The sequence below is a fragment of the Polyergus mexicanus genome, unplaced genomic scaffold (genome assembly GCF_030449975.1).
Source record: "Polyergus mexicanus isolate NDT 795.1 unplaced genomic scaffold, iyPolMexi1.0 SCAF_1, whole genome shotgun sequence".
Lineage (NCBI taxonomy): Eukaryota > Metazoa > Arthropoda > Insecta > Hymenoptera > Formicidae > Polyergus > Polyergus mexicanus.
In genome coordinates this window covers 7101953-7242857 of record NW_027223321.1, presented here as the reverse complement: position 1 = coordinate 7242857, position 140905 = coordinate 7101953, and the positions used below count along the sequence as shown (strand labels likewise).

General features: G+C 40.1%; 12 protein-coding genes and 1 pseudogene across 12 annotated transcripts; 9 read left to right on the top strand and 4 right to left on the bottom strand.

The window, feature by feature from the left end:
* The first annotated feature begins 7873 nt into the window (after positions 1 to 7873).
* LOC138945165 (odorant receptor 4-like) lies at positions 7874 to 14644 on the top strand. The gene is made up of 4 exons (XM_070316508.1): positions 7874 to 7921; positions 8016 to 8152; positions 14341 to 14473; positions 14547 to 14644. The coding sequence occupies exons 1-4, from the start codon at positions 7874 to 7876 to the stop codon at positions 14592 to 14594; spliced, it is 366 nt and encodes a 121-aa protein (XP_070172609.1). The 3' UTR covers positions 14595 to 14644.
* Positions 14645 to 24645: 10001 nt separating this feature from the next.
* LOC138945101 (uncharacterized) lies at positions 24646 to 25716 on the bottom strand. Its single transcript, XM_070316375.1, has one exon. The coding sequence runs from the start codon at positions 25714 to 25716 to the stop codon at positions 24646 to 24648; it is 1071 nt and encodes a 356-aa protein (XP_070172476.1).
* A 188-nt stretch (positions 25717 to 25904) lies between these two features.
* Positions 25905 to 29843, bottom strand: LOC138945040 (uncharacterized). The gene is made up of 2 exons (XM_070316245.1): positions 29487 to 29843; positions 25905 to 29219 (listed from the first exon to the last, which is right to left on the bottom strand). Exons 1-2 carry the CDS (start codon positions 29841 to 29843, stop codon positions 25905 to 25907), a joined length of 3672 nt encoding a protein of 1223 aa, XP_070172346.1.
* Positions 29844 to 49544: 19701 nt separating this feature from the next.
* Positions 49545 to 58682, top strand: LOC138944980 (zinc finger BED domain-containing protein 4-like). Its single transcript, XM_070316143.1, has 2 exons — positions 49545 to 50448; positions 58615 to 58682. Exons 1-2 carry the CDS (start codon positions 49545 to 49547, stop codon positions 58680 to 58682), a joined length of 972 nt encoding a protein of 323 aa, XP_070172244.1.
* Positions 58683 to 71938: 13256 nt separating this feature from the next.
* LOC138944830 (uncharacterized) lies at positions 71939 to 73541 on the top strand. Its single transcript, XM_070315915.1, is given in 2 exon segments — positions 71939 to 72489; positions 72491 to 73541. Coding segments are annotated over 2 exon segments (1602 nt in total).
* A 5408-nt stretch (positions 73542 to 78949) lies between these two features.
* Positions 78950 to 80540, top strand: LOC138944657 (uncharacterized). Its single transcript, XM_070315527.1, is given in 2 exon segments — positions 78950 to 79932; positions 79934 to 80540. Coding segments are annotated over 2 exon segments (1590 nt in total).
* Positions 80541 to 89261: 8721 nt separating this feature from the next.
* LOC138943937 (uncharacterized) lies at positions 89262 to 90368 on the top strand. The gene has a single exon (XM_070315103.1). The coding sequence runs from the start codon at positions 89262 to 89264 to the stop codon at positions 90366 to 90368; it is 1107 nt and encodes a 368-aa protein (XP_070171204.1).
* Positions 90369 to 109316: 18948 nt separating this feature from the next.
* On the bottom strand, positions 109317 to 110423 carry LOC138943273 (uncharacterized). The gene has a single exon (XM_070314349.1). The coding sequence runs from the start codon at positions 110421 to 110423 to the stop codon at positions 109317 to 109319; it is 1107 nt and encodes a 368-aa protein (XP_070170450.1).
* A 1516-nt stretch (positions 110424 to 111939) lies between these two features.
* On the bottom strand, positions 111940 to 112913 carry LOC138938799 (uncharacterized; annotated as a pseudogene).
* A 10796-nt stretch (positions 112914 to 123709) lies between these two features.
* LOC138941916 (uncharacterized) lies at positions 123710 to 124965 on the top strand. Its single transcript, XM_070312207.1, has 3 exons — positions 123710 to 123780; positions 123874 to 124330; positions 124438 to 124965. Exons 1-3 carry the CDS (start codon positions 123710 to 123712, stop codon positions 124963 to 124965), a joined length of 1056 nt encoding a protein of 351 aa, XP_070168308.1.
* A 3263-nt stretch (positions 124966 to 128228) lies between these two features.
* On the top strand, positions 128229 to 129212 carry LOC138941267 (interstitial collagenase-like). The gene has a single exon (XM_070311171.1). It carries the CDS (start codon positions 128229 to 128231, stop codon positions 129210 to 129212), a length of 984 nt encoding a protein of 327 aa, XP_070167272.1.
* Positions 129213 to 134680: 5468 nt separating this feature from the next.
* On the top strand, positions 134681 to 135328 carry LOC138939968 (uncharacterized). Its single transcript, XM_070308789.1, has one exon. It carries the CDS (start codon positions 134681 to 134683, stop codon positions 135326 to 135328), a length of 648 nt encoding a protein of 215 aa, XP_070164890.1.
* A 1117-nt stretch (positions 135329 to 136445) lies between these two features.
* LOC138938716 (uncharacterized) lies at positions 136446 to 137669 on the top strand. Its single transcript, XM_070306334.1, has one exon. The coding sequence runs from the start codon at positions 136446 to 136448 to the stop codon at positions 137667 to 137669; it is 1224 nt and encodes a 407-aa protein (XP_070162435.1).
* Positions 137670 to 140905: the final 3236 nt, after the last annotated feature.

The window sequence follows — 140905 nt, the reverse complement described above, 5'->3', positions numbered from 1 at the left end:
AAGCAGTGGTATCAACGCAGAGTACTTGTGTGTGCGCGCGCGCGCGTCATGCAAAAGTGTGCGCAGTTTTATCTCCTAAGTATCAATCAGTCACTATCTTTAATTGTTCATAACTTTGTAATAAATAACGAGCGACGATTAAATTAGAAGAAAAAGTTATTCAGGATTATGTCCTTGACAACATATACCAAGATCATTGAAATCGGTGAGGTCGCCCTTAATCTTAAGTTTTACCATTAACCCTTTCGCTTCGAACGCCGCTTATAGGCGGCACCCGCAAGATGACCTGTGGGTACGAGCGCCGCTTATAGGCGGCATCCACAAAATGACTTGTGGGTACGAGCGCCGCTTATAAGCGGCGACCACGCGACGACTTCTGGGTCGTCGCCCCATATATCCGGCATCCAAATGATGCATATACAAATGCCATCTGTAGTCGATAATTTGTTTTTTCGTTATCGACAGAACATTTTCTGTTGATTTTATTGACAAATTGGATTATTAATCACTTCTTAAAGTTACTCATTGTTGAAACAACATCAAAACGTTTTACGCAACATATTTGAAACATCCAAACGACCGTATACTGTTTCATGTTAAAAAATCTATACGTATTGACAGTGATACGATATTTCAAATACGAACCTAATAAGAATTTGAATAGAACGGCTTAAGGTATAATTGTCAATCTATAAAAAATTAGGAATTGTAGGTTAGGATTTTGTTTGAAAATGTATTTTCAGGAACAGTTTAGTCCCTTCCAAAATGTATGCAAGAAATAAAAGAAATATTATGTTTGAAAATGGACTAACCGATACCGAAGAAAATGAAAATAATTTTGACCTGCCTAAAAGGCGGCAGAACACCGATTGCAATATACCATGGACATCTAAAAATTTCGAGCCAAAAATCCATCCATTTTCCACAAGGAATTCGGAATAAAAAAAAAATTACCCAGATTCTCACCAATTATAGATTACTTTGAATTATTTATTTCTGAAGAGCTCGTGCAATATATTGCAGATGAGACTAATTACTATCGGGCTCAGAAGTATGATAACAACTTGGACACCCAGAAAAACACGACAGTAGACGAACTGTACTGTTTTATTGCGTTATCATTATTGATGACACGCAACAAAAAACTATCAATACAAGAGCATTGGTCTAAAGATAAATATTTACGAAGCAGCATTTTTGGCGAAATTATGACGAGAGATCGCTATCTTTCATTACTAAGGATAATGCACTTTACACGCGAACAAGGGCGCACTGATGATCGTTTAGGTAAAATTAGAGATGTAATCAATATGCTTCGAAAATCCTTCAGTGACGCATTTCATCCGTATCAAGATCTTTGTATTGATGAAAGCTTAATGTTGTACAAAGGCCGCTTGTCTTTCAAGCAATACATTCCTTCGAAAAGGAGTCGGTTTGGCATCAAATCTTATATGCTCTGCGACTGTAAAACAGGTTACGTGCAAGACCTTATAGTTTATTGCGGACGCTCAACAATTGTAGAAAATGCAGTCACGGGGATTGGAAAATCGGGTGCGATAGTCTTGTCATTTTTACAACCATTCTTAGGAAAAGGGCACACAGTGTATCTAGATAACTTTTATTCGAGTCCAGCATTATTTAACTTGTTACATAATAATAGTACCAATGTGTGCGGGACCGTAAGTAAAAGACGGCAAGGAATGCCGAAGTTTGAAGAGCGTTTGAAAAAAGGAGAGGCACGTTTTCGTACGTCAAACACTTTGTTAGCGATGAAGTGGGTAGACAAAAAAGAAGTCTATATGATTACAAGTATGCATACTGCAGATTTTGCAGCCGTGTCTAGGTATGGAGGACAAAAGAGTGTTGCGAAGCCCGTGTGTGTTATAGATTATAATAAATCAATGGGCATAATAGACAAAGTTGATATGGTTCTAAGTACAGTAAATTCAACGCGAAAATCATTGAAGTGGTACCGTAAATTTTTCATCCACAGATAGACATTTGTGTGTGGAATTCATATTGTGTTTATAAGTGCAATCGAGGAGAAACCATTTCCATGGCAAAATTTCACTTACAGCTAATAAAACAAATAGTAGCAAAGTATCTGCCCAATGTAGTTCGTCATCAAAGCAGACCGGCTGACAATCCAATGAGGTTAACAGAGCGGCATTTTCCGTCATTTTATAAGCCAAAAAGTAAAAATCTAAAACGCAGATGTGTCGTCTGTAGTAAAAATGATAAAAGAGCCGACTCACGATATGAGTGTAAAGATTGCGATGTTGGCTTATGTATAGATCCGTGCTTCAAAATATACCATACGGACTTATACTACTAATCTTTGCACATTAATTTATTAACTAATTTGCGGTTCATGATTAATTATATTAAACATTTTATCATAAAGTCTTGTAAATATATAAATGCCTATAGTACCTGTAATTTTGTAAACCTTTTTATATTAAAGATGTAAATTATACTCATCGTATCGGAGCAAAGATTGTTTCATTTAGCACAATTGTTATTTAAGACTTAGGAAAACGTATATACAGCAACCACGCACACTGCACGTATTTCTGGCGCGCCTTTCCGTACAGTGACAGTATTTTGACGGACTGGACTGCCGAAGCGAAAGGGTTAAATCAATCAATTATTTTCTGCTTTAACAAAAAAACTGTTCAATATATCAACCACTCATTACTAATGATTTTCCTTCGTTCATACATATACTATTTTCACATACATGTTAATTGTTTAATACTTAAAATAACTGCTATATTTTTCATACCTTTTTGTTAATAACTTTTTAGTTAATAATGACCAACGGTTAAAACCTTTTGTATGTTGTTCAGGGTCATGATCTTGATAACATATGTCAAGGTCAAGGTCATACGAGGGGAGCCCCTTTTATGCAGGTTTACCACGCTATCGCCACACGTATATCCGTCGGTGATTTACAATATAAATGATTTCATCATTATACATATCATTATACTCCATATATATTCCACTAATCCATGCTGAAGATGGACCAAAAAACGGTCCGAAACATACAATTTTAATACACACATTTATTACTAAAGCAGTGCTGGGATTTACTTGCACATTTCGGCCCGATTCCGTGGCTCACGCCTATTGCCCCCCACTCACCGCTCGTGCGTTAGCAACGAGTCGCCAGTTAAGCGTAACTAAGGACCGCGACGCTTCGTCTCAGGAGCGTTTATATGTAAGAATGCCCAAATATAATAATAAGACAATACTTTTCTAAATATAGCACGAAGATTTTTAGAATTAAAAGTTTTTCTTCAATATTTTATAATTCATTGATATAAAATATTGAAGAAAAACTTTTAATTATAGAAAAGTATTGTCTTATTATTATATTTGGGCATTCTTATATACGGACGCTCCTGAGACAAAGCGTCGCGTTCCTAAGTTACGCGTATCTGGCGACTCGTTGCTAACGCACGAGCGGTGAGTGGGGGGCAATAGGCGTGAGCCACGGAATCGGGCCGAAATGTGCAAGTAAATCCCAGCACTGTACTAAAGTATAACAATAATAAGTTCGCGCAACAATATCCGCGCCTTGGTTCTTATTTGCCAGTTCTTCCATTTAATTATCAGTGCTTTGAGTCTATTGCTGTTATTATTGAACGATGTTCTTTTTACTTTCTCTTGTGCGCGTACATTGTTTTTATATAATTTCAGTTTTCATAAAAAAGGTATTATATGTGTTAGTGTCAATTTTAATAATATAAAGGTCGCGCTTCGATATTGATATGTTTTTAATCGCTTTTTTATATAAAAATTATTTTATTAATAAGTTTTGTATTTTATGATAATAGAGATATGAAGAAACTTCGTATATATATACACGTATACGAAACATCGTACTTATATTATTCTCCTCCATTAAAACAATTTTATAATGAAAATTATTTATTTATAATTAAGAAAATTAAGCACTTGCACACTTTTAATATGTATAAATAAATATATATATATATATATATATATATATATATATATATATATACACAGTGTCCCATTTTAAAAAACGCACCTGGATAATTCTTCAACAAAACATTTACCAGCAAAAATGTTTCAAACAAAAGTTGTATGGTTCAAAGGGGGACATATGATGAAAATATGGACTTGATCTTGAATGACCATTTCAAGGCCAAGTCAATGTGATGTTTTTTTAAATGGAAACCCCCATTTTTTATTGCACATTCTTGTAGTTTATCTTGAGAGCTTTTCAAAATACTATTGTATAATAAAATATTTTTTTATTAAGTACTTTTTGAGTTATTTTATATCTTAATCTGACATATTTTGATATAAAAAATAAAATATCTCGTAAAATATTTAGTTCTCGATAATCTTATCATAATACTTTTATGTACTGAATAATGAGACAAATTAATTAGTATAAGAAAGACAAATAATTGTTTAAAAAAATACAGTGTAAATAATTACATACTTTTTCTTTAAAAAATTTTTTTTTATACTGATTGATTTGTCTCATTATTCTGTACATAAAAATATTATAGTAAGATTATCGAAAACTAAATATTTTACGAGATATTATATTTTTTATATCAAAATATGTTAGATTAAGATATAAAATAACGCAAAAAATACTTAATAGAAAAATACTTTATTATAATATTTTAAAAAGCTCTCGAGATAAGCTGCAAGAATATGCAATAAAAAATGGGGGTTTCCATTTAAGAAAATATCGATCACATTGACTTGGCCTTGAAAAGATCACTCAAGGTCAAGTCCATATTTTCATCATATGTCCCCCTCTGAACCATACAACTCTTGTCTGAAACATTTCTGTTGAAAATGCTTCGTTGAAGATCGAGGTGCGTTTTTAAAAATGGGACACCCTGTATATATACAATATACAGAGTGTTTCAGAACAACCTTCCATCCTTAAAATGACGTATTCTTGATACGATTCTAAGACGATTTTTCCTTTACCAAAATTTGAATTGAAGCGTAATTTTTGGATTATAAGCAAAAATAGTTAGCAAATCACGCGTCGAGTACAGAAGGCAGGCAGGAGCGGCGCAACGCGCCGTAGCTGACCGTCCGATGCGTGATTACCACCGCATGAATCGCTAACTATTTTACCTTATAACATAAAATTATGCTTCAAATAAAATTTTGGTAAAGAAGAAAATGTCTTAGAATTACGTCAGGAATACGTATTTAAAATAACGTCACTTTAGCGAAAGTTGTTCCGGATCGCCGCTCGTCGAATGCTGCAATCAGCTGATTGCTATACGCGATGGCGGAGTGTGTGCGTAAAAGGAAGGAAGAGACAGATATAGAGAGAGAGAGAGAGAGAGAAAGAGAGAGAGAGAAAGGAAAGGAGGGAATAAGAGAGAGACGTTTATACACACACGCGTTATTAATTATGATAAATAAGTAATTTTTTTAAGTACGTCATTATACGTTTCATGTTTTCTACCGCATTCGTAATGCGAAGGTTTTAGAAGATCGTTCCTCTTATCTCGCGTCAATCACGTGCCACGCGCCACACGCACGTCGCAACGTGCACGGTACATATCGCGTTTCTCACATCGCTAGGCAACGTAACAATGTGATCGCGCAGTTTCCGCGGTCCGTCGCTAAATAATAATCGTGCAGAAGTTAACGATAATACGTAGTATGAAGATTAGCTACGTTGTGAGTGAGCAGGTGAGTGAGTGAGTGTGTGAATAAGTGACCGAATGAGAGAGTGTATAAGTGTTGTGTAAAAGAGAGAAAGAGAGTGAGAAAAAAAGTGTATATGTGTACGTGCGTGCGTGTGTATAAACGTGTCTCCCTCATTTCTTCCTTCCCTTCCTCTTCCTCTCTCTCTCTCTATCTATCTCTTCCTTCCTTTTACGCACACACTCCACCATACACACATCGCGTGTAGCAATCAGCTGATCGCAGCATCGGATGAGCGGTGATCCGGAACAACTTTCGCTAAAGTGACATTATTTTAAATACGTATTCCTGACGTAATTTTAAGATATTTTCTTCTTTACCAAAATTTTATTTAAAGCATAATTTTATGTTCGACTCATGCGGTAGTAATCACGCATCGGACGGTCAGCTGCGGCGCGTTGCGCCGCTCCTGCCTGCCTTCTGTACTTGACGCGTGAATTGCTAACTATTTTTGCTTATAACTCAAAAATTACGCTTCAATTCAAATTTTGGTAAAGGAAAAATCGTTTTAGAATCGTATCAGGAATACGTCATTTTGAGGATGGAAGGTTGTTCTGAAACACCCTGTATACAATGTACTCTGTATATATACAATATATACAGGGTGTTCCAAAGCACCCTTGACAACGCTTGTGAGCAGATAGAGCACAGTAAACTGAACAGGAAAGTCTTGTAACGTTTTTTTCTATAACAGTTAATAAAGAAGTCATTATGGAGTAAAGTCTGGCCAATCAGCGCCGACCTTTAGCCGCGCGCCTAATAGTTGCGTGAGCGCTCCGGCGGCGCATACTACCAGACAGGCAGCTCACCGACGTATGTCCAGCTAAAAATTGACGCTGATTGATTAGACTTTATTTAATAATAACTTCTTTATTAAGCGTAATAGAAAAAAATGATACAGAACTTTTCTGTTCAGTTTACTGTGCTTTTCCTGCTCACGAGCGTTGTCAAGGACACCCTGTATATACAATATATGTATTTCTATATATATATACAGGGTGACCCGCAATGACCGCCTACTAAGTACATAGCGTTATTCTTTATCAAAAACTGAGTCAAAAAGTCCTGAACTATATTTTTTATAACGTTTAATAAAGAAGTTATTATTGAGTAAAGTCTGGCCAATCAGCGCTGATTTTTAGCCGGACGCACGTCGGTAAACTGCGCGCCCGATAGTGAATGCTCCGCTGCTGCGGCGGCGCGGCAATATTTTTCATTCGCGCATGCCAAATTTTTTAGGATGCAATATTTTTATGCATTGTAATAATAGAAATAATTTTTTCTTGTATTAAAAATTATATTCATATAAAATATAAAATAACTCAAAAAATACTTAATGGAAAAATACTTTATTATAATGTTTTGAAAAGGTATCAAGAAGGATTATAAGAATATGCAATAAAAAATAAGTGTTTCCATTTAAAAAATAAAGTTGAAATAACCTTGAAAACCGTCACCTACAAACAATTCTATAACATTAACTTATGTCCCCCTTGAAATACTGCAACTTTTATTTGAAACATTTTTCTCTAGAAACAATATTTCTAGAGATAAGAATTCATCATGTTTTATTTTATCCACCCTGTAAAAAGAAATTATTTCTATTATTCCAATGTATAAGAATATTCTATGCTAGCGGTGAAGCACTCACATACACTACCAAGAGCGCGGGCATGCATCACTGCACTCGGCTAAAAATCGGTACTGATCGCTGCTCAAATTTACTTAATAATAACTCTTTTATTAAACGTTATAAAAAAAAAATGGTTCAGGACTTTTCGTCTTAGTTTTTGGTAAGAAATAAAGCTATGTATTTAATGGGCGGTCGTTGCGGGTCACCCTATGTATGTACATATGTGCGTGAGCAGGTGCGTGCCGGTGTGCATGTCAGTGTGGGTGTCGGTGTGCGTGTGCATGTGCGCGCGTGTGTGAATGTGTGTATGCGCGGGCATGTACATGCGTTCGTGCGTGCATATGTATATGTGTGTATATATATACATATATATATATATATATATATATATGTATATCTATTTATTTCTACATATAACGAAAACGCTATACATTTCCGTTTTAACACGTACATGACTTTTTTCACATTACAAGATTTGTTAATACGATCGAAACTTGTCATACAATACCATTTCTAATGGACCTCGTAGGAATAGTGATTGCACTAAGTCTTTCTTTAATACAGGTATGTTAATAGAGAGAGAGAGAGAGAGAGAGAAAGAGCAAAAATATATGTATAGCTTTACGTGTGATCAAATTGCTAAAACGTGTTTTTTCAGATACTAACTATTTTTGAAAATATAGAACGATCTTGCACCTCTATTAGTTTCATAATTGCAACATTATGCTATCTGATTATACCTAATTATATGGGACAGAAAGTCACAGATATGAGTTCGAGCATATGTGAGAAAGTGTAAGCAATGATATATTGAAAAATATATCTAAAATGTACATATACATTCATACATAATATAAAGAAATAGAGTAATAAAGAAAATATTGATATAATTAAACTACTAGAAAAAATAAATGGTAAATATGCATAAAAGGTTACACCCCTCCGATTTTATCGCCGCTTAAATAAGTTGCAGAAGAGGTTCTTCTAAGTAATTCCCCACAAAAAAGTGGGGGAAAGCATTCGTTTAAAAGATATAATAAATTAAAATTTCACAATTTTAATGCTTTCTTTGAAGTATTATAAAATAAAACTAGGAACAATGATATTTGTGTACATTTTATTTCTTGCAGAGGACGTAGGAACTGTTTTACGTAGGACGTAGAACATTTACGAGATATGTACAGGGTCATAGATGGGTTATACAGGATGATCCGAAACAAGTATAGTGTCCCTGAAGGCTCGTATTCTTAAATCGATTCTAAGACAATTTTTCCTTTACAAAAATTTCATCTGAAGCTTAGTTTTTAAATTATAAAAGGAAATAGTGAGCGAATTACGGAACGAGGACAGAAGGTAGGTAGGGGCGGCGCAACCGTCCGCTGCAGGCGCTTACGCGAGGCGCTCGCTACAGCTGATCGAGCACTACAGCGTACTCGTCCTATAATTCACTCACTATTTCCTTTTATAATTTAAAATCTAATTTTCAGATGAATATTTCATAAAAGAAAAATCTCTCTTAGAAATCATTTAAGAATATGATTTTCTAAGGACGAACGATTGTTCTAAATCAACCCGCTACTCAGCTGTTGGCTATACGCGATGAGTGTGTGTGTGTGTGTGTGTGTGTGTATGAGAACGTGTACGCGTATTACATACACACACACACACACACATACACTCATCGTGTGTAACAAACAGCTGATCGAGACACACACACTCTCTCTCTCTCTCTCTCTCTCTCTCTCTCTCTCTCTCGGTCGCCTTCTCACTTGCTTACTCACTCACTTCTTGCCTTATGAGATTATAATTGTTGCACGGCCGTGGATGCGTACGAGAAATGTTTTTTACTGACAATGAGTTCTTTTTACTTTGTCAGTAAAAAACATTTCTCGTGCGCATCCACGGCCGTGCAGCAATTATAATCTGTATAGACAAAAAAGGCAAAAAAGAGAGAGAGAAAGAGAGTATATCTCGATCAGCTGTTTGCTATACGCGATGAGTTTATATATATATATATATATATGTGTGTGTGTGTGTGTGTGTGTGTGTGTGTGTGTGTGTGTGTGTGTGTGTGTGTGTGTGTGTGTGTGTGTGTGTGTGTGTGTGTGTGTGTGTGTGTGTGTGTGTGTGTGTAATACGCATACACGTTCTCATACACACACACACACACACACACACACTCATTGCATATAGCCAACAGCTGATCAGTGTGGTCGCTGTAACGATGTGATTTAGAACAATCTTTCGTCCTTAAAAGATCGTATTCTTAAATAACTTCTAAGAGAGATTTTTCTTTTACAAAATATTCGTCTGAAACTTAGATTTTAAATTATAAAAAGAAATAGTGAGCGAATTATGGGACGAGTACGCTATAGCGCTCGATCAGCTGTAGCAAGCGCCTCGCGTAAGCGCCTGCAGCGGACGGTGTGTTGCACCGCCCCTGCCTACCTTCTGTACTCATCCCGTAATTCGCTCACTATTTCCTTTTATAATTTAAAAATTAAGCTCCAGACGAAATTTTCGTAAAGAAAAAATCATCTTAGAATTGATTCAGGAATACGATCCTTCAGGGACACTATACTTGTTTCGGATCACCCTGTATAATGTAAAACCAAATTTTAGTTTTAAATCAGAAATAGGTTTAGGTTAGGTTATATATTCCAGAAATGGAGCTCCCCGGGAGGAGGGCGGAATTAATTGCACCCACACATACACTTTCCCATCCACACAACAATTGTGGGGTGGACCTCGCTTCGCGTTGTAAAGTATATGTGGACACAGTGGGTTCCGGCCCCCCTACGGGAGGGCTCCACTCCCGGAAGATATAACCTAACCCAAATCTATTTCTGATTTAAAACTAAAATTTGATTTGGATTGTAACGCGGTCACCTCGCTCGACGCTCGGATCGGCTCGTCGGTGTCAGGGTTCGAGAGGAGGGGAGACTCAAGCTTACGAAACACAATAGAAGTAGAAAAGATAGTTTATTTAAATAAAGATATGTACAAAGTAGCGTGCAGGGCCAAGCGATGTTGGTCAGCGTGCGGTCGGCAGAAAGCTGGTGTCAGGTGCGGGTGTGCAAGGCGGTACGCGACGAGAAACGCAAGGCGGTACGCGGCAAGAAACGCGGCTTAATCGCGATGGTGCGGCTTTATTTACAGACGAACTTAAGATTACGGCGCGGTTATAACTAGCAGGCTCTTAGGTCTAGCAGGCTTATTTCTAGCGGACTTATTATTAACAGGCTTTTACTATGACGCGGTTAGAACTAACGGACTTATGGCTAACGGTCTTAGGGCTACGGCGCGATACTTACAGGTGGCTTATTACTACGGTTAGGCTAGGTAGGTGGGTATTGCCGACAGGCCCGAGTGTCACGTCGGGTCCGGCCTTGGCAACGGAGACCGGCGAAACCCGGTAGGGCTGAGCGAAACCTCAGCCCGGGTAGGTGCTAGGAGCCGGCGAAACCCGACAGGGCTAAGAGAAACCTTAGCCCGAGGAGCGGTGACAGGAGCCGGCGAAACCCGACAGGGCTAAGAGAAACCTTAGCCCGAGGAGCGGTGACAGGAGTCGGCGAAACCCGACAGGGCTAAGAGAAACCTTAGCCCGAGGAGCGGTGACAGGAGCCGGCGAAACCCGACAGGGCTAAGAGAAACCTTAGCCCGAGGAGCGGTGACAGGAGCCGGCGAAACCCGACAGGGCTAAGAGAAACCTTAGCCCGAGGAGGTAGTAGGCACTGGTCAGGTCGGTGTCGGGAGCTGGATGTCGGGATAGGATCTGGTCTCGATGCCTCGGCCGGCCGGGCTTATATACCCGGCCGGGGCCTCCCACTATACCGCCGGCCAGGAGTGGGGTCGATTCCGCGTGGGGAACCGCGAGCGAGATACGGCGTGTCGAGAGCGAGAGCGCATGCCCGGCGAGATAGCGCGCCTAGTGTGAGCGGGATGGTGCGTGTGGCGTGCGTGCGAGCGAGAGAGCGTGCGCGGTGGTTGTGCGAGCGGGATAGGTAGAGTAGGGTAGAGTAAGCGAGGCAGATATGTTATTGTATGTACATATGTATATTTCGCCGTAGTAACGGCCCTGCCGTTACAGGATTACAGGATGTCCTCAATTTAAATAGCAAAACTTCAGGAGCGTGTAGGGGACCGAAAAGCTAAGACAGAAAGTCCTTTAAAGATTTGCTCGTTTTTGCTATATTTTGGAGAATATCACAAAAAAAGAAACAAAACAAATTTTCGTTTCTTTACTTATTTATTTATGTTTTATTTATGTAGGATTTAAGTACGTATTAGATGTACCGACATACGTAGTATCGCATTCAATATTGCGGCTAGATCATAAAGTAGCGACGAATCCTTTAGCAAGCCGCCGCTAAGAGAGATTTTTGTTATCGCGTGCGCACTCTTTGATTTTGACGTATGCGGCTAGATCATAGGGTAGCCGCGAGTCCGAAAAGATAAGCGCTACTCTTCTGTCGGCGTCCTTTATTCTCCGGGCATAAAAAGACGAACAGCAGCGAGTGTCGGTCAGTCCTTCGCCGTCAGTTAAGAGTTGTACTACATTCGTATATTCCTTGTATTCTTAAATCTTTATATTCTTTTATAATAGATATCTGTTTTAAATAAAACCTACATTTATGTTATCATCTATTTAATGCAGTTATTATTCAAAATGTTGTTCTCTTGCATCAATGGAAGCATTACATTTAGCACTGACCTCATTAATTGCAGCTAGACATTGTTCTAATGATATTTGGTGCACTGCATCTATGATTCGGTCCCTTAACTGCTGTCTTGAATTAATTGGCACCGTACAGGATAACATCAAGTGTTTACATATGTAAGGAATTTTGAAGCAGAAAGTTTATTCGGTGTCAATCAACTCAAGAGAACAACTGACAATGAGAGATTGAATTTTTGCGATTTTCTCTAAAATGGAGCAAAAACGAGCAAACCTTTAAAGGACTTCCTATCCTAGTTTTTCGGTGCCCTACATGCTCTTGAAGTTTTGCCATTTAAATTGGGGACACCTTGTATAACTTGAATTGTAACTTCAGAGTGGAATTTTTTTGGCAAGGGGGTGCAGGAAGAGGGGCCCTGCCTCTCCCCCGCTCACGCGTTAAAGTTGTAAGCGTTTTTCAACAAAAAGATGTAACGATGCATCCCTCCACCGTTACCCGGCTGTCGATCCGCCGGAAGTCCGCCGCCCGACAAACACCGGTCGGGCATAATGCGGAGGCGCCGAGCGCCGATTTTTAAGAGATAATAAACGTTTCAATTTGTAACTGCCGTTAAGCCGCGTGTTTACCCGGAACCGTCGCCGCGCTCGGGTAACCGTACCGACCGTTCCCGAAACCGCCCGAGTCGCGCGCGGCGGTTCAACATTAATAATATGCCTTAAACATTAAGGCATATTACGCACGCGTACCCGCCGGAAAAGCGGTATAAATAGGGCACGTTTTACATCTCGAGACCAAATCTTCCGCAACCGCCAGAGTCTGTAAGACACCTGGAAATCCGCTACGATCCTATAACCACTCAAAGAGAGAGAAAACGGGGTTGGGAGTACCCAGCCTCCGCCGAGAGTTTGCGGCATCTCCAAGAGCGATCATTCCGATCGTTTACGAAAAGAGGAAAACGGGGTTGGGCGTACTCAACCTCCGCCAAGAGTTCTCGACGCCTCGAACAATCCGTCCACCTAAGTACAATAGCGATCAACCAGTAGTAGGGAGTTCCCTGCCATTGACGGGTGTTCCCGTCGGCCGTTGCACTCCTGAATTCCACGGAAAGACTATCCCGGACGAAACGACAAAACGCTATTCACGAACCGACAGTAATTCCGCGACCGCCATTTACGAAATCGGACTCGCCATTAATACGGCGCGCTAAGTCCCGCTCAGGAAGAGGATCTAATCCTGCCGCGACATCGATCGACGCAACCGAATCAATACAGGCGCGTCTAAGGACCGTCCACCGGCCCGACCGAAATTATCGTCCGATAGTTAGCGGCCTCTGCCGAAATCACGATCCGCTAGCATAATCGATATTATATTGAACCGCCGAAATCGCGCTCCGCGCCGCGCTACGTGCATGTAATTCGGATGCACTGCGACCGACACTACCGCACCGCTAACTGATTCCGCATTTCACACATACACGAGCATTTTGTCACACCCATAACGTCATTTGCATCACATACTTTCAATACATTGTAACATCATACTTCTATATTATACGTTCGCGCACACACTCGCTCGCCGATCGTCTCACTCGTACACAACTACATGCGCTCATCCGCATACAGCGTTTATACACATACACTCACTCGTACACAACTACATACGCTTATCCGCATACAGCGTTTATACACATACACTCATTCTGTATACACACATACTTACACGCAATAAATTATATTTTATCTCATGCTGCTCTCGTTCGTCTCTCGATACCCTTTCACGAGCCCGGATCCCGACCGAGTTATCCACGACCGCCTCGCGAAAGCGGTTTATTACAAAGATAATAGATTATTACAGCATACACAAACGATAATGCCAAACTTTAATTTGTCATATCTTCTAAACGAATGCTTTCACCCACTTTTTTCTTGCGGCGAATTACTCAGAAGAACCTCCTCTATAACATATTTAAACGGCGATAAAATCGGTGAAGTGTAACCTTTTATGCATATTTACCAAATAAATATTAATTTTCTAGGAAATTTTTTACTTGACTTTTTAGAATTATTTGGAAATATTTAAGATAATATTTTAAATATGTAATTAATATGTATTCTAACAATAAGTAATATAATCTAATCTATCTCTATAAAGTTATGATTTTGATAAGAAAAGCAATGATATATTCCATATAATTTTAACATTAACAATATTAATTTAATTAAATCAAATATTTCTTTTAATTTGTTACTTGAGAATTTTTCAATTCAACTGTTTTCACGATACAAAAGAATTATGATCCTGCAGATACAATTCTGCTTGGTACGATGCAGATGTTTCAGAGCAAAAATCATTATTGTTAGTAATGAGCCGACGATTCCACCCGCTCATCTTGACTGCCTGCAAATTTTATCCGATGTCTTTGCCGAGTTTTGAAATGGTAAGAAAATGATATAATGTATTCGATTCGCGTAAAACGCAACAATGACAAGTAATGAATATGTCTTCTAAAGATACTGCAAATGGGGATCTCCTATTGCATGTTTATGAGACAAATATGAGAATATTCGCTAACTATAATGTAAAGAACAAACGAGAATATTATGTAGATTGTGCACTTCTTTAATGTTATATAAAAAATATTTTATCAGAGAAAATAAAATATTAAAGCGATTTGCAGATAAAGCAATATGTATTTGTGTGTATATATGTATCAATTTGAATATAATATGTATAATTGAAATGAATTTGTAATATACTTTGATCAAACACACATTGTAAATTCTTTTTAGATAAATAGAACATTAGAATATGTAAAGCGACGTTAAAAACAAATGTAATTTGTAAAGAATGCAGAGATAAAAGTAAACTGAATTATTATATGCTCTCTTAGATTAGATAGTAGATTACATTCTTTATTAGCTAGAAAAGCTTGGCGTAAAAGAAGAGGAAATCATCGCTACGATCTTTTCCGACATCTGCTTTTCTTATCGTAAGGTCAGTCAAAGGAGCCTACTATTTTACCATTTTTAATCAAGCCAATAACTTTAGTGAAATCTGGAGAAGGTTAAAACATTTAGGGCTAATCAAGGAGATGTGGACGGAAGCCTCTCGTAGTTTGTGAAGGAGTTAAATATATTCTTTTGCGGTTTCGAGGGATTGGACAAGAGAGATCAACATTCGTCTTTTACTGATTTATACATTAACAGATATGACGAAAAAAAATTTTACTGGGCGTATGTTACATTCTTAACTATTCGGCGAGTGCTCTCTAGTGCTAAACCTAATAAAATTGAGGCTGATGAAATTTCTTTGAAATTAATAAAGCTCATTTTATCTTATATAATACCTATAATTGAGCATTTATTATTAATTAACTTCTCATATCGTCTTTTCGGAACAATAGAAACCAGCGCTTATCTGTCCGATTCCTAAAACCAAAAACCCGATATCTATTTAGTACCAGCCAATCTCTATTCTGTCGGCAATTTTGAAAATTTTGGAGATGATAGTTAGCAAGCAAATTTACTGTTACCCTGTGGAATCAAATTTATTTAATCCTTGTTAATCAGCTTATCGTTAGGATCACTCCACTCAAATGACTCCACTCATATCTGATTCATATGATTGATGAGGTGAGGCTTGCTGCTGATCGTAGAATGGGGACTGTGTCTATCTTTTTTTACTTTTCTAAAGCAACTCTTCTTTGACAGAGTAGACTATTCTTTACTCTTGATAAAATTAATCTTGTACTTAACTCATTCTACTTTTGGAAGGATACACTCTTTGCTAGTGGATAGAATACACGTGACTAGGGATAGCGTTGATGGCAATGTTTCTTCCTGATCATCCATTGGGGCTGGGATTCCGCAGATTTCTGTACAGGGGCCGCTGCTTTATACCTATCGGACTTTCAGCAGGTGCTTGAAGTATAATTGCAAGTATAATTTCTATGCGGACAGTCTTCAAATTTATCTTTACAGTGAGCCTGCTGCTTTGTCAAGAGCCATCTTCAAGATAGAACTCTTCAAGGTTAATAAGGATATCAGTGACTGGATTAATATGAATAAACTCATCTTGAATTCTCAGGCAATTATTATTGGCACATCAAGGTTTATTAATGCCATTTGTTTGCCACTACGGAGATTAAAGTAGAACGAATTACAATCAAGTATTCTACTTATGTTAAGTATGTGGGAATCACTATCATGAACTTATCTTGGGAAAAGAAGGTCACGAGCATGACAAATAAAATTCTGTCTTGTATCAGTTGAAGCTGAACAAGCATCTGCTTCCGGATTTTCTTAAAACTAAGTTTGTGACTTCCTTAATCTTTCCGCATATTGATTACTTTTGTGCGGTCTACACGGACATGACTGAACTCAATCTAAGACTATACAGAGCTATTAATTCTTGCATAAGATTCATTTTTAACTTCAGCGGACATTCACATTATATCTTATTAGGTTAAACTTCGATGGTTGAAAATTACTTATCAAAGAATACTATTCTGTTAGTTTCCATTGTATACTGACAGCTAATCAACCTAGTTTTTTCTTCTAGTTTCAATTTTAGAGCCCAGGTTATGAGAGTAAAGTTTCTGCGAACATTCATTTTACCGCCTTGTCGAACCGAACTGTCCAATCGCTCCTTTAAAATAAGCTTGGCTAGGCTTTGGTATAGTCACAAAAGACGCTAATCATTATGATTATTATTCGCATTAGAATGTTTAATTTTACAAATTATCTACTAAAACATTCGCGAATTGTACAATTTTCATGACCTGAATATATTGCACAGGTATTCGCTATTGCTCCTTAAGCCTATTTATTTATTTGTTTGCTTTGATTTTATGGGAGCTATTTCGTTATTTTTATTTTTATTTCATATTATTTTCACTTTATTGTATTTTATTTTTGCTTCTGTTTATTCATTGTATTCTTGTTTTACATTAATATCATATTACTTATTTTTGTATGACATATGAGAGACACGTTATTTATTCATACACTACTTATTAATACATATAGGCTTATACATTAATTGTTCAATTTATTGTGTTATGGTTTCTGCGCTTGAGAGGATTCGTCCCAGAGCGCTTAATAAATAATGCTTTTTTTTCTTTCTTTCTTTCTTCTTTTCTTTCCCATTTCGTCCCCCTCTATCCTCATTATACCCTCTTGCCATCTTTCCTCCTTTAACTTGTCCAACTTTCATATTCTCCCTCCTCATTTTTGCCTCCCTTAACACCACTCTCACCATCTCTTGCCAGTTTTTTCCCCACCCTTAACCTCGCATATGTGCTCTCATGTTTTTATCCCGCCCTCCCACCAACAAACTCTACCTTCTCCTTTTCATTCCCCTAATATCTATTCTCCCTTATCCCAATCTATACCTTGTCAATTTTTGCCACTTGCTCTCCCCCGCAATCTCTTTTTCAAATATCCTGGAAGGTATTCCTTTCCTCTTAATCAATTTATACCATTTCTTATATTCCGGTACCCTTATTCTATTCTATCTTTTCTCCTACTTTACTTTATGCACTTTTTCCACATCCGCCTTTTTCATCTCCCAGCGGAAATCCTTTCTTCCTGTGCTCTCTTCCACATAACTCAACTCCAACCTTTCCATCCTAGTTCCTTTTCTCTTCTTTCCGCTTTTTAATATCATTGTTCTCATTTTCTCCCAACATTCTCTCACTAACACCCCTCTATCCCCTTTTACAATCTTTTTTTACATCCCATGCCCTTCTTCCCATTCTCCTCCTCAATTTATCTCTCTGTATCTTTCCCCTCATTATATCCTCGAGATCACCTAGTTCACACTCAACACCCTAACCTTAAATAACCCTCTTGTAATTCTTTGTTTTTTCATTCAATCTCATACTTCTTTTTTTTCTAGCGAGGAAGGAAAAATATCTATCGCATACCCCACAGTCGGTCGCGAGGTTATGTGGACTCACTCATTACTCCCACCCTCTCCCTTTAAGATATATCGTCCTCTGATCATCGTCGGTGACTCGGAAACCGCTATTTGCATTACTTTTGAGTTCCGACTAGTCTTACGTTGCCGCGCCTATTCTTTATAGAGAGAATTTAAACCCTCATAAACTTTTTTCACTCCAGTGAGAGGACGGAAGCTATATTTGTTTCCGTCGCCTCTTGGGATCACATGCTATGACGGAGGGTGTCTATCCTAGTCCTGCGACGTAAATTATCCGGAGAATTGTGACACTCCCGGACCATCGCCCTTCACCAAAGACGTCTACGAGAGGACACAGGAGAGAAGGCTATTCACGTGATCTCCAGCTCCATCTCGTCCCCTTTTTCTCACCGAGCCTTAGCAGAAGTCTTAGAAACTGGGGAGCCGCTTAGGCTTCTGCGGTTTTGGTGCTTCCGCCATACCCGACGTCAAGTCTCTCACGACGACTCCCTCAATTTGCTATTGCGGGGGGGGGGGGGAGAGAGGACAGACTTGACAGCAAAACGATCTACCCTGTCCCGCCGGGAGGAAGAGGCACAGGGCTTGATCCCTAATCAGTGCCCGGCAGGTAGGCTTAAATTCGCATACAGCGGATACTTAAGGACAACCAAGCACCCGCTTGCTCGATAGAAACGGTCACCGCAACGATAGCACTAACTGCTCCTATCCACCTTCGCAGTGCATCGCTGTCAAACATGACCACGTTCGAAACAGCGGTGACACTGCAAGGGGCAGGCGTCTAACAGCTCCACAGCTGCCGAAGTTGAACCCATCCTCATCCTTCCGGGCTCTATCACCCTATTAGCGACCAAGACAGGGCAGCGGACCCAAATTGAGCTTAGACCTGTGAGAGAACGCCGAATCTGGCCATCAGCCGCAGTAGCGGAGTCATCCAACCCGCGAACACATAATTATACGTGGTTCGCGGGTCGGGCGACTTGAATCTTATCCCAGTCAGGATCTCCTTGAGGCGCTCCGCAAAGCGATCCGCCTTTCAAAGGTCTTCCGCATCGAGGAAAACCATCCCCCTGTTGATGGTTCGATACAAGCGCATTTCCGAATCCTGCAAGCCAACCTCGGCAAGGTTGTAACAGCACAAGTTGAAGTTATTGCTGGAATCACCCTCTGATTCACCTTCTGAGTCAGTAGGGATCAGTGGTTTCGCTTTGATATAATTGCCAGTTATTTTAACCTACACAAACAACAAGATATATTCGTATCCCGTATCGTCTTTCACCAGGATTACCCAGCCTCCCGTCCGCATCTGGAATCTCCAAGCTGTTGTGTGATGATCTAAATGCACGATGCACCTACGTTTCTCTTACTCTTTATTAACTATATTGTTTTTTATTTTGGATACAACCATCTGCACCAGGATGACATCATCAGGATTTCGAATACCATCACTCAGGATCATCTTCACCATCAAAATGTTTGCCGCTTTGTTAAAGAAAAGAGATTATCACGGTAGGTATAAGAAAGTATTAAATTTTAACACAATGTATTGTATATAAAGCACATCACCTATGTTTATTATTATCGTATTAAATATTTTTTTCGCAATACATTAGTGTTTAGTTTTTATAGTTCCGCACAATTATTTATACAACATATTTTGCACAAACTTCTCAACTACATTTGAGACAATTCTCTTTTTGCTTCCCAAGACTAACAGTTTTTAATTTGCCTATTCGCTTCCCGAGGCACAAAGTTCTCGAGCTCTCTCGATATCCGTTTTTATATCCGTGGCTATTCCCTATCTCGAGTCTTACAACTAATGCCGAGCTCTTTTTCATCCCTTCTCTGTTCAGACAATCCCGATTATTTGCTCGCTAACCGCTGTTGCGTGAATAAGTACGATGGTAAATCCGAGTCTTCATAATAAAACAGCAACTAAACTTAACCGCATGAAACTCGCCTATGGTTATGTAACTTCTTAAAGTAATAAAACAGGGCAGATAGTTTTACCTCTTGATATACTACCATATTTCCCTTTTATAATAATAACAAAACATATTATACCATGACTTATGCCAATCTTTCGAAGGTAATTAAAATTCATCACGGTAACTATCATAATTTATCATAGTAACTGCTTTCCGGGTGTGGGAACAGACTTTATAGACACTCTGTATATTTATCTCTAATCTAAATAAATGTATTTATAACGATAAACCTACTCTAATTTATTAATTTATTTACCAAAATTATTATATTAATATCAAAAACTTAATTAAACTAATAATTAAATTAATAATCAAATATAATTAATCTATTTGCATTTAAATGCCTTCAATAAATCAAGAGACACGGTAGTGTCTTGCGCCAAGTCACGCGCAGCAACAGCGAGACACCCCGGATATCTATACGCAAGTCGGCTAATTGAGGTACCTTAGATTTATTGGATCTCAATAACGGCTGAACTGATCGTATTTTTACTAGGCTTAATCGATACCTTGGATTTAAATTATATAATAAAAGTATCTTTATCTTTTTTTTCTACTTCGTAAAACAAGGTATATGAATGCAAAGTCTCAATGTGAAAGTTTTCTCTTAAGAAACGTCCACGTCGTCATCATTCACGCAAGTCCCCAATACGCATGCACAATCTTGTACGGTTGGAGCCTTCGACATAAGATAGCTCTAGCGGCGCTTCGTGATGTTACTGCTCGTATCCATATCTACTTTTAACAGATATAAGTCAAATTTACAATGCAAGAGTGCAGTATTATATAACGTACGCTTTCATTTATAAAAAAGTAAAACTGCAAAATTCTTCATGATATTTGCGGATAGTTGGATCAGGTATAAAATACACACACACATATCTGATAGTAAACATATATAGAATAGAATATAAATATCCTGTCATAAATGTATAGAACATTTTCTTATCTCATTTATAGAGACAAATAAAATATTGCAAAAATAATTTTTGCTATGTGTAAAAACAAAACAAAACATCGCATTACATATAAAAATATCCTAATTTATGATAAGAAAAAGATATATCTATTTTATAATATGTTTATTATAAGATATGTGTGTGTTTGTATTATATATCTGATTCAACTATTCAAATATCACAAAGAATTTTGCAGCTTCACCTTTTTATAAATGAAAGAATGCTACGCTATATAATGTTGCACTCTGGAAAATTTAACTTATACCTTTCAAAAGCCACTATGAATAAATGCGAACAGTTATCGATATAGAAATATAGACATACACATCAGTTAATATAGACATACACATCAAGAATACATATTTGAGTGCATTAGTCAAAGGAGTGCCATATAGTTTGTCATATAGTTATTTGTCATGCATCATATACAGTTACAGATAAGTATAAATAATATTAGTGAATAAGTAAGTCTGTAAGGTTAAATTTCTATTTACTTTTTTATATAATTTATAAATATATATTTATTTTTTAGTGGAACTAGAAGAATTTTCTAAGCTGTTGATAAGATTTTGACAAAGTCTGTAGCAACATATTTATTACAAACCAACATATTGTAATCAATTCTTGTTTCAATGCTAATGCATCGCTTGAAATTGTAACGATGCATCCCTCCACCGTTACCCGGCCGTCGATCCGCCGGAAGTCCGCCGCCCGACAAACACCGGTCGGGCATAATGCGGAGGCGCCGAGCGCCCATTTTTAAGATATAGAAAAGGCGTTCAAATTTATAACCGCCGTCAAGACGCGTTTGTTTACCGGGAACCGTCGCCGCGCTCGGGTAACCGTACCGACCGTTCCCGAAACCGCCCGAGTCGCGCGCGGCGGTTCAGTCTTAAACAATATGCCGTAAAACAATCAGGCATATTACGCACGCGCACCCGCCGGAAAAAGCGGTATAAATAAGAGCCAATTTTCTACCTCGAGACCAGATCTTCCGCAACCGCCAGAGTCTGTAAGACGCCTGGAAATCCGCTACGATCCTATAACCGCTCAAAGAGAGAGAAAACGGGGTTGGGAGTACCCAGCCTCCGCCGAGAGTTTGCGGCATCTCCACGAGCGATCCTTCCGATCTATTGCAAAGAGAGGAAAACGGGGTTGGGCGTACTCAGCCTCCGTCGAGAGTTCTCGACACCTCACCCGCATCCGTCCACCTGCGTGCAACGGCAATTATCCAGCGGTAGGGAGTTCCCTGCCGTTGACGGGTGTTCCCGTCGGCCGTTGCACTCCTGCATTCTACGGGAAAATCATCCCCGACGGAACAATACCGCGATATCCGCGAACTTGTAGTAACTCCGCGACCGCCATTACCGCGATCGGAATCACCATTAATACGGCGCGCTAAGTCCCGCTAAAAAGGGGAGGATCTAACCGGCCGCGACATCGATCGACGCAATCAGATCGATACCGACGCGTTTAAGGACCGCCCACCGACCCGACCGAACCTACCGCCCGGTAGCTAGCGGCTCCTGCCGAAATCCAGATCCGCGCAAAGTAATCGATATATTTGCGAATCCGCCGAAATCACATTCCGCACCGTGCATATAATTCGGATGCACAGCGACCGACGCGACCGCCACTAGACCATTCCGACATTCACACATACGCGAGGGCGTTTGGCTGCATACACACGATCACACACACATACTTGCGATATACATTGTAAATCCCACGCAGATCTTACTCGCTCGCACACGCACTCGCTCGCTTATCACTCACTCACATACAAGCGCATACACACCGACACACGCAATAATTACATACACACACTCACTCTGTATACACACATATATTCAAACGCAATAAATTATCTTTTATCTAACGCATCTATCGTTCGTCTCTCGATACCCTTTCACGAGCCCCGGATCCCGACCGAGTTATCCACGACCGCCTCGCGAAAGCGGTTTGTTACAAAATAGATGAAGCATGTTTTAGTATCGTTAATGAATATAATAGATCTGTTACATAGTATTTTTCCATCTGTCAGAATGCTATTTGGCAAATAAAATTTAGCATTAAAACTGACATTAATTTTGTTATGTTTAGCATCGAGACAAAGATTAGTTACAATATATTGATTTGCAATAGACATGTTGCCGCAGGCTTTGTCAAAATTTTATCAATAGCTAGTAAAATTATTCTAGTTCCTTTTCCAATTTCATTAAAAATAAATGTATTTATAAATTTATTATAAAAATTTTTAAATTATTAAAAAAAATAAATAGAAATGAAAATAAAATATAAGTAGAAATATATAAAATTTGTACACATTAATCTTACAGACTATGTTTTATTAATGTTACTTATATCTGTAGCTGCATATGATGCATGACAAATAATTATGTATATAATAACAATCATTTGACAAATATATTTGAATACACTGTATTGTTTTTTACATCTTTTGCTTTTGATATACAGGGTGATTCAAACAACCTTCTGTCCTTACAATGTCATATACTTGACTCAATTCTAAGACGATTTTTCCTTTGCCAAAATTTTTCCGAGGTTTAGTTTTCAAATTATAAGCTAAAATAGGTAATGAATTACGGGCCGCGTACGCGAGGCAGGCAGGGGCGGCGCAACTCACCGTCTGATGCTGGTGATTACGTGAAGCGCTCGCTGCGATCAACTGTTTGCTACATACGATGGGGTGTATGTGTGAGAGAGAACGTATACGCGTATACACACACATACACATTCTCTCTCTCTCTTCCTCCCTCCCTTTCTCCCCCCCCCTCTCTTACACCCATCGCATGTAGCAAACAGCTGATCGCACACACGCACTCTCTTTTTTTCTCTCCCTCTCTGTCTTTCTCTTTTACTCCCATCGCGTGTAGCAAACAGCTGATCGCAAACAGCACTCTTTCTCTCTCTCTCTCTCTCTCTCTCTCTCTCTCTCTCTCTCTCTCTCTCTCTCTCTCTCTCTCTCTCTCTCTCTCTCTCTCTCTCTCTCTCTCCCAAAATATAAATAACAAGTTAATTAGATTAGCATATATATTCAATTTAGCAGCGTCAAGTTTTTCTCTAATTAAAAAGTTATTTTATACTTAAATTAATTTTTTTAATTAAAAATTTTTTTCACTTAAATATATTCCACTATTTTGATCACACACATTGCAATTTTTAAAATTAGAAATAATAATAAATGAATTTTGTAATATAAATTTTTATTAATTGGCGCAATATTTTTATATCACTATTTGTTGGGGCCGTTTCTGGTGGTGGAAGTTCGGAGAGGTGAACACGGTGGAACAGCGTATAAATATACACGTTTTTATACTGAGAGAAGCTTATTTAATGCTTGACTTCCTTTGGTTTTTTCTCACTACAATTGATACGTGTTAACGTCTTTGATCACAAGTCGCCATCATGGATCTCTCTGTTCGCTATCGATAATCCTTCCGATCCATACAGTATAGATGGCGCCACTATACAGTGTGTGTCCTTACATATACTAGCGCAAGGACTAACATTCTGCCTCCCTTGAAAGGTTTAACCTTTCAACAAATAAATAGTCTATAAGCAAAGAACAGAGTCGTACATCCTTATATAATTAATAAAAATACCATATAATATGTCTTATACTCGGTAATAATACCGATATAACAAAAAAAAACTCTTAACATAAAGGTCTCAAACAAATTTAACTTAAAATTAAACTTAAATTAATTTGTTGCCTCTTCGTCGATTGGCAAAATACATATTTTAGTTATCGCTCGCTTACATAATCCGCGACTAGTTTGTATTGTGACTATTCGAGTAATTCCATCTGTCCCGGGATGTATTTCTACGATTCGTCCCAGTGGCCATGTCATAGGACATGTGTTTTCATTTTTTAAGATTACCATTGTTCCCGGGCTTATGTTAACCGATGGTTGTTTCCATTTAACTCGTTGTTGTAACTGCGCGATATATTCTTTGGACCATCTAATCCAAAAATGTTGTTGTATTCGACTGAGTAATTGATAACGCGTCAAACGATTCATCGATAAATCCATAAGATTATGTTCCGGAATCGCGGTTACAGCATCTCCTATCAAAAAATGACCAAGGGTTAAAGATTGCAGGTCTGACGGATCGTTTGACAACGGTGTGAGAGGTCTCGAATTTAAGCAAGCTTCAATTAAAGTCAGTACAGTATATAATTCCTCGAAGCTCAACGGCGTTGTGCCGATAATTTTTCGCATATGAGTTTTTGCCGACTTCACGGCTGCTTCCCACAATCCGCCTATGTGAGGTGAATACGGAGGAATAAACTTCCAGCTAATAAACTGTTCTGCTAAATATTCATGTATTCGTTTTTGAGTCGTTCCTTCTAGCAAACAATTTTTAAGTTCTGTGAGCTGATTATTAGCACTTACAAAGGTAGTGCCATTATCCGAATATAAAGTTATACATTTACCTCTTCGAGCAATAAATCGTTTCAGTGCATTAAGAAATGATACCGTACTCAGATCAGACACTAACTCGAAGTGCACCGCCTTTGTGCTAAGACAAATAAAAATCGATAAATACGCTTTGCTTGTTTTATTACGCGATACCTTTATTGTAAATGGACCTGCATAATCCACGCCTGTATATAAAAACACGCGCGACTGTTGAGTAACTCGTACCGCCGGCAAATTGCCCATTAACTGATTTGCCGTTATCGGTTTTGAACGAAAACATGCTATGCAAGATCTTAATACGCGACGTATTGCTCCTCTGCCCGAAATTGGCCAATAGTTGTTACGCATCATCGCCAAAACAGCTTGTGGTCCCGCATGTAGATTTTTATAGTGTATGTCTCTAATTATCAATTTAGTGAGATGATGTTTATTGGGTAAAACAATGGGGTATTTCTGTGAATATTCTATGGATGCGTTGCAAAGCCTTCCCCCCACACGAATGATACCATCTTCATCCAAGAACGGATGCAGTGCAATTATTCTGCTTTTTGAATGCAATTGCGATTGCGCACGAAGACTATGTAACTCTTGTGCAAAACTATACCCTGACAGCCTCTGATGAGTATCTTCATGGCATGATCTAATTCTTCTACAGTTATCATCTTCGACTTTGGTAACGTATGTTTCTTACCATTATTTTTGAAGCGTAAACAATACGCGACCACTCGCTTTAATCGCGACAATGACGAAAATCTTTCGATAATATCTAGATAACCATTTTCCTTTTCACCATGAACAAATAAATTTATAGTTCGTTTTTCTATTATATCTTCTTGAAGGTTTTCATTGCTAAATGGTACAAATGCTGTATTTCGATGTAAGAATTGTGGACCTTCCCACCAAATTGTTTGATTTTTTAGTTTTTCAGGATTCACTCCTCTGGGTAAAAGATCCGCAGGATTGTCTTCTGATCTGACGTGATACCACTGTGCGTCTTTCGTCTCACGTTGTATTTCGGCCACCCTATTTGCCACAAATGTCTTCCATTGCGTAGCTTCTCGCGCTATCCATGATAGTACTATGGTTGAATCGCTCCAATAATATACTTTATGCATTTGCATTGTCAGCGTCCGCAATATATTTTTACCTAATTTGGCCAATAGCGTTGCACCGCATAATTCCAATCTTGGCAGTGATAATTTTTTAATGGGCGCCACTCGCGATTTTGCACATAGTAGTCTAATGGTATATTCCTTTCTTGACGTGGTGCTACGAAGATACAAACAGGCACCATATGCTGTTTCCGACGCATCACAAAATCCGTGCAATTCTATTTCTAATGGGTTGTCACAGAGTATTCTTCTTGGAATTATTAGCTGCTCCACTTCAAAGATCTGTGCTTTCCATTGCACCCACATATCTTTTATGTCTTTTGTAACTTCTTCATCCCAGTTACATTTTGATTGCCATAGCCTTTGTATGAGTATTTTAATTTGTATGATTATCGGACCTAATAGTCCTAGTGGATTATATACTTGTGCTATGCTAGCTAATATGTTGCGCTTCGTAGGTTTATTTTCCTCAATATTTATTTTGATGTGATATTGAAAAACGTCAACTGTAGTATTCCACAATAGGCCTAAAATTTTATTTGATTCGCTCAACTTAATTGATCTATCTTTATCATCCATTTGATCGCATATTTCAGGTACGTTTGATATCCATTTCCTTAACTCGAATTTGGCGGAATCTAGTATGTATATAATTTCCTGTTTTAATTGCTTGAGTGCGTTGTCCGCTCCTGTTAATAGGTCGTCTACATAGAAGTCTTTCATTATTACTTCACCAGCATTTTTGAATTTATGCATCATCTGCTGTGCTATTTCTTGTAAGCATCTAATTGCTAAAAAGGGTGAGCTTGACATGCCATATGTGACTGTGTTGAGCTCAAATATTTGTATGGGCGCCTTTCTATCCCATCTCCACAAAATACGTTGCAGTTTGCGATCTTCTTTCTCTATCCTGATTTGGCGATACATTTTCGTTATGTCAGCTGCCATCGCGTATTTATGTTGCCGTAAACGTATAATTATGTTGAATAAACCTTCGTGAATAATTGGGCCTACCATGAGTATGTTATTTAAGGATTTTTTAGAGCTAGTCTTACACGATGCGTCAAACACCACTCTTACCTTCGTGGTTGTACTCTCTTCCTTTGTTACTGCATGATGAGGAATGTAATAAGCTGGTTTATCTAATTTTACATCAGCCTTCATCTCTGTCATGTGCCCAAGTTTCAAATATTCTGCCATAAATCCATGATAATGCACCTTTAATTCCGGTTGCCTCTCTAACCTTCTCTCTAATGACTTTAATCGCCTTTCTGCTATGTCTAATGATTCTCCTAACTCTTCTGCTCTACCCTTTAGCGGTAGCTGTATTGCGAAGCGACCTTCTTCGTCTGTATTGTGAGTAAGAATAAAATGTTCCTCACATTGTGTCTCCTCATTTGATCGATGTACTACTGGCTCTACTTCTTCAATTTCCCAAAATTTTTCCAATTGTTGGTGTAACACGGTATTGATTAAAACCCCGCAATATGATTCATTGTCCCGTGGCTTCGCGTCTTCGATATGCAACGGGCCTGAAATTATCCATCCGAATAATGTTTCCTGTAAAATGGGAGTATTTTTTGCTCGTCGAATTTGCCTGCTGCCCAATAACTCCCAAAAAATGGATGCGCCTAATAGTACGTCTATCTTCCCAGGAGAAGAGAATGTCGGGTCGGCTAATGTTATGTTGAGTGGTATATCTAATTTGTCTTCGTCAATATTACCCATTGGCAAGCGCTCAGTTATTCTATTAATTATTAACAGAGGAATTTTAAATTGACATGCATTTATTCGAGATTCAATGGTCGCATGGACTCTTTGAACAGCTTTAACAGGAGTATTACTAATATCCGTAATCGTAGTGCTGATAGTTTCTCGTTTTAGATTTAACCTTTCACTTAAATCTTTCGTTATAAAATTGGATTGCGATCCATTATCTAGAAGCGCACGACATTCGTGTACGGTTCCATAAGCGTCGCGAATGTAAATAATAGCGGTAGCGAGAAGAATCTGACTAGTTCCCCGAATACTACAATGATTGAGAACCGTGGCTGATTCCTCTGACTTTGACCCAACATCTAACTGTGATGTCTGAATATTATTATTAATGGATTGCACTTCGAGTTTATCTGATCTTTCGATATTAACTAAATCAATTCTATGTAATAGAGTATTATGATTACCTTTACATGTTTTGCAATTAGAAGATTTGCAATTTCGCCCATGAAATCTTTTAAAACACTTTATGCATAAACGTTTCTTTTTTACCTCTGCTATCCTGTCCTTTATCGACATTTTAAGGAACACCTGACAATCTTGTAAACCATGATTGCCGGAACATATCACGCATGATGAATCGCTTGAGGTTACATAGGCTTGCGTTACATTTTTATGACAGCCTGGAATATATTTACCATCCTTCCGATGGTGATTTGCGTTCGCACTCTGCGAATTTTGATTTGCCCGATTTACCGCTTCTAAAAATGCGCTGCGATTAATAAGATAATCTATAAATTCGGTTAATGTAGGAAACTGTTCTATTGTCGATCGTTTGGATTCCCATTCTCGACGAGATCCCTTGTCAATCTTTGGTAAAAAAATGTGTATGATTATTGTACTCCAGCTCTCTACAGGTTGCCCGAGTTTTATCAGTGATTGTGTATATTGTGAAATATTATCTACTAATACTCTAAGATCTGCATGTGACTCTTTAATGATGACCGGAATATCAAGTAACATCTGAATAAGATATTGCACAATTAATCGTTTATTTTCAAATCGCTGCTTCAACAAATTCCATGCTGTTACGTAATTATCATTTGTGATCTCTAATGAATTAATAACCTTCGCAGCCTCACCCGTCAAAGCCGATCTTAAATAATGTAATTTTTGTACATTAGGTAATGAAATATTTGAAGCGATGAGCGACTCGAACAAATCACGAAAAGGAATTCAACGTTCGTAATTTCCATCGAATTTTGGCAAGTCAGTATTAGGTAATTTTACCATCGGACGAACTACCAACTGTTCTTCGTGTACAATAAGTTGCGCATTCGCATGAACAATTTGAGGAGCGGGCATCTGTACAGTCATGGATAGTCTTCGCGCTTTAGTAATTAATTCATGATACGCATCTTCAAAATTAGATCTTTCTGTTTGTTGCGCGTCGGAATCATCTATGTCTTCAATTTTATTTTGAATTGCGTTGAATTCCATCCATAATTGTTCTGCCTTTTCTAACCTACTATTCAATTCTACTGTTTTTTCAGGTTCATCTTCCAGTTTTGCAATAAAAGTTTTAAAGGTAGTGAGTCTCGCCCGGACTCTACCACGTTGTCTAATTAACTGTGGCAATTGTTCCATTATCGCTCTCTAATACTTAATACTGATACGATATTTAATGACAAGCTCGTTATTATATTTAATTTCAGGTCACTATTTGTTTCTTAATATGTACCGTAATATTTAACGCAATATTTATACGTAACCTTATTAGAATACAGTCTTCCCGATCCAGTCTTCGTGAGAAAAGGACGGCAATAACTCGCTTGGATGCGAGAGAGAGAGAGAGTCACACGTAATCCGTGCGGGAGAAGGACGGCGTAATCTGCTTGCGTGCCAAAAGAGAGCCGCGCATAGTCCGTGCGGGAGAAGGACGACGTACCTCGCTTGCGTGCAAGGGAGAGCGTCTGGCGTAGTCCGTGCGGGAGTAGGACGGCCTGCCTCGCTTGCGTGCGAGGGAGAGCGTCTGGTGTAGTCCGTGCGGGAGTGGGACGGCGTACCTTGCTTGCGTGCGAGGGAGAGCGTCTGTCGTAGTCCGTGCGGGAGAAGGACGGCGTACCTCGCTTGCGTGCGAGAGAAAGCGTCTGGCGTAGTCCGTGCGGGAGAAGGACGGCGTATCTCGCTTGTGTGCGAGAGAAGGACGGCGTATCTCGCTTGTGTGCGAGAGAGAGAGAGAGAGAGAGAGAGTCGCACGTTGTCCGCGCGGAAGAAGGACGGCGTGTCTCGCTTGGCTAATTATTTAGCTCAATTTAGCTCAATTTCACTTAGCTGTGACGACTGTGAAGACCGGGCTGACGAATGATGCTGATCTCGTGTTCACATAATGGCGATTCTTCCTGCGCAGCATTCTACATTCTTGCTTACAGAATCCGGCTCAAAGGACCAATGTTGGGGCCGTTTCTGGTGGTGGAAGTTCGGAGAGGTGAACACGGTGGAACAGCGTATAAATATACACGTTTTTATACTGAGAGAAGCTTATTTAATGCTTGAATTCCTTTGGTTTTTTTCTCATTACAATTAATACGTGTTAACGTCTTTGATCACAAGTCGCCATCATGGATCTCTCTGTTCGCTATCGATAATCCTTCCGATCCATACAGTATAGATGGCGCCACTATACAGTGTGTGTCCTTACATATACTAGCGCAAGGACTAACACTATTTTTGTAGAAAATTAAAGCAACTATTTTGTAAAACAGTTTTTTAGTTTGAATATGACATTTTTGTATTAAAATAACACTATTTTATACAAGTTTTTTTTTATAGTGAAAGGCGCGTACACTTGACACTTTTTTTCACTTTTTTTAAAAAAAGTTAATTTTTTAGCATATAGATATGAAATAAATCATCTAATATCAATTATGATGAATTTATGTGTCCTCCGCGTCAAATCTATTCTTTAGCTCGCGTCCCAGCGATGTTCGTCTTGAATGTTTCAGCTGAAGAATGAAATATACAACGAGATATAATCGGTTACAAGATTCAACTTCTCCTTAGCGGAGCAAAGGACTTCAGCGAAGGAAAGAGCCCCCCCCCCCCTGCAGTACAATAAGTGTTACTGTAATCTTAAAGGGATGAGATCCTTTGCGTCTTCTTTTTCTTCTTCTTCGTCTCCTAGGTTGAATCATCTCAGCAATCCTATCCCTCCTCTTCTTGCCATCCTCTTTCTCCACAGGGAAACAAGAGGGGAGAGGCTGAAGCAAAGCAGTTTTTTCAGCGGCCACTGCCTTCTTCGCTTTCCGTTCCATGACTTTCGTTTATCCAGAGAGAGGGAGAAGTGAGGGTAGAAGCATCAGCTCTATACTGATTTTGTCGCGCGATGAGGGAAGAACTTTGAAATGCCTTTTCCCCCTTCTTCTTCTTTTCAGTCACCGCTCGCCGAACACCCGCATTAGCGAAACTTGAAGGTGGGACGACAGCCGAGATACATCGGAATCTATAAGTTGCAGTAATCTCAGATCCGAATTCCTTCAGCCGATTGTCAATCAGCACAACGATTGACGAATTTTTATGAAATATAAATTGTATAGATGGATGTATACATGCGCGCGTTTATCAAATCTGTAATTGTTATTTATCTATTGTTACTTTTCTATTATATGTGCGAATAATTATGTGTGAATAAAATATTTATAATAGGATAAAAATATTTAATATCGTAATAAAAAATTAGATTTTTTTAAATGCAAATCCCATTGTGGATATATTAACATATTAATCGAACCTAATAAATAAACACAGTTTAATCTAGATTTTTTTTCTTATTACATTTCTCATTAACACATGATTATTTATTGTTTATATGATTTTATTTTTCAGGTTAAGAAATTATATCGAATATATGTATGTGGGATGACTGGGCATTGCAAAACGAATACAATGAATAAAATCATGCACGAGCATACTGAAACCACGAAATTATAGACGCTTTATTATTGTGATGTTGCTCTAACCACTAAAAAAGAGGTTTTTTGAGATTTGTACCAAAGGATTAGGATCCACGCTTGAAATCTCAAAAAAGTGTATATGTGCATGCGTGCGCGAGTGTGTGCGTGCATGCGTGCGTGCGTACGTAAATGTATAGTTAATAGTAAATATAGTTATATATATGTATGTATCTTTATTTATTTCTACATATAACAAAAATTCTATACATGTCCGTTTTAACATATACATGACTTTTTTCATATTACAAGATTTGTTAATACCATCGAAACTGTGTCACACAATTCCATTTCTAATGGATCTCGTAGGAATAGTGATTGCACTAAGTCTTTCTTTAATACAAGTATGTTGATAGAAAAAGAGCAAAAATATATGTACAGCTTTACGTGTGATCGAATTGCTGAAATGTGCTTTTTCAGATACTAACTATTTTTAAAAATATAGAACGAACTTGCACCTCTATTAGTTTCATAATTGCAACATTATGCTATCTGATCATACCTAATTATATGGGACAGAAAGTTACAGATATGAGCTCGAGCATATGTGAGAAAGTGTAAGCAATGATATATTTAAAGATATATCTAAAATGTACACACACATTCATACATAATGTAAAGAAATAGAGAAATAAAGAAAATATTAATATAATTAAACTATTAGAAAAAAAAATATTAATTTTCTGGGCAATTTTTTACTTGACTTTTTAAAATTATTTGGAAATTATTTAAAATAATATTTTAAATATATAACTAATATATATTCTAACAATAAGTAATATAATCTAATCTATCTCTATAAAGTTATGATTTTGATAAGAAAAGCAATGATATATTCCATATAATTTTCACATTAATAATATTAATTTAATTAAATCAAATATTTCTTTTAATTTGTTACTTGAAAATTTTTCAATTCAACTGTTTTCACGATACAAAAGAATTATGATCTTGCAGATACAATTCTGCTTGATGCGATGCAGATGTTTCAGAGCAAAAATCATTATTGTTAATAATGAGCCGACGATTCCACCAGCTCATCTTGACTGCCTACAAATTTTATCTGATGTCTTTGCCGAGTTTTGAAATGGTAAGAAAATGATATAACGTATTCAATTCGCGTAAACCGCAACAATGACAAATAAAGAATATGTCTTTGAACATATGTATGTGGGATGACTGAGCGTTGCAAAACGAATACGATGAACAAAATCATGCACGAACATGCTGAAACCACAAAATTATAGACACTTTATTATTGTGGTGTTGTGCCTCTAGCCGCTAAGGAAGAGGTTTTTTGGAAATTTGTACGCCCAAAAAATTAGAATCCACATTCGAAATAAGGCATTCCCGGACGTTAGGTATAAATTAGTATATTTCACAAAATTTTGTACACTTTTCACTTATTCGCGGTTATAAGGATTGGACGTGATACGTATAATATTTTCGAAGATGTGATTGAGCGAGCGAGGATGCTCTGGATGGTTTGTTAAAATGCTACGAAGTTGATAAAAATTCAATGTCATATTTTGTATTCTGTTTCAAAGTTCGGGGCCAAATTTCAGATCAATTCACAATTTAAATAAAAAGTTATCAAATTTATATATTCGAGTTTTAACATGTAATCTTATGACGTTACAGAGAAAAGTGTAAAAAAATGCTACCGAAATAATGATATTTTACACACAAGTAGATTATCAACAAACAAAAAATGGCAACAAGATTTTAAACGATTTACAACATAGTTTTAAAGAAATTGCAAAAAATCAGTAAAATTTTGCTCGTAATTATTTTATTTTATAATTTTTCACAAATTTTACTTTAAGTTGAATCCAGGGCAAATTCACTCTTAAAGCTTTGTTTATTTGTTTTTATTTTATTTTTTTTTATTTTTATTTATTGTTATTTTTTTAGGTTTTTCCGTTTTTTTATATCCTATTAGACTTGCCGTAACTATTTATATACATTTTTTTTCTTTGCATCTCTGGAGGATTGATATCAGTGTTTTTAATATTTTTATAACTTTTGACTGGACCGGTATCTCCAGAACATCCTTAACGAGCGAACGTCAATGCATCTCGCGCTCAATATATATTGTATTAATTAATTAGGTCGTTGATCCAAGAGGAGTGTGGTGACCCTGGTCGGAGCACGTCTCGTGCTTGTCAGTCTGTTTCGTCAGTTGTGCTTACTCAGCTGCTGAAAACTTGGCCGTTACTTCCTTCTCTTTAGTCACGTCTCTTTATTTTATTAATAATCTTTTATTACTTTATTCTTTCTTAATTATATTTCCTTGGGCTCTTTTCCTAATTTTAATGCTTTGCTTTAGTCGGCTTTTTTTTAATTCTTTCTGTGCTACTTTATTGTTTTATATTTTAATATTGGGAAATTGGTCGGATTACGATAGTAGTACGAAAAATGTTAAATTCGCTTTATTCGCAAAAATGCGTATTTTTGCCTATAAAATTAATATATTACTGCATATGATTACTGCATGCAAGACTATCGTGTTCTCTTCATTATCGGCAATAAATACGTAGACTTAAAACAATTTATGGTGAATAATATATTCATTTTACAGTTTCGTTATTTGTGGTGGAAATGTAACAAAAATTTATTTAATATAAATCATTTTTAATCTAACGCACAACGCAAACACATTTTTTCTAGCGATTTATATAATCATGATTGCACTTTTAAAATGCATTTATTACATTTATTACGATCATTAAATTTGTAACGGTACGCCTTTCCCGACACCACGGATCGGTTCGTCGGTGGTCAGGAGGAAGAGGAGACTCAGGCTCGTAAATCACTAGTTGGATTATCAAACAAAATAACGTTTATTATAATTAGATATACTTTGTACAAGGCTTAAGAGATATAAGACGGGTCGCGTGGCCACTCGGCGAAGTGTTCCGATTTGTCTACCTCCTGTGCGTCCGATCCTGAGAAAGACGAGGTGTCAGTGCGCTCTGGCTTACCCTGAGAAGAACTAGCTCATGGTCATGATATGCGGCCGTGCCGGTACGCGCTCTTAACGACTAGATGAATAAGACTCGACTGACAATTACTCGGAGATATTCGGGGTTGCGTGGCCGCTCAGTGAAACATTCCCATTGTCTGGCCCCTGTGCACCTGATCCTGAGAAAGGCGGGGCGCCAGTGCTCGCTGGTTTATCCTGAGAAAGACTAGCTCGTGGTGATGACCCGCACGGAACGTGCTCTTATGTCCTAGGACAAGATTCGATATATCATGCTAGGTGAACAGGACTCGACGTAATACACTAAGCGGATAAGATTCGACTGGCTCTTGGCCGTGAACGAGACGCGGTCTTATATACTATGTGGACAGACTCGATATACTAGGCTAGGCGGACAAAACTGGTAGTTACCCATAGACATAGTATATCTAGACAGAGTGTTAAGGAATGAAGGCCAAGGTGCACGTAGAAAAGGATGTACTCTGTTTCGTGCGTTCTCTTTCTCTCGCACATAGCATAGCGAAAGAGAACGCTATGCTACGTACGAGCGAGAAAGAACGCAAGGGGCACGAAACAGAGTATGTTCTTTTGTACAAGTATCTTTATTCCCACTCCTTAAATAAAGGCAAACACTCGGTCTAGATATATTATGTCTATATAGTTACCCCAGTGATGCCATTTCTGCGTTTTGCGCCCGCTGCCTGCGCGTGTGGAGGGGGTAGCGCACACAAGGAACGAGCCGTGTACGTGTGCGCTCGGCGCTCGAGCAAAATCGGAAAATAGAAGAGGACAGATACAGAATGCGCTGTCTCTTTCTTTCTCGAGCGCGAGCAGTAGCTATAGCTACAGCTGACAATAAGATATCAAGAATCGAGAATACATGTTAGCGTTAGCGGCTTGACTCATGGCTCATCTATTAAATCCTCATATACAAATTGTGGTGGCCTACGGCAACCAACAAAAAATACGGCAGCGCGATATTCGAGAAATATTAGCTTTTCTCGAAAGTGCTCGAATATTAGCGTTTCTCGAAAGCGCTCGGTTATTAGCGTTTCTCGAAAGCGCTCGCGCGCAACGCGGAAGGCACCGCTAGACAGCGCAGAGCGCCCAGGCCAACTCGGAAGAGGAAAACCGTCCGATCAGAATATAGGTCAGACCCCCTGCGGTGAAAAGACACGAAGAAAGTTCTTGGCGCCAGTCGCCGACTTTCTAAAGCGCAAGTCGCTATAAAACGTTGGGATACAATACGGCGCAAGTCGCCACACCACCAGTCACGACGCCTCAAATTAAGAGCGTCAATACACTGCCAACATTGGCTAAGATCACCAGCCGGCGCAAGACTCGCCCAACGCCGTTGAGCTTAACCTCGACCAAACGAAGAAGATCAGGCGCTCGTCCGCCTCCAGCTTCCGGCGCTCGGCCGTCTCTAGCTTCCGGCGCTCGGCCGCCTCCAGCTACCGGCGCTCAGTCACCTCCAGCCTACGATGTACAACCACCTCCAACCAAGAGGAACCGACCAATCACTCCAGATATTGGACGACCTCGGAGTATCTCGCCTTCAGTCCCGTGGTTCCCTCCACCACTCATATCACCGTTAAAAAGGACTCCTGTGAAATCGAACATCGCCACGAGCCCTCACAAAACCAGCATCGACGTATCAACTCAAACGAAGAGACGAGGAGGAAGAGCACGGAAGGTGCTATTTAATAACAACTATCAAAAAAGCAATTTAAATTATAATAAGGAGAACCGTTTTTGTATGAAGAAAATGAGGAAATAAACAAATTATATTTCAAATAAAACATTCATTTCTCTACCTACAACTTTGGGTTAAGAACTGCGAACTAGTATATAAATTACGTGTATAACCGCGCACCTAATCCATACAAATTATGAATAAAATAAATTTAGCGATTGTTTTCTAACCTTATAATTATTTTATACATAAAAAATATTAATTACAATAGAAAGAGCTTGAAATGATAGAAATCCACTCTTGGCCAACATATACGTCTTTTCAAAAAATTAACTATTATTAATTTAGAAAAATGAATTGACACTAAAAAATTAAATAAAAATTAAATTATATATCATTTGTTCTACGTAACTTATTCTATTATTTATATTTTTTATAAATGGTCAACGTACATGTTGTTGCTCAACGGAAACCATGGGAAGATGGTGGTTTCTTCCGTCGAGAGGAAAAAATATTTCTTTACCTTTCTAAAGAATGCAGATAGAATAAAGGATAGGAGAAAGAAATATAAAAAATGTAGGAGAATTATTAAAAGACAGAAATAGAGAAAAAAAAATATTTTTTTTTTTTAGTTTGAGGCCATTTTACACAATTTATAACTCACGATTGGTAAAATTGTATATATAAAACAATATTTAAAAAATTAGAAATACGCATATAAATACACGCATACATTCTATGTGTATATGTGAATGTATGTATACATATATTTATAAATCGTCAAATGTTCTTCACATCATACATAAAATTATAAATAAATACTTAGATTCTTATTTTATCGTGAATTATAAATTGTGTAAAGTGGCCTTTACACTAGAAATATATAAAATAATTGTTGACTGTTTCAATTTCTTAAACTAATTTTTTATTAATCTAGTTAAAAAATGAGTAAATAGAAAAAATTTTGAATAAAAAACAAAATATTAAATTAAAAAACTGAAATGGCCAAAAACATTTTTTTTGGTATTTCTAGTTTTAAACTATGAAAAAAGCATGTTTTACTTAATATAATATTGAAGATATAATACATATTTATAAAAAATATAAAAAATATTTCCGAAAACATAGCTAAATTATTACAGCTATTAATTGTCAATTACAGCTACTAATTAAAATTAGTAGAACAAATAAATAAACAAACAAATGAATAAACAAATAAATAAATAAATTGTGTGTGTGTGTGTGTGTGTGTGTGTGTGTGTGTGTGTGTGTGTGTGTGTGTGTGTGTGTGTGTGTGTGTGTGTGTGTGTGTGTGTGTGTGTGTGTGTGTGTGTGTGTGTGTGTGTGTGTGTGTGTGTGTGTGTGTGTGTGTGTGTGTGTGTGTGTGTGTGTGTGTGTGTGTGTGTGTGTGTGTGTGTGTGTGTGTGTGTGTGTGTGTGTGTGTGTGTGTGTGTGTGTGTGTGTGTGTGTGTGTGTGTGTGTGTGTGTGTGTGTGTGTGTGTGTGTGTGTGTGTGTGTGTGTGTGTGTGTGTGTGTGTGTGTGTGTGTGTGTGTGTGTGTGTGTGTGTGTGTGTGTGTGTGTGTGTGTGTGTGTGTGTGTGTGTGTGTGTGTGTGTGTGTGTGTGTGTGTGTGTGTGTGTGTGTGTGTGTGTGTGTGTGTGTGTGTGTGTGTGTGTGTGTGTGTGTGTGTGTGTGTGTGTGTGTGTGTGTGTGTGTGTGTGTGTGTGTGTGTGTGTGTGTGTGTGTGTGTGTGTGTGTGTGTGTGTGTGTGTGTGTGTGTGTGTGTGTGTGTGTGTGTGTGTGTGTGTGTGTGTGTGTGTGTGTGTGTGTGTGTGTGTGTGTGTGTGTGTGTGTGTGTGTGTGTGTGTGTGTGTGTGTGTGTGTGTGTGTGTGTGTGTGTGTGTGTGTGTGTGTGTGTGTGTGTGTGTGTGTGTGTGTGTGTGTGTGTGTGTGTGTGTGTGTGTGTGTGCGTGCGTGCGTGCGTGCGTGCGTGCGTGCGTGCGTGCGTGCGTGCGTGCGTGCGTGCGTGCGTGCGTGTGTGCGTGTGTGCGTGTGTGCGTGTGTGCGTGTGTGCGTGTGTGCGTGTGTGCGTGTGTGCGTGTGTGCGTGTGTGCGTGCGTGCGTGCGTGCGTGCGTGTGTGTGTGTGTGTGTGTGTGTGTGTGTGTGTGTGTGTGTGTGTTGTGTGTGTGTGTGTGTGTGTGTGTGTGTGTGTGTACATATATGTATATGAAAAGGCAGTTTTCAGGACCGGAAGCAACCCCCTATTTTTTTTGTATAGATTTTGAGTATGCTTTAAGTAGAAACAAGTACCGTTCGAAAATTTTAAAAATAATAAGTACTTTTTCAGATATAAAGAATGAAGTATCGTAAGGCAGTTTCGAAGACCAACATATTTCTTCATATATATAATAAAAAAAATTATTTTTAACAGTTGTTTCTTTTAGATATGTTATGTATAAGTAATAAAAGACTATATTTATGTCTTTTCGAGTTGGAATTTTAAATAATTGAATCAATTTATTGCATGTCCTGAAAGAAACCTTTCAGTAAAATAATATACTCATAGAAAAGCATCTTTCAGGTCGTTTATAATTTCATGTTTGAAACGTAAAATTGTATGACATTTTATAGTTTTTTAAATGTATGTAGAAGGAAATAAAATTTACAATACAAATTTATATTATTATATATTAATAAATAAATTGAAAGCAGAATTATACATCAGAATATTGCGACCTGGAAACTACCGTTCAAATAAATATTATATCAACAAATAGACGGTTTTCAGGACCATTGATTTCTTGCACAAAATATATAAAATTATTCTATTTTCTCATTTGCCTATAATGAAATGTGATTAATGGAAACATACATGCATATAATTTTACCAATCATCAAGTTTTTACATCTCAAAAAAAATTCTCTCCATTTGAAAAGCATTTAATATATGAAATCTTGTATAGCTATTATGAGAATAACAAATTTCTGTCATTGAGAATTATACATATAAAGCTTTAAATTATTAAATCTCATAAATTAAGAAATCTCTTAAATTAAGAAATATCATTTTCAATTTGAAAACAATAATAATACTTGATACAGTATATAGAACAAAACAGCAAAGCGATAAAATCATTACCAAAATTTTTACTTCATACATGTTGTTTTATACATTTATGTATATCAAATCTCAAAAAGGATCAAAAATATTATTAATGAACGAATATTATAATTTGATCAGATTCTTGAGTAAATGGCACAAGTGATAATGGTTACACCGATCTCTTTAATATATGTACTAAATATTCGTATTAAATTCGTATTATCCTAAGCAAATGAAAAAAGCAAAATAATTCTATATGTTTTATAAAAAATCAATGGATCTGAAAACTGCGTATTTGTTGATATAATATTTATTTGAAATAGCAGTTCTGAGCGGTTCACAACATTCTGATGTATAATTCTGTTGTGTGTGTGTGTGTGTGTGTATGCCTTTAGTTTATTTATTAATATATATTAATATAAATTCGTATTGTAAATCTCATTTCTTTCTCTATGTCTATATTATTTGATTAAACCAATTTAATACTAATTGAATATAGTGTTTACAATTAGTATGCATCAAAGGAATCGGTATAAACTAAGCCAATTAAAGTGTGATACTATTAATTTAAACCTAAAATTAACAGACTTAAACATTTAATGCTCCATGCAGTGCGACACTATTAATTTAAACTTAAGATTAACAGATTTAAGCATTTAATGCTCTATGCAACCGGTTGTTAAGCACAAAAATTTAGAGTTTTAATAATTGCTTCTTTCAACATGTTTCAGAACATGTAATCCGCATAACCACCGTGCTTTGTAATGGATTTTTTCTTGATATTTGACATACGCTAGATCTGTCCGTGCTTTGCCAATTAATATTCATTTATTACTGTTGCCTGTTGAAATCAAAATAAATATATAATATTAATAGACAGCAAGACATTAAGATCTTCTTCTTTGTAAAGGAATCATACTTATATATGTAATTGTCATCATCATGATTTTGTTTATCCTTAAATTCAATTTAGTCTCTTCTTTTAAATTCAATAAGTAAAAACATATAAAACTTAAACATATTTTTTCATAATGTAGTTACAAAATTATCTCAATAGTGTATATATATTCACTCCATAGACTAATTTATTATTTCCATGTACAAATTTCACTATATATAAAAAAGATCAAATATAAGCAATATACAAATGTCATTTCAATCTTCTAATACTATCACCAATACAAAGTTCTTATTATTTCAATTATCAATATAAATGAGTGTTGATCACTCCACTATAAGTCACAAGATTCTATTAGCGGAGATCATAATATTGAACTCTCGCTTAAAAGATTCTCATGCTTTGTAATGGATCCCTTTTTAACATTCGGTGCATGCTGGATCTGTGTGTGGTTTGCAAACATTAATATCCATTATTGTTACCTGCTAAAATCAAAATAAATGATAAGATATGATATTAATACATACGAATTTAAACATTTTCCTTTGTATAATAATCTTACCTCTATAATTGTTATTACCAAAATTCAATCCTTTTTCAATTTAATAGAAAACACAATATTTATATTATTATTTCATAATATAGTTGCACAATCCCAGTATCACTGATGTACTTCATTATTGCTTCAACAGATATTGCAAGTTGATGAATAAGCGTTGATCATTCCGTTACAGATCACAAGATTCTATTAACGGAGACTATAATATTGAACTCTCGCTGAAAAGATTCTCGTGCTTTATAATAGATTGCTTCTTGATATTCGATGCAAGCTGGATCTGTGAGTGGTTCGCAAATTATTTTATTCATTATTGTCGTCTGCTAAAATCAAAATAAACATGATATAATATTAATAGATATGACTTTAAATCATTTTCCTTTGTACAACAATCTTACTCATATAACTGTCATCATCACAATTCAGTCTTTTTTTCAATTTAATAGAAAACACAAAATATTATGTGAATTATGAAAATATAATAAAATTACTTACTTTTAATTATAATGTGCCTTGTTGCAAAATTTTTAGAATTTGTTGTACATTCCTATAATACCCAAACACTTTCACGAACAAAATGTTTATTCAATGACACTTCAGTAAGATTAGAAAATCTAAAAAGCTTACAGATATATATTTTGAAAAACTATCAAAATGATAACTAGATATAAATATAATAATAGAAAGAAACACGCGAGGTTAAAATAACTGTCATGTACCTTGTTGCGATATTTAAGAATTTGCTGTACATTCTTATGGTACCCAAACACTTTCACGCAAAAAATGCTTATTCAATGACACTTCAGTAAGATCAGAAAATCTAAAAAACTTACAAATATATATTTTGAAACTATAAATGCGATCACACAAAATATAAATATAGAGAGAAACACGAGAGGTTAAGATAACTGTCATGTATGCAGTAGGTAATATACGCTACGGTTGGAAAAAAACTACAGATGTTCCGAAACACTACATTAATCAATTATGACAAGGAAATTTTATAATTTTTTAATCTCATTGACCAACCACCAAAATATTATTCAACATCTATATCGACTAATCTCTTATCGACTGCAGTCATAAAAAGAAAGCATTATTAGGATATTTTTATTATTTATATATAGATTTATTTTTTGCATAAATTAAAATATCGTTATTCAGAAAGAGCACCGGCGATAATAGATAACTTCGGTTTAAAACACGGCAACCGCTAAAGAAACCGATGTCGTTCAATGACTGCATTTTTTCCGTACTTTGTATTGTTGAAATTATCCCAGTCAGCCAGGTCTGTTCTAACAGATATTGCCAAGTGCTTGCTACAAATTATTGTCAGCGAAAAGGCTACAAATTTGATACAAGAGTTGTTATTACCGATTAAGCTGGCAGATTGCCGGCAAGAATCAAGCAAAGCTTGCTAACATAACTACAGCAAAGCTTGCTAACATAACTACACAGCAAATTGGCGGCAGAAACCAAGCAAAGCTTGCTGACATGACTGACATCAGATTGTCGGCAAAAACTGAGCAGGATCTAGAGTGCGTAATCTGATGGCAAATTGGCAGCAAAAACCGAACAAAATCTGCAGCTTATTACAAAGTATTATAAAATAGTTCAGTCGCTTATCGCTATGCGGCGCGTTATTCATTATCTATACCCGTATTCAAATTCTTGCCATGAGTGTATATAAAGCCTACAAAATGCTAATAATATTATAATATATATATACTTCTATCAGTTCAATTGTTGACACAATTCTTATACAGGAAATTCAGATATTGAATTGATTTTTTGCAAATCGGACAGATAATTGTTCGATTTTCACTTATTCAAACAATTTCTGTCCAAAAAGATCTTTAATTTTATAAATTAAGTTATTTGAATTTACCTATATGTTTTAACATATTAATATATGATTTTATATAATGTCTAATTATCTAATGGTCATTTTATGACCAAAACTTATCATTTTGTTACTTAGGGTTAAGGCTTTAAATCTATTTAAATATATACTTTTATATGAATGGCCAAAAGCTGCAGAATTTGTTCGGTTTTTGCTGACAATCTGCTATCAGATTGTCTTGCGCAGATCTTGCTCGATTTTTGCCATCAATTTGACGTCAAATCATGTCAAGCTTTGCTCGGTTTTTGCCGTCAATTTGCTGTCAGGTTATGTCAACAAGCTTTGTCACCAAAACACAAGCTTAATGCGGACACAGATGGCACTGGATTTGTTACCAAGTTTTGAGCGAATTTGATGCCAACCCAGTCAGCCAGGTCTGTTCTAACAGATATTGCCAAGTGCTTGCTACAAATTATTGTCAGCAAAAAGGCTACAAATTTGGTACAATAGTTGTTATTACTGATTAAGCTGGCAGATTGCCGGCAAGAATCAAGCAAAGCTTGCTAACATAACTACACAGCAAATTGGCGGCACATGACTGACATCAGATTGTCGGCAAAAACTGAGCAGGATCTAGAGTGCGCAATCTGATGGCAAATTGGCAGCAAAAACCGAACAAAATCTGCAGCTTATTACAAAGTATTATAAAATAGTTCAGTCGCTTATCGCTATGCGGCGCGTTATTCATTATCTATACCCGTATTCAAATTCTTGTCATGAGTGTATATAAAGCCTACAAAATGCTAATAATATTATAATATATATATTTCTATCAGTTCAATTTTTGACATAATTCCTATACAGGAAATTCAGATATTGAATTGATTTTTGGCAAATCGGACAGATAATTGTTCGATTTTCACTTATTCAAACAATTTCTGTCCAAAAAGATCTTTAATTTTATAAATTAAGTTATTTGAATTTACCTATATGTTTTAACATATTAATATATGATTTTATATAATGTCTAATTATCTAATGGTCATTTTATGACCAAAACTTATCATCATTTTGTTACTTAGGGTTAAGGCTTTAAATCTATTTAAATATATACGTTTATATGAATGGCCAAAAGCTGCAGAATTTGTACGGTTTTTGCTGACAATCTGCTATCAGATTGTCTTGCGCAGATCTTGCTCGATTTTTGCCATCAATTTGACGTCAAATCATGTCAAGCTTTGCTCGGTTTTTGCCGTCAATTTGCTGTCAGGTTATGTCAACAAGCTTTGTCACCAAAACACAAGCTTAATGCGGACACAGATGGCACTGGATTTGTTACCAAGTTTTGAGCGAATTTGATGCCAATTTGGCAACAATTTGTTATCAAATTGCTTACTGGGAATTTGGCAACAATTTGTTATCAAATTGCTTACTGGGTATATAACCGGAATTTCAACTTTAGTTTCCCCATCTAATTTCGGTTGATGTCTGCCGTATTTATTGTGACACTCGTGAGAACATAATTTTCCTTCACCTACACTCACGCACACGAACACAACTACACATTAGAATTTAAGAAAATGTATTTTTAAAATGAGAATTCGTAAATCCAATTAAATGTTCTTCACTTAAATTTTATTTTTCTTTAAACCACTTTATTCCATTTTCTTGAATAAATCTAACATTAAAATTTAAATTCGAATAATTTATTAACCCGACCTCCTTCCTGTTATCCGAAATCGCACAAGGTCCCGTCCCGGGTAATAAGGATTCAGTTCCTCTACCAGAAAAGGGACCGCCGAGCGAACGGTTTTTCGATAGAGTAAGAACGACCCTTCCGATTGTTGACCTATCTGGGGCCCTAGTCTGTTCGTTCGACTCTAGGAGACGCATTGTCTAGCGTTTGTCTAGAGGTAAGTAGATTACGCCCTCCCGCTGACTCTTCCTTTCATTGAGTCTAGACATAACAGTTAAATAAACAATAAGAAAACACAATATTTAAAAAGTACAATATTTAAAAATTACCTTAATGCAATTGCACAATAGTTATTCGAACTCTGGTATGTTATGTAGACACAAAAATGGATTATTTCTGGCAAAGATTCCACTGTAAATAAAGGAGATTGATTAATAACTAAAAAATTATTAGGATTATGTTGCATATGTACCAGGTATATAAATATGAAACCGGAATTTTCCCATAGATGGCCCTAGCTGTCAATGTAGTTACCGTCAAACCGCGTTATTGGCGCCATTTTCTTGTTTTGACATCTGATAAAGATTTTCAACTCACAATAATATAAGTTTCATATAACAGCATAGTTTTTAATAGCGTTGAACATGTCGAATTTTGTGCCTGGAAACTACGATTTGCGGACAGCATTGATTTTCTGTTACCATTTGAAGAAAACTGCTGCAGAATCGCATCGAATGCTTGTTGAAGCTTACGGTGAGCATGCTCTTGGTAAATCACAGTGCTTTGAGTGGTTTAAAATATTCAAAAGTGGCGATTTTGACGTAAGAAAAGAAGAAGGGTGTGATCTATTATGAGCTGCTAAAACCTGACGAAACCGTTAATAGTGAACGCTACCGACAACAAATGATCGATTTGAATCAAGGTTTGCGTGAAAAACGACCAGAATATCAAAAAAAGCAACATAAAGTGATTTTGCTTCATGATAATGCACCATCACACACAGCAAAACCGGTCAAGGAAACGATTGAGGCGTTTAGTTGGGAAATACTTTCGCATGCGGCTTAATCACTAGACTTGGCTCCATCCGATTACTACTTATTTGCATCGATGGGACACGCACTTGCCGAGCAGCACTTCACTTCTTACGAAAATGTACGAAAATGGCTCGATGACTGGTTTGCCTCAAAGGAGCAACAATTTTTTTGGAGTGGTATCCACAAATTGTCAGAGAGATAGGAAAAACGTATAGTTAGCAATGGGCAATACTTCGAATAAAATATTTTTTATCATTTTCATACAATAAACGTGTATTTTCTATACAAAAATTCCGGTTTTATATTTATATACCTGGTATATATTGGGTTGAGTAAAAAGTCATTGCGACTTTTTTGTATGTTTTTCAAAGTCATTTATTTATATAAAGAACAAAGATCAATCAATGATATATTTTCCGTTTTGTTCGATGATTTTTTGCCATCATTCGGTGAGCTTCATAATTCCCCGTTCGTAGAAGGACCTGTCTTTATTGGCGAAAAACTGAACAAGGTGCTGATTTACCGACTCATCTAAATTTAACGTTATTTCACGCAACGAGTTTTGAAGAGAGCGAAACAAGTGGAAGCCTGACGGCGCAAGGTTAGGCGAGTATGCTGGGTGGGGCAACAGATCCCATCCAAGCTCCAATAATTTTTGACGGGTCGCCAAAGATGTGTGTGGTCTCGCGTTGTCGTGATGGAACACAATTTCTTTACGATTGACGAGCTCCGAACGTTTCTAGATGACAGATCCGTTCAAACTGTCCAATTGCCGACAGTACACATCCGAATTGATTGTTCTGTTCCTTGGTAGGAGCTCAAAAAACATCACACCCTTCCAATCCCACCACACTGAGAGCATAACCTTCCTCTGATGAAGTTCTGCTTTTGAAGTCGTTTGAGGCGAATCACGTCGGGACCAAGACCGTTTGCATTCCACATTGTTGTAAACAATCCACTTCTCATCACCAGTTATCATTCGTTTAAAAAAAGGATCGTTTTCTTCACGTTTCATGAGCATATCGCAGATGTTTATACGCGCCGTCAAATGAACTTCTTTGAGTTCATGAGGAATCCAAATATCGAGCTTGCTTACGTATCCCAGCTTCTTTAGGTGGACGTAAACACTTTTTTGACTGATTTTCAATGTTTCTGCAATCTTTCGTGTCGTGTAACGGGAGTTTGACTTGATCAATGCTTTTATTTTGTCGTCATCAATCTCGGTGGGCCTTCCTGACCGAGGAGCATCTTTGAGATCAAAATCACCAGCGCGGAATTTCTTGAACCAGTTTTGGCACTGACGTTCTTGTAGAGCATCGTCACCGTAAACTTTACGCAATTTTTCACAAGCTTGACGCGCGTTCTTCCCTTTACGGAAGTAATACAGTTAAATATAGCGAAAATGCACAGTTTGGTCTTTCATCTTCAACTTGTTATAAAATCTCCAAAACTCAACCAAATCGCTCAATTTTTTTTTAGAATGAAGCTTAAACCGTCAGCTGTTAAACGATATATGACAAACATATGTGTGAATGACTTTAGTACTGTTGTATGAAACTTGTATTGTTGTGAGTTGAAAATCTTTATCAGGTGTCAAAACAAGAAAATGGCGCCAATGACGCGGTTTGACGGTAACTACATTGACAGCTAGGACCATCTATGGGCAAATTCCGATTTCATATTTATGGTATATATCTAGTAATTTTGATACGCTAATATTATATGCTATTTCTACAACTTGCTCCTGTTGATCTGCTTTTTTTCTTTCTTGAGCCATCCATATATATTAAAGTTACTTGATTTTCTATTCCATGTTTTTCCCAAATCTTTTCCATCAATATTTAATCCTTACTATTTTTCTCTTTTCTATATTGTCCTGTTACGAAATCCACTTCTATGTTTTTTGTCAATAGCTTATATTTAGTGTCAAAGATTTTATATTCTTTTCTTTCTCCTACATTTTTCTCTAACCACTTAACCTCTGCCAAGCTTCCCCTAGCAATGATCTTTTATGCATCGGTTGCCTAAGTTCGATGTACTGTTCCTATATCCTAATGACGTTCTAATACCCATGTATTGCGCTTTCTCAAATTTTAATCTCCATGAATTCTTCTTAGGATAATATATAAAATTACTATAGTCTGTAACTGACCTCACGATGCTTTTATACAACATTAACGCAGTGTTCACTTCCATGCCTTTTGATTTTTTATTTGGGTACAGCATGGAATTTGCTTTATTTACTTTACCTCTAACTTTTTGAATCTGTTTATAAAACTTAAATTTATCATCCAATAAAATTCCTAAAAATTTTGCTTTTTTTATTGTAAACTAGTGTATTTTCTATTTCAATATTTAAATTCTTATCTCATCCTCCATGCTTAGAGAATTCGACAAGAACTGTTTTTTTTTGTTTTAATTCTAACTCTATACTGTATAAATTTTTATTCAAAGTATTTAGAACCAGTTCAATTTTATACTTATTTACTTATACTTTATACTTTTCTGTTTGCGCTCATTACATATATTGCTATGTCATCAGTAAATTGTATTATTTGTACATCTTCTTCTATATTATAAGTATAGTCCGACCGAACCTTCGGCTTCGGCTCCGGCTTCGGCCACCTTCTGCCAAAAATTACACCTTCGGCAAAACAATCGGCTTCGGCCAAAATCAGTCAGAAGGTTTTGCCGAAGCCGAAGGTTGAATCTATATAGGCGCACGGGCGCGACAAGAGAGCGCGGGTAAGTAACAAGTCGCTGCCTGTTTGATTTCGATCACAATCGGGACTCGGGACTTCGGGACAATCCCGTCACGGCGGTCACCCGGCAGTCCCTGGTCCCGGGACGCGACATAAATTTACGCTGCGATTTTATTTTATTGTGGAAGTGAAGTGACAAGTTTAACTGTTTGTTTACGTAAGTAAAACAGTTTAATTACTTCTTTCGTATTAGATAAAAAATGTAAGTGTGTGGTATGATTTGTTTAATTGTATAAAACATTACGCTGGAATTTTGAAGAATTGAGCGGTCAGAATAAACTTGCACTTTTTAGAGTATTTATGTTCACGTATTTTTCTTTTATTATGTGAAAATTTATTTATTGACGTAGGTTCATATTGCTTTCAGTTCAGATAAATAAAATTTCATAAGACGATGGCAGCTAAAAATCCCATTTAGGATTATTTTGATAAAAATGAGGATAAAGCAACTTGCAAAATATGTTCCAAAACATTGTCGCTTGGTAGTTTACTGCCTAAAAAACAAACAGTGACCAATATAAAAAATCATTTTAAAAAAATTCATAAAGAAAAATGGCAAAAATATATTGAAGCACACAGCAAATATTTAGGTGCAATTAAAGTCAGAAAAGTACAAAATATGAAAACGCCTCACGAAAGTGAAGATGTTATGATGTAGTCAACTTTGCCACAGATAATGGAATGAAAGATAGCAACAGTATGGCCCGATGATCATCCTATTTCATTATGTATTGATAAAAGTATAATGAATCTTATAATTGTCGACATGTTACCGTATAATATTGTTGAAGGCGATGCATTTCAAAAGTTGAATATTACTGATCCAAATAGCTCGTCACGATACCGAAAAAAATCAGAAAATATTTTTAGGACATCTTTGATGCCAACTACTTACGATAAAGTTAAAAAAAAAGTATTTGATCTTGTTTCTAGAGCCAAATGGATAAGCTTTACTACGGATATTTGGAGCAATCCTACAAAAACATGCTCTCTTTTGAGTTTTACGGCTCATTTTATTGAAGGGCCAACCAGACCTAAAGTGATTTTAGGAGCTATGGTTCTTGATGAGGATCACACCGGATCAGTTATAGCCAAGAAACTTACCGAAGCAATTAGTGAATATCAAATAGAAAATAAAATCCATATGGCTATACGGGATAACGCCGCTAATATGGGTGCGGCTATGCGTATTGGAAATTTTACATCTTTAGGATGCGTAGCTCATACATTGCAACTTGTAATTAATGACTCAATCTTTAAAAATGAAGAAATTACGATTCTAATAAAAAAATGTCGCAAGATTGTAGGCCACTTAAAAAAAAACGAACAAGCAAATCGATATCTCAATCAATTTCAAGAAACCTGTGGTTTACCAAAGCATGCTTTAATCCAAGATGTAGAGACAAGATGGAATAGCACCTACTTAATGATGGAGAGACTATTTGAGCAAAAAGTTGCCATCAATCTCTACATGGCAGAACGTGGTGGAATTGATGTCCCGACTGTGGAAGAGTGGGATCTGATGAAACATCTGATAACTGTATTAAAATGTTTCTATCAAGCTACATTGGATATTTCTGCCGATTCTGCATGCATGTCTCTCATCATACCATTGATAGCCATGCTAAACACAAAACTTGCAGTGAAAGCTGAAGATTCAGAAGAAATATGTAGATTAAAACAACGCTTGTGTGAATCAGTCAACAAAAGATTTTCCTACGTAAAAAATTATTCAAAATTAACTATTGCAACGATTGTCGACCCACGTTTCAAAACCAAGTACTTAATCGATGACGAAATAACAAGCTGCAAGGCTAAAATTCTAACTTTTTTATGTCAAGAGTTTTCGAAAACATTAGAAAATGCTACCAACACAATAAATGAAACTGTTGTAGCTTCAACTTTATAAGATCCTCAAGCACAAGAAATGGAAAATCTGTGGGATACGCATGATAATATGTCGTCAACACTTGAATCACCCGATTCAGAAGATTTTCCTTTGATGAACACCTGAAATCTTATTTAAAAGAACCTTTACTTAAAAGAAATGCCGACATTTTTCATTATTGGGCTTCAAGTCCTTATACCTATTTGAAAAAAGTAGCTACAAAGTATTTATCGGCTCCTCCTACCAGCGTAGCGAGCGAGCAATTGTTCAGCGCTGCTGGACAAATTTATGCTGATAGGAGGGCTAATTTGCTTGGCGAAAATGTTGATAAACTTCTGTTTCTGGCCTATAATATTAAATTGTTTAATTTCGATTATTGACTTCACAGTTTGATGTTAAAAAATACTTGTATTATTTATTATTTTGTGAGTTAGATTGTTTTTTCTTTTTTTTTAGTTTTTCCTAGTTACTAATTTATTATGTTCCTAAAGCCAAATGCAAAAATAAATACATAATTTTAATAAAAATGACTGATTTATTTATGAATATTACTATTTAATAAAAAAAAAAGAAACTGATTTATAATTTTTTTAAGTTCATTTGACTAGCAGTTAAAAAGTATTAAATATTTTTTTTAAACCAAATACAAAGATAAAGTGATTTTTGACACCGAGGTTGATGACGACAAAATAAAAGCATTGATCAAGTCAAACTCCCGTTACACAACACGAAAGATTGCAGAAACATTGAAGATCAGTCAAAAAAGTGTTTACGTCCACCTAAAGAAGCTGGGATACGTAAGCAAGCTCGATATTTGGATTCCTCATGAATTCAAAGAAGTTCATTTGACGGCGCGTATAAACATCTGCGATATGCTCATGAAACGTGAAGAAAACGATCCTTTTTTTAAACGAATGATAACTGGTGATGAGAAGTGGATTGTTTACAACAATGTGAAATGCAAACGGTCTTGGTCCCGACGTGATTCGCCTCAAACGACTTCAAAAGCAGAACTTCATCAGAGGAAGGTTATGCTCTCAGTGTGGTGGGATTGGAAGGGTGTGATGTTTTTTGAGCTCCTACCAAGGAACAGAACAATCAATTCGGATGTGTACTGTCGGCAATTGGACAGTTTGAACGGATCTGTCATCTAGAAACGTTCGGAGCTCGTCAATCGTAAAGAAATTGTGTTCCATCACGACAACGCGAGACCACACACATCTTTGGCGACCCGTCAAAAATTATTGGAGCTTGGATGGGATCTGTTGCCCCACCCAGCATACTCGCCTGACCTTGCGCCGTCAGGCTTCCACTTGTTTCGCTCTCTTCAAAACTCGTTGCGTGAAATAACGTTAAATTTAGATGAGTCGGTAAATCAGCACCTTGTTCAGTTTTTCGCCAATAAAGACAGGTCCTTCTACGAACGGGGAATTATGAAGCTCACCGAATGATGGCAAAAGGTCATCGAACAAAACGGAAAATATATCATTGATTGATCTTTGTTCTTTATATAAATAAATGACTTTGAAAAACATACAAAAAAGACGCAATGACTTTTTACTCAACCCAATATATACCAGGTATATAAATATAAAACCGGAATTTTTGTATAGAAAATACACGTTTATTGTATGAAAATGATAAAAAATATTTTATTCGAAGTATTGCCCATTGCTAACTATACGTTTTTCCCATCTCTCTGACAATTTGTGGATGCCACTCCAAAAAAATTGTTGCTCCTTTGAGGCAAACCAGTCATCGAGCCATTTTCGTACATTTTCGTAAGAAGTGAAGTGCTGCTCAGCAAGTGCGTGTCCCATCGATGCAAATAAGTAGTAATCGGATGGAGCCAAGTCTGGTGATTAAGCCGCATGCGAAAGTATTTCCCAACTAAACGCCTCAATCGTTTTCTTGACCGGTTTTGCTGTTTGTGATGGTGCATTATCATGAAGCAAAATCACTTTGTGTTGCCTTTTTTGATATTCTAGTCGTTTTTCACGCAAAGCTTTATTTAAATCGATCATTTGTTGTCGGTAGCGTCATCCTCATCCAACAATGTTTGCAATTTGCTGTCTTCAAACTTTTTCGATGGTCTTCCACGTTCTTCGTTTCTCACGTCAAAATCGCCACTTTTGAATTTTTTAAACCACTCAAAGCACTGTGATATACCAAGAGCATGCTCACCGTAAGCTTCGACAAGCATTCGATGCGATTCTGCAGCAGTTTTCTTCAAATGGTAACAGAAAATCAATGCTGTCCGCAAATCGTAGTTTCCACGCACAAAATTTGACATGTTCAACGCTATTAAAAACTATGCTGTTGTATGAAACTTGTATTGTTGTGAGTTGAAAATCTTTATCAGATGTCAAAACAAGAAAATGGCGCCAATGACGCGGTTTGACGGTAACTACATTGACAGCTAGGGCCATCTATGGGCAAATTCCGGTTTCATATTTATATACCTGACTTTGAATAAATGACTTTGAAAAACATACTAAAAATACGCAATGACTTTTTACTCAACCCAATACGAATCTATGCACTGATTCCTGGCCGTTTATTACAAATTCAGTATCTTTATAATATAAACACTTTTCTATGAACCTTAATATATTTTTCGAACAACCCATAGTTACTTCAATTTATCAATTAATATATTATAGGGATAGTCCCGATTATCAATCGGACACGACAATATTTTCCGATCGGACACATATCCGATCGGACACAGGCTTAATCGGACACAGACCCGATTGGACACAGTTTCGATCGGACACATATGGTTGCAATCGGACATAGGCCCGATCGGACACATATGGTTGCAATCGGACACCATCCCGATCGGACATCAGAATATTAGAATATATCACAAATAGATATGGGTTAAGTTATATGTTTCGAAAGTGGAGCCCCCCGTAAGGAGGGGGGCAATATACTGCCTCCACGCATATACTTTTTAATGCGTAGTAAAGTTCTACATAAGTTTACAACTTTCCACGCGAAGCGAGGTTCGACGCAAACTTATGTGTCTAGTTTTTTGATAATGGTGCCCCCCATAGGGGGGGGGGGAACCCACTGTGTCCACGCATATATTTTCCCATTCACACGACAATTGTAAGGTGGACTAGTGATGAACGGGTCCCGCGGCTCACGGTTCAGCAATGGAGGGGATAACGCACTCAAGCGCGAACCGCGTACATGTGCGTTCTGCGCAGCGTGGGACCCGTTTCTGACATCACTAAGGTAGACCTAGCTTCACGATGGGGACTGTGTCCGATCGAGATAGTATCCGATCGGATCTGTGTCCGATTCGGCCTGTGTCCGATTGTAACCATATGTGTTCGATCGGAACTGTATCCAATCGGATCTGCGTCCGATCGGAATTGTGCGCAATCGAGATTCATTCATATTATATACAATATTGTCATCAGGTTGACGTTATATCTAGAAAAGCTTTGCCAGAGTATATTATGACTTGTAAATACCTATCTGGATATCTGTTGTTATTTATGTTAAGTTGTCTACACACGAGCAACCTCGTCGAAATCCATTCTGATCCTTTGCTAATTTATTTTTCTTTTCTGCCCACCACCTTTCACTAACTAACCTCTCCATCAGTTTGGCCACGCATGACGATAACGCAATTGGTCGAACCTTTTCTTTTCCTACCTTATCTATAAACTATATAACTAATACTTTTTCCAATCCTCTGGTATCCTATCTTCTATTCAGACCTTATTGTCAATCTTCAAAAGAACTTCCAACATTGGTTCTAGAAGTTTTTTTAACATTATGTATTAAATCCCATTCCTTCCTAGCGCTGAGTTTCTTCTAATCATTTCTATCGCTTTTCTTAGTTCTTCTCTACTAAATTCCTTTTCAACTATCCTTTCTTCAAATTCTTCTTCTGTCATTTCTCCATATTCAACTATCGCACTTGGTGGTGCAAGTTTGTCTATTTCCTTTTTGATTTTTTCTTCTCTGTCTTTATTCACCCATTGGTTCCATCTGATATTTATATATATATATATATATACAGAGTGTCCTAGACCACCCGTACACTCCTTTTCTTTCAAAAACTAAGCATTTTAGAGAAAAATGTTTTGAACAAAAATTGTATGGTTTTAAGGGGAACATAAGATGGTGTCATTGGTTTGACCTTGGATGGCATCGTTAAAGTCAAATCAAGGACACTTTTAATTTCTTAAATGAAACCCCCTATTTTTTATTGCATATTCTTATAGCTTATGTCGAAAGCTTTCCAAAACACTATAATAAAGTATTTTTTCATAAAGTACTTTTTGAGTTATTTTATATTTTAATCTGACATTTTGATATAAAAAATAAAATATTTCGTAAAATATTCAGTTTTCGATAACCTTACCGTAATACTTTTATGTACAGAATAACAAGACAAATTAATTAGTGTAAATAATAATCGTTTTTAAGAAAATTATTTACAATGTAGTTTTTTAAACAATTATTTGTTTTTTTCACTAATTTTATTTTACTAATTTTATTTTTTTTTTTTCACAATTTGAAATGCTTGGTTCCTTTGTTTAATCGCTTCTTCACATTTTACATCCCACCATTTTACTTGTCTTTTAACTTGCTTTTGTGGTTCCTCTTTATTTTTGCTTTTTCCTCTAATATTTTTTTTAACTGTTTCTTTTATAATTTCTAAAAACTCTTGTTATCTCAATTCTACATCCATGATTTCTTCATCATTTTCCAGTCTCTTGTATCTCTTTCCATCTTCTTCTAACTCTTTATATACCGAAATCTCGAAGTCTGATCACTTTATTTTCTTTGTAGTAATCCTGTTTGACTTTTTTGTATATCGATGTGTCACAGCATTCATCCTAATCTCTATCGGGAAATGATCCGATTCTCATGTGTCTCTATTCTGCTCACATTCTACAATATCTACCATTTCGGGAGAATCAAATACTGGAGAATAAATCTATGTTGGAACACTTCTGACCTATCTTCCCCATTCTTGATTCCGTATTCGGGTTGAGACATATTAGATCTTGATTGAAAGTTGCCTCCCACAATCTATCTCCATTAACATCAGTATCTTGACAAATTCATGCCATATTGTGCGCATTAAAATCCCCTACAAAAATTGTTTCTAATTGCTATGTGTCAAACTCAAATACTTCCCTCCATTTGTTTCTAGATATTGTATCCCCTGGTTTTCTATAAATTGCCACTAAGTTAAATTTTTCTACATTTTTCACTCTAATTTTTATTATATCTAAATTATTCCCTATATTTTCCCATTGCCGTATGACATCAAACTCAATTTGTTTTTAATGCTAAGGCGCCAAGCTGCGAGGCACTCCGGGATCTATACGCGAGTCGGACAGTGTAGAGTACCTTAGATTATCAGATCTGAATAACGGCTGAACCGATCGAATTCTTGATAGACTTAATCGATAGATTGAGTTTGATTTGATATAAGGTTTGGTTTGATATAAAGAAGATGTCTTTATTCGCTCTACATGTTCTATAAGCAGAGTGTTATAGCCCGAAAAGGCTATACACGAATTAATAGATATATATTATTTTAGATATATATTATTTTATACAATAAGGTATTGCTCAACGTGTAACGCGAATACAGATCACGTTACAAGCGTTGACCGAGCGAAGCGCTGACAACGCGAGCCACGCGCGAAGCCCGAGCGACCGTGCTATCATTTCATTGCGAAAACGCGGAAATCAGGGCAAGCGGAAGAAGGACATTGCGAAAATGCAACGTAGAAGTCCTACTTAAAAGCAAAGTAAAAAGGAATAAAGAAATTGCGAAAATGCAAGCAAAGAAGTCCTACTTAGAACTCCTTAGCTTGCATCCGGATCTTGCCAAAATCAAGCGACACGTCACATAGTCTTGTCGCTAAACGATCCCCTCCCAGGAAACCAAGGGGAGATAATAAAAAGACCCATCGCTAACGAGCGGCGGGCAGTCTTTACCATTAATATTACGCGGGCAGTCTTCACCGTTAATATCAAGCGGGCAGTCTTTATCATTAACTAATATTACGCGGGTATTCATCATAACTACCAAGGGGGCAATCTTTATTCCTAATTACCTCCACGCGTGTGAAATCGCTAACAGTCGGCAGAAATACATACAAAGAAGCGAGAAGTGAGTCTCGAGACCGAAACTCGACTCTAGACACGCGCACGAGATCTCACGCACAAGATATCCGTTATCGCGATACGCGACGCGAGCGAAAGTGCGGGAACATTGTAATTAAGCCAAGTCACGAATAAAACAGATATTTATATATTTATTTAAATGCAAAAGTATCATTTTTATTTAAATAAAGTCAGTGCAGTTCTCGTGCGGAGCCCAAATTCCTAAATTCCTTCCGGCAAACGATCCCAACTACCGTGCCTCTCCCAGAGGCACAACATAATTTGGCAGCGGTGGGATCTGCCGGGGCATCGCCAGAGCTCACTCAAGACCTGCAAAAGAAACGGTTGTGTTAAAAAATTCCTTCCGGCAAACGATCCCAACTACCGTGCCTCTCCCGGAGGCACAACAAGAGATATTACGACGCAAAGTCGAAATGTCTGAATTTTCATTTAAGAAACATCATCGACGCCCTAATACGTGTATGCACGTACACAACACAAACAAAGAAATATAGTGGTATCGCGCTACATGCATATACACGAATACACAGTATGCAATATACAAATGTAAAAAATGTCGTACAGTTCATGCACTCGACAGAAGATTGCACTACTATCGGCGTTCTACGTTATCGTCGCTCTACGTTAGCAGCCGTATTCTCGCTCTTTTCCATTTTCTCTCTTTTTTTCTTTTTTCTCTTTTCATCTTGCTCTTTATCACGTTCTCGTATAATTAGATATTGCTTATTGATTGAGTGTATACGCGGTATCTAATATATAAATTGTTAATTAGAAGTAAAGTCCGACCACACGAACAAAGTTGCACGAGATACGCAGAAGGTTATTTTATTATGTATAATACACCGATGATAATTATCTGTAATCCGTATACCGATCATGATGCAAGTAGACATAGTGTGCTCGTAACTAGGACGACTTTACGCATAACAACGCGCAGGCCTTAATTTCCACCATTTTTTAACGATATAGGCGCACATCTTTAACATTATTATTATAATATTAAAGATGCCGACGTAGCAAAAGGTTGCAAAAGTCGCAGTAACCAGTGAATAAAATTCTGTTTTTTTCATTTCCCCAAAATGAGAAATACAGCAAAATATGGTTAGAAACATCCCGTGTGAATAATATCAACATAAAACATGGTATATTATAAATTTTATAATTTAAAAATAGCACTAAGAGTAAATTTATAAGTTTCTTTTAATGACATTTTTACTATGATAATATATAATATATAATTTTGCAGCTCGCATATGTTCCATACATTTTTAAGCATCATGTTATCAGAGTTTTTGGCAAACATCGTTATTAAGCTTTTCTCCTAAAACTCGAAGAAAATTAAAATTGGATGCAATTCCAATAGAATTCTTGAATATATCAACAGTTCCTTCTACACATCACACGAGTAAATATATATATATATATATATATATAGACACACATTTAAAAGAACAGTAATTTATTAAATATAATTAATGTATAATAATTATCATTTCAGAAGAAACTAACAACTCTTTAATGGTGTAACGATACCGTTACTAGTGGCCTAGCGGGCCGATCCACCGCGTGCTTTTCGAGGCTTGGCGCTTATGGCGTCCCTAAGCTCCCCACACCCGTATCGCGGCCCCATCGTATAGCTGCCCCACCACGCGCGGACTCGCGTGAGTGGGAGGCCGACCGCCGGTATATAAGGCGGACCGGCGAGCGTATCACTACCAGTTCCCGATCCTGAGTCCTCTCATTAACTCCAGATCCAAAACTACTTTTCGTGTTACACCAGGTCACAGGCTACCCGTGGTTATGCCGGATTACCCAGTTGCTGGGACGGCGCATCCAAGCCTGCGTTAAACCAGATCACGGGCTACCTATAATTATGCCGGGCTATGCGGTTGCTGGGACAGCGCATTCTACTAGCTTGCAAGGCCCTATCGCGTTCTCCGCGTCTAGTGCAATCGCCTGACCGTTTGCCTGCTCCGCGACCTGTTATACCGTAAGACCATTTCGGTCTCCGCGTCCAGATTCGAGTACCGCTTTGTTTTGTTACCGCGACCTGTTAGACCAGTTATACCGCCAGACCGTTTTGTTCTCCGCGTCCAGATTCTCACACCGCTCTGTACACTCTGCGAGTGAGTCTCAATTGCGCACATTACCGATCGGACACGACAATATTTTCCAATCGGATACAAGCTCGGTCGGACACAGACCCAATCGGACACAATTCCGATCGGACACATATGGTTGCAATCGGACATATGCCCGATCGGCCACAGGCCCGATCGGATACAGACCCAATCGGACACAATTCCGATCGGACACATATGCCGCGTTCCCACGAGGCGTGAACCACGAACGTGAATTACGCTTTCGTGCTCACTTTAGTTTCTTTCACGCTTAGTGGAAAGCGTGAACTGTTCACATGGAATTATTAATTCACGACAGTGTAAATCGAATCGTGACCATGAATAGAATAGTTGCTGAGGGTTGTCAGGTTATGTGTTCTATTTTAGCTTATGAAATTCTTCGCTTACTTGAAACTGAACAAAAGAAACGTAGAAAAAGACGATGGTGGATTAGACATTGGATATTACAACGTCCAATTTTGGAAGGTTCTACATTTATACAAGAACTTAAAAATCATTATTCCGATGATTTTAAAAATTTATTACGAATGACAGAAATACAATTTGCATATTTGTTAGAACGTATTCAACCTCTTATAAGAAAACGTGACACCAATATGAGACAAGCAATAAGTGCCAAAACAAAATTAGCAGTAACCTTGCGTTATTTAGCAACAGCAGATTCTTTTAAAAGTTTGGAATTTTTTTTCCCTATTCCAAAAAACACATTAAGTAAATTTATCCCGTATACTTGTGATGTCATTTATACTTGCTTAAAGAAGTTTATTGAAGTAAGTAAAAAATTAATAATTATTATTATTTTTGTTATTATATTGTTTTCTATCTCATAAATTATATAACTAAAAAAATAATATGTATTATATATTAATATTATATAAAGGTATTGATAATACTAAAATTATAGATAATGAAATATAAAATTATTTTCTGTAGAATTTATAGATTAATTAACCAGGAATGTTCTTCATCAGAAGGTGAATAAATATGTTCGGAAGCTCCTCTTTCACTGCAGGATGTACTTGGTACAGATGAGTAGCTATATTGATTTTGAATAGTTGGTGCACAAATTCTATTATTTATTAGAGTAGTAATCTGTTCTTGCAATTTTATAGCATCTGGAAATCCAATGGTTTGCAATAATGATCCTACGTATTTCCCGAAATGGTCGTAGTTATTCTCTTTCTCTGCAACTTGTTCCGCTCGTGTTGATATGTCTTCCAGTTTATTTAAAGGATGGGATATAAAGGCTAAATCTTTGCACACGTTCATATTTTTTTTCTTTTTTAAAAGTGTATTTTCTGATTCCGATTTCTTGGGAGACATTTTTGTTTTTTCTACAGGCTTATTGCATGCGGATGATGTTTTCGAAAGTTGGGGTGTGTGAGAAAAAGTCTCATCATGAGCAATATCCTCCACTATTACTTGTTCTGCATTTATTTCTCGATCACCTTCAGTTTCAATATTATTTTTTTGCAGCACCTGAAAACAAATAATTTATTTCAGATACCAATGACACAAGAAGATTGGAAAAATATTGAATATGGATTCAGCACGCATTAGAATTTTCCAGGATACATAGGAGCTCTCGATGGAAAACATATTGTCATAAAATCTCCTCCAAGAAGTGGCTCAGACTACTACAATTTTAAGAACAGTTACAGTATTGTATTGCTTGCTTTGGTTGACAGTAATTATTGCTTTCACCATATCGACGTTGGAGCTAAAGGAAGGGGATCAGATGGAGGCATATTTCAAAATAGTTCATTATACAGGGTGATTCAAAACAACCTTCTGTCCTTACAATGTCATATACTTGACACTATTCTAAGACGATTTTCCATTTGCCAAAATTTTTTTTGAGGCTTAGTTTTTAAATTATAAGCCAAAATAGTTAACGAATTACGGGCCGCATACGCGAGGCAGGCAGGAGCGGCGCAACTCACCGTCCGATGCTGGTGATTACGTGAGGCGCTCGCTGCGATCAACTGTTTGCTACATGCAATGGAGTGTATGTGTGAGAGAGAACGTATATACGTATACACACACATACACATTATCTTTCTCTCTCTCTCTTTCTCCCTCTCTGTCTCTTTTACACCCATCGTATGTAGCAAACAGCTGATCGCACACGCGCACTCTCTTTCTCTCTTCTTTGTCTTTCTCTTTTATATCCATCGCGTATAACAAACAGCTGATCGCACACACGCACTCTCTTTCTCTCTCTCTCTCTCTGTCTTTCTCGCGGAATGAAAGAATTGTGCCGTTTAAGCGAATGTTAAAGGAGTATATTGTAATTAATGTAAACTAGATTTGTATTACAAATAGCTGAGAAAGCTAATAAAGATCAATCAATCTCTTTTACATCTATCGCGTGTAGCAAACAGTTGATCGCACACATGCACTCTGTCTCTCTCTCTCTCTCTCTCTCTCTCTCTCTCTCTCTCTCTCTCTCTCTCTCACACACTAATTCTTACCTTTTATGTAGTAATTCGTTGCCCTCATACGACTCAATAAGTAATACTTCCGTATGATAGAACGAGTAACTAGCAAACTTTTTTCACTCATAAATTGTACCACTTATCGAACTTTTACGAATTAATCTACGCACTTTATCGGTAAATTGAATTTATTAACGATTATAACGGTTAATCACAATCTATCGATTACTACCGATTAATTATTAAAATATTTCGAAGAAAGAAACGCGTTATTCGATGCGGAAACTGCGCGACGACAACAAGCAAGTTGTATCGGTACTAGCGTTGCCGGCATGCCGGCTGCCGGCTGCCGAACAACTGAATGTATCACATTACGCGTGATCGACGCGGACGCTATCATGTGTCCCGTGATCGGCTAAAGCCTCCGACATTGTAAATTCGATAGTTTCGAAAATATAAAACTATAAAATATGAAAATATGATGACGTATAATAACATCGTTTTTTTTAATAAATTTAGTTTATCAATAAAGTGCGTGGATTAATACGTAAAAGTTCGATAAGTGGTATAATTTGTGAGTGAAAAAAAGTTTGCTAGTTACTCGGTGTATCACACGGAAATATTACTTATTGAGTCGTATAAGGGCAACGAATCTCTACATACAAGGTGAGAGTCAGTGAGTGAGAAAGAGAGAATGTGTATTTGTGTGTATATGCGTATACGTTCTCTCTCACACATACACCCCATGTAGCAAACAGTTAATCGCAGCGAGCGCCTTACGTAATCATCAGTATGGGACGGTGAGTTGCTCCGCTCCTGCCTGCTTTGTGTACGCGGCCCGTAATTCGTTAACTATTTTGGCTTATAATTTAAAAACTAAACCTCGGAAAAAATTTTGGCAAAAAAAAATCGTCTTAGAATAGTATCAAGTATATGACATTGTAAGGACAGAAGGTTGTTTTGAATCACCCTGTATACTGCTTTAGAAACCGATGCTTTTACTATACCTCCCAATGCAGTCATTGTAGGGGATGACGCATTTCCTCTAAAAAAATATCTTATGAAACCCTATAATCGGCGCAATTTATCAGAAAAAGAGAGGATTTACAATTACAGACTTTCCAGAGCACGCAGAGTTGTGAAAAACGCGTTTGGAATCCTTGCTAGTAAATTTAGAGTTTTTGAAAAATTAATTTCACTAAAACTAGAGACAGTGGACAAAGTGGTTTGTGCATGTTGTGCCTTACACAACTGGTTGAGAAAAACCAATCCATGCTACATATCTAATGGCCTAATTGATTATGAAGACGAGAACCATCATGTTATTCCTGGCTCATGGCGTCAATTTAGAAACAATGGTTTGCAAAATTTGCCACCAACGCGTAACAAACATGCAAACTTTGAAGCAGAACAAACGGGAAAGATACTGTAACTATTTCAATGGTGAAGGAGCAGTACCATGGCAACATCAAATATTAAACCAACATTAAAGATACTTATTTTAGCAAAGAAAGATATTATTTACATTATTATATGTGTAGTTAATTTCTCTTAAAAGTACTTATTATTATTAAATGCTAAGCTCTAATAATAATAATTTTATTTTACTTACCATATTTGACTGAGTTTCTCTTTGTTGTATAAAAGGACGAATAAAGGAGTTCATCTTCGTAAACCACACTACTTTTGGTTTATAGACCTCATTTGTAGATTTTCCTGACCTTTGACTATCCGCGATCTTCTTTAATTTTTGACAATACGAACTTCTCAAGTTTTTAAATTTTAAGATTACTTCTTTTGGTCCAAAACCGTTTATATTTAAAGCCTCTGAAATTCGTTGAGCTGCTGCTGCACGCATATCACGATCCCTGTACTCATCCAACGTCGGATTATAAAGTACAGGTTCCGTTTGACACAAATCCAAAAACTGAAGAGTATCATTATCGTTCAATTTTAATACTCGCTGCATAGACATTCTGTTTCACGTGTGCTATTGCCACGACTGAAAATCAAACCGGCTTGATTCTGTCACGACCGAGTCGTGACGTCACAGGCAATCTTCACGATAGCATGTTCACACGAGTCGTAGTCCACGAAAGCGTAATTCACGTTCGTGGTTCACGCCTCGTGGGAACGCGGCAATATGGTTGCAATCGGATACAGGCCCGATCGGACACAGGCCCGATCGGACATAGGCTCAATTGGACACAGTTCCGATTGGACACAGTCCTTATCGCGAAGCTAGGTCCATCCTACAATCATTGTGTGGATGGGAAAATGTATGCGTGGACACAATGGGTTCCGCCCCCCCCCCCTACGGGGGAGCTCCACTATCAAAAAACTAGACACATAGGTTTGCGTTGAACCTCGCTTCGCGTGGAAAGTTGTAAACCTATGTGGAACCTTACTACGCATTAAAAAGCATATGCGTGCAGGCAGTATGTTCCGCCCTTACTACGGGGGGGGGGGCTCCACTTCCGGAAGATGTAACCTAACCCAAACCTATATATTTCTGATATATTGTGTCCGATCGGGTTGGTGTCCGATTGGGTCTATGTCCGATCGAGCCTGTGTCCGATCGGGCCTGTGTCCGATCGGGCCTGTATCCGATCGGGCCTATGTCCAATTGCAACCATATGTATCCGATCGGAATTGTGTCCGATTGGGTCTGTGTCCGATCGGGCCTGTGTCCGATCAGGATTGAGAAAAAATAGCACTGACGTATTTACAGAAAGCGCTAACACTGAAAATCACGATTCTACAGAATTATGCTTGACCAACTGCTGCGACATTCTTAATCAATCATCTGAAAGCAATGCAACGTTGAAAGACGTAGAATTCAACATCTTCCAAGTCACTGAAAATAAATTAAGTCACAGTGAGCAAATTGAATTAAGTCACGATGAGCAAAATGAAAGCAGTGGTAAGTTATCCTTATTTTTATTTTCATCCAATATAATTATCCTTAATTGTAAAATATCCTCATTCTTATCTTCATCCAATATGATTATCCTCAGATGTTTTCCGTTATAAACCGTCAAGTGACGAAATGAACCTCCTCGAAGAAGTCGAACAATTTACGCAGGCAGTGGATGTAATTGAGAAAGAAGGAATGATTTACATCGCTAGATACGTTGCTTATCGATTCAAACACAAGTATGACCTAGGACAGCGTATCCAATTCGTAACCGATCCTAAATATACTTGGATCCACACCATTTCTAGAGAAGGGTGTATATATCCATCTGATGATTTAATCAAAGTTACCGAATTAATGAACGTTATTTTTGAAGAATATAATGGTCCTTCTGGATTGAGAAAAGAAGCATTCATTTTCGCTATAGTTACTAATATGACAATAAAAAAATGGATCATTTTCCAAAAGAAGATACCAAGAGAAGTGTTAGCATGTCAGAACGAGAACATATATTTGTCTTAAAGAATATAATAAAAACTATACAAATTGGTATAAAAAAGGTAAACAAAAAAAAATACTTAAACTGACAAATAAAAAATAATTCACATACAAATATATTTTATTGCTTATTTTATTTATGAACCTACTTTAATTTTTATGTTAATTCACCTAGGTTTTAGTAAATTAATTAATAATGTAAGTAGTGTATCACTTGATTTTTTTTTTTTTTGGTAATTATTTACATTAACGGATACCTCGCGAATAATCTTGACCTTGATATATGTTGTCAAGAACATGACCCTGAGTAACTTTTTCTTATAACTTAATCGGCGGTCTCTTATAATTTCTGAGATATTTAAAGTTAAACCTCAAAGCTTTGAAATGAAAATTTGGTTTTGGTTATACAGGGTGATTCAAAACAACCTTCTATTCTTACAATGTCATATATTTGACTCAATTCTAAGACGATTTTTCCTTTGCCAAAATTTTTTCCAAGGCTTAGTTTTTAAATTATAAGCCAAAATAGTTAACAAATTACGGGCCGCGTACGCGAGGCAGGAACGACGCTACTCACCGTCCCATGCTGGTGATTACGTGAGGTGCTCACTGCGATCAACCATTTGCTACATGCGATGAGATGTATGTGTGAGAGAGAACGTATATACGTATACACACACATACACATTCTCTCTCTCTCTCTCTCTCTCTCTCTCTCTCTTTCACTCATTCACTGACTCTTAACTTGTATGTAGAGATTCGTTGCCCTCATACGACTCAATAAGTAATATTTCTATATGATACAACGAGTAACTAGCAAACTTTTTTTCACTCACAAATTGTACCCTTTATCAAACTTTTACGAATTAATCCATGCACTATATCGATAAACTGAATTTATTAAAAAAAACGATGTTATTATATTTTCGATGTTATCATATTTACATTATATTGTCATTATATTTTCAGATTTTATAGTTTCATGTTTCCGAAACTATTGAATTTACAATGTCAGAGGCTTTAGCCGATCACAGGACACATGATAGCGTCCGCGTCGATCACGCGTAATGTAATACATTCAGTCGTTCGACAGCCGGCAGCCGGCAACGCTAGTACCAACATAACTTGCTTGTTGTCGTCACGCAGTCTCCGCATCGAATAACGCATTTCTTTCTTCGAGTTATTTTAATAATTAATCGGTAGTAATCGGTAGATTGTAATTAACCGTTATAATCGTTAATAAATTCAATTTATCGATAAAGCGCGTGGATTAATTCGTAAATGTTCGATAAGTGATGCAATTTGTGAGTGAAAAAAAGTTTGCTAGTTACTCGTTGTGTTATACGGAAGTATTACTTATTGAGTCGTATGAGGGTAACAAATTAGTACATAAAAGATAAGAATCAGTGTGAGAGAGAGAGAGAGAGAGAGAGGGAGAGAGAGAGTGCGTGTGTGCGATCAGCTGTTTGCTACACGCGATGGGTGTAAAAAGAGAAAGACAGAGAGAGAGAGAAAGAGAGTGCGTGTGTGCGATCAGCTGTTTGCTACACGCGATGGATGTAAAAGAGGAAGACAGAGAGAGAGAGAGAGAGAGAGAGAAAGAAAGAGAGTGCGTGTGTGCGATCAGCTGTTTGCTACATGCGATAGGTGTAAAAGAGAGAGAGAGAGAGAGAGAAAGGGAGAGAGAGAGAGAATGTGTATGTGTGTGTATACGCATATACGTTCTCTCTCACACATACACTCCATCGCATGTAGCAAACAGTTGATCGCAGCGAGCGCTTCACGTAATCACCAGCATCAGACGATGAGTTGCACCGTCCCTGCCTCGCATACGCGGCCCGTAATTCGTTAACTATTTTGGCTTATAATTTAAAAACTAAGCCTCGGAAAAAATTTTAGCAAAGGAAAAATCTTCTTAGAATAGTTTCAAGTATATGACATTGTAAAGACAGAAGGTTGTTTTAAATCACCCTGTATAACATAACTTGAATCAAATTTTAGTTTTATATCAGAAATATCCCGTGTGGGGTTGTTAGTCCCCCATCGGGCGCCTCCCCAGGTGACGGATTAGGGTATGCTCGCCGGCATTGCCGGAGGGTACCGGGAAAATAAAATACCCGGGGCGGACCAAAACTAACAACAGGATGAAGCAATGGACAAAACGTATGGAAATACCCCAGGTAGCAGCCCAGTTGAACTGGAAAATCCACCTTCTTCGGAGGCAGGCCCTATGGATTCTAGGGAGGGCCAACTATTGCTTGTTAAAGATCAAATTAGAAGGAGCGCGTCTTTCTTAATCGCTAGCAGTAAAAAAGAGAACAATGAGGAAGTAGAAAAACCTAGACAAGAGAATAAGATCCTTAAGCATAAATTAGAACAACTAAAAACTGCTATGGATAAAGCACAAGAAGAAATAAATAGACTTATAGAAGAATCGTCAAAACAGAAAACACCAACCTACTGCGAACAAGACTACTACACAGATGAAGAAGAATTAACCCGTGAAACAGACTGGATGTTGAAAGGAAACAAGAAAAGAAAAGCGGAACAGTCACTAGAAACTTTAGAGGGGGAAAGAAACGAAACCAAAAGGAAACCGGCACTAGATGAAAGTAAAATAGACTGGGCATTATCCAAATCTAAAAATAAAAGGAAACACAAGGCAATAGAACTGTCTGAAAAAACTGAAAAAATTGAAAATGACTCTAGGAAACAGCAAGCTAAAACTCCTAAAGCAGCAAAGCCACCACTAATTATTTTAAGTAATGTCAAAGACTATAAAGTAATGAAAGAAAAATTACAAATAGATAAGTACAACGGCAGTACCAGTATGTTGAATAATAACCAGATTAAAATAAATGTCAGCTCTGATACAGAATATAGAGAACTGACATCTTTAATGAACAGTAAATATGAATGGCACACGTATGAGAACAAAGCCTCTAGGCCAATACGAGTGATGACCAGAAATCTGCATCCGTCAACTCCTGTTGAAGACATTAGCAAAAAATTAGAAGAGAAAAACTATAAGATCCGAGAGATGGTACAAAAATTTAGAAATAATGTTGTAAATAATAAAATGGAGCGTATTCGTCTGCCACTGTATACACTAGTCTTCGATAGTTCTGAAGATATCAATAGAATCTATAATATTCAGCGCATTAACTACATGAAAGTTAAAATTGAAGCGATAAGAAACAACAAAATGATCCCACAATGCAAAAAATGCCAAAGATACGGCCACACTCAAAGATTCTGTAAAAGAAAACCCAACTGTATTAAGTGTGCTGGCAACCATCTCACAGTGGAGTGCACTAAAGCTAAAAACACTCACAAGGGGACCCCGCAACATGATACAAATGGATTTTGATGGGACTCAGGTATGTTGTAGAGATATTTGCCCTAAGTACCAGGCTAACGGGAATTTATGCACTACGGCTTGCTTTCCGAGAAAATCTACGGTAAAGTTTCATGCGCGGTATGTATACCAGTAACTGTGCTGCGTTGTCGAGCAAGCGAGCGCGGCGCAGTAGGCAAGGTTCACGGCTGACACGCTGCTGGCCCGTGTTCAAGTCCCGTCGGCGCGCGACATTTTTTTTTCAATTTTTTTCTCGTTTACGTATCTAATCTTACTTAATATCAATAACAAACATTGCATTACAAAATTGCGGGGAAAAAAATTGCTATACAACGTACGGTAGTAATTTCATTTATTTTATATTATATATACATGCAGGCGTTTCAATTATTCGCTCTCTCTATCACTGTGTACATCAAAAGAACAATCGTTTGGGTGGTATTTATCATAAAAGCACGCAAAGCATAACACGTTGTCACATCATGCACATTTTATGAAGTCTACCGCTTTGCAGACGCACGGCTGTTTCAAGAGTGAGATCGGGAAACAAAGCTCGTTTACATTTAAAAAAGGGGGCAGATCGTTGATTCTAATGGTAAACGCAGGTAGCGAACGATGCCGAAATACTTGGAATTTCTACAAGAGGCCGGATCGTTGATTTTAACAATAACAGCTTGTTTTAAAATTGTACAAAATCTTACCAAAAACCGTACGTTGTATAGCAATTTTTTCCCCGCAATTTTGTAATGCAATGTTTGTTATTGATATTAAGTAAGATTAGACGTAAACGAGAAAAAAATTGAAAAAAAAATGTCGCGCGCCGACGGGACTTGAACACGTGCCAGCAGCGTGCCAGCCGTGAACCTTGCCTACTGCACCGCGCTCGCTTGCTCGACAACGGAGCACAGTTACTGGTATACATACCGCGCGTGAAACTCTACCGTAGATTTTCTCGGAAACCAAGCCGTAGTGCATAAATTCCCGTTAGCCTGGTACTTAGGGCAAATACCTTTACAACATATCTGAGTCCCATCAAAATCCATTTGTATCATGTTGTGGGGTCCCCTTGTCAGGCAAAGTGCATTAACTGCTCTGAGGCACACCCAGCTAACTACAAGGGTTGTATTATAGCTAAAGAAGTACAGAAAAGAAGGGATAATAGTGTTACGTCTAGTGGACTCCACGATTCTTTTCTTTCATGTAATATTAAACGTTTACGGTCTGGAACTCTTTGCACTTGACATAAACAATAAAACAAAGGAATATCTAGCAGGCGAGACTAATCTCAGAACTATAAAATTCTTTTTTCAATGAAACGGATCAATAAATATTCCTGAACTAAAGCCCACATCAAAATTTGAGAATTCTAAACAAAGATAAGAAACCCTCGAACGCTAGACACCCAGATCATGTGCGCGCGGACAGATGATGAAACATTCAATTCTAAAGCCGTGTGATGGGCTTAAGAGTTTAGAACAAAAGAATAAGGAAAGGAACACGGACGACGGTTTACTGATGAAACCCGAATCCTAAGCAAAACTCGCGATACTTGACACCGCCTGCCAGACCACCTTCTTATGATATCTGTTTGAAATAAATTCCAACAGGAATAATAAATGTCAACTTAGCCGATCCTAACGGACTCTCCAAGAGGCTGGGGTTAATTTCTAAAAACAAAAGCCTACACCAATGGGCGCAACTTCTGGACCTTCTTCTGGAAGGGTAACATCTACTCATGAGAGGGGTAGATAGTAAGGATTTGATTTGTTAAAAAAGAAATTCTGACTGCCTAATGGAGAGAGTACGTGGGGAGATGCTAAGATTCGAAGATATGCGAAAGCTCCTCTCAAAAATTCATTCCGTCTTCACTCTTCAAACGATTCACTATATAGCTAGTAATCGGCTCCGAGACCAGATATTCGCGACTCAGAATTGTACAGAGAGCAAGTTTAAATAAAAGTGAAGGACTTAGTGCTAAGTGCCAACAACCGTGGTCATCCAGCAACACGACAGGGCCGAGTTTCTGAGCCATCACTCCCGAGTCCATTCCAATCTGCAGCAACAGTCGCAGCTAATTAGCTACTACAATTATCAACGCATCTTCAAGTATGGAAAGATTAAATCAATCTTCGTGCGCGACCATCAAAGGGTCACGAAACCGTCGGAATCGACAATTGAGAAAGGAATTGGCTCGGGCGGGCGCGAACCCTAATTATACTATAGACTATAAGAAATTTAACTTAAATAAACATTCCTTCGATTTAAGAACGCATCGGTTAATTAATATATATAACAAGCAAAAACGAACACACAAAATACACAACTTACCACCTTATCTCCCAACTTCCTCTTTTCATTATGCTCCCCCTTCTTATTCCCCCGTCTCTTCCCACGAGCGTCCCCCATCGCCTACCTTCCCTGAACACTCTTTATGGTCGGAAAATCTTATTCCACCTTCTCCCCCTGAACATCCATCTACCTCCTCCGAATCTCTTCATCTGGAGAATCCTGATTCCCCTTCTCCCTCCGGATATTCCCCCACTTTTGATGATTTCCAACAACCTCTGAGAAACCCTACTCCCCCTCCCCCTTCTAACTGTTCACCTATTTTTCCTGAACAACATCAACCCTCTAGAATTCCTACTCCCCCCTCCTCCTCACGCCTGGAATCGCCCGACCTCTCAGGAGCGTCGCATGACTTAGACGGAACCCTCCGGGAGTTCGCGGAAGAGTGTCCCGACCTCAAAGAAGAACCGGAAGATTTCAAATCAAAATCTTCCGATCCCGAAGGAGAATCGGAGTCTCTTTTCGAAGACCGGAATAGGGAAGACTGGTACTGATATCTCCTAAGTTAATTTCCTCCTTACCCTGTGTCTCTTACAGACGAAGATTATCGCGTCGGTCCAGATATAGTGGACCTTGACCAATTCCATCTGATCCTTCGAACCAGTCCACCTGGTTCAATGATCCCATTTTTTGTCCCTGGTTCCCGATTTCCTCTAGCCGTCCTTATCGAGGTCTTCTGGATGAAGTTCCCTTCCCCCTCTACCGTACTAATCCGGGATCTTTAATAGTCATCCCACCTTCTCCCTTACCTTTTAATTTTTCCTTTTCTTTCTATAATTTATAACTATTTGACTTTATATTGTAAATCTCCAACCGGAATTAAAATTCTACTCTCCCCGTTTAATTCCGGTTGATGTCCTTCGTATTTATTGTAACACCCGCGAGAACATAATTTCCTTTACCTACACTCACGCACACGAATACTTACAATTACACAGTAGAATTTAAAAAGATGTATTTTACATATAAGTTTTCATAAACCGAACTAAATGTTCTTTATTAATTTTTAAATCCTTTTAAAAAATCATTCATTTATTTTTTTTTTAAAAATGTAACGTTAACTTTAAAATTCGAGAAACTTATTAACCCGACCTCCTTCCTGTTACCCGAAATCGCACAGGGTCCCATCCTGGGTAATAAGGATTCAGTTCCTTTACAGAAAAGGGACCACCGATCGAACGGCCTTTCGATAGAGTAGAGCGATCCTTCTGGTCGTTGACCTGTCTAAGGTTCTGTATGGTTCGTTCGACTCGGAAACACTTGTCTCAAAAAAGGGAGAGAGTGTGTGTTTCGAGGTAAGTAGGTTACGCCCTCCCGCTAACTCTTCCTTCCATTGAGTCTGGACGTAACATAAGTAAATTTGGGGGCTCGTCCGGGATTGTTATGTGCGATTTCTAAAGACGGGAATGAGTCGGATTACTAGAGGAGGAAGCAATAAAGACGAAATAGAAAGGCTTTATAAACTCGCTCTAGAAGGAAATAAATCGAAATCTAAATCCAAATCCGAATCAAATACAATACACACATCTACACCGACATTACCTCCTAAATCAACCGGTAGACAAATTAATTTTGATTTAAACAAAATCTTAGAAAAAACTTTAATATCCGAGACCACTGAAACGCTCGAGCCAGATTTCGGTGATTCCCAAGACGTTATTATTACTAAACAAGTTAACACGTTAGATAATATTACTGTTGAAAGCCTAGAAAGTGATTTAGACGAATCCGAAATAATGACTAATCCGTTTGCAACCTTAAAATACGCAGTTGAAGCCGTTCCCTTTTTTGATGGGAACAATATTCCGTTAAATTATTTTATTGAAGGATGCGAAGAAGCTAAATCCATGTTACCGGGAGAGGCTGAATCGCAATTCACTAAAATAATAAGAACTAGAATTGTTGGTGAGGCCCGTCGAACCATACAAGATAGGAATTTCAACAATGTATCTGAACTAATCTTATTTAAAACAAGTCTACGGACTCTCTAAAAATGTTTACCAATTACAAGGGGAACTAGGCTGCATCTATCAGAAAAACGGAAAGGATGTAATCACTTATGCAAATCGAGTTAAAATGCTCGGAAAGCAAATTTTGGAGGGTCATAAGGGACTCAGAAACACCTTGCCCGATCAACAAATTAAAGCGTCATTAGAAAAAGATATGTGCAAATGTTTTATAAGAAGATTAAAACCCGAAATCAAACAAAGAATTGCGAGAAATTTGGATGTACAGAATACGGTCACCGATGCTTTAAGAATAAAAAGAGAGCTTCGGACAATGACAGATTTACGAAGGGAAGAGAGAGCCGACTCAGACAAAAATATGACGCAAACCATTAATCGGGGACGGGAAACTTATCAAATCTGTTTTAAAGACGGGCATATAGCAAACAATTGCCGAAAACTTGCACAGCCTCACCTACAAAATTTTAGTAAAACGGGATTGGGAACTAAAATTTTAATATGTCAAATTTGCAAAAAACGAGGACATGGTGCTGACAGATGCCGTTTACGCGATCCCCAATCGCGACAACCAATAAATGTGGTTCAAGAAAGAACTATTATTTGCCAATTATGTTTCAAAACGGGACATAATGCAAAAACATGTCGGCAAAATAATAATAATAACCAAATTAATAAAACATCCTTAATCTGTCAGTGGTGTGACAAACTTGGTCACTTAGCCAATAACTGCTGGAAAAAACAAAATAAAGAACGTAATTTGGAAAATAAGCAAAGAGTTATTTGTCAGAATTGCGACAGAATCGGACACGTCGCCAAAGATTGTCGCTCGAGAACAAATTCAAATTCGGTATCTAAAAATAACCTATTTTGTCGATACTGTAAAGAAGAGGGCCATCTTCTTGAAAATTGCCAGTTAAGACTTGCGAGCAATAATCGCCGAAAAGAGAAAGATCAGGGAAACTACAACGGGCCCTCGACGTCGGGTGTGCAACAGGATCCCGAGCGGACTTCACACCCGTCCGCTCCACGGGAGGTCAAATAGACCGACAGAAGCCAGATGTACGGCCCGTGACTGTAAGCCTCACTAAACATGGTCGCGTGCCGACCGTACAGGTCAATCTTGACAAAATAACTCACATAACCCTCATGCTAGACACAGGATCAGGATCACACATAATTAAAGAAAATTTGAACCTAAAAATAGTATAGTAAATTTCGCAAATATTTTAAAATTAAACGGTATAAATAATTATCCTGTTTATACCCTGGGAGAAATTACTTTAATTCTTTTCGAAACGTCTGTATCCTTTCACATCGTATCTAGCGATTTTCCAATTCCACAATTCGGAATATTACGAAATGATTTCTTTAAACAAACTTCTTCAAAAATCGATTATGCAGAAGGACATCTGGATATCTCCGGAATTAACGTACCCTTCTTCTCTCCAGAAACCATAATAGTTTCACCAAGATCCGAGTCATTATTCTATGTAAGAGTAGGAAATCCTGACATAAAGATAGGATATATACCCAAATTGAAAATAGAACATGGAATTTATTTAGGAGATACTGTAGTGGAAAACGTTTCCGGGAAAGCTTATTTGAATGTTATAAACACACTAGATGAAGAAGTGGAAATCAGAGTACCAACATTGCACTTGAAACCACTAGGTGAACTATTAGATAACCATGAATTGAATAACGAGACACGTAATAATCGCAAGAATTTTCCAAATTCACCAGGAAAACTCGTGAGCATCGAAGAAACTAGCATTAAAATAAAAAGAGACAATCATGAGGGCAATGATGATATTATTTTTGAAGAGACCCAAAATGAAAATGAAAATGACCAAGAATCTACTGTTATTGAAAAAATCAATTATGAAAATGAAGACGAAATATTAAATCAAAAGGAAAATAAAAATGAAAATAAAAATGCGAATAAAGACAAAATGAAAAATAAAAACGAGAGGAAAATTAAATCAAGTTCGAATAAAAATTCAAATCATTCTAAAATCCATGGAGAGGGAAGTTACCAAACCTCTCCAGAAAAAATTAATTCTAGAATTTCGGAGGGAAGTTTCCAAACCTCGACAGAAAATTCTAGCTCCGTTAATTGTGAGAAGGGAAATTACCAAACCTCTTCTGAAAAACTTAATAACCCAACCATTGGAGGGGGAAGTTACCAAACCTCTCCAGAAAAAATTAATTCTAGAATTTCGGAGGGAAGTTACCAAACCTCGACAGAAAATTCTAGCTCCGTTAATTGTGAGGAGGAAAATTACCAAACCTCTTCTGAAAAACTTAATAACCCAACCATTGGAGAGGGAAGTTACCAAACCTCTTCAGAAAAAATTAATTCTAGAATTTCGGAGGGAAGTTTCCAAACCTCGACAGAAAATTCTAGCTCCGTCGATTGCGAGGAGGGAAATTACCAACTCATTACGCAACTCGACACAATCTAATCCCGAAGAAAGGGAAAATTTTCATACTTTAATGGATATTAGGTTTCCAAGAATTGAACTAACATCGGAAAATAATGATAATAATAAAAAATCGTCTCATGTCACAATAAAAGACCTTCTTGAAAAGGCACAAAAATATAAATTAAATATTAAAGATTTAGATATTGAAAATAATCGAAATATCAAATGTAAAAATAAACCGTCTTCGAAAATTTCAACAACGTTATTGCATAAATCTCAAGAAATTGTAAATAAATTCATGCAAAAACGTAAATCAAAAATTAAAAGGAAGCAACAAAATAATATCGCCATTTCTGATCTGCATAATTGTTTAATAATATCCGAAGAAACGAAGGAAGATAAATTTACACAAATTATAGATTTATTGCGATTAGAACACTTGAATAAAAAAGAACAAGAAAACGTGATAAAATTAATAACAAACAGTCAAGATCGATTTCATATTCCTGGAGAAAAATTAACCGCGACTCATGTAATACAACATACCAACTACAAATACCAACTACAGATGATCACCCAATTAATACTCGTCAATACAGATTTCCGCAAATACATAAGGAAGAAATAAATAAGCAGGTAGAGGAACTTCTAGAAGGAGATATAGTAAAACATTCGCAGTCACCATACAATACGCCTATATGGATAGTGCCAAAGAAAGAAGATTCAAAAGGAAATAAGCGTTGGAGAATGGTTCTCGATTTCCGTGCCTTAAACGATAAAACTATTGGAGATGCTTATCCTTTTCCAAATATTATCGACATATTAGATTAGTTAGGAGGAGCGTAATATTTCTCAGTATGTGATCTTGCGTCCGGATTTCATCAAATAAAAATGGATCCTGCCGATAGTCATAAAACAGCTTTCACCACTCCATTCGTACATTACGAATTTGATCGAATGCCCTTCGGATTAAAAAATGCGCCTGCAACTTTTCAACGCTTAATGGACTTAGTATTAACAGGATTACAAGGCGAGGAGTTATTTGTTTACATGGATGACATTGTTATTTACGCTACTTCTTTAGAAGAACATGAACGAAAATATAACGCATTAATAGAGCGACTTCGTAAAGCTAATTTAAAATTACAACCTGATAAATGTGAATTTTTAAAAACCGAAGTAACATATCTAGGGCATGTAATCGGCAGAGACGGAGTAAAACCAGATCCGAAGAAATTAGAAGCAGTACGACATTTTCCAAGACCAAAAACATCGAAAAATATTAAACAGTTTTTAGGCCTTGCCGGATATTATCGACGATTCATACCAAATTTCTCTAAATTAGCAAAACCACTAACGAATTTATTAAAGAACGATACTCGTTTTGAGTGGACATCTAAACAAGAAGAATCATTCGAAATTTTAAAGCAGAAATTATGTGAAGAACTAGTATTGCAATATCCTGATTTTTCTAAATCATTCATTTTAACCACCGATGCTTCCGGAATAGCCGTAGGAGGAATACTTTTCCAAGGGTAAATAAACAAAGACTGACCGATCGCTTACGCCTCTAGAACCCTCACAGACAATGAATTGAAATACGACACGTACGAAAAGGAAGCATTGGCCATAATCTATTGCGTTAAACATTTTCAACCATATCTTTTTGGAAGAAGATTTACACTTGTCACAGATCACAAACCATTAATATGGTTCAAAAACGCGCAAGATGCTAATATGCGAATACTCCGTTGGAGGTTAAAATTATCAGAGTACGATTATGATGTAGTATACAAAGCTGGCAAAACTAATGTGAATGCAGACGCTCTATCGAGAAACCCTATAAATCTGGAAGAAACTTATTGTAAAATATAATAATAAAGGAGCGAAAATTGTTAAATCCAGAAGATCCTGAAGATGCACAACTAATTGCCGAATTATTAGAAAAATCTGATAGCGAAGGAGAAGAAGAAGAAGACGACGACTTCCATTTATATCTTTCGGATAACGAAGAAATAACACCGGAAGGTCATTTATTTGATAATACTACGAATACCTTTCCGTTTACACCTGCAGAATTAAACGAACCAGATTATTCACCGATTACCAAAAAGGCTCTAATTCATAATTGCCCTGCACTGAATAAAATTCAAACGAGAAGTCAAACAATAAAACAAAATACTGAACAAAATAAAATATCAAATGAATTGGATAGTAATGAAGAAGAAATTGAAGAAATAGAAGAAAGAAATGATCCGCCAGATAAAGATTTTGATAGTGAAAAGGAAGATGAGGAAGGAGGAAAACGTTATTAATCGGAATTTAAAAGCAAGGAAAACAAAACTTATGATTACCGAAAATAGATTAATTAAAAACAACATTATTGACTCTCGCGAATTATTATTTCTACGAAAAGATAACGTGGCATATTTTGTTGATACACAAGGAAAACCGCTAGATTCTGGCTCGCAGAAACTATTCGAACGAAACGAATTCCCGAGCCTAGGATCTCTTGTCTTAGGCGAAGCTAAAGCCATAAAATATAAAAATCATTACCACATGGCCTTACCCATTAGTGAAGCTCAACGGGAGGGCCCTACAGTAACCCTCAACTACATCATCAAAACTTTAAAGGATTTACAACGCATAACAGAAAACTTGAAATTAGAAACAATCAGTATAGCAAAAACAGAATCTATTAACAATGTTCCCTGGAGTAATATTAAGTCACAACTACAACTAATATTCATGGACACCTCAACCAAAATAATTGTTTGCCATGGACAAATTAAGTATCCGCCGAGGGATTTACGATAATCGGCGAAACGCACTGTTTACCAACCGGGGGATATCGTGGGGTTTCAAAAACATATAACAGAATAAAACATAATTATTATTGGGAAAATTTAAAATCCGACGTTCAAAAATATATACAACAATGTTTGCAGTGTCAATTGAAAAAACTCGTTCGTGTTAAGACCAAACAGCCTATGATAATTATAGACACACCTGGATCATCTTTTGACAAAGTAGCCCTGGACATTGTAGGCCCATTGCCTAAAACAGAGAGAGGAAATGAATACGTCTTAACACTACAAGATCAGTTAACTAAATTTTGCATGGGATTACCGTTGCAAAATCAAATCTCTGAAATAATCGCAGAAGCTTTCGTGGACCGTTTTATTTGTGTGTTTGGATCACCAAAGGCAATATTAACGGATCCGGGAAGAAACTTCATTAGCGAATTAATGAGAAAGCTCGCTGAAATATTTAAAATTCGCAAGTTTCGCACTACAGCCTTCCACCCGCAATCGAATGGATCTTTAGAAAGATCACATCACGCATTAGGAGAATATTTAAAACAATATGCGAACGAACAAAAACAGTGGGATCGGTGGATCAGCCTCGCAATGTTTAATTATAATACCAATGTCCATGAAGCAACAAGACATACACCGTATGAATTAATTTTCGGAAAAATAGCTGGAGTTCCTTCGAACGAGCTTTTAGCTCCAGAAGATAAAATGGCAAATTACGGTGAATATTTAGTAAATCTCGTGACACAACTCCATACAATTCAAGGGAACGCTCGTAAAAACGTTATAGAAGCAAAATGCAGGTCAAAAGAACATTACGACAAAAGGGTCAATCCTCAGAATTTCAAGCCTGGGGATCATGTGTTTTTACTAAAAGGGCCGAAACCAGGCAAATTTGGAGATTATTACACAGGCCCTCATGAAATATTGGAAATACTAAACAAAAACAACATAAAAATTAGAATAAAGAAAAATAGTCGAGTCGTACATCCCAATCGCTTGCGAACCTCCCACATCAAAACAATTAATGAACAACTAACAGCAAACAGAAATAAATAATTTCTTTGAAAAAAAAACACACACACGCGAAAACAAAGTATATATATATATATATATATATATATATATATATATATATATATATCCATCTAAATAATATCTGGAACTAAAAATTTCAGATGGATGGAGAAACGAGAAGAATAGTCATAATGATCTTATTAGCGAGCTTACCATCGGCATATGGAATAATAGGATATGACTGTGGCTCGGCATCCGCTAATCTTACAACATTATCGTTATTAACTATAGAAGAGTGTGATATTCCTCAACAGCATGTAAATTCCAGTAGAGTTTATATACAGCTATTACAAATCAATGAATTCGAATCAGTAAAAGTAATACAATGCAAAGTCGAGATCGACCGTTTAATTAAAAAATGTGGGATGTTTTCTCACACCATGGACGCATTTAATGGAAAATATACATATGTACGAGAAGTATCTCGAGAGGCATGTCAACGCATGCACACTTACGGCACTTTCCAATTATCTGATACTTATATAACTGGACTCAAACCTAATCAAACCACAACTCGACCCGTGATATTAGCTGGTCGTTTAGATAACGACGGAGTATGTTCCGGAAGCGTTTATTCCGATCCGTATGGAACTTGGACTGAGGTTATCGTATTAGACAGCGTTAAAATAACGTTGCAAGATTACGTAGCCGATGTGCGAATAAACACTAATAAGGTGCAATTTAGATCAGGTGTAGCCTGCGAACTCAGCGCCACTCATTGCTCTGACATAGAAGGAGGGGATACCTTCTGGGATCCCGTACCTGCGGATTCTTGTAAGTTTTCCAATTACGGGATATTGTATGAAGGATATGCCGACAAAATCATTGACAGTATAAACCAACAGGCTCAGGTAGTTTATTCACTGACTACACAGAATACCCTATTCGCTTTAACTAGCAAGGAAAAATATATAACTTGTGGGTATACACTTACGCGTACGAAACATCCAAAATTAATTATTTTCGAGACCACGCCCGGCATTACTATTTTTAAGAAATCAACTCGTGCTACGAACTTCGACATTTTTACGTATATGAACTCTAAATTTGTATATGTCGAGAAACATATTCGCACACAAATAAATCAATTATACCGGGATATTTTGCTACAACAATCTTGAGCAACAATTGCTGCAAAATACACTGGCAATAGCTACTCAATCACCTGATATTTTCGCATACCATTTAATGAAAGGTCCCGGTTACATGGCATTGTTGGCGGGAGAAGTAATTCACATAGTCAAATGTGTACCGGTCGAAATAAGACTAGCTCGAACCGACAAATGCTATGATCAATTATCAGTACTGCGCGGAAATCAAACATATTTTTTAACACCTCAGACGCACATTTTGTTGCGTCAAGGAATACAAACTGCATGTAACGCATTCACTCCTGCCATGTACCTCTTAGGAGATTCTTGGTATAAACTCACGTCCAGACCGGTTGACACTATGCCACCTACAATTATAAAACCTTTAACTAAACCTACTTGGAAATATACAAGCCCAGGAGCACTCGCCACAAGCGGAATATATACTGAAAATGATTTGGAAGACTTGAGAGATCACATAATGTTCCCAGCTGAACGACCTGCGGTACTTAATAGTATAGCGAGAGGAGTAATGGGAAGATCCGCATCCATAATCGGAACCCTTATCCGATACAACTACAAAAGAACATTCTATGTTGCAGCTATTATAGACTATGATGAAGACACTTGAACGAGTTAATGAGAGACTCGACAAACTAGAGACTAGAAGTACTAGTGATATATCCAAGAAAAAATAACCTTATGGAACAACAAGATATACGAATAGCCACATGGAATGCCAATGCATTCTGTACAAAAAACATGACTTAGAAGTCTTTCTTAATCATTCTCGGCACATGATGTATGTCTAATCTCAGAGACACACATGACAAGACAATCCTATATTAAGATAAGAGGATATAAAGTTTACCATACTATCCACCCAGACAATCAAGCAAAAGGTGGTAGTATGGTTATAATTAAAGAATCAATTAATCACTATGAGAAAAACCATTTACAACGTGAAGATATACAACTTACAGTGATTGGTATTAAGTCTACCAAGCAGAAATTGAAGGTTGGAGCAGTATACTGCCCACCTAGACATAATATGAAACAAGAGGACTACCAGACTTTCCTTCAACACCCTGGTGAAAGATTTATAGTAGGTAGTGATCTTAATGCAAAACATGTAGATTGGGGATCGAGACTAACCACAACAAAGGGCAGAGAGTTAAGAAAAGCCATCCATGGAACAGGATGTAACTATCACTCAACGGGTAAGCCTACCTATTGGCCCACGGATCTAAATAAAACTCCTGATACACTAGACTTCTTTATAACAAGAAAAGTTTCATCCAACTTTATTGAAGTTGAAGAAAACTTTGATCTGGATTCAGACAATTCAGCCGTTATTCTAACATTGAGCGAAAGGGTAATAAGAAAAGTCGCCCGCCCTACTCTTGTTAACAAAACCACTGACTGAGAAAGCTTTAGAATCGAATTTCAGAAAAATATTAATTTGCATATAAATCTGCGAACTACAGAACAACTCGAAAAAAAAACTGAAAACTTTACCAGGCTTATCCAAACAACTGCCTATAATAATACTAAAGAGATTACACATACAACTAAAGAAGTGAATTATCCGGTTGAAATCAGGGAACTTGTTAAGGAAAAGAGAAGAGCTAGAAGAAGATGGCAGCAGACGAGAGATCCATCAGACAAGACCATCTTAAACAATAAAACTCAGAGGCTCAAAAGAAAAATACAAAATCTTAAAGAAGAAACAATAAACTCGTACCTGCAGAATCTGTCGGTGGATGAGGAGACGGGCTACTCACTATGGAAAGTGACGAAAAAGATCAGGAGACCCATAACATCTATCCCTCCCATCAGGAGGGATGTAGGTCCATGGGCCAAGGAAAATAAACAGAAAGCGATAAATCGTCTAGAATTGTATCAGGAATTCATCATTTTATGGAAGATTGTTCTGAAACACCCTGTATATATTATAATATATATTTATTCTTTTTTTCACATTGAATACAGTCAGATTAAATGACTTATATTGGGTTATCGAAAAAAATTGATTATTTGGATAGTAGAAAAAAACTTAAAGAATATTTACGAAACATTTTCGATTTATTTGGTTTTGTACATATTTGCTACAAATTTATTATTGTTAGGTTAGGTTAATAATACCATCGTATATTTGTAATTTTTTAAAGATGTTAACATATACTACAAGAAAGAATGATATCTCTAAAAATTTACCTTTTTAAAAAAAGGTAAGAAAAAGGGCCAAGTACACGCGCCACCTGTAAAAAACTTTATATATATAATATTTAGTATTTATATATAGTATTATTTTAAATTATTGGAAATAAAAACTTATAAAAATATTTAAACCCAAAAAGTTGTACAAATATATTCTACAAAAATAATGATATCAACAAATTGCTCCAACTGAAAATTAAAATTAGACAAATATTTTAACCGAAAACAATTGTACAAAATAACTGTTTTAATTTCTATAAAAATTTAAAAATTTAATTTAAAAAACTTGACGATGCTAAACTAAACAATATGCTAAAATTTATTTAAAATTCATAAAATTATATAAAATTCATTCTTTAATACATTTACATCGTAGTTATTGATGTAACTAAATTAAATATATTTCTATAAATTAAATTTAGATCTAAATGAAATTTATTATTTGTTGGTTTTAATATATACTTTGAAAATTAGCAGCACCTAGTTTTTTAAATTAAATTTTTAATTTTTTATAGAAATCAAAACAGTTATTTTGTACAATTGTTTTTGGTTAAAATATTTGTTCAATTTTTATTTTCAGTTAGCGCAATTTGTTGATATCATTATTTTTGTAAGATATATTTGTACAATTTTTTTGGTTAAAATATTTTTATAAGTTTTTATTTCCAATAATTTAAAATAATACTATTTCATAAATATATATAAATAGTTTTTCACAAGTGGCGCGTGTATTTGGCGCTTTTTTTACCTTTTTTAAAAAAGTTGCATATACTTTCCTTAAAATATGTTTTATATCCAGTAAAATATATTTTAATATTTTGATTACCTTTACATTTTGTTTCCGTTAATACTATAATAACAGCCCTGGATCGGTCTTATTAGTTCATTTCTTTTACTTCTATAACCTCTGAGTTCCATTACTTTAAGCATGAATGATGTGACTATCGAGGGAAACTAATGAATAACGTTCTCTCCTGAGCGTTATCCTCCCCTTCTCTATCTCTCTTCCAATACTGCTTTTATCTTTTGTACTATAACTCTCTTTTTTCGTCTTTCTTCCTGATCCTTCAACATTTTCTTCTTTCGTCTTATTTTCTCTCTAGTTCTGTAATGATCTTCCTTACTAAATCTTTCTTCTTTTAGTTCTGATCGCCTTGTTTCTTTTAGCATAGACCAGACCATTTTTTTCAACTTCTTATCCTTGTCCATATAATAAATCAATTTAGCTGCCAGATTTTTTACTGTCTCTTCTGCCGAACTCAACTACAATCAGTTCGGGGTAATCAGTCTTGTGTGCGCGAATAAAGAGTAAAAGTATCAGTTCAGAACCAGTGTCCTCGTCTTGGCGTCATCTCTGAGGCAACCCGGCATCCGCACAGCAATTACCATAGTCCATCATCCAAGAAAAAGGCGTCAATTTTTCACCAGCAATTCACAAATCTCAATCTCAATTCGACAATAAAAATAAGTACCCAATTATTCAATTTTATCTTTAAATTCTCGCAATAAATAACATTTTCCATTGGTTTTGTAGTGAAAACTAGATCGGGTAAAATATACAACTTGCTACCTACCATTATAAAACGAGACCATTCCGGGAGTCTCAAACTTCTGCATATTTTAATTCGCCTGTGATTACTAGTTGTAGTGATTATCTATTAAGCACACGCACAGAAACAGGTATCACTAAACATACAACTCTCCTTCTTTCCCCCCTATCATTTCTCCCCTAGCTACTCTCCAATATAATCTTCTAAACCCCCTTCTCCTGAACCGCCGCTTACTCCGCAATCATTCTTCTTGTTATCCACGATCATTTTTGGTAATTCACTCCCTTCTTCTCTCCCTTCCGAATTAGAGTTCGAGAAGGCATTGCAGGATTTCTGTAATGAACTCTCTGATTTGCAAGACGAATTATCCTACCAATCTTAAAATTATGAACTAAATTCCTAGTATTCCTTCACACTCTCACTCACATAATTTTTTTTTCTAACAGATATATTTTTGTAATAACCAGTCAAAAGTTCAATGTTAACAATAAAATCTTGTCTCACTACTCTAACATTCTCCGTAATAATGTAACACCCGCGAACAAATAAACACTCACATACATTCATCTATATTAAATTAACTATTAATGTTTATCATTTTTATGTATACTAACGTAATTTAATTTAAACATGAATAAAGTCGTACTTTATTAATAAATCAAATCAAATCTTTATTAACCCTCTCTCATTCCCAGTCCGAAGTCGGTCCCACTCCGCATAAAAGAGATTAAATTCTTTTACCAAAAAGTGACCGCCGAGCGAACTTCTGAAAAACATTGTAATAGCGACCGGAACAGTCGTTTACCTGATTTTCGAACCGTCAAGTTCGTTCGACCCGATTCTAACGTTTCGAGGCGTTTGACTTTGGGATCATAAAGATAGTGCTTACGCCCTTCCATTGACTAATCCTTGCTTGAGTCTGGACGTAACATCTCTCTTGGATATCTTTATATTCTCAAAGTTTATCTATTAAATTTGAGGCGTTTTGCATATTTGTAGCAACGCATTTCAATATTACAAATACATTGCATCGTAATATTATTGTAGTCTTACATTGTAATATTTCTAAAGGCGGACATTTCAACGTTGCCACAGACTTGCAGTAACATTGCAGAAACATTTTGCAACTTCCATGCAATATTACAATGTTTCAATATAAGGTCTATGCAACGTTTTTGCAATCTTTCGGTGCTGTATGGGATGCATTTTCTACTTTTAATAATAATTTTTCAAAGTGTGTTATTTTGTCATTTGTGAATCCCTTTCTGTATCTTATTTATTTGAATATTGCAACCATCTAAAATCTCTTGTTGCATTTCTATTTTAATTTTATTTTAATTTACATTGCCAGAGTAATAACGTTTTATAATATATTTTTGATTAATAATAATACACACACACACACACACTAGCACGCACGCACGCACTCGCACGCACACACACACACACACACACACACACACATCTATTATATGTATAATAAAATAAGTAAAATTAATATAATTCTAGGCAACAATATTCTGCGCAGATGCTTAACGCTCGCCACTTGACGCTTGATGCTGTCATGTAAAGGCATTTTAACACCAGTAACACATAAAAAAACTGAAGCAGCAAGTGAATTAACCAATCACGATCGACCAGTAAGGCAGCCATATTGAAACATAAAGAAAATGAAAATTTCGTATAGATGAAATTCTTAAGTCTTAAGGTTTGACAGAAGAGACAGTAGAGACCTCTCGTGGGAAGCGGTGAATTACGGATACGTTTTTTCATATTACGGCCAAAATACAAAGAAAATTATATTATGACAGCAATATTTGTAATCAGTAGGATCATAAGATTGGCGGTAAAGAACGATTTTTTTTTTTAAAAAGAGTTGGAATAATATTTCATAAGTTGATAAACAAGGTACAGCTCTGGTACAACTTATAGCAGATTAGGTGCAGTTAGCCATGAGCTGCATTTTATTAATTATAAATTTTTTAAGAGCCAAAATGCAAAATCCGGCTCTTCAGCGCCAATCTAAGCTTTGTAAAGAATATAGCAAAAAAAGTTAGAGAAAGAAATATGTCTTCTTTGAGACTACATACAAAAAAAATGGATATCACTAGAACTATACGCAAGGAACAGCTAATCGGGACATTTTTCTAGTAGTACACTGATCGTTTGCCAAAGAGAAATGATCGCCGTCTTTGTCTCTCTTTCATCGCGAATGTATATATATAGTATCCGTGTAGACACACCTATGGTAGGCATTGCGTGCACACGGATACAACCGTTGATCGGTAGACAAAGAGAGATGATGGCGCCGTCTTCGTTTCTCTTTCATCGCGTATAGCGATGTGTGTAGCGTACGTGAAGGCACACCAATATGTTGAGCACACGGATGCGATTGTTGGGAGATAATGTTAGACAAGGAGCGACAATCGCGTGCTATCCTTGTTCCTCTAGCGTATTGCTTTAGGTCGAAATACGGCCTGAAAATGCTTTCTGGCCTCTCGTGGCAGAAAGCAGTAATGCAACATAACTAATAAGCGCCCATTCTTTGAGAAGTTTATATTTATATACATATGCATATACAGGGTGTAACAGAGTGCCTATATCAGCAGTTTTTTTAGAAAAAAACGCATTTTCGTGAAAAATGTTTCATGCAAAAGTTGTAGAGCTTTAAGTGGTACATTATATAATAATACTAGTATGACTTTGAATAGTACTGTCAAGATCATAAAACTCAGTTTGAATTTTTTTAATGGAACTCCCTATTTTTTATTACATATTCTTGTAGCTTACCTCAAGAGCTTTCCAAAACACTATAATAAAGTATTTTCTCATTAAGTATTTTTTGAGTTATTTTATATTTTAATCTGACATATTTTGATATATAAAATAAAATATTTCATAAAATATTTGGTTTTCAGTAATTTTACCGTAATACTTTTATGTACAGAATAATGAGACAAATCAATTAGTGCAAAAAAACAAATAATTGTTAAAAAAAATACATTGTAAATAATTTTCTTAAAAACAATAATTTTTCATACGCCACTTAGAGCTCTACAACTGTTACATCCTGTTACATCCTGTATATATTTAAATTATAGTTAAAATTATACATGCAATTAAATATTGTATGATGATCAATAATAATAGATAACACAGTGAATAAATATACAATATGTAAGACACGGATGCTTGTTAGACTTTGTGAGATTTGTTGCTTTGTTACCATCGATATTTAGTTCATCATAGCAGGATAGAGAAATAATTGCCAGTCCTTTGACATTACATTATCTTTGAACAGTCTTAATCGCAGGTTCATAAACAATTATGTTATTATAAACAATTATATTATTATCTCTCATAGACAATTATATTATCTTTCTGCAATTGTACCGATATCGCATAAGCACATATAAGTATTGATATATGGAAGCATATATACAAACATTATATGTAATGACGAAGTGCAAAATGTTCAGTCTATCATTTCAGTATACTCAAGTTCAATTCCACAGACATCTCAACAAAATTTTTGTATGTGTTTTGTTATTATATTTTGTGTTTTAAGAATTATATTGAGAACAAAATTGAAAATTTTGAAAATGTGTTAATATTTTAATATATGTAATATATTTAAGATAATAATAGTTTTTCTCTCCTAGCTATTCTTAATTTATTATAAGATATATTAAATATATAAAATGAATTTTTTATATACATGTACAATTACAAAATGGCCAACATATATTCAAAATTGTAGTAATTATTCTAAATATAATACTCACACAAAATGTAATAACGTTTATATAACAAAAAATATAAAAAAATTTTGTTGAGATATCCGTGGAACTGAATTTGAGTTTACTGCGTGATAGATTGAACACTCTTGCACTAATCCATCACACATTTCTTGTAAATGCTTTCATGTTATTAGTATTTATGTGCCAGATATTTTTACCCGATAATATCGATATATTCGAAAAGAAATATTAAGATAGCATACTTGTCGGTCTATAAATTTGCAATTGCTGAAAGATAATGTGAGCCAAGAATTAACAATTGTTCTCTCCTTGTCGCTCTATCGTGCTGACAATACATAAAGTATCGATGAAAAAGCGACAAGTAAAAAAGCAATAAATTGCCAAGTCTAATAAATGCCCGTGTTTCACATACTGTATATTAGTTCATTCTGTAAGTTATTATTTTACTGTTATTATTTATTATCGTACAATTTTTAATTATATATACAATTTTTAGATATCATTAATACACATATACGCACAAATGTGCATAAATATAAAATTCATAAAAAGTAGGCGCTTGTTAGCCTAGTTAGTAGGATAGTAAGGCCGGTTCTGGCTCAGTTTGTCGTGAGTGTGAGAGAGAGGGTACCGTTGGGGAGGAAGAGAGAGAGATAGTTTCGGAGCAGTTTGTAGGCGCCCACGGGATGGAGATCGGGCTAGGCGGGTGAATGGAGGGGTAAGTAGGGTGAGAGGGGAAGCGCGGCCGGGGGGAAGCGGTGGGTACGAGTCGCCGAAAGCGCTCGAGAGATGGCGTTCGGGGGGTGGCGGTTCCTCCCGATTCGACCTTGACGCGACTCGTTCTTTAGGGACGCGCGCGACGCTTCTAGCGCGCGATCCGCGAGCGGACGGCAGGGTGCCCGGCGTCGAGGGGGCGGGGGATCGTCGGTGGGCGGTCGAGCGGACGGAGGGGCGTCCCTCGTCGCTCTCCTCTTCTCGAGGCGCGCGTTAGCGGCGATACGATCGCGCTTATCGCGTTTCGGGGCGAGCTTTTTTCCATTTTCCGGCGACGTCGCGCGTCCGGTGGTGAGACGCGTCCGAGAGCGAGTATCCGGCTCGGTTAATCGGGGGCGCGTCCTCGCTATTTTTCCCCGTTATAAAAGGACGCCGCGACGGTCTCGAGGTATTAGTACGTTCGAGAATATTTCGTGGCGCGATGAAGCGCGCGCCGAGCGCTTTAACGAGATTAGCCGGAAGATCGGTGAATGTTCGAATTGGAAGTATCGAGGATATACGGAATTTGGAGATACCGAATTGTTTGAAAGAGGAACTGCGCGAATGTTATATAGAGGACCGTTTGTACTGTATAGAAGAGATCGGCTTCGCGGAAGAGTTCGTGCGAGAGGCGAGCGAGACGCGATTCGACGAGCCTTTCGCAAATGTCGGAGCCGACGGCTATTTGCTTTATCGCAATTGGAAACGGCGATACGGAATTCCGAAATTTTCGTGGGAGGTGAATCACGTCGTGCATTGTTTTTTTAAGTTCGGTTGCCGATTTGAGAACGGAAATTATTTTGAGGAGGACGAGAGATATTGCGCGTATTGCGCGCGCAGCTCGAGTTTCGCGAGAAGCGTATCGACGCACGTGACGAAAACGGTGTATAGCGAGATGATGCCCGCTTGCGATCTCGTCGACGAGGTTTTCGACGTGTCGAATAATTGGTGCGCCGGCTGCGAGACGAGAGCTTTGTTCTATATCGAGAATTACGACGAGGAGGAGACGTGGTTTATTTGTAAAAAATCTTGGCGTTCGTTAGACGACGAGTGACGAATCGAGAATCGATGGAGGCGCGCGATCTTCTCGATAGCGCGCGGGACGTCGCCACGGGGAACGCGTATCGCGCGTGGGCGCGACGGTGCGACGAGTGTCTCGAGTCTCTGCGGGAGAGGTGTCGAGGCGAGCGTCGGGGGAGATCGACCGGAGCGATCAATTCTCTTATCGCTCGAATCGTTCGATTGACGGGCGCGAGAGACGATCTGCGTCGACGTTTCGAACGCGTGGGAGGCGGTGTAGAGGAACGCGAGGGATTCTCGTGGTCCGAGATCGAGACGGCTTTCTCTAGACGCGTTTTAACCGGCGCGGTTATTAATTTCGATTATATCGAACCTCGACGATTTCTCGAGGACGCTAGAGATACCGTGCTCGATCGAATACGCGATGTTATGAATGAATATAATGGTGTTAAGGTCAATACCGTGTTTATTGGCGAGTTCGTTTCGGACGACAAGATCGATGTTAAGACTATTGTCACGAAGAATTATCCGCTTCTACCTCTTTCCGACTTGCGAGAGTGGTACGAGAAGCGAGTGGTCGACGCTACTCTAGCCTCGTTGGAAGAATTTCAGGAGCGCGATAGCGGATGGGCGTTATCGCGAATATTCAATTTAACTGTGAACGTGAACAGATACAATCCTATGCACGCGGGATGTCACGTCAAATTACCGCGAGAGATCATGTTGAAGAAAGCGATAATAAACGTGCCATCTAATGACAATGCGTGTTTCGCATGGGCGGTGATCGCCGCTCTGTATCCAGCTGAAAAAAACGCGGGTCGGGAATCTTCGTACCCGCATTACACGACAGTGCTGAATCTGGAGGGTGTTAAGTTTCCTATGAGTTTGAGCAGAATTACTAGATTCGAGCATATTAACGACATATCTATCAATGTGTACACCGTTCGAGATAAAAAGGAGGGAAAAGGCGGTTGCCGCGTCGTTCCTCTGCGTCTCACTGACGATAAAAAGGACAGACACATTAATCTGCTGTATTTTGACGATACGACGCGACGAGATAACGCGACGCATTTCGCGTGGATCAAGAATCTGTCGCGACTCGTCGGCTCGCAACTGAGCGGTAGGCGAAATAAATCGCATATATACGATCGGTGAGTACGAATTAAAAGAATCGTCGCGCGATGTTGATAATGCGCGCGATTTAAAAATGTGCGTTATGTCGCAGATGCATGCACTATTTTCGAACGAGCGATAAGTTATCGGCTCACAGCGTGGACTGCGGAAGGATGAACGAGTGCGCTATAGTCCTTCCTACCAAAGACGACAAATGGTTAGAGTTTCGCAACTATAGTAGAAAGGAGCGACTTCCATTCATAGTGTACGCTGATCTCAAATGCGTACTGAAGAAGATAGAGGAGAGGAGAACGTCGAATACATCTATCGTTCAGCATCACGAAGTCTATAGCGCCGGATATTACGCGTGATGCGCGCTGGATGGCGTTAGTTCTACTTACAGAGCTTATCGCGGTGAAAATTGCGTATTGTGGTTCGTTAAAGAACTGCACGATCTAGCGCTTCGCGCGAAGACTATTCTCGATATCGATGCTCCTATGACGAATCTTACATCGGATGAATGGGAGAGATTCGTAAACGCGACGCGCTGCAGCATATGAGAGAAACCGTTCGAATTGGGAGACGCTCGCGTGCGCGATCACTGTCATCTGACCGGATGGTACAGAGGTCCGGCGCATTCGAATTGTAATTTAAATTATAAGGATACTTACGTAATTCCCGTATTCTTTCACAATTTATCGGGCTACGACGCGCATTTTATCATTAAGGGGGCATATACCTTTCTCGGACAAAAAAAATAGCATATTTCATGATTTTTTTTCGGCGAAAATATAAAAGCTACGAGCATCGGTTTTTTTCACAAATAAAAGTACACATTTTAGATTGCATTTTTTGATTTTTGTTTATTATTTGTATGGAAAGTACTTTCCCTACAGCCCCTCGCCCTAGGCCTTGCATGTCTTGTAGGGTTTTGCGGTACCGGCGGAATCTCCAAGCTGGTTTATCTGAAACAAAGAAATCAAAAAGGGTCTTAAAATTTATGATATTTTGTAGTCCCTATTGGATGGGATTTCTAAAATTTTGATTTTTAACAGAATGGCGGACTTTCAAACTTAAGATATCGATTTTTGGCCAAAATTTCCATTTTGTTTAAAGAAAAAAAAACAGAAATAAGTAGGATAGTATGGCCGGTTTTGGCTCAGTTTTGTGTGAGTGTGAGAGAGAGGGTATCGTTGGGGAGGAAGAGAGAGAGATTGCTTCGGAGCAGTTTGTTGGCGCCCGAGGGATGGAGAGCGGGCTGGGCGGGTAAGTAGGGTGAGAGGGGAAGCGCGGCCGGGGGGAAGCGGTGGGTACGAGTCGCCGAGAGCGCTCGAGAGATGGCGCTCGGGGGATGGCGGTTCCTCCCGATTCGTGACCTTGACGCGACTCGCGCTTCTAGCGCGCGATCCGCCGTCGCTATTCTTTAGGGGGGCGCGCCGCTTCTAGCGCGCGATCCGCCGTCGCGATTCTTTAGGGGGGCGCGCCGCTTCTAGCGCGCGATCCGCGAGCGGGCGGCGGGCGCCCGGCGTCGAGGGGGCGGGGGATCGTCGGTGGGCGGTCGAGCGGACGGAGGGGCGTCCCTCGTCGCTCTCCTCTTCTCGAGGCGCGCGTTAGCGCGAGCGCGCTTGTCGCTTTAGCGAGATGGCGAATCTTCGAAAGGTCGTGAAATAAAGAGATATCGTCGTTCTAGCGAAAGAGGAGAGGTGTTTTATTGTTTTTTTTTACAAATTTTTTAATATATTAATAATACGATGATACGAGTACGCGAGTGAGCGTATCACGATTCTCCGAAGAGCAGAGCCTGCAGTTCGCAATCGATTATATCGTTGCGGTCGAAGTTATCGCTCTCGCGTATCATCGCGGGAATAAGCGCCTCATCGCGAGCGCCTGCCGCGATGTCGAGGAAACGAATTAGCTTGTTGTCCACGCGCGCGGTTAAACCGCTTAAAGATGCGACGATGCGGTTGACGCAAAGTTCCAGATTTAATATATTTACGACGGTGTTCTTCGATACGGCTAGGCGAATTTTAGGCGTTTCGAGAGGAAGTATTCGGAGATTGTTGAGTTTGCCGAATCGTAGCGTCAATTGTCCGATGTGTATTGGCGTCGGGCGCGCCTCGTCGCGCTCGTCGGAGCGAAAGTGCGACAGGAGCGTGGGTCGTAGATCGAGCAGTTCCTTCCACGTATCCGGCGTTAGCGAGATCTCTTTGCCGTGACAATCTCCGAGGACGAATTCTACGAAAGAGGGTCGGCTGACGTTAACGCTAATTTCCAGATGTTTATATGCGGTTTTGGTCAATGGATAGCGTCTTCCTAAGATTCTGAGCGGTCGCGCGATCGAGACGTCCGCGTCGTGTCTTGGCGTTCGATCGCGATCTCGTCTAAAAAATAGATATGAGCGATGAGAGAAACGGTGTTAGCGAATTATTAGTTCGAATAAATGTTCGATAGTCTTACCCATTGTCCATTTTAGCTTTTTTAGCGTATTCCGCGCTATCTTCGCGGTCTCGTTCGGTTAGTCTCGATCGATCGTCGAATGAGTGTTGCTGCTGCGGTTGTCCCCCCATTGTCGCGTACATTGTCGCTCGTTTTTTCTCTTTTGTTCTTTTTCGCGCGTTAGCTTTGGTGTTCTCCGTCAATAATGAAGCGCTTAATGGATGGACGGTCTTTATATACTCGCGTAGAGATCGCTTTTTCCCCTTTCGCGCGTTTTCTCTTATATATTCTATTTTTAAAAAATAACGGTAGGGTCGCTCTAGTCGTTCTCATCGTCGATTCTCTCTTTCTCGATCGTGTCGCTGAGACGATAGACGCGACTAAGTAGATCGCGCAATTGCCTTAGCAGTCCATTCGTAGGACACTCGATGCCGAGCGCGTGTAGATCCAAAGGACCCGCCGAGGTTACGGTATTTGTAAATTCGTTGAAAGCGTAGAACTGACGTTTGGCGAAGAAATATAGATTACCATCGATGTATCGGAAGGCCGACGTTATCGCGGACGGAATTCCGGGAAATATATCTTTTAATGGAGCGTGTCTAGTGACTATCATGTGACACTCGTCGATTTCCGCGACTTTATCATCGTCGTATATAGCGTAGGTTCGTCCCGTGTGCGTATTTATCGCTGCGTTGATTTTAACGTTTCGGGGAAGTCCGATATCGTGGAGATATCTCGGCCAGCCCGATTTTAGTTTAAGACTGGGATATTCCGCGAGGTAGATCGAATTGTTCGCGAATAGCGCGAGATCGCCCGAGGGTCTTCGATACGCGGCGGATAGACGCGTGAAATTCGCTGGTAGAAACGTCGCGTAATCCGTGAGCGTCATGGGTCTACCGTAACGTTTCTCGGTCATGTCGACCGACCATATGTTGCGGCGATTAGCTATATATAATCGATGATTTATTATTAGCGCGGCGTCCACGCATCGCAATGCGCAGAGATCCGCGCGCGCTGGGTCGGTCGGCGCGACGCTCGTCGTCGCGGGCGCGGCGGTGGTCGCGGGAGTCGCCGTTGGATAGTTTCCGTCGTCGTGAGATCCGTACAGATTCTGTATAGCGAGAATATCTTCTATGCTCAGCTTAACTGGAAATTGATTTTCGATGTCGAGTATATACGGGAACATTATAGAGTCATTGCGCATACTATGCTGTAGACCCAATGCGTGGCCGATCTCGTGCGTTAGCGTTTGTAGCAGATGATGCGTGTCGGGAGGATTTTTGTTTAGATACACGTGCCACGGTTCGGAATCGTCGACGTGTATCTCCGATGTGAAGTCGGTTGTTCCAGAGGGAAAAAACGCGTGAGCTAGGGCTCCTCCCGGACCGTCGAAGGCTGCCGGGCAAATACCGACGTTTCGACGATTCGCGTAAGTGTGCGCGCCCGTTCGATACGATATTAATATATCGGGGTGTAACGGGTCGCGTGCGAAAGTTAGCGATGAGTTCGCCGCCCATAACGCGAATGCAGTTTCGGCCGTTCGCGAGATTTCTTCGCTAGCCATCTGAAAATTCCATGCGAGACGCGTCTTCGGCCATTTTCGCGCGATCGGGCTATACGCGCGATCGGGAATATCTGCGAGACCGCATCTCGGTTTACGCATAAGGTGAAGCGTAACGGCGTTTAACGCGCCGTTTCCCGATAATTGATAATATTCTTGAAACAGCGATAGTGCGCGACGCAGAGATGTCGCGTTATCGGACGACAGTGATTCTCCATCGTCTTTTAGAAAACCGTATACGCGCAGAAAACGAAGCGCCTCGATTCTTTCCGAGTCGAAGGGCGCAGCGACCGTCGTAGCGACGAGCATCGTCGCTAGAGTGAGAACCGTCCTCGTGTTAGTCATCGCGCAAAGCGGAGAAAACGCGGTAAACTGTTGAGAGACGCCGAGCGCGATTGATTCGCGCGTTCCGCGAGACGCCTATTTTTATCGGTGACGAATAATGTGGGTGGGTGGGGAGAGGGAGAGGGAAACGCGTTTCTTTCGACGTCGAGCATTTGGAATGCGCGTTATCTAGCGGACGCGCTCGAGTTCCTCTTTTGTTTTTTCTATTTTATTATTCGTTTGTCCTCTAAGAAGGACATTCGATGAGCGATTAAAGATATCCCTTCCAACGATGCGCGTTATCTAACGGATGTTTTCTGTTATTTCTATTTTATTATTCGTTTGTCCTCTAAGAAGGACATTCGATGAGCGATTAAAGATATCCCTTTCAACGATGCGCGTTATCTAACGGATGTTTTCTGTTATTTTTATTATTCGTTTGTCTTCTAAAAAGGACACTCGATGAGCGATTAGAGATATCTCCTTCCGGTAATGATAAATTAGAGATATCTCCTTCCGGTAACGATAAATTAGAGATACCCTTAGATACCTCCTAGATATTTTTTTCCGGCGATGATGATCTCATTGTTCGCAGAGTATTCGGAATGCGCATTATCTAACGGATGTTTTTTGTTATTTCTATTTTTATTATTCATTTGTCCTCTAAAAAGGACACTCGATGAGCGAGTAGAGATATCTCCTTTCCGGCAACGGAACGGTCGCGGAAGGAAGATGCGGCGCGATCGATAAATTGTACCGCAACATCCCGCGCGTCGATCTTTATAAAACGCGAGATCGTTTCGAGAAGCGTTAAAGTATTTTCGCTCGCGAGATAACGAAGCGCGAAACGACGGAACGTGAAGTAACGAGAATTAAAATCGGTCGTGAACTGTTCGATATGGAACGAATCGAACAGATAATTAACGCGGCCGATTATATTAATGTAAACGGGGACTTAATCGCGATAAAGTCCTATGTTCTGGGAGACCTCGCCACGGATTTGCGTGTGGAAGCGCAAGGTGTTATTGAAAATAGTCCGGATTCGTTTAGACTCGCCTTTCAGTTAAACGAAGACGTAGATATCGCACGTTTAATGTAAGTATACTTTTATTAATTTTTACTTTTATTAATTTTTACTTTTATTAATTTTTACTTTTATTAATTTTTACTTTTATTAATTTTTACTTTTATTAATTTTTACTTTTATTAATTTTTACTTTTACTAATTTTTACTTTTACTAATTTTTACTTTTACTAATTTTTACTTTTGTATTTTAGACAAGAAATAGAGAGCTGTGTAAAAACAGCGCGAGAATCGCTCTATGATTTAATAAATAGAACGAGAACTATGCTCGCACAAGCGCAAAGCGTTCATAGCGCATTGCGCGACGCTCGTCGACGCGGCGAGCGCGATCTCGCTGTTCCCGAAGTTAGGCGAGTCGTCGCATCACAGATCGATGAGGAGCCCGAATCGCGACCGATCGGCGAACTCGAATTACGATCAATGGAGGACGAGGCCGAACCGGCGACGGTCAACGAGGGTAAATCGCGAGCGAATGTACAATTAGCGAACTATGTGCCCGAATCGCAACCGTTCGACACGGAGTAATTTTACGCGTTAATAAAGCGCATTTGTAAGATATAATTTTTATGAATAAATGCTATACATTAAGCGAAACGTTGATTCTTTACGCTTTTCTTTTCTTCTTCCGTATCCTCTTGTTCTCGCGCTTCTCGTAATAACCATCTGTGTCCGCATTAAGTATATTTAAATAGTATATTTAAATAGTATATTTAAATAGATTTAAATAGATTTAAAATCTCTATAATTTAAAATCTCTATAATTAAGTTTATTATGCGATCGCGATAAAATAATATCTATGGACAGTTATAAATTAAAGTTTTGTGCGATCGCGATAAAGTAATATCTATGGACAGTTATAAATTAAGGTTTTGTTAGATTTAATTTTTGAGATTTGATATATAAAAATGTAGTTTAAATGTGGAATGAAATACTTATGAATAGATTTAAAATCTCTATAATTAAGTTTGTTACGCGACCGCGATAAAGGATGCGACCGCGATAAAGAAAAAACGCGGTTCGTTCGTGTAACGTATATTTTGCAACAATATAACATATTCATGATTAAACTTATAGATTATATAATTGACTCAATACATTATAATTATATATAAAATTTAAAATATATAATTAATTTGATACATTATATATAACTTAAATTTATATAATATAAAATCAATCGCTCATATTGCGCAAACGATCGCGTCGCTCAAACCACCAATCGTGCAATTTACACGCGTTTTCTAACGCGCAATTTTTCGCGTGATATCCGCAATGAAAGGCCCGCGAAGCGTTCAGAGTCTCCAGACGTTCGATGTCTTCGTAATCGGCGTCGATAGTCTCGACAGAAACGGCTATGTCGCGATCGTCGGCGACGTTTCCTAAGATCTCGATTAACCACTTCTTCTTCTCGTGACCTTTGACATAGATCTGCACCGTCGAATCAGGGCTAGATCCTCGACATATGGCATCTCGAACGAGTTTTTTCATCGACCCATAATTTGTGTGTCCATCGTTCCACTTTAGCTGATGATGATTCGATATCAACCAACACGCTCGCGATTTTTCCGCTCTCGTGAGCAAATCCCACGACATCGGCGAGCGAAAGATGTGATGCGTCAATTCTACACCATTTCTTAACACGGCTACTTCTTTCACGACGAATTTTTCGTTAACTACGAACCCTTGAAGATCGACAAAAATCGGTGTGTCCATCGTCGTTGTTAGCGATACTCGAAGTGTTTCTTTCTAGATTTTTCTAAGCGTTTTATTCTGTCTCCATATTTTTTCGAGTATCGTTGCGCTTACACGATTCTGCGCACGACGTTAGTGAACGGATTGTATTCTACCACTCGATCGTGAATAATAAGACAGTAAGCTGTGGTATTAGAGGGGATGTTTTCCTTGCAGTCGAACTCTATGCGAACGTCCACAGTGGCGCTTTTAATCGACTCGTTCTGTCGAGAACAGTCGATAACTACGAGTGGGCCGTGAATTAAAAATTTATCTAGATTTAAGAGCGTTTCGTCGTTTTCGCATCCGTAGTACGTTTTTCGAAATTTCGAATACATATCGTATAACACGGCGATTTTATGTTTATCGAAATCTAAATTCATGTCATCGTAAGGATAAAAATCGGAATTAAGATACAGTTTGACATTAGTTAGTTTACAATCGTCGAATAAAGAAGGCTCCTCAGACAGAACGTTCTTCTTTCCAGATTGTAGCACGAAGATAACGTATCGCGGTTTCTCGAGTTGTGTCGCCGCTTTGACGGCCCACGAGTGTTTGGTCGTGCTCTGTAGAAGCGGAAACTTGTAAAGATCCCATGAGCGGAAAGCGATGCTTAAGTATCGTCCACTATCTAACGTGCGCAATAATCTTAATTTATTAACATCATTCAATACTATATGAGGCATTCGCCATTGTATTTTTAACAAAATGACTTTAGGTTCTTGCGTTTCGCGCGATATAACGCAATTGTTATCGTTGCGCGCTCGTATTAAAATAAGCTCGTGTCGCGCATTGATCACAACGCGCTTGTAATCTTCGCAAAAACCTAATAGTACGTTAAGAGGTACGCAAAAATTAAAATCACCAATTGACGAATGAGTTGTCGCTAATAAGTCCCATCCAGCGTTTTTTAATATTTTGCTTCTCTCGACTGTCAGCGACGCGTAATTCTTAATCGTACTCGTTATTCCAACGTTTCTGTTTCGATCGATCTCTACGCCATCAAGCTCGTAGCGAATTTCCTCAAACATAAACACCGCGCAATTGTTTACTAATCTCGTTACCGATGCGATTTCCTCTTGCGCGCTCGATGCTTCCTTCGACTCGAGTCTGCCCTCAACGTAGAGAAAACTGTCGCAAGGTAACGTATACAAATCTTGCTGTTGTATAGGAATTCGTATCTCATCGCTATTTCCGAATGTAGTATTGGCGTAAGGGTTGTACGTGTGAGTTTCGATCTTGACGATGCGATCGTCGAAAAGATCGGCTCCCCACTGATACTTAGAATGTCGCACATTCCGCTTTTTACGAAAAAGCGGTTCTCGGCACGACAAAACCCAAAGAGCGCAGAAAAGTCTCGTTGGCGGCGGTTAGTCTTCCTCCCTTTTTTCTTCTCTTTTCCGCGTTTAGAGGTGACGCGACAGTGATAATAGGTGCGTTTCTCGCGTTCGATCCGTTCACTACGAGCATCGCGCGCTTCTCTACCGTTTTCGTCGCACGTGTAGACGAATCGTAATTTCTTCGCCGCGAAAATCGATCAATTTTCCGTTTTGGTCCACAACACGCACGTTTATATCGGTAATGGTCCGTGCGATGATCGGAAAGTAAATGATCTGCGTTGGAATCTCCGACACTTTATATCCGGGTGGAACGTTAGGCGCGAATTCGTGTATAGTATGCGCGGATTTGTCGTTATGATACGCTCCTGTTGTAACGTTGCACTCTATTCGAATAAGGTTAATGGCCATAATATTTATTGGTTTATCGGATGCATACCATTTATTCGGTTGTAATACACGAGACGAGAAACCCAGGAGTGAACCGATATTATCGGGTTTTGTGAAATTTACTCGATATGCGCATTTAATTTCGCTTCTCATAGTGTTATCGTTACCGCGAAGCGTTATAGAATTTTCACTTTTATCGCCATTCTCATTGTCTTCGAAATAATCGTCATCAACATCGTATATGTAATCGTCATCGTTCGTTTCCGGTTTTTCATTTTCGCGTTCTCGTTCCTCCTCTCTCGCTCGTCGTTTATGACGAATCGCCGCTCTTAGATACGCGTTTATAGCGCTTAATTCGTAAGATCCTATTGGAATCGCGATAATCTCGTCATTATTATCAAAGTAAAATTTATTATTCGTGGAATTTATATTCGGTATCGTATTATAAGTTTCAAAATTGGTTAAACCTAATTCGTAATCGTCGTCGTTTAAATCGAGAGGCGGAAAATAACTCGCCGCGAGAATACTGCTTCGTCCGGAAAGAGTGAGAGTCAGCGACATGATTGGCGAGAGCGATCAAACTGCGTTCGATTGACGAATAACGGTTAATATTATAGTCGACGCTTCCTCCAATCGACTTCTCGGAGAAATTGAAGACTCAATTGTCCGCAAATATTTTGATCGCGCGTCTGCTCGGAGTGACGATTGTATCGAATGTTCGCGTCGCGCCCGAGATAACGCGCGAGTTCGCGCGGAGGACGAAGATCGCCGAAACCGTCGTAGTAAATTGCGTCGTCCCCCTTTTTCGCGTACGCCACCCAATGAGTACCCGGTCCGGATGCGTCGTCTAAATTCACAATGCCGCTCTCATCGCGGCGCGCTTGCGACGGAAGCGCGTTGCGCATAAACACACCTCTAAAATGAGGTACGCGCGAGAGTATCGCCGCGCGATTTAATTGTTCGTTCGTCGTTGCTCCGACGGATGGGAGGATCTCTAGCGTCTGTTTACGCGAAGTTTTTTTTAGCTCTTCTTCTCGTTGAGGACACGCCACTCCCACGTTTGTACGGCGCGAGATATAAACCGCGACCTTCCATCGCGCGATCATGGCGCTGCAACTCTTCCAGTTGTCGTCGCGCTGCTTTGCGATCGTTCACCGCTTTCGCGATTCCCGCCGCTTCCCCGGCCAAAGAACCGAGAGCTCCCAATAAAGGTAGCAGGGGTAAAAAGCCGCCGCGTTTCGCTATCGGAAGCGTTCTTTTTCTCGTAGCGATTATTCTCCTTTTGTTCTTTTTTCTCTTGATTTTCGTTGTACCCATTCCAAGTTTTGTCTTCGATTTCATAGCCATCCATACAGCCGCCGCGGCGGCTTTCTCGCCGAGAGTCGAATCTTTAGCCGCGACGCGTTCGCGCGCTCTTTTGGCGAGCGCGTGGTCAGCGACGTGTCGATCAGCGAGCTCGCCGCTCCGCGAGTACGCGATATCGTGCTCGCGGCAGGCTGCATCCAGAGGATTGACACCTCGATCGCCTCGCGCGAGTCGTTTCGCAAGACGAGTACCCGGCCCGCAAAATTGATATCCAGGTATATGTAGTTCAAAAGGGAGCGCGTTTATCGCTCTATTCAACAAGCCAGCGCCATGACTCACACCGTACTGCTGTTTCGCGAATTGCATTCGCCGCAATCTTTAACAAGCGGCGCCGGACCGTCGATGTGTGTTCGTTGCCAAGGGCGATTATAATGCTCTAGACATCGACGGTAGCGCCGCACCTCCGGATCCACTTTTATATATTCAGGCAGTTTCTCCCACAATCGTTCTACATAGCGACCGAAATGCTTTAGTAAAATTATTTTCGGAATATACCGCAATTGATCGGTGGTGAAATCGAGAATATCGTCGCCATCTATTAGTAAGATAAACATCTCGATTCACCGCGCGCAATTCGCTACTGCGCGATTGATGGCAATCTATTCGTATATAAATAAAAAGGTCTCGCCCTGCCTCGCGCGAGTGTACCGCGCACGCGCGCAGCAAGAGGAATGCGCTTCGTGCGGCAACCGATCGCGATAAAGGTGACGAACCTCGATAATAAAACGCGACCATCGAAAGAAGTAGACACGGTCGTCTATTACCGAGCGCTATTCGCTGCGTCATTTGCGGGCCTTCTAGTTGTGGCAAAACAAACGCATTAATAAGTTTGTTGGAGAGTCCGCATGGCGTACGCTTCGAGAACGTTTATGTTTACTCGAAGTCGTTGCAGCAGCCTAAATATCAATATTTAGAAAATTTATTAATACCGATGGAAGATATAGGTTATTTCACATTTTCTAATAACTTTGACGTTATTTCACCCAGCGAAGCTCTCCCGAATTCGATATTCGTGTTCGACGATGTAGCGTGCGACAAACAAAATACTATCAGGGAATATTTCGCTATGGGTCGACACTCGAACGTCGATTGCTTCTATCTGTGCCAAACGTATGCTAAAATACCGAAACATTTGATTCGAGATAACGCTAATCTGTTAATTCTCTTTAAACAGGATGGTACTAATTTACGTCACGCATACAACGATCACGTGAACACGGATATGTCGTACGAGAATTTTCACGCGCTATGTCGCGCGTGTTGGCGGTATAAATATGGTTTCTTAGTGATCGACAAAGATAGCGTGCTCCGCGCTGGTAGATACAGACGAGGATTTAACGACTTCATTGTACCGTAGAGCGATCAGTTGTCGCGAATACGTCGAACGCGTTGATCTCTCTCTCGCGAGTTAGAAGAAGTTGCAATGGCCTCGACAGATATCGGTGAACGCGAAAAGACAGCAAAAGAGATAGCTAAAACGCGCGCATCGATTCGTAAAAAACACAGAGCATTGAAGACCGGAAAAATGGAAAGCGAGATCGCGATAGAGAGTCGTTTCAAACCAATCGTCGAACCGCTGCGGCGCATCGCTAATCGCGCCGAGCGAGACGAGACAGAGCGAAACGAAATTAAGCGCGAAACGATAAAACAAGACGTGATCGACGTTTCACCTTCGACGAGCGTCGAGGAAAAATGGAAGGACGAAGCACTAACCCCCGTTTGGAAAAAACCTAAAGCGAAACAAATACGCGCTCGACGACGATTGAACGCCGTTTCTACTCCATTAAACGAATCTTCCGTCGAAAGAAATCCATTCGCGCGAAACGAAACCGAAGAATATGAAACGTTCAAATCCAAGAGTCTCGAATCGCCCTCGATGCTCGAAATACCCGTTAGACAAATTCCGCGAATTTCTCAAGATTGCGAAATATCGCACGGTCGACTAGGACCGTTAGGGCGAAAATATATGGGGACTCTTCTCGGCGGAGAAGCGCCGAACGAGATTGATCACGTTTACGGAGTTTACATCGGCGAGAAAAGTGCGATGCTCGGCGATAAGCGATTTGACGTAGACGCAAATGATTCCATATTTATAGATGAGATTAAATATGTCGGTACTCCCGGTTTGTACGAATTAATTTTTATGAAAATTCCTAATAGTCTCATATATACAGAAAAAGATAAATTAACATACAGAAGTATATTGTTAACAACGAACGCTCATAGACGTTATCATGACGCTAAAAAATCTGTCTTAGGAAATAAAGGATATAAATACAAATTTATTATCGCTCCGCTTATTCACAACAGCGGCGCGAAAAAAACAGGCGCGGGTCGCGTATCGTCGACTATGCGTGTCACGAACAATAAAATCGATTACGTCCATTGAGACGATCCAAACGAATTAGTGGATCGTCTGCGATTGTTAGACGCTTCGCGTCGAGCCGGCAACAACGCTCATGAAAACGAGATTCTATCGATAATCGAGGAGCTTCGCGAAACAGGAGCGATCGTATAAATCGAACTGTCGCGTGAATGACCGTCGCAGTCGTACGCGGAATTCGCGATGTCCGTGAGCAAATTTGGCTCGCCTTTAAAAAATCGAGGCTACGACGCGAGAACCGGAAGACTACGTCCGGCTATCGAGTCTCTGCGAAATTACGTGCGCGATAACGCGCTGTGTTTAAGCTCTTCCATCGAGTACGACGCGAGAGAGCGTAAGATAAAACGCTTAGCTCAACCTGAGGAGGACGCCGATGCGACAAGCAAAAGCTACGTCGAGGGAATCACATTGCAATTGAGAAAAGACGCGAACGAGGCGGGGCAAGGCGTCATTCTACTATTCACGAGACTCGCTCAGCTCGATAGCGCTTTAGGTAAACGAATAGACGTCGCGGAGAGTTTCGTTTCCGAGATAAAAACGCGCGATGACATTCTAAGTAAACGAATAGACGCTGTGGAAAATTCCATTTCGAGAATAGAAACGAGCACTAACGCTCTAGATAAACGAATCGATGTTTTAGATAAACGAATCAAAGGTTTAAGCGATCAAATCGAAGTCGCGAAAAAAACTATATCGCTCAACGCGACGGAGTTCTCGACGAGAAACGCGAACGATTGTAAAGTAATGTTCAATCAAGGTAAAACAATACGGGAACTAAATCAAAAATCGCATATCGCGGCGAGTTCCGCGGTGAAATCCGAGACGAAGATACGAGAATTGGAAAATTCAACGTCACGATTGAAGAGAGACGCGGACGAGCTATCGGGAAGAGTGAGAGAACTGGCAAAGATTAGCGGGAGCGGCGAACCGCTCGAAAGAGAGATTAGCGGGAGCGGCGAACCGCTCGAAAGAGAGATTAGCGGGAGCGGCGATCCGCTCGAAAGAGAGATTAGCGGGAGCAGCGAACCGCTTGAAAAAGAGATTCAATTCAACGTTATTCTCGAGAGAAAGAAAAAAGAATTATGAGCGTTAAAAAACGAAAACTAGTCGAGGAATTGCACGCGCCCGCGAGAAGAAACTTCTCGCGTCGTCGCGTTGCGGTGCGCGGGTACGACGACCTATGGCAAGCGGATGTGGTCGAGATGCGTCCTTACGCGAGACTCAACAAAGGCCACAACTACATACTCACCGTTATCGACGTATTAAGCAAATACGCATGGGCTGTATCGCTTAAGAGCAAAAGCGCAAACGAGGTTACTCGAGCGTTATCTAAAATAATACGAGACTCTAAGAGGTGTCCGAAAAATCTACAGACCGATAAAGGAAAAGAATTTTACAATGCCGATATGCGAAATTTCGCGAAGAAGCACGAAATAAATCATTATTCGACATATTCGGTGATGAAAGCGTCGATAGTCGAACGATTCAATCGTACGCTCAAAAATTCTATGTGGAAGTACTTCACGCTAAACGGAACGTACAAGTGGATCGACGAGTTACCACGACTCGTCGAGGAATATAACACGCGAAAACATCGCACTATAAATATGAGACCTGTCGACGTAACTCCAAAAATTGCCAATAAACTTTTAAATACTGTATACAGCAATATAAAAATCGCGGCTCCGGCGAAATTCAAAGTAGCCGATCCGGTACGCATCAGTAAATTTAAGACGATTTTCGAGAAAGGCTTCACACCCAACTGGACTACAGAGATTTTTCGAATAACTAAGATACAACGGACTAATCCCGTAACGTATCTGTTAAAGGATTCGCGCGGCGAGCCGATCGCTGGAGGATTCTACAAGCACGAATTGCTGCGCGTTAGCGATCCCAACGTGTATCTCGTAGAAAAGGTGCTGCGTCGAAAGGGTGACAAGATTTACGTGAAATGGTTAGGAATGGACGAATCGCACAATTCTTGAATAAATAAAACAGCTGTATTATGATAAAAATGTATTTTTATTAAATAAAACTGCATATTATACATATTATACATAAAATACAATTAATGACATTTTAATTATTTTTTATTAGTTTAATTTCTGATACAATATTAAATCTCGTGTTACCAAAAACAAAAAAATCTTAGAAAAAATTGTAGACATGTTAAAACTAAAATAATCGTATAATTATAAAACAAAGAAAATCTTAGAAAAAATTGTAGATATGTTAAAACTAAAATAATCGTATAATTATAAAACAAAGAAAAAAATAATAACACAATACAATTAAAATTAAGACTTGTGAAAATCGATTAACCGTTTAATTGATTAAAAACGAATTTACAGGTTAAAATCGGTTAATAAATAATCGATTAGAGTGATTACCATTATTAATCTTTAAATCGTATAATTATAAAACAATTGTAATTTTGTACGAGTTCTCTCTTGCGCTCCACATAAATTCTTTCTCGCGCCGCTACGCGGCCGCCACATCCTGCGTTCTCTCTTTTGCGCTTTATGCGGACTCTTTTTTATATTTTATATACATTCTTCATCGCATTGTTAAGTGAACGTCGTATCTCGCGGTAGCTTTATTCTCGCGGTAGCTTTATTCTCGCGTTGCTCTATATATAACACTTTCAAGAATATAATAAAGAGTCATGGAAATCATCGATCTGTCTAATTCGCGGCTAATCTCGACTCGATTTATGGCAAATTCTCGCGTTCTGTCTCGTTTGCATGTAGCATGATATATGTTCTATGCCAATGAGGGAGAACGCGAATTTGCCAAATCGAGTCGAGATTAGCCGAGACTTAGACAGAATGGTGGTTTCCACGACTTTTACATCGCAAAAACACACAAAAAGTTCGTTTTTTGGCATTATATACGAATTTTTTTCGCGTTCTATACGAGTTCTCTCTCGCACCGCTACGCGGCCGCCGTATCCTGCGTTCTCTCTTTCAAACTTTATACGTACTCTTTCTCGCGCTCTGTATACATTCTTTATTACGTCACTATGATAACACTAAAACTCGCATTAACATCTTTTTCACATTATTCTATATAAAACACTTCCGAGAGCATAATAGAAAGATCGTGAAAATGTACGATCAGTCCTATTTATAATAGATTTTAACAATATCTATTATATATAAGACTGATCGAACATTTCTACGATTTTTTATTAAAATCTATTATAAATAAGACCGATTCATTTTTATTATTTTATTAAAATCTATTACAATAAATTATATTCAAATTATATTATTCGCGCAAAACGCGTGTTCTTCGAAACGATTCGTAGAACGTCCACCGATGTTTTAAATCTCGAAATTTCAAATCAAAGAATACAAACCTGTGATGTAATATATTTTGATATGAAATTAGAAATACATCTCTTCACGATAATTCATAAAATATTAATCAACGGTTCACGAATATTTCGAGTCTTGAAATTTCAAATTAAAGAACATAAGCCTGTGATATAAAACTTGTATACTTTGATATGAAATTTAAAAACACGTCTCTTCGATATCATTTTTTCTTTTGAGTTAAAAATATGTATTTTTCAGTTAGAAGTTTTTCTCGAACTATTATTTTCGACGCAACCGTGAATTATATCGAAAATACAATGATAATATATTATTTATAAAATATGTTTATACTAACAATAAACTACTAACTAAAGTTTAAATGTTTTAAGAAACGTATAGTATTTTTTCGCTCCCTACAGCGGTATTTTATAATGTCCCCACGGTAACGTATCCGTAGTTCCCGATATCGTGTATCGTTTGTCATCGTGCGGACTGAGCGCGATCTTCAATTCCGATACTGTATACATCTCGTGTAACTCGGATCTTATACAAAACTGCTCGCGCTTCATCTCGATCCCCTGTCGAAGACAGCGCGCGTAATCGTCAAACGTTATCGTTCTCGCGACAACGCCGCTCTTAACACCCTTGATTCTTTTTGTATCGCTTTTACCGGCGACTCGCAGCGCGTACATCTTCGCTCTGAGTCCGATAAATTCGGTCATAACCGCGCCAGCGTTCTCATCCTTCATCGCACCGGGTATTTTTTTATTAGCGAGAGGCATTCCATACGCATTGTCCGTTGCGTAATCGCTCGTATCGAATTTGTCGATATCGCGCTTCATATTCTCGTATATATCCTCGCACTCGACGCGATAAATGAGACTATCCGTATCGGTGTACATTATTTTACACTTATCTCGATACAATGGTAGCATGTACTCGTAGTGAAATTCGTATAAACGAATCTTAGATATGTCGAGAATACACATACCTACATAAATCGGTTTATTGAACTTAACCTCGAGTTTACGCAATTCTACAGCTACGAGATCCTCCGCGAAAACGCTTCTACTGTGAAAATTCGGCTTCGCGATCATCGCCTCCGCGCCGTATCGCCCGTCCCATCGAGTCACGAGTCGAACATTCGAATGATTGCGCACGTTCTCCATAGTTTTGCCAAACACGGCATTATTCATTAATTTGTATAGATTTTTCTCAAACTCGTTTTTCGCGTTAATTCGTAATCGTGTATTCAGTTCGATGTATTCGCGCAGCCATGAAGATTGCGCGAATCGCAATATTCTGTGTATTTTCGTAATGCGTAATCCGTGTCGAACGCATTGCTGCAAATTGCGATAATATATTACGTAATGGTTCTTATCGTACAGTGTGGCGAGAAGCTTCTCGTCTCGTTTTCCGGGCGGCTTATCGCGCGTCGGGCAGAATGGCAAGTCAGCGTGAGAATCGTGAAGGTCGGACGGATATGCAAGATCGACCTCTAGAATATAACCGATAGGCGAGTCCGATGTCACGGACATTAAGTCAACGCTCGTAACGTTATCGACCCATCGAAAATTTTCGTAAGGCAACGATTGACACATCGCCCATCCATACAAATTATTTATATCGAAGTACATGAGATACGACAATGGTTCCGAAGAATCGTATGACTGTAAATATTTGTTATTAGCGCGCGCGTATCTGTTGGAACATTGACTTAGCCCGCCGCGTATTCCGCGTTCCACGAACATCACCATATCGATGTCGGTTAACAATTCGAATCGCACACCCGTATACTTTAACATAGCGTCCCATGTGTATCCCGGTAACGTGTAATAATACGCGGGATCTAAATTATAACTTTTCATACACGCGTCACGAAAATTTTCGAAAACATCGGCCAATAGAAGAACGTCGGTCTTCAAATACAAATCGCTATAATCGCCTAACGTTTCGACGCAAAATCGCTCCCAGACTCTTATCGCGCGCGCGTAATCGCTTTCAGATATCGCGTCACCGGTTAGCGAACTGTAAAAAGCCTCGCGCGGCGGTAGACGAGTCTCTAACAATTTATCTACATCGTCGACATACTCGTACGGAAATACACCCTTTCGCGCGAGAAGCTCGAAATCGGCGTCGCTAAGATCGGAAAATTCCGAACGCGCGATCCTCAACTCGCTTTTGTCTAGATACGACGCCAATTTCTCGAGACTCGCGCTTAGAAATTTGAAAGAATCCACGAAACGCAATTTCAAGCGTTTTCCGAACCATCCCTCGTCCCACGCATCTTCGACGTTCTTCGTGAAAGAGATATACGTTTCTTTCGTTATCGGCAATATTTCCACGCTACCGGGAAAAGCGTTAGCTACATCTTTAATGATAAAATGCGCATCGTAACCCGATAAATTGTGAAAAAATACGGGAATTACGTAAGTATCCTTATAATTTAAATTACAATTCGAATGCGCCGGACCTCTGTACCGTCCAGTCAGATGACAGTGATCGCGCACGCGAGCGTCTCCCAATTCGAACGGTTTCTCTCATATGCTGCAGCGCGTCGCGTTTACGAATCTCTCCCATTCATCCGATGTAAGATTCGTCATAGGAGCATCGATATCGAGAATAGTCTTCGCGCGAAGCGCTAGATCGTGCAGTTCTTTAACGAACCACAATACGCAATTTTCACCGCGATAAGCTCTGTAAGTAGAACTAACGCCATCCAGCGCGCATCACGCGTAATATCCGGCGCTATAGACTTCGTGATGCTGAACGATAGATGTATTCGACGTTCTCCTCTCCTCTATCTTCTTCAGTACGCATTTGAGATCAGCGTACACTATGAATGGAAGTCGCTCCTTTCTACTATAGTTGCGAAACTCTAACCATTTGTCGTCTTTGGTAGGAAGGACTATAGCGCACTCGTTCATCCTTCCGCAGTCCACGCTGTGAGCCGATAACTTATCGCTCGTTCGAAAATAGTGCATGCATCTGCGACATAACGCACATTTTTAAATCGCGCGCATTATCAACATCGCGCGACGATTCTTTTAATTCGTACTCACCGATCGTATATATGCGATTTATTTCGCCTACCGCTCAGTTGCGAGCCGACGAGTCGCGACAGATTCTTGATCCACGCGAAATGCGTCGCGTTATCTCGTCGCGTCGTATCGTCAAAATACAGCAGATTAATGTGTCTGTCCTTTTTATCGTCAGTGAGACGCAGAGGAACGACGCGGCAACCGCCTTTTCCCTCCTTTTTATCTCGAACGGTGTACACATTGATAGATATGTCGTTAATATGCTCGAATCTAGTAATTCTGCTCAAACTCATAGGAAACTTAACACCCTCCAGATTCAGCACTGTCGTGTAATGCGGGTACGAAGATTCCCGACCCGCGTTTTTTTCAGCTGGATACAGAGCGGCGATCACCGCCCATGCGAAACACGCATTGTCATTAGATGGCACGTTTATTATCGCTTTCTTCAACATGATCTCTCGCGGTAATTTGACGTGACATCCCGCGTGCATAGGATTGTATCTGTTCACGTTCACAGTTAAATTGAATATTCGCGATAACGCCCATCCGCTATCGCGCTCCTGAAATTCTTCCAACGAGGCTAGAGTAGCGTCGACCACTCGCTTCTCGTACCACTCTCGCAAGTCGGAAAGAGATAGAAGCGGATAAATCTTCGTGACAATAGTCTTAACACCGATCTTGTCGCCCGAAATGAACTCGCCGATAAACGCGGTATTGACCTTAACACTGTTATATTCATCCATAACATCGCGTATTCGATCGAGCACGGTATCTCTAGCGTCCTCGAGAAATCGTCGAGGTTCGATATAATCGAAATTAATAACCGCGCCGGTTAAAACGCGTCTAGAGAAAGCCGTCTCGATCTCGGACCACGAGAATCCCTCGCGTTCCTCTACACCGCCTCCCACGCGTTCGAAACGTCGACGCAGATCGTCTCTCGCGCCCGTCAATCGAACGATTCGAGCGATAAGAGAATTGATCGCTCCGGTCGATCTCCCCCGACGCTCGCCTCGACACCTCTCCCGCAGAGACTCGAGACACTCGTCGCACCGTCGCGCCCACGCGCGATACGCGTTCCCCGTCGCGACGTCCCGCGCGCTATCGAGAAGATCGCGCGCCTCCATCGTTTCTCGATTCGTCACTCGTCGTCTAACGAACGCCAAGATTTTTTACAAATAAACCACGTCTCCTCCTCGTCGTAATTCTCAATGTAGAACAAAGCTCTCGTCTCGCAGCCGGCGCACCAATTATTCGACACGTCGAAAACCTCGTCGACGAGATCGCAAGCGGGCACCATCTCGCTATACACCGTTTTCGTCACGTGCGTCGATACGCTTTTCGCGAAACTCGAGCTACGCGCGCAATACGCGCAATATCTCTCGTTCTCCTCGAAATACTCCCCGTTCTCAAATCGGCAACCGAACTTAAAGAAACAATGCACGACGTGATTCACCTCCCACGAAAATTTCGGAATTCCGTATCGCTGTTTCCAATTGCGATAGAGCAAATAGCCTTCGGCTCCGACATTCGCGAAAGGTTCGTCGAATCGCGTCTCGCTCGCCTCTCGCACGAACTCTTCCGCGAAGCCGATCTCTTCTATACAGTACAAACGATCCTCTATATAACGTTCGCGTAGTTCTTTCTTCAAACAATTCGGTATCTCCAAATTCCATATATCCTCGATACTTCCGATTCGAACATTCACCGCTCTTCCGGCTAATCTCGTTAAAGCGCTCGGCGCGCGCTTCATCGCGCCGCAAAATATTCTGGAACGTACTAATACCTCGAGACCATCGCGGCGTCCTTTTATAACGGGAAAATAGCGAGGATGCGCCCCCGATTAACCGAACCGGATATTCGCTCTCGGACGCGTCTCGTCACCGGACGCGCGACGTCGCCGGAAAATGGAAAAAAACTCGCCCCCCGAAACGCGACAAGCGCGCTCGCGCTAACGCGCGCCTCGAGAAGAGGAGAGCGACGAGGGACGCCCCTCCGTCCGCTCGACCGCCCACCGACGATTCCCCGCCCCTCGACGCCGGGCGCCCGCCGCCCGCTCGCGGATCGCGCGCTAGAAGCGGCGCGCCCCCCTAAAGAATCGCGACGGCGGATCGCGCGCTAGAAGCGGCGCGCCCCCCTAAAGAATCGCGACGGCGGATCGCGCGCTAGAAGCGCGAGTCGCGTCAAGGTCGCGAATCGGGAGGAACCGCCACCCCCCGAGCGCCATCTCTCGAGCGCTCTCGGCGACTCGTACCCACCGCTTCCCCCTGGCCGCGCTTCCCCTCTCACCCTACTTACCCCCTCATGCACCCGCCCAGCCCGCTCTCCATCCCTCGGGCGCCTACAAACTGCTCCGAAACTATCTCTCTCTCTTCCTCCCCAACGATACCCTCTCTCTCACACTCACACAAAACTGAGCCAAAACCGGCCATACTATCCTACTGAAATTATTAAAAAATTGCAAAAAGCATCCGATAGGGACTACAAAATTTTATATACTTGCTGTAGGTCTAAACCGCTATTAAATCGGTTGAGCCGTTTTCGAGTTTCGGCCGGTACCGATTTTGAAAACATGGTTTCGAGAAAAAAGCTTTTAAAGTTTTACAACAGGTTTACACTACAATAAAACTGATTTTTTTCAACTTACATGAAATCATCTATTCCAGGCCCATAAAGTGAATCCTCCTTAGCCAAATTTTCGTCCTCCAATTGACTTTTGGCAAGTCGGCGATGAATTCTGGCCTCCCGAGTCGCGTGTTGCGCGCGAATGTCTGCTTGGCTGAATCGGCGAGTGTCACTTGAAGCTGTGAATTGCGCTGCATTTCGTCCAGTTTTTATCTCCATTGTGTTCATTATTTTTAATAAAGATGTGGCTTCTTCGTTGAATAGACAAACTGCTATATATGTTGCTGTTTCAACGATGCGAGCACTGCTGTTCGTAATTTTTGGGGCTATTCTCCAAATTAAATTATTATAACTTTCGTTAGTATTTTGGGTAAACCCGCCGAGACAACGTTTTAGCAACGTTTCATTAGACAGATCTTTATAGATAGGGTGAATCGCATTCAAAACCTCTTCAGATAAGGTTTTGAAACTTTGCTCGTACCTGTTTAAAGTGCCGTTAGCTTTTGCCTGCTGCCACTCACACCACGATTTGAAGCCTTCGGGACAAAGTTGGTGTTGCGGATCTTTTGTTGTCGAACTGTAATGATGGAATGTAGCCCAGATGGCGTCTCGCATTTTTTCCACCGAATCATAATTTCGACGAATTGCAAGACCGTAATATACGCTGAGCTTGTCAATCATCTTCGCAGTTAACTTGTTTTGGCCACCAATACCTTTATTTTCTTTTTTACATTTTCAGAGTCGCGCGCCCATTCGTTTTTGCACGTGTCCAATGCATTCCTTTTTATTTATAATCACATTATCTCCATACGGTTTAGAATCAATGATACCTTTATAGGTTTTTGAATCGCCATCGCCAATGTAGTCCGTATATTTAACTCCATACAGGTTTTCGGATCTCTGAAACATCTCTTTGATGGCGTCCACTTCCATTTTGCCAGATGAACCGTAATGATTCATGTGGCAGACTTGTTCGTGTTCAATTTTCCACTCATTGTACTCTTCAGTATCTTGTTTTTTGCCCCAAACTTCGCATGCTTTACAATAAGCGGACTTGATGTTAACATCCAGAACTTTTTCTGAATGAATACCGATTAGAGAGCAAACGCCGAACGCAGAAGTAAATCCGCGCTTTTGCCATGTCCCGACCCCAGAAACCGCCAGCTCTGTAACAATATCCACTTCTTGTTCCAAACTCGTCCTCAGCTGTTCTTCTTTTACCGCGTCTCTCATAAGTAATTCAGCAACGGCCTTAGACGCTACATGAATGTTTTTCTGAATTTCATTATGCGACTTTTCGGTGACAGGAGGCGGTAAATCCATCAATCCGCAAAATTTTTTCTCTCCGTTTGCTCCTTGGCCTATGCAGCGCATAGCAAAAGTAAAACGACGATTGATTTCAAATGCCGAACCGATTTGAAGACAAGAAGGAATAAGTGTCGGCTCGCAAAGTTCACAAGTTAACATTATCTTGAAGCCAAGACCTCGACTGCTTTCCGAATAGAATTTAACGTTGCCCCCACATTCTTTACACTTTAGAAACTGCGAAATTTCAGTAAAAACGGAGTAAAAATTCAAAATTCGATAACCGATACTTTCATCTTCGGCCACTGGCACGTCGGAACGATTCTCCAATTTTTTCGCAGCATTTAAAGTGGTGTCTTTTTCTTTTTCCATATCCCATCGATTGATTGGAAAACTCCGTTTACGCTTCGTATCTTTACGATACTCATTGCTACAATGAGCTTTTCGGGAACCTTTCGATTTGCGCATCGCGAAGAACAAAATAACACTCAAACAAAACCTAGCAATACGCACAACACAGCTGACACCGACTGAATATAGCCTAAAAACTATTATAACCTCTACTATTACAGCGTCATCTGTTGAGAGAAAAATGAACTCATAATCTGCAGATTAGACTACATTTGAAATAGATTAAAAGGAAACGATTTTACAGCGGGCCGCCTTTCTATCTGCGTGCCGCTCCACAAAGGGCTACCGCATGCCTGTGCATCGCGCAGTACAAAGCGCTGTATCCTCTATAGTTGTTCGCATTTCAAAAAACGGCTTTAGGGTTTCATTCTTAAGACATTAAACATTCAAAATATGCAACAAAAAAAAATCGATTTTTCCAACCCGAGAAAGGTATATGCCCCCTTAAAGATGTAGCTAACGCTTTTCCCGGCAGCGTGGAAGTATTGCCGATAACGAAAGAAACGTACATCTCTTTCACGAAGAACGTCGAGGATGCGTGGGACGAGGGATGGTTCGGAAAACGCTTGAAATTGCGTTTCGTGGATTCTTTCAAATTTCTAAGCGCGAGTCTCGAGAAATTGGCGTCGTATCTAGGCAAGAGCGAGTTGAGGATCGCGCGTTTGGAATTTTCCGATCTTAGCGACGCCGATTTCGAGCTTCTCGCGCGAAAGGGCGTATTTCTGTACGAGTACGTCGACGACGATAAATTGCTGGAGACTCGTCTACCGCCGCGCGAGGCTTTTCACAGTTCGCTAACCGGTAACGCGATATCCGAGAGCGATTACGCGCGCGCGATAAGAGTCTGGGAGCGGTTTCGCGTCGAAACGTTGGGCGATTATAGCGATTTGTATTTAAAGACCGACGTTCCTCTATTGACCGATGTCTTCGAAAATTTTCGCGACGCGTGTATGAGGAGTTATAATTTAGATCCCGAGTACTATTACACGTTAGCGGGATACACGTGGGACGCTATGTTAAAGTATACGGGTGTGCGATTCGAATTGTTAACCGACATCGATATGGTGATGTTCGTGGAACGCGGAATACGCGGCGGGCTAAGTCAATGTTCCAACAGATACGCGCGCGCTAATAACAAGTATTTACAGTCGTACGATCCTTCGGAACCATCGTCGTATCTCATGTACTTCGATATAAATAATTTGTATGGATGGGCGATGTGTCAATCGTTGCCTTACGAAAATTTTCGATGGGTCGATGACGTTACGAGCGTTGACTTAACGTCCGTGACACCGAACTCGCCTATCGGTTATATTCTAGAGGTCGACCTTGCGTATCCGTCCAACCTTCACGATTCTCACGCTGACTTGCCATTCTGCCCGACGCGCGATAAGCCGCCCGGAAAACGAGACGAGAAACTTCTCGCCACGCTATACGATAAGAGCCGTTACGTAATATATTATCGCAATCTGCAGCAATGCGTTCGACACCTCGCGCAACCTCGAGGTTAAGTTCAACAAACCGATCTATGTGGGTATGTATCTCGACATATCTAAGATTCGTTTGTACGAATTTCACTACGAGTACATGCTACCATTGTATCGAGATAAGTGAGATAAGAATAATGTACACCGACACGGATAGTCTTATTTATCGCGTCGAATGCGAGGACGTGTACGAGAATATGAAGCGCGATATCGACAGATTCGATACGAGCGATTACGCGACGGACAACGCGTACGGTATGCCTCTCGCTAATAAGAAAATACCCTGTGCGATGAAGGATGAGAACGCTGGCGCGATTATGACCGAATTTATCGGACTCAGAGCGAAGATGTACGCGCTGCGAGTCGACGGTAGAAGCGATACGAAAAAGATCAAGGGTGTTAAGAGCGGCGTCGTCGCGAGAACGATAACGTTCGACGATTACGCGCGCTGTCTTCGACGGGGAATCGAGATGAAGCGCGAGCAGTTTTGTATAAGATCCGAGTTACACGAGATGTATACAGTGTCGGAGTTGAAGATACGTTACCGTGGGGACATTATAAAATACCGCTGTAAGGAGCGAAAAAACGTATATCGAGAAAATACTATTTACGTTTAATAAAATACTCCGCGAGCGCGATAGAAGAGAATAACGAGCGCGCGTTTCGCGAGGATCGAACTCGCGAGCGCTTCGTAATATTGCGAGGCGCGTTCGCTATTCTATCTACAACGCTATCGGAAACATTTTTTAAAATATTCAAACTTTAGTAGTTTATTGTTAGTATAAACATATTTTATAAATAATATATTACCATCGCATTTTCGATATAATATATCGCGGTCGCGCCGAAGATAATAGGTCGAGAAGAACTTCTAACTGAAACACATATTTTTAACTCAAAAAGAAAAAATTATATATTTCGATTTGAACTATTTGGGTGAGAAAACGTTGGTTAACATTCTACGAATTATCCCGAAGAGACGCGCTTCTAAATTTCAGATCAAAGTATACAAGTTTTACATCACAGGCTTATATTCTTTGACTTGGAATTTCGAGACTCGAAACATCGGTGGACGTTCTACGAATCGTCTCGAAGAACGCGCGTTTCGCGCGATGAGAAAACGTTGGTTAACATTCTACGAATTATCGCGAAGAGACGCGTTTCTAAATTTCACATCAAAGTATATAAGTTTTATATCACAGGCTTGTATTCTTTGACTTGGAATTTCGAGACTCGAAACATCGGTGGACGTTCTACGAATCGTCTCGAAGAACGTGCGTTTTACGCGAATAATATAATTTGTTGTTATAAATAATATAATTTGTATATCCGAAAATGCGATAAATATTCGCATTTAATATAGTTTACTTTAATATAGTTTACTTTAATATAGTTTACTTTAATATAGTTTACTTTAATATAGTTTACTTTAATAAATCGTTTCGAGAGAGAAATAACTAGGGTGGGTCGAGTATTTCTATATTATAAAAAAATCGCGGAAATATTCGATCAGTCTTATTTATAATAGATTTTAATAAAAAATCGTGGAAATGTTCGATCAGTCTTATATGTAATAGATTTTGTTAAAATCTATTATAAATAGGACTGATCGGACATTTTCACGATCCTTCTATTATGCTCTCGAAAGTGTTTTATATAGAGTAACGTGAAAAAAATGTTAATGCGAGTTACGATGTTATCATAGTGACGTAATAGAAAATGTATATAGAGCGCGAGAAAGAGTACGTATAAAGTTTGAAAGAGAGAACGCAGGATACGGCGGCCGCGTAGCGGCGCGAGAGAGGACTCGTATAGAACGCGAGAAAGAATTCGTATATAACGCCAAAAATACGAACTCGCGCGTGTTTTTGCGATATAAAAAATCATGGAAACCACCATTCAGTCTAAATCTTGGCTAATCTGGACTCGATTTGGTAAATTCTTGCGTTCTCTCTCGCTTGCATGTAGCATGATGAAAAAGAGCGCTATGCTCTATGCGAGCAAGAGAGAATGCAACGAAGCTTACCACAAATCGGGTCGAGATTTGCCGCGAGTTAGACAGATCGATGATTTCCATGACTCTTTATTATGTTTTCGAAAGTATTATATATCGAGCAACGCGAAAAAAAGGTTACCGCGAGATATGACGTTCGCTTAACGACGCGATGAAGAATGTATATAGAGCGTAAGAAAGAGTCCGTATAAAACGCGAAAGAGAGAACGCAGGATGCGGCGGCCGCGTAGCGGCGCGAGAAAGAATCTATATGGAGCGCGAGAGAGAACTCGTATGGAACGCGATAATAATTTTATTTATGTAGTTATATTTAATATATGAAATTATATTTAATATATGAAGTTATATTTAATATATGAAGTTATATTTAATATATGAAGTTATATTTAATATATGAAGTTATATTTAATATATAAAGTTATATTTAATATATGAAGTTATATTTAATATATATAGTTTTATTTAATAAAAATACATTTTTATCATAATACAGCTGTTTTATTTATCCAAGAATTGTGCGATTCGTCCATTCCCAACCATTTCACGTCGCCCTTTCGACGCAGCATCTTTTCCACGAGATACACGTCGGGATCGCCGACGCGCAGCAACTCGTGCTCGTAGAATCCTCCGGCGATCGGCTCGCCGCGCGAATCCTTCAACAGATACGTTACGGGATTAGTCCGTTGTATCTTAGTTATTCGAAAAATCTCTGTAGTCCAGTTGGGTGTGAAGCCTTTCTCGAAGATCGTTTTAAATTTGCTGACGCGTACCGGATCGGCTACTTTGAATTTCGCCAGAGCCGCGATCTTTATATTGCTGTATACAGTATTTAAAAGTTTATCGGCGATCGCTGGAGTCACGTCGACGGGTCTCATACCTATAGTGCGATGTTTTCGCGCGTTATATTCCTCGACGAGTCGAGGTAACTCGTCGATCCACTTGTACGTTCCGTTCAGCGTGAAGTACTTCCACATAGAGTTTTTGAGCGTACGATTGAATCGTTCGACTCTCGACGCCTTCATCACCGAGTACGTCGAGTAATGATTTACTCCGCGCTTCTTCGCGAAATTTCGCACATCGGCATTGTAGAATTCTTTTCCTTTATCGGTCTGCAGATTTTTCGGACACCGCTTAGAGTCTCGCACTATTTTAGATAACGCTCGGGTAACTTCGTTCGCGCTTTTGCTTTTAAGCGGTACAGCCCATGCGTATTTGCTTAACGCGTCGATAACGGTGAGTATGTAGTTGTGGCCTTTGTTGAGTCTCGCGTAAGGACGCATCTCGACCACATCCGCCTGCCATAGGTCGTCGTACCCGCGCACCGCGACGCGACGACGCGGGAAGTTTCTTCTCGCGGGCGCGTGCAATTCCTCGACTAGTCTTCGTTTTTCGACGCTCATAATTCTCTTCCCTTTCTCTCGAGAATAACGTTGGATGGAATCTCTCTTTCGAGCGGCTCGCCGCTCCCGCTGATCTTCGCCAGTTCCCTCACTTTTCCCGATAGCTCGTCCGCGTCTCTCTTCAATCGCGACGTTGAATTTTCCAACTCTCGTATCTTCGCCTCGGATTTCGCCGCGGAATTCGCCGCGATGCGCGATTTTTGGGTTAGTTCTTGTATTACTTTATCTTGATTGAACAATATTTTACGATCGCTCGCGTTTCTCGTCGAGGATTCCGCCGCGTTGAGCGATATAGTATTTTTCGCGGCCCCAATTCGATTGCGTAAACCTTTGATTCGTTTATCCAAAACATCGATCCGTTTATCTAGAGTGTTAACGCTCGTTTCTATTCTCGAAATGGAATTTTCCGCAGCGTCTATTCGTTTACTCAGAGCGTCATCGCGCGCTTTTATCTCGGAAACGAAACTCTCCGCGTCTATTCGTTAAACCAGAGCGCTATCGAGCTGAGCGAGTCTCGTGAACAGTAGAATGACGCCCTGCCCCGCCTCGTCCGCGTCTTTTCTCAATTGCGATGTGATTCCCTCGACGTAGCTTTTGCTCGTCGCGTCGGCGTCCTCCTCAGGTTGAGCCAAGCGTTTTATCTTGCGCTCTCTCGCGTTGTACTCGATGGAAGAGCTTAAACACAGCGCATTATCGCGCACGTAATTTCGCAGAGACTCGATAGCCGGACGTAGTTTTCCGGTTCTCGCGTCGTAGCCTCGGTTTCTTAGAGGTGTGCCGAATTTGCTCACGGACATCGCGAATTCCGCGTACGACTGCGACGGTCGTCGACGCGACAGTTCGATTTATACGATCGCTCCTGTTTCGCGAAACTCCTCGATTATCGATAGAATCTCGTTTTCGTGAGCGTTGTTGCCGGCTCGACGCGAAGCGTCCAACAATCGCAGACGATCCACTAATTCGTTCGGATCGTCCCAATGGACGTAAATCGATTCTATTGTTCGTGACACGCATAGTCGACGGTATGCGACCCGCGCCTGTTTTTTTCGCGCCGCTGCCAAGAATAAGCGGAGCGATAATGAATTTGTATTTGTATCCTTTATTTCCTAAGACAGACTTTTTAGCGTCATGATCGCGTCTATGAGCGTTCGTTGTTAACAATATACTTCTGTTAATTTATCCTTTTCTGTATATATGAGACTATTAGGAATTTTCATAAAGATTAATTCGTACAAACCGGGAGTACCGATGTATTTAATCTCATCTATGAATATGGAATCATTCGCGTCTACGTCGAATCGCTTATCGCCGAGCATCCCGCTTTTCTCGCCGATGTAAACTCCGTAAACGTGATCGATCTCGTTCGGCGCTTCTCCGCCGAGAAGAGTCCCCATATACTTTCGCCGTAACGGTCCTAGTCGACCGTGCGATATCTCGCGACCTTGAGAAATTCGCGGAATTTGTCTAACGGGTATTTCGAGTTTCGAGGGCGATTCGAGACTCTCGGATTCGAACGTTTCCTCCTCCTCGGTTTCGTCTCGCGCGAATGGATCTCTCTCGACGGAATACTCGTTTAATGGAATAGAGACGGCGTCCAATCGTTGTCGCGCGCGTATTCGTTTCGCCTTAGGTTTTTTCCAAACGGGAGTCAGCGTTTCGTCCTTCCATTTTTCCTCGATGCTCGTCGTCGAGGGCGAGGCGTTGATCGCGTCTCGCTTTATCGTTTCGCGCTTAATTTCGTCTCGCTCGGCGCGATCGGCGATGCGCCGCAGCGGTTCGACAATTGGCTTGAAACGACTCTCTATCGCGATTTCGTTTTCCATTTTGCCGGTCTTCAATGCTCTGTGTTTTTTACTAATCAACGCGCGCGTCTTAGCGATCTCTTTCGCCGTCTTTTCGCGTTCACCGATATCCGTCGAGGCCATTGCGACTAACGAATCGATTCTTCTCGCTCACGGGAGAGAGCGATCGATGTGTTCGACGTATCCGCGACGACTGATTGCTCTACGGTACAATGAAATCGTTAAACCCTCGTCTGTATCTACCGGCGCGAAGCGCGCTATCTTTGTAGGTCACTAAGAAACCATATTTATACCGCCAACACGCGCGACATAGCGCGTGAAAATTCTCGTACGACATATCCGTGTTCACGTGATCGTTGTACGCGTGACGCAAATTAGTGCCGTCCTGTTTAAAGAAAATTAACAGATTCGCGTTATCTCGAATCAAATGCTTCGGTATTTTAGCGTACGTTTGACACAGATAGAAGCAATCGATGTTCGAGTGTCGATCCATAGCGAAATACTCCCTGATAGTATCTTGTTTGTCGCACGCTACATCGTCGAACACGAATATCGAATTCGGGAGCGCTTCGCTGGGCGGAATAACGTCAAAGTTATTAGAAAATGTGAAATAACCTATATCTTCCATCGGTGTTAATAAATTTTCTAAATATTGATATTTAGGCTGCTGCAACGACTTCGAATAAACGTAAACGTTCTCGAAGCGTACGCCATGCGGACTCTCCAACAAACTTATCAACGCGTTCGTTTTGCCGCAACTAGAGGGCCCGCAAATGACGCAGCGAATAGCACTCGGTAATAAACGACCGTGTCTGCGCGCTTCTTTCGACGGTCGCGTCCTATTGTTGAGGTTTGTCACCTTTTGACCTTTATCGCGATCGGTTGCCGCACGAAGCGCATTCCTCTCGCCGCGCGCGTGCGCGGTACACTCACGCGAGGCAGGGCGAGACCTTTTTATTTATATACGAATAGATCGCCACCGATCGCGCAGTAGCGAATCGCGCGCGGTGAATCGAGATGTTTATCTTACTAATAGATGGCGACGATATTCTTGATTTCACCACCGATCAATGGCGGTATATTCCGAAAATTATTTTACTAAAACATTTCGGTCGCTACGTGGAACGATTGTGGGAGAAACTGCCCGAATATATAAGAGTGGATCCGGAGGTGCGGCGCTACCGTCGATGTCTAGAGCATTATAATCGCCCCTGGCAACGAACGCATATCGACGGTCCGGCGCCGCTCGTTAAAGATTGCGGCGAATGCAATTCGCGAAACGGCGATACGGTGTGAGCCGTGGCGCTGGCTTGTTGAATAGAGCGATAAACGCGCTCCCTTTCGAACTACATATACCCGGATATCAATTTTGCGGGCCGGGTACCCGTTACGCGAAACGACTCGCGCGAGGCGATCGAGGCGTCAATCCTCTGGACGCGGCCTGCCGCGAGCACGATATCGCGTACTCGCGGAGCGCCAAGCTCGCCGATCGACACGTCGCCGACCGCGCGCTCGCCGAGAGAGCGCGCGAGCGCGTCGCGGCTAAAGATTCGACTCTCGGCGAGAGAGCCGCCGCGGCGGCTGTATGGATGGCTATGAAATCGAAGACGAAACTTGGAATGGGTGCAACGAGAATCAAGAGAAAGAAGAGCAAAAGGAGGACGACCGTTACGAGGAAAAGAACGCATCCGATAGCGAAACGCAGCGGCTTTTTGCTCCTGCTACCGTTATTGGGAACACTCGGTTCTTCGGCCGGGGGAGCGGCGGGAATCACGAAAGCGGTGAACGATCGCATAGCGGCGCGACGACAGCTGGAGGAGTTGCAGCGCCACGATCGCGCGATGGAGGATCGCGGTTTATATCTCGCGCCGTACAAGCGCGGGAGTGGCGCGTCCTCGACGAGAAGAAGAGGAGCTAAAAAAAAACTTCGCGTAAACAGACGCTAGAAATCCTCCCATCCGTCGGAGCAACGACGAACGAACAGTTAAATCACGCGGCGATACTCTCGCGCGTGCCTCACTTTAGAGGTGTGTTTATGCGCGACGCGCTTCCGTCGCGAGCGCGCCGCGACGAGAGCGGTATTGTGAATTTAGACGACGCATCCGGACCGGGTACTCATTGGGTGGCGTACGCGAAAAAAGGGAGCGACGCGATTTACTACGACGGTTTCGGCGATCTTCGTCCTCCGCGCGAACTCGCGCGTTATCTCGGGCGCGACGCGAACATTCGATACAATCGTCGCTTCGAGCAGACGCGCGATCAGAATATCTGCGGACAATTGAGTCTTCGATTTCTCCGAGGAGTCGATTGGAGGAATCGTCGACTATAATATCGACCGTTATTCGTCGATCGAGCGCAGTTCGATCACTCTCGCCGATTATGTCGCTGACTCTCACTCTTTCCGGACGAAGCAGCGTTCTCGCGACGAGTTATTTTCCGCCTCTCGATTTAAACGACGACGATTACGAGTTAGGTTTAACCAATTTCGAAACTTATAATACGATACCGAATGTAAATTCCGCGAATAATAAATTTTACTTCGACGATAATGACGAGATTATCGCGATTCCGGTAGGATCTTACGAGTTAAGCGTTATAAACGCGTATCTAAGAGCTGCGATTCGTCACAAACGACGAACGAGAGAGGAGGGACGAGAGCGCGAAAACGAAGAACCGGAAACGAGCGATGACGATTATATATACGATGTTGGCAACGACTATTTCGGAGACGATGAGAATGGCGATAAAAGTGAAAATTCTATAACGCTTCGCGGTAACGATAACACTATGAGAAGCGAAATTAAGTGCGCGTATCGAGTAAATTTCACAAAACCCGATAATATCGGTTCGCTACTGGGTTTCTCGTCTCGCGTGTTACAACCGAATAAATGGTACGCGTCCGATAAGCCGATAAATATTATGGCCATTAATCTCATTCGAGTAGAGTGCAACGTCACGACAGGGGCGTATCATAACGACAAATCCGCGTATACTATACACGAATTCGCGCCTAACGTTCCATCCGGATATAAAGTGTCGGAGATTCCAACGCAAATCATTTACCTCCGATCATCGCGCGGACCATTACCGATATAAATGTGCGTGTTGTGGACCAAAACGGAAAATTGATCGATTTTCGCGACGAGGAGATTACGATTCGTCTACACGTGCGGCGAAAACGGTAGAGAAGCGCGCGATGCTCGTAGTGAACGGGTCGAACGCGAGAAACGCGCCCGTCGTCGCTGTCGCGTCGCCTCTAAACGCGGAAAAGAGAAGGAAGAAGGGAGGAAGACTGACCGTCGCCAACGCGGCTTTTCTGCGCTCTTTGGGTTTCGTCGTGCCGAGGACCGCTTCTTCGTAAAAAGCGGAATGTGCGACATTCTAAGTATCGGTGGGGAACCGATTTTCGACGATCGCATCGTCAAGATCGAGACTCACACGTACAACCCTTACGCCAATACTACGTTCGGGAATAGCGATGAGATACGAATTCCTATACAATAGCAGGATTTGTACACGTTGCCTTGCGACAGTTTTCTCTACGTCGAGGGCAGACTCGAGTCGAAGGAGGCGTCGAGCGCGCAAGGGGAAATCGCATCGGTGACGAGACTAGTGAACAATTGCGCGGCGTTTATGTTCGAGGAGATTCGCTACGAGCTCGACGGCGTGGAAATCGATCGAAGCAGAAACGTTGGAATAACGAGCACGATTAAGAATTACGCGTCGCTGACGGTCGAGAAAAGCAAAATATTAAAAAACGCTGGATGGGATTTATTAGCGACAACTCATTCGTCGATCAGGGATTTTAACTTTTGCGTACCTCTCAACGTGCTATTAGGTTTTTGCGAAGATTACAAGCGGGTTGTGATCAACGCGCGACACGAACTTATTCTAATACGAGCGCGCAACGATAACAATTGCGTCATATCGCGCGAAACGCAAGAACCTAAAATCGTTTTGTTAAAGATACAATGGCGAATGCCTCATATAGTATTGAATGATGTTAATAAATTAAGATTATTGCGCACGTTAGATAGCGGACGATACCTGAGTGTCGCTTTTCGCTCGTGGGATCTCTACGAGTTCCGCTTCTACAGAGCACGACCAAACACTCGTGGGCCGTCAAAGCGGCGACGCAACTCGAGAAACCGCGATACGTTATCTTCGCGCTACAATCTGGAAAGAAGAACGTTCTGTCCGAGGAGCCTTCTTTATTCGACGATTGCAAACTAACTAATGTCAAACTGTATCTTAATTCCGATTTTTATCCTTACGACGACATGAATCTAGATTTCGATAAGCATAAAGTCGCCGTGTTATACGATATGTATTCGAAATTTCGAAAAACGTACTACGGATGCGACAACGACGAAACGCTCTTAAATCTAAATAAATTTTTAACTCACGGCCCGCTCGTAGTCATCGACTGTTCTCTTTTTCTTCTTCTTCTTCTATTTTTTGGCAAGGAACAAAGTACATCTCCGTTCATGCTGCCAGAGAGCTATCTCAACTTAGTTTACGAGGACGAGAACACTGCGCATGCGCGCCAAAGCAAGACTCCAATTCGTCGAGTCAAATCGAAATGTTATTCAAACGTAGGTAGGAAACAAATAGGTATTAAATAGATTAATATATGATAAACTAATATAGGTATTGGATAGGATAATATATGATAAACCAATATATAGGCATTATATAGGATAATGTGTGAAAACCTCTTTTTGGGTCATATGGAAGGATGGGACCCGAGCGGAATCGAAACTGGAATCTTTCGATTACCAGCCTGCGACTCTACGCCCGGCGCCACGCATCGCCCCTCGACTGTTCTCGACAGAACGAGTCGATCAAGAGCGCCACCGTGGACGTTCGCATAGAGTTCGACTGCAAGGAGAACATCCCCTTTAACACCACACCTACTGTCTTATCATTCACGATCGAGTGGTAAAGTACAATCCGCTCACTGACGTCGTGCGCAGAATCGTGTAAGCGCGACGATATTCGAAAAAGTACGGAGAAAGAATAAAGCGCTTAGAATAAAATCTAAAAGGAAACACTTCGAGTATCGCTAACAACGACGATGGACGCGCCGATCTTCAAGGTTTCGTAGTTAACGAAAAATTAGTCGCGAAAGAAGTAGCCGTGTTAAGAAATGGTGTGGAATTGACGCATCACATCTTTCGCCCGTCGATGTCGTGGGATCTGCTCACGAGAGCGGAAAAATCGCGAGCGTGTTGGCTGATATCGAATCATCACCAGCTAAAGTGGAACGATGGACACGCGAATTACGTGTCGATGAAGAGACTCGTTCGAGACGCCGTATGTCGAGGATCTAGCCCCGATTCGACGGTACGGATCTACGTCAAAGGTCACGAGAAGAAGTGGCTGATCGAGATCTTAGGAAACGTCGCCGACGATCGCGACATAGCCGTCTCCGTCGAGACTATCGACGCCGATTACGAAGACATCGAACGTCTGGAGACTCTAAACGCTTCGCGGGCCTTTCGCTACGGATATCACGCGAAGAATTGCGCGTTAGAGAACGCGTGCAAACTGCACGATTTATATTATAAATTATATTACATTATTGTATATTACATTATTGTATATTTAATCTATAAATTTAAGTTTTATATATAATGTATCGAATTAATTATATAATCTATAAATTTAATTATATATTTTAAACCTTATATAATGTATCGAGTCAATTATATAATCTATAAATTTAATCATGAATGTATTAGTTATACTTATACTGTTGCAAAATACACGTTATACGAACGAACCGCGTATTTCCTTTATCGCGGTCGCGTAACAAACTTAATTATAGAAACTTTAAATCTATTGTAATATGCTATTTTATATGAATGGCCAAAACCTGCAGAATTTGTTCGGTTTTTGCTGACACTCTGTTGTCAGATTGTCTTGCGCAGATTTTGCTCGATTTTTGCCATCAATTTGACGTCAAGTTATATCAAGCTTTGCTCGGTTCTTGCCGTCAATTTGCTGTCAGGTTATGTCAGCAAGCTTTGTCACCAAAACACAAACTTAATGCGGACACAGATGGTTACTACGAGAAGCGCGAGAGCGAGAGGATGCGGAAGAAGGAAAGAGAAGCGTAAAGAATCGACGTTTCGCTTTACGTATAGCGTTTATTCGTAAAAATCATATCTTACAAATGTGCTTCATTAACGCGTAAAATTACTCCGTGTCGAACGGTTGCGATTCGGGCTCGTAGTTCGCCAATCGTACACCCGCCCGCGATTCACCCTCGTCGACCGTCGCCGGTTCGGCCTCGTCCTCCATCGGCCGCGATTCGGGCTCCTCGCCGATCGGTCGCGATTCGGGCTCCTCGTCGATCGGCGATGCGATGACTCGCCTAACCTTGGGAACGGCGAAGTCGCGCTCGTCCTCGCGAAGCGGACCGATTAACTCGGGGATGGCGAAGTCGCGCTCGCGCTCGTGAAACCGACCGATTAAGTCGAACCGTTCGGGGGCTCGCGCGACGTCGCGTCGACGAGCGTCGCGCAACGCGCTATGAACGCTTTGCGCCTGTGCGAGCATAGTCCTCGTTCTAGTTATTAAATTGTAGAGCGATTCTCGCGTTGTTCTTATACAGCCCTCTATTTCTTGTCTAAAATACAAAAGTAAAAATTAGTAAAAGTAAAAGTTAGTAAAAGTAAAAGTTAGTAAAAGTAAAACGTTATTAAAACATTATAATTTATTATAATTCCGATTGAATACTTACATTAAACGCGCGATATCTACGTCTTCGTTCAACTGAAAGGCGAGTCTAAACGAATCCGGACTATTCTCGATAACACCTTGCGCCTCCGCGCGCAAATCCGTGGCGAGGTCTCCCAGAACGTAGGACTTTATCGCAATTAAATCTCCGTTTACATTAATATAATCGGCCGCGTTAATTATCTATTCGATTCGTTCCATATCGAACAGTTCGCGACCGATTTTAACTCTCGCCACTTCGCGTTCCACCGTTTCACGCTTCGTTATTTCGCGAGCGAGAATACTTTGACGCTTCTCGAAACGATCTCGCGTTTTATAAAAATCGACGCGCGGATGTCGCGGTACGATTTATCGATCGCGCCGCGTCTTCCTTCCGCGACCGCTCCGTCGCCGGAAGGGGGTATCTCTACTCGCTCATCGAGTGTCCTTCTTAGGGGACAAACGAATAATAAAAATAGAAATAACAAAAAACATCCGTTAGATAACGCGCATTCCGAATACTCGGCGAACGATGAGATCATCGCCGCCAGAAGGGGGTATCTAGGAGGCATCTAAGGGGTATCTCTAATTTATCGTCGCCGGAAGGAGGTATCTCTAATCGCTCATCGAGTGTTCTTCTTAGGGGACAAACGAATAATAAAATAGAAATAACAAAAAACATCCGTTAGATAACGCGCATCGTTGGAAGGGATATCTTTAATCGCTCATCGAGTATCCTTCTTAGAGGACAAACGAATAATAAAATAGAAATAGCAAAAAACATCCGTTAGATAACGCGCATCGTTGGAAGGGATATCTTTAATCGCTCATCGAGTGTCCTTCTTAGAGGACAAACGAATAATAAAATAGAAATAACAAAAAACATCCGTTAGATAACGCGCATCGTTGAAAGGGATATCTTTAATCGCTCATCGAGTGTCCTTCTTAGAGGACAAACGAATAATAAAAATAGAAATAACAAAAGAGGAACTCGAGCGTCCGCTAGATAACGCGCATTCCGACCGCTCGATATCGAAAGAGGCGCGTTTCCCTCTCCCCCACCCACGTTATTCGTCGACGATAAAAATAGGCGTCTCGCGGAACGCGCGAATCAATCGCGCCCGGCGTCTCTCGATAGTTTACCGCATCTTCCCCGCTTCGCGCGATGACTAACGCGAGGACGGCTCTTCTCGCTCTAGCGACGATGCTCGTCGCCGCGACGGTCGCCGCGCCCTCCGACTCGGAGAGGATCGAGGCGCTCCGTTTCCTGCACGCGTACGGTTTTCTAAAGGACGATGGAGGATTGCTGTCGTCCGATAACGCGACGTCTCTGCGTCGCGCGCTATCGCTGTTTCAAGAATACTATCAATTATCGGGAAACGGCGCGTTAGACGCCGTTACGCTTCACCTTATGCGCAAACCGCGATGCGGTCTCGCGGACATTCCCGATCGCGCGTATAGCCCGATCGCGCGAAAATGGCCGAAGACGCGTCTCGCGTGTAATTTTCAGGTGGTTAGCGAGGAAATCTCGCGAACGGCCGAAACGGCGTTCGCGTTATGGGCGGCGAACTCATCGCTAACTTTCGCGCGCGACCCGTTACGCCCCGATATATTGATATCGTATCGAACGGGCGCGCACACTTACGCGAATCGTCGGAACGTTGGTATTTGCCCGGCGGCCTTCGACGGTCCGGGAGGAGCCCTAGCTCACGCGTTCTTTCCCTCTGGAACGACCGATTTCACATTGGAGATACACGTCGACGATTCCGAACCGTGGCACGTGTATCTAAACAAGAATCCTCCCGACACGCATCACCTGCTACAAACGCTAACGCACGAAATCGGCAACGCATTAGGTCTACAGCACAGCATGCGCAATGACTCTATAACGTTCCCGTATATACCCGACATCGAGAATCAATTTCCAGTTAAGCTGAGCATAGAAGACATTCTTGCTATACAGAATCTGTACGGATCTCACGACGACGGAAACTATCCAACGGCGACTCCCGCGACCACCGCGGCGCCCGCGACGACGAGCGTCGCGCCGACCAACCCAGCGCGCGCGGATATCTGCGCATTGCGGCGCGTGGACGCCGCGCTGATAATGAATCATCGATTATATATAGCTAATCGCCGCAACGTATGATCGGTCGACATGACCGAGAAACGCTACGGTAGACCCATGACGCTCACGGATTACGCGACATTTCTACCGGCGAATTTCACGAGCCTATCCGCCGCGTATCGAAGACCCTCGGGCGATCTCGCGCTATTCGCGAACGATTCGATCTATTTCGCCGAATATCCCAGTCTTAAGCTAAAATCGGGTTGGCCGAGATATCTCCACGATATCGGACTTCCCCGAAACGTTAAAATCAACGCAGCGATAAATACGCACACAGGACAAACCTACGCTATATACGACGATGATAATGTCGCGGAAATCGACGAGTGTCACATGATAGTCGTTAGACACGCTCCATTAAAAGATATATTTCCCGGAATTCCGTCCGCGATAACGTCGGTCTTCCGATACATCGATGGTAATCTATATTTCTTCGCCAAACGTCAGTTCTACGCCTTCAACGAATTCACGAATATCGTAACCTCGGCGGGTCCTTTGGATCTACGCGCGCTCGGCATCGAGTGTCCTACGGACTGCTAAGGCAATTGCGCGATCTCCTTAGTCGCGTCTATCGCCTCGGCGACGCGACCGAGAGAGAGAAGATCGACGATGAGAACGACTAGAGCGACCCTACCGTTATTTTTTTTAAATAGAATATATAAGAGAAAGCGCGCGAAAGGGGAAGAAGCGATCTCTACGCGAGTATATAAAGATCGTCCATCCGTTAAGCGTTTCATTATTGACGGAGAACACCGAAGCTAACGCGCGATAAAGAACAAACGAGAAAGAACGAGCGACGATGTACGCGATAATGGGGGGACAACCGTAGCAGCAACACTCATTCGACGATCGATCGAGGCTAACCGAGCGAGACCGCGAAGATAGCGCGGAATACGCTAAAAAAAGCTAAAATGGACAATGGGTAAGACTATCAAACATTTATTCGAACTAATAATTCGCTAGCACCGTTTCTCTCATCGCTCGCATCTATTTTTAGACGAGATCGCGATCGAACGTCAAGACGCGACGCGGACGTCTCGGCGCGACCGCTCAGAATCTTAGGAAGACGCTATCCATTGACAAAACCGCATATAAACATCTGGAAACCAGCGTTAACGTCAACCGACCCTCTTTCGTAAAAATCGTCCTCGGAGATTATCACGGCAAAGAGATCTCGCTAACGCCGGATACATGGAAGGAACTGCTCGATCTACGATCCACGCTTCTGTCGCACTTTCGCTCCGACGAGCGCGACGAGGCGCGCCCGATGCCAATACACATCGGACAGTTGACGCTACGATTCGGCAAACTCAACAATCTCCGAATACTTCGTCTCGAAACGCCTAAAATTCGTCTGGCCGTATCGAAGAGTACCGTCGTAACTATATTAAATCTGGAACTTTGCGTCAACCGCATCGTTGCATCTTTAAGCGGTTTAACCGCGCGCGTGGACAACAAGCTGACTCGTTTCCTCGACATCGCGGCAGGCGCTCGCGATAAGACGCTTATTCCCGCGATGATACGCGAGAGCGATAACTTCGACCGCAACGATCTGATCGATTGCGAGCTACAGGCTCTGTTCTTCGGGGAATCGTGATACGCTTATCCGCGTACTCGTATTATTAATATATTAAAAATATTGTAAAAGAAAACAATAAAAGCACTTCTCCTCTTTCGCTAGAACGACGATGTCTCTTTATTCCACGACCTTTCGAAGATTCGCCGTCTCGCTAAAGCGACAAGCGCGCTCGTATCGCCGCTAACGCGCGCCTCGAGAAGAGGAGAGCGACGAGAGACGCCCCTCCGTCCGCTCGACCGCCCACCGACGATCCCCCGCCCCCTCGACGCCGGGCGCCCCGCCGTCCGCTCGCGGATCGCGCGCTAGAAGCGTCGCGCGCCCCCCTAAAGAATCGCGACGGCGGATCGCGCGCTAGAAGCGCGAGTCGCGTCAAGGTCGCGAATCGGGAGGAACCGCCACCCCCCGAGCGCCATCTCTCGAGCGCTCTCGGCGACTCGTACCCACCGCTTCCCCCCGGCCGCGCTTCCCCTCTCACCCTACTTACCCCCCCATGCACCCGCCCAGCCCGATCTCCATCCCGCGGGCGCCTACAAACTGCTCCGAAACTATCTCTCTCTCTTCCTCCCCAACGGTACCCTCTCTCTCACACTCACGACAAACTGAGCCAGAACCGGCCTTACTATCCTATTCTAGTTGTATTACTGTTTTTTGCCACGGGAGGCCTGAAAATGCTTTTTGGCCTCCCGTGGCAAAAAAATGCTTTTTCGCCTCCCTCTCGACCGTAAAGCGATACGCTAGAAGAATAAGGATAGTATGATCGTTGATCCTTTTCTATATTTCCTTTCCACGGTGCGTCCACGCGAACAATGCAATCGTGTGTGTACGTATACGGACATACACCTCTACATAGAGATCGAGAATTTATTTCTTAGATTAGTAACCCTGAAGTGGGAGTTTCGCATTGTCACCGCGCGAGATCTCCAATATCAATTCGGAGTTTGGCCGTCACCGTCACTCCTGTCGACCCTTAATTTACTAGGTGTTTACGAGCTCCGTAAAGTTAGCTGGATTACTTTAACTTTTTAATAATTAAAATTATCTAATCGTTTGGTGATCGTTTGGTGATGATTGGTAGTCTAATTAAAACGTTTGGTGGTCAATCGTTTTATTTTTTTAATTGAATAATTAAAATATTGGTGTAAAGTTAGCCGGATATTTTTAATTTTTAGTGTAATCGATTAAATCAGGGCTTATTCGATGCAGAATCGTTAGGTGGTCACAAATCCTTTATTTACGTTTGGTAGTCCATAATTTATTCAAAAAGTAAAAAAAACCATATGCGGTTAGGTAGTGGGGATGGCTAACTGGAAGCTGTAAAGTTAGCCGAATAATTATATTATTTACCAACCAATTTTGTTCAAATTGGTCTTAATTGAAAGACAATCATTTGATTGGTAGTTTAATTACAATATTTGGTAGTTAATTATTAGGCTATTACGATTATAAAACCATGTGCATTGATCCTGCGCTTGCACATGCCTTCGTCGTGTAATGGCTCTCGCAGACAAACGCGATGACGCGACGTGCGATATCCAATGAGAGCTCTGCTTTTCGGAAAAAATAAAGCTCTCATTGGATATCGCGCTGATCTGCAAGAGCCATAAAAGTGCCTTTACATGGCAGCGTTAAGCGTCGAGCGTCTGCGCAGAAAAATGCGCAGAATTTAAACGAGATAGATTTTCGGCTGAAATTAGATTCTGCACAATTTTCTGCGCAGACACTCGACTCTTAACGTTGCCATGTAAAGCCACCTTAAAAGTGCCTTTACAAGATTGAAATTTGACCTATTAGGACAAAGAAATTTTAGTTCCTTTTGTTCTGATTAGTCAAATTCCAATTTTTAATCTTCAATCCTCAATTTTCAATGCGTAGTCTGATACGGGTTTAAAGCCCGTGTGTTGTTGAAATGTTTCATGCAAAAGTTGTAGAGCTCTAAGTGGCGCATTACATAATATTAGTATAACCTTGAATAGCACCGTCAAAGTCACATAAAAATCACTTTGAATTTTGTAAATGGAACCTCCTATTTTTCATTACATATTCTTACAGCTTACCTCGAGAGCTTTCGAAAACACTATAATAAAGTATTTTTTCATTAAGTACTTTTTGAGTTATTTTAATCTGACATATTTTGATATAAAAAATAAAATATTTCGTAAAATATTCAGTTTTCGATAATGTTACCGTAATACTTTTATGTACAGAATAATGAGACAAATCAATTAGTGCAAAAAAAAATAAATAATTGTTTAAAAAAATACATTGTAGATAATTTTCTTAAAAACAATTATTGTTTTATACTAATTGATTTGTCTCATTATTCTGTACAAAGTAGTATTACGATAAGATTATAGAAAACTAAATATTTTACGAGATATTTAATTTTTTATATCAAAATATGTCAGTATACAGAAAATATCGCGACTTTTGCGCAATCTCCTCACCATCATCTCAGTCACTCTAGTCCTTCTCTTTAGTGTTTCTCTTTAGTCTCTTTCTCTCTTCCTTTTCTCTCTCGTACGCGACCTCAACCCAATCCCGATGCCGGTCTTATCAATCCAATCAGCATCGCGCCACGCTATCAGCCAATCAAAATCAAGCTCTCAGGAGCTTTTCCGCGCTCCTGCGTCGATATCGACAATCGACCCTTCCGGTGATCCTCGATCATTCCGTGAGTAACGGTCTTTCATAGCGCACGCTGTCTTTGAAAAAATCTACGAAGCTCTCGGGATTTGGTTTGCGACTCGGATCGGATCTAGAAATCAATCTCACGGTGTTCTTAAGGATCTCAGTGAACATAAGGACATTATCAACCGGAAATCAATCATCGAAGTAAGTGTAAGTGTGAATATTCGCGAGGTGCGGCTCGGACCAACGTACGTGCGCGTGGACTCTAAACGTTCTTCCCGTCACCCCCCCCCCCCGAAACCAGAAACTCCTCGGGTACTTTATCAAACATTTTTTGGTCTTTCGAGCCGGATCGGTGGGTGCGGTAACGAATATCTGTGTGCGGATTTAGAAATTCGGTTGTGTGCTTTCCACGTGCTAACGGCGAAAGTTCGAGAACGATCCGTGTCGTGCTTTCTCTCTCGCTCTGACCTCCGTCGGGCTCGGTTGCTCGTGCGTATTCGGCGACGCTCGGACAGACTCGGGCGCTGGGTAACGGATCTCTACGACACGTGCTCAGGCTCACCCTCTCAACGGCCATCTTGTGAGCCCCGTGCGCGGGATACGGACGGCTCATCGCACACTCTCTCCTCAGTGAATCTGAAAGAACATATTTGTGCGCGGACGTAGAAATTCGAGTGTGTGCTTTCCACGTGCTAACGGCGAAAGTTCGAGAACGATCGGTGTCGTGCTTTCTCTCTCGCTCTGACTTCTGTCGGGCTTGGTTGCTCGTGCGTGTTCGGCGACGCTCAGACGGACTCGGGCGCTCGGTAACGGATCTCTACGACACGTGTTCAGGCTCACTCTCTCAGTGGCCATCTTGTGAGCCTCGTGCGCGGGATACGGACGGCTCATCGCACACTCTCTCCTCAGTGAATCGGATCGAACATCTCTGTGTGCGGACTAAGAGAACCAAGTGTGTGCTTTCCAAGTGCTACCGGCGAAAGCTTGAGAACGATCCTCGGCGCGTTCTCTCTCTCGCTCTCAGACTTCCGGCGCGCCCGCCAGTTCGTGCGTGTTCGGCGACGCTCGGACGGATTCGGGCGCTCGGCAACGGATCTCCGCGACGCGACCAGGCGCTCTCTCTCGCTCCCGTATCCACGCGGTGCTTTGACTCACCCTCTCCATGGCCATCTTGTGAGTCTCGTGCGCGGTATACGGACCTCTCTTTCTCACTCTCGGAGATGCACGGCTCATCGGACACTCTCTCTTCAGTGAAGTTAATCAATGCGACATCACCACAATGGAAGCGCTCAATGCCTTGGAGTCTCTCGAAGCCCCTGTTCAACACTGGGATCATCTCTTGGTTCACCTCACTGTCCAACGGCTCGACCCAAGCATCCGAGAGGCATGGGAAGTCAAACTTGGCTCCACTACGGACCCCCCATCATACAAGGACATTCGCACATTTCTCACCGGCCGCGCTCGAGCCATGGAAAGTATGGAATTCGAAACGTTGAGCGTCTCTCCAGCGGACAATCCAGCGTCCCCGGCATTACGACACAGCAGCAAACCATCTACGGCCACCGCTCATGTGGCCATCTCACTCCCCTCCGGGACTTCGGAGACCTCTGAATGTGCACTGTGCTCTGGCCCTCATTACATTGTCTCTTGTCCTCGTTTCAGAGATATGTCTCCTCATCTGCGGCGCAACATTGTAATCGACCATCGACTCTGCTTTAATTGCTTGGGCAGGCATAACGCACTCGCCTGTCAAAACTCCAAGAGGTGCAGAGACTGCGGCAACAAGCATCATACCATGATACACATGGATGGTGAACCGCCCCCACGTCGGTCAGCTACACAAGGCAGGGTAACTTCGACCGCAGCCCCAAAGACGTCGGCGCTAGCCTCGCCAACTGAGAACACTACATCAGCGGCTTCGGAATGACACGCACGCAGTCCTCGCTACATCTCACTCGGCAGTTCTCACTCGTCCGACAGTCTTACTCGCTACTTGTTGCGGCATCATCCGATCACCTGGCGGCTCGCCTCACTCGGTCAAGATGCTCATCGATCCCGGATCGGAACTCACCTTTGCTTCTGGACAACTTATCAAAATCCTCCAGGTACCTCGACGGCACGCCTCTGTCCCCATCATAGGTATTGGCGGATTTCAGTCGGAGCGAACTCGGGGTGTTGTCCCCCTAACACTTCACTCAGCTTACTCTTCGCAATACATCAAGGTCACCCCTCACATGACAGAGCCAATCATCACACTGGTGTGCGCCAAAACCAAGGTCGCACCTCTCAAAAAACTCACCATTCCCCGGCTGGAACTCATGGCGGCGGTTCTACTCTCTCGTCTCATCAGCTATGTTCAACAAACACTAGAACTCGCGGAGATACCAATCTACCTGTGGACGGACTCATCAGTATCGCTCACCTGGATCAACAGTCATTCTTCTCGCTGGAAGAACTTCGTTCGGAATCGAGTGGCGGCAATTCAAGAACGCGTACCTCAGGGCCATTGGCGGTTTATTCCCGGCAAGGAGAATCCAGCAGACTGTGCTTCTCGCGGTCTCTCTTCCGCGCAACTCTCTCGGCATCATCTTTGGTGGAACGGTCCCTCGTGGCTAGCACAGTCTCCTCAACATTGGCCAAGCACGGTATCACAGCTAAATTCGGCGGCGACTCTTGAGGAGCGGCCCGGGCTTCTTCTCACCTCCTCAACAATGGCAACACCACCTCTGGGAGCTTCTCTATCGTTACTCATCGCTCACACGGCTTCTTCGGATTACGGCTCACTGTCAACGGTGTTGCGCGATCCTCAAAGGTATACCACAGTCTTCTCTGGCCACACCTCTCACACCTGCAGATCTGGAAGTTTCACGACTATATTGGATTCGGTCAATCCAATCAGCGTACTTCTCATCGGAACTGACACTCATCTCAAGCGGAGCACACTTGTCAAGGTCTCATCCTCTCGCCAAGTTTACGGCCTTCATCGATCATTCGGGCATCCTCAGAGTCGGAGGCCGACTCAAGCATTCTCAATTGGACTCTGAATGCAAGCACCCAGCCATCTTGCCACGGAATTCATATCTGTCCCGACTCATTATATCGGACGCCTATCTAAGGACTCTTCACGGCGGAACTCAGGTAATCTTGACTTATCTTCGCCAGGCTTACTGGATCGTTGGTGGCCGAGCTCCAGTAAGATCTCACATTCTCCGCTGCGTTCGGTGTGCTCGACAACGAGGCGTAAAGGCACAGCAACTCATGGGTCAACTGCCATCATCTCGCATTACGCCTCATCTCGTCCCTTCCTCAACACAGGCCCCCTCACTCTTAAAACATGGCGAGGACGAGGGGCTAAGTGTCACAAGGGATGGTTAGCCATCTTTGTTTGCTTCTCAACTTCGGCGGTTCATCTGGAGGCAGTGACGGACTACTCAACAGACGGATTCATCGCAGCGTATCGGCGGTTAACGGGACGGCGAGGTATCTGCCAAACTCTTTTTAGCGACTGTGGAACCAATTTTCAGGGGACAGATACATCTCTTAAGCGGCTATTCAATGCGGGATCAAAGGAATTCTCGGAACTCGCTCAGCTACTGACCCATGACGGCACCACTTGGGTCTTCAATCCTCCAGCAACCCCTCACTTCGGCGGTAAATGGGAGGCCGCTGTCAAATCGGTCAAGCATCATCTGCGAAGAACTATAGGCGAGACTGCCCTAACCTATGAAGAATTTACGACTCTTTTAGTTCAAATCGAGGCAGTCCTCAACTCCAGGCCATTGTGTCCACTTTCTGACGACCCGGAAGACCTGGCAGCCCTCACCCCCGGGCACTTCATCATCGGGGCAGCGCCAACTACAATTCCGGAGCCATCTCTCTCCGTAGTGCCCCTCCCAAGGTTATCTCGGTGGCAGCTCATTCAGCAACAATTCCAGCATTTCTGGTCACGTTGGTCAGCTGAATATCTTCAACGTCAGCTAGCGATATCGAAATGGCATCATCCCTCCACGCAAATCAAGGTCGGCTCTCTTGTACTTCTCACGGATAAGAGATTCCCCCCATCAAAATGGCCTCTTGCTCGGGTAACACAGCTTCATCTTGGCTCGGACGGTCTCTGCAGAGTGGTCACCCTCAAGGCCCTCAAGACGGCCACAACAGAACTCAAGCGACCTATCACAAAGTTGGCAGTGCTTCTGACGACACCAGATCAACCCTCACCCACGGACCAACCAGCAACGGATTCGGCCTCACCATCACCAATAGCATAATTTTTCAACGCTGTTGTAGAAGGCGGGCGGAATGTTCAGAAAATATCGCGACTTTTGCGCAATCTCCTCACCATCATCTCGCTCACTCTAGTCCTTCTCTTTAGTGTTCTTTCTCTCTGCCTTTTCTCTCTCGTACGCGACCTCAACCCAATCCCGATGCCGGTCTTATCAATCCAATAAGCATCGCGCCACGCTATCAGCCAATCATAATCAAGCTCTCAGGAGCTTTTCCGCGCTCCTGCGTCGATATCGACCCTTCCGGTGATCCTCGATCATTCCGTGAGTAACGGTCTTTCATAGCGCACGCTGTCTTTGAAAAAATCTACGAAGCTCTCGGGATTTGGTTTGCGACTCGGATCGGATCTAGAAATCAATCTCACGGTGTTCTCAAGGATCTCAGTGAACATAAGGACATTATCAACCGGAAATCAATCATCGAAGTAAGTGTAAGTGTGAATATTCGCGAGGTGCGGCTCGGACCAACGTACGTGCGCGTGGACTCTAAACGTTCTTCCCGTCACCCCCCGAAACCAGAAACTCCTCGGGTACTTTATCAAACAGTCAGATTAAAATATAAAATAACTTAAAAGGTACTTTTAATAAAAAAATACTTTATAGTGTTTTGGAAAGCTCTCGAGATAAGCTACTAGAATATATTATGAAAAATAGGGGGTCCCATTTAAAAAATTCAATGTGATTTTTATATGACCTTGACGGTGCTATTCAAGATCATACTAATATTATTATATAATGCGCCACTTAGAGTTCTACAAATTTTGAATGAAACATTTTTCACGAAACGTTGTTTCCTTAAAAAACTGCTGATACGGGCGCTCTGTTACATCCTGTATATACAGGGTGACTCCGAACGTTCGAGCCTGACTTTGAGATCTTATAGGAAATTTAATTCTGAACGAAAAATTTCCTATAAACATAGATAGAAAAATGTTTCCTTACGAAGTTATCACTCAAAAACTTCTAATGCAAAGGAAGAGCAAAAGATGAAAAGAAAATGAAATAAAAAGAAAATAAAACTTAATAAATTTCTTGAAAAAATGATAAAAATAAAAAATAAAAATCTTTTTCTTTTATGAAAATAAAATAAATTTTTTTAAACTAAAATAACACGTAATAGTAGTGTTACGTCCTGGCGACTGCACGATTCCTTCCTTCCGCAATGTTGCGGCAACGATAATCGATCGGTGATAAAAATAAGTCGTTCAGTAAATGGAGCATCTTGCGCCACGCATTTCTTTAAACATTTAGTCACTTGTCAATATCAATATCTATGAGCAACCGTGGGAAAGACGCGAGAGACCGGTGACGAAACCGCGCCAGTCGCCTAAAAATAAATAAAAATCAGTAGATATCCTCGAAATAGAATTTTCCAACGGAAGAATAAATTGATATCGAAAAGATAATAAAATTCCTTCTAAGAAAATATCCGACAAACGTAACTAAATCAATAATGATGAAACTCCTGTGACGACATATCCAGTAACGACAGTAAGACCCTAGTAGTATAGGGGCAACTATAGCTAGACACAACAAACCCCCACCACCGACCCCGACCTCCTGCTGTGTGCCTGTGCTGGCCACGCCAACCACAGGTACCTATGGAAAAAAGAGGGGACTCGTGACCCATATTAAGTTAGCCCCCCCACCAACGCCAAATTAAGTCAAATACATAAAATAATTTAGTGCTAATTATGTGCTAATTAGTTGCCGTAGTCCGAATTTTGTTGCTCAAACCGTTTAGCAGGAATTTACATTCAAAGTGGGGGGTGCTAGCTTGACATTAAGCCAGCCCCACCCATAGTGAAAAAAATATATAGTATGCTCGAATCAAAAAATAAAATACACTAGAATTTGTTGCTATTTTGTTGCTCTAAAATAACATAAAAATATTTTTAAAAAAGTATATTATTTAATTAATACCACTATATACTCAGTCTCGCCGCGCCGTACCATTCACTTGCGCGAAGTAAAAGTAAATAAAAAAATGTATTGCTCGCATGTTTTTGGTACTAAAATAATCTGTAGACAATATACTACCGAAATATATGAGAAACTGAATTTGTTGCTCGTCTTAAAGTATTAAAAATCGATACTTTGTCGTCGCGAACCCTATATAACGCGCTCTTATATTATATAAATTAACTAAAAGAATTTGTTGCTCGCATGTTTTTGGTATTAAAATAATCTGTGGACAATATACTATCGAAATATATAAGAAACTGAATTTGTTGCTCGTCTTAAAGTATTAAAAATTGATACTTTGTCGTCGCGGACCCTATACGACGCGCTCTTATATTATATAAATTAACTAAAAGAATTTGTTGCTCGTATGTTTTTGGTATTAAAATAATCTGTGGACAATATACTATCGAAATATATAAGAAACTGAATTTGTTGCTCGTCTTAAAGTATTAAAAATCGATACTTTGTCATCGCGGACCCTATACGACGCGCTCTTATATTATATAAATTAACTAAAAGAATTTGTTGCTCGCATGTTTTTGGTATTAAAATAATCTGTGGACAATATACTATCGAAATATATAAGAAACTGAATTTGTTGCTCGTCTTAAAGTATTAAAAATCGATACTTTGTCATCGCGGACCCTATATGACGCGCTCTTATATTATATAAATTAACTAAAAGAATTTGTTGCTCGCATGTTTTTGGTATTAAAATAATCTGTGGACAATATACTATCGAAATATATAAGAAACTGAATTTGTTGCTCGTCTTAAAGTATTAAAAATCGATACTTTGTCATCGCGGACCCTATACGACGCGCTCTTATATTATATAAATTAACTAAAAGAATTTGTTGCTCGCATGTTTTTGGTATTAAAATAATCTGTGGACAATATACTATCGAGATATATAAAAGTCTGAATTTGTTGCTCTTTACAGAATACATATGATTATCTTTTATCGTTCTATATCTCGAAATTTCATTTTTGTTAATTTCAAACTGTTTTGCATATATGTATATATATAAAAAGACATAGTAGTGTCTTACGCCAATATGTAGTATATATGTTTCTTGAAAAGAGAAGCCTTTTCATGTCATCGTGCCGAAATGTTCGGCAGCGCTTTGTATCGTCTGAAAGTAGATAAAGGCACGTTTTGTTTTGACATCGGATCCGCGTCGCGCACGACTATCTCGCGTTCCTTCTTTTTTATAGATTCTTATATATAGTACTCTGCGTTGATACCACTGCTT

Excerpts from the sequence above, each read along its gene's own strand:
- LOC138943937 (XM_070315103.1), top strand. The coding sequence starts at position 89,262 with ATGGAGGCGCGCGATCTTCTCGATAGCGCGCGGGACGTCGCCACGGGG.
- LOC138941916 (XM_070312207.1), top strand. The coding sequence starts at position 123,710 with ATGTGCGACATTCTAAGTATCGGTGGGGAACCGATTTTCGACGATCGC. Across the intron at positions 123,781-123,873 it reads GTCAAGATCGAGACTCACAC|TTTTCTCTACGTCGAGGGCA; the intron begins GTACAACCCTTA and ends GCCTTGCGACAG. Across the intron at positions 124,331-124,437 it reads AATGGCGAATGCCTCATATA|AGCACGACCAAACACTCGTG; the intron begins GTATTGAATGAT and ends CCGCTTCTACAG.
- LOC138945165 (XM_070316508.1), top strand. The coding sequence starts at position 7,874 with ATGGACCTCGTAGGAATAGTGATTGCACTAAGTCTTTCTTTAATACAG. Across the intron at positions 7,922-8,015 it reads TAAGTCTTTCTTTAATACAG|ATACTAACTATTTTTGAAAA; the intron begins GTATGTTAATAG and ends GTGTTTTTTCAG. Across the intron at positions 14,474-14,546 it reads CTTTGCCGAGTTTTGAAATG|ATACTGCAAATGGGGATCTC; the intron begins GTAAGAAAATGA and ends TGTCTTCTAAAG.
- LOC138941267 (XM_070311171.1), top strand. The coding sequence starts at position 128,229 with ATGACTAACGCGAGGACGGCTCTTCTCGCTCTAGCGACGATGCTCGTC.
- LOC138945101 (XM_070316375.1), bottom strand. The coding sequence starts at position 25,716 with ATGCGTAACAACTATTGGCCAATTTCGGGCAGAGGAGCAATACGTCGC.
- LOC138939968 (XM_070308789.1), top strand. The coding sequence starts at position 134,681 with ATGGAAGCGCTCAATGCCTTGGAGTCTCTCGAAGCCCCTGTTCAACAC.
- LOC138945040 (XM_070316245.1), bottom strand. The coding sequence starts at position 29,843 with ATGGAACAATTGCCACAGTTAATTAGACAACGTGGTAGAGTCCGGGCG. Across the intron at positions 29,220-29,486 it reads AGTTGGTAGTTCGTCCGATG|ATGTTACTTGATATTCCGGT; the intron begins GTAAAATTACCT and ends TATCTTATTCAG.
- LOC138943273 (XM_070314349.1), bottom strand. The coding sequence starts at position 110,423 with ATGGAGGCGCGCGATCTTCTCGATAGCGCGCGGGACGTCGCGACGGGG.
- LOC138944980 (XM_070316143.1), top strand. The coding sequence starts at position 49,545 with ATGTTACCGTATAATATTGTTGAAGGCGATGCATTTCAAAAGTTGAAT. Across the intron at positions 50,449-58,614 it reads TGAAGATTCAGAAGAAATAT|GTCACAGGCTACCCGTGGTT; the intron begins GTAGATTAAAAC and ends GTGTTACACCAG.
- LOC138938716 (XM_070306334.1), top strand. The coding sequence starts at position 136,446 with ATGCAAGCACCCAGCCATCTTGCCACGGAATTCATATCTGTCCCGACT.